The sequence below is a fragment of the Babylonia areolata genome, chromosome 7 (assembly GCF_041734735.1).
Source record: "Babylonia areolata isolate BAREFJ2019XMU chromosome 7, ASM4173473v1, whole genome shotgun sequence".
Classification (NCBI taxonomy): Eukaryota; Metazoa; Mollusca; class Gastropoda; order Neogastropoda; family Buccinidae; genus Babylonia; species Babylonia areolata.
In genome coordinates, this window is record NC_134882.1 from 23,241,874 (window position 1) to 23,386,052 (window position 144,179).

General features: G+C 42.1%; 1 protein-coding gene across 2 annotated transcripts; it reads left to right on the plus strand.

Moving 5' to 3' along the window:
* Nucleotides 1–29,594: 29,594 nt before the first annotated feature.
* LOC143283909 (uncharacterized) lies at nt 29,595–109,757 on the plus strand. Of its 2 annotated transcripts, none has more exons than XM_076590323.1 (7): nt 29,595–29,686; nt 38,569–38,628; nt 52,022–52,285; nt 80,468–80,540; nt 96,635–96,790; nt 101,016–101,063; nt 103,274–109,757. In XM_076590323.1, the coding sequence occupies exons 1-7, from the start codon at nt 29,660–29,662 to the stop codon at nt 104,884–104,886; spliced, it is 2,241 nt and encodes a 746-aa protein (XP_076446438.1). In that variant the 5' UTR covers nt 29,595–29,659; the 3' UTR covers nt 104,887–109,757. The 2 variants fall into 2 exon arrangements, with proteins under 2 accessions (XP_076446438.1, XP_076446436.1); XM_076590321.1 differs by lacking the exon at nt 29,595–29,686 and adding an exon at nt 29,980–30,204.
* The last annotated feature ends 34,422 nt before the right edge of the window (nt 109,758–144,179 follow it).

Sequence of the window (144,179 nt, forward strand, 5' to 3'; positions counted from 1 at the left end):
GCGGCACTCAACAGATACTGTACAGAGAGCTAGTAAGATAGTTCTTTGGGGTCAAAAGGAAACAAACATGTTCAATTTCATGTATTTTATACTATATTGGTAGAAGACGCAAATTTGCTTTTATGAATGTTTTCCATTTTCCAGTTTCAGCACGAGATCATTTAGTTCTTAAGTACAATTTTGTTGACATTTTACGCAATGCACAACTTGGAAATACTTGAGGTCTCTGCTTATCAACATGTAGAACATAAATATCCAGGTTTGTTTGAATGAACATTATGGGAGCACTGTCCAGACAATTAATTCGGAAAGTATGGAAGCGAGATGATGGCAAAATCGACCAACATCATGTCTTGATGTGAAAAGAACAGTATGAAATACATCTTTTTCTTTGGAAATGAACCGGTATTTGCAAATGTGACTCATGAACCCTGGAAAAGTAGACGTCAATTTCGCGTGGAATATAGATAATAATGATAATAATAATAGTAATAATAATAATAAATCATGTATTTTATTGATGATTATGTAAAACTTTGTTGTAACATGTGTAACATTGCATCAAAGTTACCCAATTAACTTTCCCAACATAGATGTTTGAATAAATGGATTCATGATAATGCTAATAATGAATCTATCATGCAATCCGTATCCCATGCAACGACATCAAAGTCTGAGCAAAATTATGTATTTTATCAATGATTATCTAAAAACGTATGACATGTGTAACATGGAAGCCAAAATACCTAAACTAACTTCCACACCCTGGATGATTTTATTTTTTTCAGAAGCATAGCAGGGACTCCATTTTCACATTGATTCTCTCCAATGTTTAACTGCTTTAAGTACTACTGTTCATTTCATTATGACATGAGAACAGTATGATTTCTATCACTTGAAAAAAGTTATCCTCTTTATCTGAATGATTGTGATAAAAACACCGGATTTAAACACAAGAGAATTTTCCAGTTTTGTGAAATGATATGCCCAGGTATGTGTAAAGGTCAGCTGTCTGGATTTTTTCATTGCCTAAAGTGAAAATACAGGCACTTTCAGATTGGTGTGCATGAATACTATTACTCTATTTTTCTCTATGTAGATTTTTATATCCCAGTTTTCACAATGTATTTTGAGTTTATCTAGTTTGTTTCGTAATCCTATCCTTATGGACAAGGTCATCAGCAGTGTGTGTGTAGCACGCGCTGTGGCGTCAGGAAAAGTGTCATTTTGTACTCCTAGCCAGTTGCATTGCTTGGTTCTAACTTTTTGACAGTTACACGTGACTAAGTGCCAACGTTGACCGAACTACGCCATTGTTCAGTTCCATACTACACGCAGTAGCGGGTTAAGAGAGGGGCGGAAAAGATTCGCATTGTCGGTCAACGGGAAACAACTCTGGTAAATATCTTGTGGATCACGATATAGTGGTTGTCTCCCGTAGATCGTTTGGCAGGTTTGGTCATGTTTGTGATCGTCGTGTCCGAAGGGGATACGACCATAAGGAGGCAACTGCTGGTCCGACTATCTGGGCTTGAATTTGATTTTAGTGGAGAGTGTCTTGCCCAAGTTACATCCCCACTCTCTCGGCCAAGAGGGTTTTAGGACAGTTGGCGTTGGGATGGTTCCCAAAGGCGAACTTGCCCCCAAGGCTGCAGCACAAAGAGCCAGTGCAATTTTGCCTATTTTGAGTCATCGTCATTCACAAAAGGCAATGCTGCAACCGATTTCCCATTGCAATGGAGAAACCATTGTTTATACAGCTCTTACTTTGCTGTTGGTAATGTTTGACTTAAAAAGTTAAATATATCAAGCTAAAGTGATGCTGAATCGGCAGTCAGTGTGTACTGACGTCAGTGATCGTGAATGTCTCTGTGTGTGTGTGTGTGTGTGTGTGTCTGTATGTGTGCCTATCTGTGTCAGTGTTTATTTGTGTTTATGTATCACTGTTTTTTTGTTGTTGTTTTTTGTATGTCGTTTTTAGTTCGTGTTTTTATGTTACAGCAGGGAAGAGACAGTGCTCTGTGTGGGGGCGGGTGTGTGTGTTGGGGTGGGGGGGGGGGTGTCACTGTGGGTGTGGGTGTGTTTGTGTGTCACACAAACTGTGTCACACCCGCATGAGTGTGCCTGTGTGTTGGTCCTCATCATGTAGCTCTGTGACGGGGCCCTCATCAGTGTAGCTATGTGTCGGCCCTCGTCATTGTAGTTGAGGCACTTATCAGTGTAGCTGTGTGTCAGGTCAGAGGTTCTCCTCTGCTACTGGCAACCATGTAACCAGTATTACCTGTCACAGGTGGGGCGATGAGGTCCGGTGCCAAAACGTCCCGCTCTTCAAAGGAAAGTGAAGCGAAGACCCAGCCTCTCACTTTCCAGCTGTGGGTTCCTCAATTTAGAAGTTGCCATTGCCCGCGCAACTAAGGAAATCCAGTCGAACGCATGTTTCTCCCTGAATTATAATATGGCATAGCCTCCCTTTTACGCTGCTTGCTCCCACGAGATGCAACTCACATGTTTGTTAATGAAAAGTCATTCCAAATAAATGTCGGAACATGTATTCTCCCAACACCAAAGCACCAGTGATCCCGACAAAGGTAGAAACTTGCCAAATTGCGAAAAACTATAACACTAGGTTTATCGAGATTGAACCCGGATTTGGAGTGCGCGGGACTGATCTTGCTTAAGGCCATCAACTGATTTAGAACCTAAAGGTGGTCAACAAAGAGAAAGCACGCCACATCGAACTGAGAACTCTATTGAAGAAGCACCAAATCTGAAGGCCAGTATCATTGTCCTTACAAAACCCTTTTGATACCCACGAGCCGACTGTCACCGAGAATAAAGGACCAACAGCTCCTGAGCTTCCGCATCATCAACCATGTCGGAACCCCTCTTGGAGACACTGAAAAAAAGTCTGATAATAACTTCGCACGAACACATACAAGTCAGAATCGTAGATGCTTTTAACAGCCATGTAAAACTCCTGAGAGAGAGAGAGACAGACAGAGACAGAGACTTAGAGAGAGAGAGAGATAGAGCACAATACAACGGTCTGCTCTGCTCGGGCAACATGAAGCGTTCGTATATATATGAATTATATATATGATTATGTACATGTAGATAGATTTAGATTTACATACTGATAGATCTATATGAAATTATGCATGTATGTATTCATGTATGCATGTATGTATGTATAGACAGATGTTAGAAGAGAGACAGAGCTGAATATGTGTTTTATGTTTTGATTTTTTTTTTTTTTTTTTTTTTTTTAAAGAAATGGTGATGTAAACCAGAAAGTGTGAAGAAAAAGTAGCGTTACGAAAACGCAGTTCAATAATTTATAACTGTCTCTCTCATGTGCAACATTGTGCTGGGAGGGGGGGGGGGAGTTGGTGGTGGGGGGGAGCTGCTTTATTTTCTTTTTATATTATCTACATTCAAGCAGATGCAAACGTGCTAAAAAAACAAGCAAAAATGAATCGGTTTTCATTGTATACAGCGAATCTTACTACACGTGGGAAATTCCAGGCATAACTTAACTTTCGCTTTACTGCAGCTGAACCGTCAGAACCGACCAGTTTCCTTCAGGTGGGGAAGGAGAGGGTGATTTACCCCCACCCTTCCGCACTGCGTGTGTGCCCCAAAAACGGCTTCAGCACTGTTATAGACAGTAAGAAGGGGCCTGCCGCGAGTGGTTTATCTCTCTTTTCTAATCTCCGTCCTGGCCTGCCAGCAGGCGTCCTACACAAATGTGTCCGTAGTAAACAGGTTCACGTCCTACCCCGTTTCCATAGAATGTTGCTATTGGCGCGACTGGGTGACTGGCAGGATATCCAGTCGTAAAGGGATGCTTTTGCTGGCCCCATATACATAACGTGCAGTGCGCATGGCCCACCAGTGTGTGGATAAGCCTTGGCGCCCACGAATCAGACTCACATGTATTAGTTAAATACGAAAAGGTCATCCCAACGGTGGAGAAAGCGGAACATGAGACATCTCCCAACGACTGCAAAGGCGGAACAGGATGCCCGACAAAGGGTAGGGAAGCTTGCCAACACGCCGTAAGAACAGCCGTGGACTCACAACACTCACGGTTTGTCTGCCTAGAGTGTGAAGCCTGGATTCGGCGGACTGCGCGGAAGAAACTATCATTGGTTCAACGGCCAGCACACTCGAGCATAGAACATAAACGCTGAGGTCAACAACAGGATCGCTAAAGCCAGCGCCACATCTGGGAGACTCCGTGAGAACTTCTGGGATTGGATAGGCCAGTCTACTGAGCAGTGGTCCTTACAAACCTCCTTTACGCCAGCGAGACCTGGACTGTCTACAGCAGACACGTCAAACAGCTCAACCGCTTTCACCTGAGCTGTCTCCGCAGACTCCTCCACGTCAGGTGGCGGAACAAAATCGCCGACACGGAAGTCCTGTGACGAGCTGGCCTCTGCAGCGTCTAAACCCTCCTGCATAAAGCCCAATCCACGTGAGCTGGACGTATGGTCAGAATGCCAGACAGTCGTCTACCTAAGCAGCAGATTCACGGAGAACTGTGTCAGGGTAAGCGTTCAGTTGGAGGGCAGAAGAAACGCTACAAAGACTGCCTCAAAGCGTCCCTCAAAGATCTGGGCGTCGACATCAACACGTGGGAGACGCTTGCTCTGGACCGTCTAGCTTGGCGCAACAAGATCACCACAGGAGCCTGGCTTCACCAGGCGCAACGAAAGCATGCTGTGCGCAAGTGCCGCAACAGCACCCACTCACTTGTGTCCCACATGTGGGCGACACTTCAGAGCCCGAATTGGCCTCACCAGTCACCTCTGGACCAGCAGCAACTGATCTTCCATCTGATATTTGAAGCCATGGTCATCTTCGAATCCGAAGGACGAATATCAGTGATTTTTTTAATAAATCGAATTTTTAGTCCTTTCTGCATTGGAACGTAAATCGATTGTTTACCAAAACGTACAACGTTTGTTTGGTTTTTTGTTGCTGTTTTGTTGTTGTTGTTCGTTTTGTTTTGTTTTGCTTTTGTTGTTTTTTTGTTTTGTTTTGTTCAGTCTTTTGATTTTATACGTATAGTAGAAACATTTTTGAAGATTTTCGGTCTTCTATGTTTCATGGCTACACAGCATTCTGTAAACCTGCTCTGAAACAGTAGGTACGTGGTAGACGTTTTGGCGGAGTTGTGTGCCTTGGTGAACTGTTGTCCATGAGTAAGATGAAAAAAATAATGCTGAGTTCCATCTTCTTATGCACTTTTGTTTTAAACGGAAACATGTTCATTTACTCTTTTGTCCCACCGAAGGTTTACCTTATCATGCGCATGTTGATGTTGAGAATGGAATTGGGTTACTTGAAGATGTTTCATGTGATTGTTGTTTGTTGATGACGATGATGTGTACTTGATAATCTATGGGATACAGCTTCATACTTTTCCCCTGATGTTAACGAAAATGTGTCTACTATCAATTATTAGCATTTGAGTTCACATTAAGTGTAGCAGAAGGTATGAAAATCGTGAGCTTAATAATTATGGGGAAAAAATATTTAATATGTGCACTGTTTTAGTTTTGTGCATTTTAAACAGTGTGTGCAAGGTCGACCATCAGGGTCACTACACGTACATTTCTGATAGTGGCAGTGGTGTAAACGATTATTTCTAATGTCAAGTGAATTTTTTGATGAAATCTTTGGTGACTGTGAGTGATACATATCTGACAGAATCGAGTCAGACCATATGCCATTAGAATTATTTATGAATTCATCAAAGGATAACCAGAACTATATAACGAAGACAACCATACCTATGTTATTGAGAAGTTTGTATGGAATGAGTAATCTACTGATTTACTCAATAATACATTTAATTCGGATGGAATACAAACTCAAATGGAAATGGCTTTGAATTTCATTGATGCTGATAACGAGGCTCTAAATGTTTTCGATGATCGGATAAAAAGTGCAGCAAAACGTTTGTTTCTTTCTGTGTTTCTCTGTCTCTGTCTCCCCCCCCCCCCCCTCCCCCTCTCTCTCTGAAGTAAAAATTCGTTTCGTTTCGTTTCATTTCTCTCTCTCTCTCTCTCTGGGAGTAAAAGAGAATCGCTTGTTCTTTTGAAGGTTTTTTTTTGCTTTTTTGTCAAAAATACTGAGAGATAGGCCTAGTGGATATGCCGTTCAACTGTTGTTGGTGAGAAACTATAGAATTAGTGTTGATCTGAACGCTGAGAACAGATAACTTCGTGTGTAAACAGTGGTTTCCCTCTCGACAACTTTATCTGTTGTGTGTATTCAGCCTTGAGATAGTACTGAGGTTCACCTAGCTATGAATAATAAGAAGCATTGTATAATGTCTGTCGGAGTTAACAGATTTTTGCTTCTTTTTTTTATGGACCAGTGCGTGTCATTGTTCCTTCGGGAAGGAATGCTTCAAAGTGAGGTCATATACAGAAAACTGACTGCTGGACAATTTTTTATAAGCTGTCGAGACAGGTCAGTCGGTCTCTTCTCTAGACTGTACATGTCATTATCAGATAAGAAATACCTTGTTGACACAATTCGTAGGCGGATGAGGGAACCTTTCCCAACGGCTGTGAAGGCGGAAGAGGATGACTAAAGGGCAGAGGGAGCTCTTATCCTTGGCTGGAAGTCCTCCTAGGAAACGGAACTCCGAAGAAAAAACCTGCACCTGCCGAGGCCGTCCTACACGTGGCAGTATCTGCACCTGTGGGACTGTGAGCATCGGTAGGCGAGAGAGTGGGGAAGGGACTGCACAACTCCTCTTCACTAAAAAAAAAAAAGTCACATGTGCTGGTCAGGCAACCTGGCTAATGTCGGAACGACGAGCTAGCCCTTCAACACCCAGCTTTCCCAAGCCCTGCGGCGATGGAGAAGTGGTAACGGGGACAGGCAGAGGATGCTGCTGACAGTTCCTAGTCACGACTCTGCACGCAGGCGGCTGTGGGGTGATGGTCGTCCGGAGTCGACTGGGGCAGATGCGGCGCCCGTATCCTCCCACAGTATGAGAGCAGCCCTTTTTAGGGACAGCACTGCTCTCCCCACAGGGGGAAGGGGAGATAAAAGGATCCCTAAACAAAGCCTGACTCACTTAGTACCTAGCAGGAAACCGCACCTACTTTGACATCCAACGCTAGCGGTCGAAAACAACAGAAGAAAAGAACCAGGTGTCATGCCCTGACTCTGGGTGCCTGGAATGTCTGCACCCTTTTAGACAGAGACGACAGACCAGAAAGGCACACAGCGCTCATTGCTAGAATGCTTGATCGCAACCAGGTGGACATAGCAGCCCTGAGCGAAACCAGGTTTACCGGTAAAACCCAGCTGGAGGAAGTTGGAGGGGGCTACACCTTCTACCGCATTGGGAAGCCAGATGGCACCCCAAGAACCTCAGGTGTGGGCTTTGCCATACGAACCAAACTTGCACGACAGCTTGACAGCCTTCCACGTGGGATAAACGATAGGCTGATGACCCTGCGTCTGAAGCTGTCCGAGGATCGCTTCTCCACAGTCATCAGCTGCTATGCCCCGACGATGACCAACCCTGATGACATCAAAGAAGCTTTCTACGAGGAGCTCAGCCGCACCATTTCAGTGGTAGACAGAAAGGACAGGCTGATCATTCTTGGGGATTTCAATGCCCGCGTCGGCGTGGACTTCTTGTGGCCAAAAGTCCTAGGACAGCATGGCACTGGCAAGTGCAACTCTAACGGACTGCTTTTGCTCTCACTCTGTGCGCAGCATGGACTGACCATCACCAACACCCTCTTCCAACAAGCGGACAAGTACAAGAACACAAACACCCTCTTCCAACAAGTGGACAAGTACAAGAACACATGGATGCACCCCCGCTCTAAGCAATGGCACATGCTGGACTATGTAATTGTCCAGCAGAGGGACAGAGGTGATGTTTCCACTACACGCTGCATGAGAGGAGCAGTCTGTTGGTCGGACCATCGCCTGGTGCGCAGCAAGATGAACACCAGACTTGCATGCAAGCTTCAACCAGCCAGGCAGAAACCCCCTAAGAAGCTAAACATCCACCGCCTCTCTATCACCAAGTGCGTGCTGCAGCAGCAAATCCAAGCAGCTCTCCAAGAAATTCCTGCATCGACTGATGTAGAAGAGGTATGGAGCACCTTTAGAGATGCTGTGTACACAGCAACAGCTGACATACTCGGCTTTGTACAGAGGAACCACAAAGACTGGTTTGACGAGAATGACTCTGGAATCTCTAAGCTCCTGGACACACTGCATATACGGCATCAGGATCACATTTCCGATAAAGACTGCCAGAGGAAGAAGGACCTGTTCTCGCACACCAGGCAACTCGTACAGAATAGGCTGCGTGAGATGAAGAACACCTTGTGGGAGAGAAAGTCCGAAGAGCTTCAGTCTGCTGCTGATGCTCACGACATGAAGACCTTCCATGATGGTCTCCGAGCTGTGTATGGGCCGAGAGTCACAGGATGAACCCCTGTCCGAGCCTTGGACCAGACCACCCTCTTGACAGACAAGAAAGACATCCTTGCCCACTGGGCAGAGCACTTCAACACTCTCCTCGTCCATATCTGACGAGGTAATTGCAGCCCTCCCACAGCTACCAGTCAGTGATCCGCTAGCTGCCCCTCCCACCAAGGCCGAGACCCGGAGGGCCCTGAAGCTTACAAAGTCAGGAAAATCATCAGGAGCGGATGGAATCCAGGCTGACATCTACAAGCATGGAGGCGAGGTGCTGACAGACAAGCTGACCGCCCTGTTCCAGTCTATCTGGGAGAGAGGGGAGGCACCCCAGGATTTCATGGATGCTTCAATTGTCCACATTTACAAATGGAAGGGAGATAAAACATCCTGTGATAACCACCATGGAATCTCTCTCCTCTGCATCGCCGGCAAGATCTTCGCCCACATCATACTGAACAGACTGGTTGACCATGTCTCCAACACAGTCATCCCTGAAGCACAGAGCGGCTTCCGCTAAGGCAGGGGAACATGTGACATGGTGTTTGCCATACGCCAGATGCAAGAGAAGTGCCGTGAACAGAACAAGGAGATCCACATGGTCTTTGTAGACCTGACTAAGGCCTTCGACACGGTGAACCGCCATGGTCTGTGGAAGATCCTCCTAAAGTTCGGCTGCCCAATGAGCCTAATCCAGCTGATTGGGTCATTCCACAATGGCATGCAGGCAAGAGTACAGGAAAATACTGACATGTCGGATCCATTCCCTGTGGTAAATGGAGTGAAGCAGGGCTGCGTCCTGGCACCCACACTGTTCTCCATTCTCTTCTCTGCCATGCTGATTGACGCCTTCCAAGACTGTGATCGGGGCATCTACATCCAGTTTCGCATAGATGGCAAACTTCAACTTGCAGCAACTCCACGCCAGGTCCAGGGTATTTGAGGCACTGTTGAGAGAGTTCCTCTTCGCTGATGACTGCGAGCTTGCTGCACACACCCATGAGGACATGCAGTTCATTATCGACAGATTCTCAACCTCCTGCAGGCACTTTGGACTCAACATCAGCCTCAGCAAGACCAAATCCATGTACCAACCAGCTAGCTCACAGTGCCTCCCCCCAACCTGTAATCAAGATCGATGACACAGAGATCAAGTCAGTCGACAAGTTTTGCTACGTGGGCAGCACCCTATGCAGCAACGGAACCCTTGATGCAGAAGTGACGCTGCACATCGCCAAGACCAGCTCCGCCTTTGGCAGACTTGACAACAGGCTGTGGAACAACAAAGGCATCAGGCTCAGCACCAAAATCAAAACCTACAGAGCTGTTGTGATGTCGTCTATGTTGCACAGCAGTTTCACCAGAGATGCCAAGAAAGATTCTCGGCATAAAGTGGCAAGACAGGGTCTCCAACCTCCAGGTCCTAGAGAGGAGCGGCCTGCCCAGCATCCAAATCCTGCTGATCCAGTGCCAGCTACGCTGGACAGGACACGTTGTCCGCAAGACAGACAGCAGGATCCCGAAGATGCTCTCGTATGGACAGCCGAAGGAAGGCCACCGCGAACTTGGAAGACCCTGCAAGCGCTTCAAGGACACCTTGAAGACAAACCTCAAAGCCTGTGACACAGACATCGCTTCCTGGGAAACTGATGCCCTTGACCACTCTCGCTGGAGGATGCTGTGCTCTGGTGGCATAATGACGTTTGAAAACAAGAGAATGCTGGTCATTAAGGAGAAACGTGAGCAAAGAAAGCAAGGCTCAACTTCTGGAGACGTTTTCCCTTGCAACACCTGTGGGAAGTGCTGCACATCCAGAATTGGCCTCTTCTCCTATATGAGGATACACACCGACAGATAAGCCTGCCTGCCTACTCATTCGTCGGTCCGACGGGAGACTCCATTAAATACATACATATATATATATATATATATATATATATATATATGTCAGGTCAGATAGATATATCTGCTGCTGGTAACCTGGATCCCAGTACTACTTGTCACAGGGTCGATTTGCTGGCGACTAAACCAGCACCCCCACCAGTCCTCTCAGGAGGATGGTGAGGAAGGTGGCTAGACACCCTGGTGGAAATAAATGACCCATCAAAGGGCGCCAGCTCTGGAGAGCTACCTGCAAACACCTAGCTAAGTGGGAGTAAACCCTGACAGAAAATCCAGTGCGGAGCCCCTAAGGCGGTTGGATGGCAATCTGTCAGCGAGGTGGAGAGGGGGGACAAGCTGCATGGGCAACAGCCTGTCTTCCATATTACATTGCCCAGGCTTATATCCGTCCATCCATCCACAAACACCTTGCACCTACAACCTGGAGAGGACACTCCAGCTTCGCTACTAGCACTAGCGTCGGAACAACACGTGAAGCAACAGTTACCGGTTATAAGTTAGCGTTCAATTGGCGTAGAGCCGACGCCAGGGGTTGCTTTTGACGGTGGGAGGGACCTTCGCGTCCCACTGGACAGCTACCGCCCACCCAAGCTGGGCAGCCCCCAGCCAATTAGGTGCTGTCCCACCGCGACCTGCCTTCTTCTATGGATGTATGAAGATTAGGAGAATATCCGACACGCAGGTCGTTAATTTCTGCACCAGGCAAAAAGAAAACTTCAAGAAACGGATCAACAATGAAACTGGCCTGTTGGAATGTCCGGACAATGATGCCTGCGCTCTCCCAAGATCTGCAAGACATCAGTGACGCCAGAAAGACGGCCGTCATAAACAGCGAGCTGAAGAGACTAAATGTGGACATTGCCACTCTGCAGGAAACACGGCTGGCTGACTCAGGAACACTAAAGAAGAGAGGGACTACACCTTCTGGCAAGGAAAGAGCTCTGATGCCCCAAAAGAGTACGCAGTAGGCTTTGCAGTCAGGAACAGCCTGCTGAACATGATCGAACCAGGCAGCAGCGGTTCAGAGCGACTCCTGACTCTCCACCTCTGAAGGCTATGTCACTCTCGTCAGCGCATATACTCCAACTCTTTCCGCTTCTACAGACGCCAAGGATGAGTTCTACGAAAATCTCGCATCAACCATAAGTAATATCCCCAGGACAGAGCAACTTGTTCTCCTGGGCGACGTCAATGCCAGAGTGGGTGCAGACAACGATTTGTGGTCCTCCTGTCTCGGTTCCTTTGGAGTGGGGAAAATGAATGAGAATGGACAGAGACTACTTGAGTTTTGTACCTGCCATGAACTATGCATCGCCAACTCCTTCTTCAAGACGAAGCCCCAACACAAAGTCTCCTGGAGGCACCCACGCTCAAAACATTGGCACCAACTGGATCTGATCCTAGTAAGACTGACGAGCTAGCATCAAAAACCTTCTCCACACTCGCTCTTACCATAGTGCAGACTGCGACACAGACCATTGCCTGGTATGCTGCAAGATCAGACTGCAACCAAAGAAGTTCCACTGCTCAAAGAAACAAGGGAACTCTCGCATTGACGTCAGCAAGATGTCTCAGCCAGACCTTGTAGAACAGTTTGCAGCAGACTCGAATTCGATGCATTGCAGCCCCGAGACTCTGCCGCAGAAAGATGGGAAACGCTACGAGACACCATGCACCGCATTGCTATGGCCACCTTTGGAAAGAAAACCGCGAATTCCCACGATTGGTTTGAGGCCAAATCATCAGAGATGACTCCCAGTATTGAGGCCAAGCGTGCTGCACTCACCGAGTACAGTCACCCAGTGAGAAGAACCTGCAAATCCTCAGGGCCGCCAGGAGTAAGGTTCAGCTTAACGCCAGGCAATGTGCAAATGAGTACTGGACAGAACTCAGTGAAGAGATACAGAATGCTGCTGAAAGAGGCAACATCCGAGGGATGTATGATGGCATCAAGAAGGCACTGGGACCAACAAGACTGCCCCCCTCAAATCCTCCACTGGGGAAGTAATACACGATCCTAGCCAGCAGATGGGCGGAACACTACTCCGACCTCTACTCCACAGAAAACATGGTGTCCAACTCAGCCCTCGATGCCATCAAGTGCATGCCGGTCATGGAAGAACTTGACGCAGAGCCAACTGAGGACAAACTCGGCAAGGCCATTAACAGCCTGACATCAGGCAAGGCACCTGGCAGCGACGGAATTCCCCCAGACCTCATTAAACACTGCAAGACTACTCTTCTGCATCCTCTGCACACAGTCCTCTGTCAATGCTGGAATGAGGGAGCTGTACCGCAGGACATGAGGGACGCCAAGATCATCACCCTGTACAAAAACAATGGCGAAAGGAGCGACTGCAACAACTACAGAGGCATCTCGCTTCTCAGCATTCTAGGCAAAGCCTACGCTCGGGTCCTCCTAATTCGCCTGCAGGAACAGGCCGAACGTGTTTATCCGGAATCACAGTGCGGTTTCCGAGCAGAGAGATCCACGGTAGACATGATCATCTCCTTTCGCCAAATCCAGGAGAAGTGCAGAGAGCAGAGAATGCCCCTGTATGTCGCATTCATTGACCTCTGTCAAACGCGTGCCAAAGCGGACGTGCACCCTCCACCCCAATGCCCCACTACAGACACCACAACACCAACAAGCCCACACAGAAACAGATTTTTACAACGTATTCAATGTACGTAATTATGTAATTGTATGAATGTATAAAAATAATAATAATAATAATAATTACAAAAAACACCAAATATTTAGAAGGAACAACAACAGAAGTACTCTTATTTCCTTCAACAAAGTTTCCAAAGGACACTGATGGGTATGGCCACACAGTCAATTACTAAAGAAACACTTCAAGTTTACTCGGGGGGCCCTCATCTCAACCCCATTCCCACCAACATTTCAACGCAGATAACCAACATTAAACACAGGTAAGCATCATTTCAGTCCAACACTTTCTCTCTCACTCTCCACAAGTGAGTATCATGTATATGTGCGAGTATGTGAGTGTATGAATTTGACCAAGTTTCAATTATTATCACACGCACACAAATAAATAACAAGAGAGGCAAGGTCTTCAAGACTCACTTGTGATACACTTTTTAAAAAAATCCAAGCTTTTTATGTATTGAGCATAATTTCGGAATGTAATGTTTAAGATGAGAAAGATCAGTTTAAAGCAAATTAAGTCCCCTAGCATTAATTACAGAGTTATTTTCCCTTTTTTACTACTGCACCAAAACGTTTGCAAAATAAATAAAACTTCCATGCTTAGCAAAAGAAGTTCCTGTTTGAACAAAAAAATGATAATAATGACTGCTCTTGTTGTTGGGTCAGAATATTAGATCAAAGTGCCAAGTTTAGAGAACACAAAAAATATAAATATAACAGTAAATGCAGTTTGCATATAATTAGGCTTTTTTTTCTTTCTTTTTTTTTGTGTGCCCATCCCAGAGGTGCAATATTGTTTTAAACAAGATGACTGGAAAGAACTGAATTTTCCCTATTTTTATGCCTAATTTGGTGTCAACTGACAAAGTATTTGCAGAGAAAATGTCAATGTTAAAGTTTACCACGGACACACAGACACACACAGAGACAACCGAACACCAGGTTAAAACATAGACTCACTTTGTTTACACAAGTGAGTCAAAAATATTGGTTACTGAAGCACAAATGTCACGAGTGAAATGTGACCAGGAGTCCTCAGAAGCAGAAAAGAAAAAAAAAATTGAAGCACTGAATTGTCTTTCCCTTTTGAACATGGAAATATCACTGTCAAACATGGAAAGGTGAAATCCTTGAAGCCGCTGGCGGGCTGAAGTAGCAACGTTGGCGGACCCGTCGCTGGTACCATGAGGCGGGTGGTCTAAAAATAATGTGAGCTGGAGACCAGAGGAAGATCCAACGCCACGAAAACGAACACTGGACGGAGCCTCTTGGTTGGAACAGCGTCCAGGAAAACTTCGACCAGACGACAAAAAAAAAGTGCAACCACTAGCCTACGCACAGCGAGTTGTGTGAAAAAAAAAATGAAAAAAAAAAAAAGATGCCTAACACAGAAACGAAGATACATCGAATGCTGATATTCCCATCTGACGGACACTTGGTCGTCTACAGTGGGAAAACAGAACAAAAAACAACCAACCAAACAACTACAGCAGCCAAACGCTGCTCTCCTCACGACCTTCTCCAAGGACACTCTCCCCGATAGCCGTTTGACACCTACGTCATTCTACAAATACGTCTTACACCAAAAACGTCACACATAAATTGTGTCATACAAAACATTGTTGCACAACCATGGCACGCCTCTGGCCCTAGACCAGCTACAAAGAGAAACATGCATGATAAAAAAAAAGACTGAGCACAAACAACAGTAACGCACCGGCCTAAAAAATAAATCCCAGCAGTACACTGCACCCGCCAACTTCGCCTGCCGAAAAGGGGACGATACGGATTCAAACCCCCATCTGAACAAAAAATATAATAAAATACTGCACTACTAGGTCGTCCGTGACAGCTGAATTAGACAATATGAAGGTGAAAGGATATAAAAGATCCGTGCATAGGCCAGTGACATGTCGAGGCCAGTCACCAAGGGTTTTCTATTATTTCATTTACAATAGTTAAGTAAAGGAGGAGAAGATAAAGAAGAAGAGGAGAAGACAATGCCTGATTAAGACACAAATAAATATTATAAGTATAACATGTCAGGAATGCAAGTGGATAGTAAGCACATCATATATTACGATGGAAAGACTACCACTTTGGAGAGTAGGCAACAACATAAATAATGCACGTGTGAAGACCAAACACTGACAGCAAATGACATTTCTAATACATTCAAATAGTGAAGTTACAACAGTTGAAGTAAGATGATTTAGTGAAAGTACACTGACGGTATTATGTAAAGCTTATATGTCAGTGACTCAAATGAATCGGTGATCATGTAGCACTATACTGGAGAAAGCCTTACAAGAGAGAGCATGATAGCTAAATTACAATTAACATACTGTGATACATATCAGATGGTTTTAACCAATAACTGATAATCCAAAACTATCTTGAAATCATCACAACAGAATACTACACACACATCATAGAGGATTAAGCACACTGTAACTGTGTGATTGGTAGTACTGAGAATCAGTGTAACACACTGTAGCAGTACTGATATCAGCATGTGGAATAATACATGAATATCAAACAAGGTTATTAATAAGTGGCTTTAATATTAAATACCAGCAAACAGAGACCAGACAGCCAGTGCTCAATACAATGATTGGTTATTCTGGTTATCTGTTTCGGTTGTATTTGTCAATCTCACTAATGCAAATTATATTCCTTTCAAAATGACATGAGCAATTAAAAAGTAAAAAGAGTGGGGTTTCTTTTTCATACCTGTGTGTGTGTGTTTGTGTGTGTGTGTGTGTTGTACTGCATTTTGTCACAACAGATTTGTCTGTGTGACAGTCGGGCTTCCCTCCTCATGGAGCGCGCCTCACTACAGTGAGTGTCACCCCCCTTTTTTTCCTGTCTGCAAGCGTATTTGTTTTCCTCTCAAAATGGATTTTTCTAGAGAATTTAGCCTGGGACAACCCTCTTGTCGCCGTGGGTTCTTTTATATGTGCAGAGTACCATGTGCAGACCACCACGGGACAAGTGGAGGGGGAGAAAATACTGGCGAATGTGGGATTCGAACCAATGTGCTCTGATCATCTCGCTTCCTAAACGGGTATGTTACCACAAAGGTCAATACTTCATTCTCAGTGTGTGCGCGTGTATGTTTGTATGTATGTGTGTGTGTGTGCTTGCGCTTTCTCTGTGTGTGTGTGTGTGTGTGTGTGTGTGTGTGTGTGTGTGTGCTCTGGTGTAAAGAAGCTTTCAGATTATCCATTCTACCCTCATTCCACACATTCTGTCACACCGCCTTCCACCCGCAATTTGTTTTCCATACCAATCAAAAATTATAATCGAGTTACGTCCCGTAACATTTCGACCTCTTCTCACAACACAATTGGTACTGAGTTAGCATTTACAACAATTTCTTTAAATCAAGATCGCTTGTAACAAGTTCCACATAATGTATTCTCTTCGTTCATCCTCTCTGTCTGTGAGTACAGAATGTCCTTCTTACGACATATAAAAGTAAAAGCGAACAACTTTTTTCTCTGCCAAATGACAACTGTGAAGTGGTGGATCAAGAAAACAATTATGATCTTTAACACAAGTATAAAGCGTTGCTTTTGAACCTTCATTCTAGAATTGCATTACACACATGGAAAATAGGGTAACACAGCCTGCGGTCACAGTGCAAGTTTGCTGCACCATGAACTAGTGTCTGTGATAATAACCCCCTCCGAGTCCAGCAATACGGAAACCGATACTCTTGTGGAGCAACCAAGAACATTGATTGAGTTCAAGGAATTTCCTGTCCTCTAGTAGAGCGAGACAACTGTCTGCAACCACGTTGTCTCTTCCAGCAACTGGTTCCACCTGGAAACGAAATTCCTGCAACTGACGACAAAACCGCCCAACGGATGAGACGACCCGCATTGCCGCGCGGACTCAAGGCTCGGGTTTGGGAAAAGAGTCAGTGGGCGATGGTCTGTCTGTAAGACAAACTCACGTCCCCACAAGAAAGCAGCGTGGTAGTTGGGCAATATCCAAACAATGGTGATACATTCTCTGAAGGACTGGAGAACGAAGGACGCCGCCCGAGGACCTGAGCCACTGGCCGCACTCAGGTCAGTTACCTAGAAAAAGTCGGAAGAAGATCGAGCCCCGCTTTCGTATGCCAAGCCCAAGACACAGTGGATATGAAATAACTGCGCCAATGGCCGTAAAAGGCCTTGGAACCTTCATCCTTTGAACTCCCATAGCGGCCAAAAAGCCTGAGTAAATAAATAAATGAAATAATAAAGCATCAGTAGTTTGCCAACCCAAATTCTAAAAAAAGGATACATTCTCAGTTGTTGATATGTATATTTTAATGTAAAAGTCATTTGCATTTATTGTTAATTGTTTATAAAGTAAAGGAGAACTGACGTCTTCAAATAAAGTTTCCAAAGTGCATTCTCGCCGGGGATGGGTGGAACTGGACAAGTGGTTAAACGGAGTGAACTGTTAATCCAGTGCTTTTAAGTACGAACAGTAATTGCCTCCCTTGGTGCGACCATTGCTTCGTTAGTACAGTCATGAAGACATCAAAGTCTGTGATACATTTACAATGTAGCAATAACTTGATGTACTCATGTAACCTAGATTTTGGTTGGGGGGCATCTTAGCAATTAACTGTTGAGTCAGAATAGAAACGGCATATGACTGTCTGGCAGAGGCTGACAACGACCGTCAGTTGACTTCGGCAAAACCAACTATTTCCTCACATGTGTGACATTTGGATGGATGTCTTCACTGTCAAATTACGGAATGTTCAAAGTCAATAAAGACACCTGGCTATTCTTCAGAAGTATTGTTTGCTTTGAAAAGAGACGACCGCATGTAGTAAATTGGTTGGTTGGTTAGTAGGTTGGTTGTTCGTGTTCTAGTATTGTACGTAGTTCCAGTTGTAAATAAATCTGAATATTATTTGTTATAATCTACATACAACTGCTAACTCGATCCCAAGCTACATCCTGGGACACCACCCACACGCATCAATGGCGGAACCATGAGTACTAACCATTTTCAGAAAACACACGTCTTGTACTAACCATTGATGTGGTAGGTCTCTACATCAATATCCTATATATTGAAATGTAAGAAGCAGTGGGATACTACTTCCAGAACCAGCCAGAAAGGAAACATACCACCAACTGAACTGCTTCTGAAGATGACACATGTCTTGGAAAACAAAGCCTTCCACTTCACTGAAGTTGACGGCCAATACTTTCTCCACTAGACATTCGGGATAGCCAAGGGCATCCCCATGGGTTCTGATGTGGCATATCCGTCTGTTTACGGGATGGTTGGAACGACGTCTGCATGCAGACAGCCCTGTGCCAGTTTCGAAAGAGATTCAGAGACGGTTCATTGACGATGAAATACATTTGTGTTCAGGACGGGCACTGAACAAGATCTGCAGATGTTTACACGTTACCGGAACACTGGCTACAATAACATCAAATTCACTGTCACTGATCCGTCTTGAGAATGGCTACCTGCAAACTGACCTCTTAACCAAACCAACAGATGCAAATGCGTATCTTCACGTCATCCTGCCAACCACGCCACATCACCAAGAAAATGCCATATGCACAGTTCCTGTCTCCGCCGCCTATGTTCCGACTATTCTACCCGAGTTCCAAACCAGGTGTGATGTCAGTTCTTACAGAGAGGTTACAAGCCAGACAACATAAAAGAAGCACGGGCCAGGGCCAGCAGGACACCAAGGCATCAGACCCACCAGGACAGACCAGGGCACAACAGGACACCCATGGTCGTAACATACAATCCAGCGTCAGTACCCACCACTCTGGACTGGTTTCATGAGCTACATCCGATACTCCATACCAATGAGCGCATGAAAAAAAGCCACAATGTCACGTGCAACTTTTCAACCAAAAGTTATGGCCAACTCCCTCACGCTCTCTCTCACCTTCATCCAAACGAAAGCCCGAAATAAATACAAAAATAATCAAAATTATTTCCCCTTCCGTCACCCTCTTCTATGACTGTTGGTGGGGGAGGGGGGGGGGGACTGGCACCACACAGTTCGTTGTCATGGAAGGTCGACTCTGGTGTAGCACTTGGGGAATAACGTCCACCAACGACGCTCGAGCTCCCCACGACGGAAGAAGGCCACACAAACTGCGGGATGGATTCGGGTCTTTACAGAGGGAGAGTGGAGTCCCCTAAGACAAAAACTTAGAATCTGCGGCTTAGTTCTAGCAAATTATCCACAAAAATTTTGGTATGATTCCGCCGCCGCTCACCATCTCGGGGCAGAAGGGAATTACAATAACACTACATTACATTTTCCCCTTAAATTCCATCCGGTTTACAGGTGAAGCAATCTGAACAAATATAATTGATCGGTTTTCCAATCTCTTTCTACAAAATATTAATTTAGACAAAAGCTGAAACATTCAGGTTTAGCTCCAATTTAACAATTATTTCCCGAAGTAATTTACAAATCCACTGAAAATAATCTCCCAAACAAATGTACGCTAGACCTTTACTGTTTCCACATTCTGAACTGGGAGAAATAGATTGAGTAATTCTAGCGCATCAGTCAAACTAAGAATACGTGAGGTAATATGAAATTGTAAATTTAGAGTGAAAGTAATACCGAACTAGAAAACAAGAACCAAACACTCAATCAAAAAAAGCACAGGTCAGTTTCAAGTAAACTGTTAACGTTTCAAACCAGACTACGATATAAGAGATTAAACTTGGCACATGTAACGTCAGACAGTAAAATTTCAGCGGGTAACCAACACGTGAAGAGCAAAACCGACTAGTAATACTGGTACGTTTCTTTTCGGACGGTTGTACAACAGAAATACTACAAATTGCAAGATAATTTTACCAATGCAACGACACTAAGATAAATGAATAAATACCCGTCAACGGTTTATGAACGCCGGCTAAAATACCGGCTGAGCGTCACAGTTCCCTCTCTCTCTCTATATATATATATAGTAAGACCTCACACTGACCGTCGTAGACCTGGCCAAGGCTAACTTATGCTCCACTGTCAAACGGTGCTGGTTTTCCAAACGAAGAACTTGAAACTCCCATAGCTCACAAAAATCAGAAATCTGCCACGTCATGCTTTCCAGTGCAACACGTGCATTCCATAGACTTCAGTCATAAGCGACAAGGAGCACGCGGTGCATGAGTGCCAGAGTGGGTCTGCCATAACTGGCAGCGTTCACACACACGCAACCCTCCTTGTCCGTGACACATACCCACACCTATTCTGGCAGAACGAACCTGCTGGTCACTCAAAACACTTCTGATGCTTTCGACCCTGCTTGCCGCTGAACCTGACGCTGACCCAGGCTGATTCAGATGCAACAGAGACATCGCACATGTGCTGTTTGCAGACATCACCTGGACGTCAGTCATGGCATGCTTGCATCATAATATAGCTGCTGCGTCAGTCTGGTTTTTCGCAACCCCTGCAACATGTGTACACAAGAGGCAAAGCCTTCAAGACTCACATGTGCTTCGTGGTTTATCCAGTAAAGGAATCATGAGGGGGAAAAGGAGATTTTTAAAAAATCGTTGAAAAGTGCTCCGTATCAAATATGATATAAAATTATAAGATAAGCTTGGGAGGAAAGAAAAGAAAAGAAAAAAGTTTATGGTCACCCAAAAGTCTATCAACTGGTAGATGCCACGAATCAACACGATCACCAAAATACAAATCAAAGATCAATTGCAAGTCATAAGAAACCAAAAAATAGTCAGTCACACTACATTATATCATATAATATATCATGTTCACCTTCTTTATCACTGCCACAACAAAACTCGTTTAGAATAATCATATCAAACAAACAAAAAAGATAACTCCAACTGAAATGCGTTTTACCAAATCTGTATAATTATAGTCTTTGGAACAACGCCGTGAACAACTTTCTTCATGATTAATATCATATTCTAAGATAATGACTGTTACCAAATCAATTAGTCATCACTCCAGTTTCAGCTTGCCGGTGTCCTGCTAGCAGTCAAATCTCCTGTAATCATAATATACACATCTTTTTTCAAATTCTTGCAGTAAGGCTTGTCAGTAAGTTCATCCAAAATCAAAATTCCATCTTTGATCATCTCTGTATGTAGGACCACCTTCTGGGACAACGTGACAGAGAGAGTGAGCGCACACGTGCGTGACAGAAGGACAGAGATTGTGTGTGTGTGTGTGTGTGAGAGAGAGAGAGAGAGAGAGAGTAAGCATGGAGTACTAGTATGGACCGAACCACACACACACACACACACACACACTGTGACACAACACACACACACACACACACACACTCACACACACACACACACACACACGCACACACACGCACACACACACACACACACACACACATACACACACACACACACACACACACACACATGCTTCCAGTAAGAAAACGGACAGTGCAGCGGGAGTATTACCGTTAGAGGGTCAAAGGGAACTTGCGTGTAGTAAATTTGTCTTGAGAAGTTTAACGGACGAAATTGATTTGGAATCGGAAATAAATCTCAAATCCGACCGCGATTTTCCAAAGAGAGCTAGATCTATATCCTCTCATACCACACTGGGAACATACACGTCAAGTTTTTTAACAAATTCCGGCGTGAATAAAACCCCACATTTTGCTAAAAGGTCTGTAGTATCACCTACACCTGAATGGGAACTTCAAAGAGCGCAATTTGATAACGATCACACTGATCTGACCAAAGATGACAACATAAATTTACTTACATCGCATGTACGAATCCATTTGGAAGAGAAATACCTTAATCATCTAAAGATTTTTTTTTTTTTTTTTTTTTTTAACAGACGGTTCTGTTGCAAATGATAGAGCTGGTGCTGCTTTCGTTATTCCAGACCTTAACTTTCAAAACTCTTTTCAACTGGGAAAGAATAAGTCCATCTTCACAGCTGATCTCATAGCAATTCTAATGGCGTTAAATTTCATGATATCCTTTCCGAAAACTATATTTCAGATTCTAGTTTGTGTTGATTCTAAATCAGTTCTTCACGCTATTGAACTTATAAAAGAAACGGTTAGGTATGAACTCATTATTGAAATTAACCATTTGATTCACGAACTCTTATTAAGAGGCTCTCACATAACCTTTTGCTGGATTCCTTCTCATTGCGGTTTTTACTATAATGAAAAGGTGACATTTTGGCTAAAAAATAAAAAAATAAAAAAAGGAGCTAGAAGCTCCACGAAGGAGTTAGATTTAAATATTTCGCTTTCACTACAGGAATGTTACACGGCCATGGTAGAAAAAGTCCATGGTCAAAATTTCAGTCTGAAGAAAAACACACCGGTAACTCGGAGTTACATAAGAACATACAGAAAATGTATGGTTTCATGGGAAAACATTACCATAATGATTTTCATAAGTGGAAAATCATTTCTCTAATCTGCAGATGGAAAATGAATTGTTTTAGGACAAAATATATCAGTAATGTTTCTTGCATCTGTGGTGCTCTCATAACAGCCGATCATATACCAACTTGCGATATGTTAAAGTCTCAAATCCCTGAACTGAAATCATCTTCAGTGTTGACGATCTTCAGCAGTCCATTGCTAATGTTCAACTCCTTGTTAAATAGTCCAGTTGGTTCGCTGTTATAGTTGTTAGTTTTTCATTAGAAATACGTTATATTGTTGTGATTTTTTGTTTATTTTTTAAACAAAACTTAAATTAATAATTTTCACACACACACACACACACACACACACACACACACACACACTTTCACTTACTCGTATGCGTACACAGTAATCCAACCCCCCTCCCCCTCCTCCCACTCCCTTCCCTCGTCTAATATCACTTACAGTGAAAAGACGTTAAACTAAAGAACGAACACACGCTCGCCAGTGCATAGACTGTGCATTAGAGAGAGAAATGGATCATTCGAGACAGACAGACAATCACATCGGCATCAGTATGTGGATAGACGTTAAGCAAAGGAACGAACGACTGGAACTGAACACACACACACACACAGCGCGCACTCTCAGTCACACATATGCCCCCCCTCCCTCCCGCCCAACCCCCCAACCACCACACACACACACACACACACACACACACACACACACACACACACTGATTCCCGGCATGAAAAACTTACACACTGATGCAATTCAAAAATTTACCTTCATATATAAGAAAGACAGAGAAGGAAACGGGAGCGAGAGACTCACACAGAAACAGAGATAAAGAGACTGGGGGTGGACTGTGCAATAAAATAACCACATCACATCTCAGTTTCATGATTTTTTGTGTGACCATTAAATTACTCATTTCTTGTGGTCTTTCTTCATATCGTTTCTTTTTTGAAATTTTCCCTTTTGGCGGGGGCTCAGTGGTTGAAAAACTGAAAAGCAATTGTTTGCCAGCTGTCAAGTTCTCGGTTTCCCTCAGAAATAAAATTCATCTTTATTTCTCTCTCTCTCTCTCTCTCTCTCTCTCTCTCTCTCTCTCTTATAACACCTGTTGTCAGTCGCATTCGACTTAGAAGATGCCTTCTTGTGCCATTGATCATAGGGTGAGAACTGGTATTTTTACATGGACTTTGATCTGGCTGTTGTACAAAAAAGCAGCAAGCTTCACCAGACGTTTTAAGTATCGAGGCTGGTGTGTTTGTAGGCGAACCCTGACCTTTTCCCTTGCGTCTTTGGTACTGACATTGTTACTACTATGTGGTGACGTGGAGTCAAATCCGGGTCCTGTGGACTCCAATTTCCCTTCCTATCCTGGGCAGCAGATGATGGAGCGTTGTTTTTCGCAGCAACTTATGTCACGCGATGAAAAGCTAGACAGAATTCTGTTTATGAACATGAACTTTGAGCACCGCTTCCAGACTCTAGAGCAAAACCTGGCAACGAACTGCCAGCAGATCTTCCAGCTATTACAGGCCACGGAGGGCTCCATCAGACGTAACGCAGACCAGCTGAACAACATGAGGATGAAGCAAGACGACCTGCAGACCAGAATGAAGATGCTGGAGGATACAGTCGAGCGACGTGAGCAGTTGGACAGGCGTTCAAATCTTCTGTTTCATGGACTGAAAAAGTCGACAAAGCTAGTACTTTGCATGACGTTGTTGTGCAGCTGCTCAACCATCACTTTCCACAGAAGAAGCGGTGTGGCAGAGACATTGAAAGTGTTCATCGGCTTGGGAAGCAAACTGTTTCATCGAACTATCATCCAGTGTTCGTCAAGTTCGTTAGGCAATCTGACGTTATGGTGGTCCTACGAGATAAAGATGGCAGAGAGTTTATGCGGAACAGCGAAGGTGTGCGTGTCGCCGCTGACCTGACGAAGCACCAAAGGGACACCACTGCAAATCACAGACGTGAAGGAAGACGTGCTTTCTACTTTAGTGGGAGGCTAGTTGTGCAGGACTCCCACACTGAAGCCCACCGTCTTCATACCCGCGATCAACACAGAGGTCAGCACTACATCACTGGTGACAACAGTGATAGCGACAGGAGACCTCAGCGTGAAGCCCTGCGTTATGTGGATGGTGAGCAGCAGCAAGAACAGCACACTGCTCTTCACACACCTGGTGCCAGTAACCTGACCCAGACAGTCCGCAGTGGGAGGCAGGCTGAAGCACAGAGGACGGGCGAAACAGCAACAGCAACTCCCGCAGTGCCAGTGTCAACTGAACTGACTGAAGTAGCTGAAGCTATCAGTGACGGCAACCCGGAGAATATCCCCGATTCCCAGTCAGTCGCTGAATCTGATGACGTTGCAGCTGAAGGTGGGCCGAGCACTGACCGTGCCAGTGAGAGACACGATGATCCTCTGTATCAAACGGACTGCTGGAGAAAGGGGAGTGACTCAGAGACGGGTGGCAAGCAGGATCCAGGCAACACTTTGAGGGCTCAGAGGCCGGCCGGGTTTGGACGAGGCTCACCACCCGCGACACCGACCCAGGATGTACCTAGCCCGGGTTCCAGCATGCGTAATCGTGGTCACGGAAGAGGACGTGGTCGCCGAAGTCCCAGTGACCTTGAGGCATCGCAGTGGGGCAGGACTCGCCACGGATGACCCGGTCACAGTCCTTTGCCAAGCAGAGCAAGATAACGGACAAGTGGACCAGATCAAGCACTGCTGTCAGTGACATTGTATGTGAGCCCACAGTGAACAGTACAATCAGTAATGTAGTTAGCTGAGAGTCAGGCCAAAGCCCCGAAACAGATAATTTTTGTGATGATGATTTGGGGGTGAGTAATATTAAGGTAAGTGATTGTTCCCTAAAGTCTATTTCTTCATTATCCTTTTGTACCCCTAATGTAGAAGGTTTATGGTCAATGTTAAATGAAATAGACATTGCATCTTGGATAGGCAAATATCATTTTGCTTTACTGGTTGAAACATTTACTGATTCAGTCCCCAAAACTCTATTCCCCACCCATGATATTTTTGTTTGCCCCGGCGTGAAAGTCTCAGACAGTATGCATGGTCGTCTGTGTGGTGGCATAGTAGTTCTGGTCAGAAAAGATTTGAGTAAATACGTAGAGCAAGTGCCTTTAGAGTTAGACAACATTATTGCCCTAAAAATTTCAAGCACATTGTTTTGTCTGGACAAGGACTGTGTATTTACTGGTGCGTACTTGCCACCTGAGAAGTCAAAATATTACGAAGATACTGATATCTATAATGGTGTAACGATGCTTGAAGACTGCATGCTGGATATTAATAGTCGTTATGGTGAGGTACCCATTATTGTGTGTGGCGACCTTAATTCAAGAACCGCTTCCAGGAATCCATGTATATCCAGTGATCCCATTGATGGCATATATGACATGGACAATACGAATGAATGTGTTGATGACGACGCTGGTTACAATGCGAGATCATCAAAGGATGACGTAATTAATCCATTTGGAAGATACCTGCTGAATGTATGTGATGAATTCCGCTTATCCATTGTCAATGGCCTTAAACAATTCAATTTTACATATGTGTCCCCGAATGGTTGTAGTGTGATCGATGTTTTCGTCATTTCTCATTGTTTGCTGAGTAAGTGTAGGCAGTTCAAGATTTTACCTATGGTTAAATCCAAGCACGCAGCTGTCGAGTTGTCACTTTCATGTGCTCAGTTTCAGACTGATGCTGCTTCTGACAATCAGTCATCTTTTTCGTTTTCCAAATATAAATGGGACCCTGAGAAAAGTGATTCATATTGTGATGTCATGTGTTCAGACCATATCGCTGCTCTTATTGATGAAGCTTCACACTTGATTGAATGTGATATTGATCTTGCTCTTGAAAATTTTAATGAATGTTTTGAAGTTGCGGGCGAATGTATGTTGAAAACTGTTTCTGTCGGCGCTGAGAAGAGACGAGTTTGGTTTGACTTGGAATCCAGGCAAAGTAGAACGGTATTAAGACATCATTTGAGAAAGGTTAACAGATCAAACAGAGAAGTCAGACTGAATTACATACAAAAAAAAGACGTGAATATAAGGAGTTACTAAGACGAAAGAAACGGAATTATAAAGTCAATTTTATTCATAATTTTACAAAATAATTTAAATGACTCAAAGAAATTTTGGAACACCATTCGTTCAGTCAGACCGCGCTCGTCTTGCCAGACCAGTATTTCAAAAGAGCAGTGGTTTAACCATTTTAAAGCTGTGTTTGGTTCTGACTCCACTGATGTGAATGAATCCATTGCTGAACCCGCTGTGATGTATGTTAGCGCACCATCTGATTTACTGAACTGTAGTATCTCCGAGTCTGAGATACGGATTGCGATCAGAGCTCTGAAAAGCAATAAAGCGGCAGGTCCTGATGGCATCATAGGCGAATTTTACAAAAACAGTGTGGACTGCATTATGCCTTTTCTGGTTAAATACTTCAGTCACATATTTGACAATGGTTTGTTTCCCCAAGAATGGTCTCTTGCAGTCATGCAGCCCCTACACAAAAAAGGCGACGCAAATAATCCAGATAATTTTCGAGGCATTTCACTTTTGAATATATGTAGCAAGATATACAGTTTTGTTCTGAACAAGCGTATCAGTAATTGGATTGATGTGCATGGTCTGACTGGGGAAGAGCAGGCGGGTTTTAGAGCAGAACACAGTACAACTGACCACGTGTTCACATTGTATGCCATGGTACAAAAGCAGTTGCTTAGACACAGAAAATTATATGTCGCGTTTATTGATTTTAAAAAAGCTTTTGATAGTGTTTCCAGGAGTAAATTATGGGTAATTTTAAAAAAAAGAATGGTTTAAATGGTAAAATACTGCAGGCTCTGAAAAGTATGTACGAAATAGTTAAAGCAAAAGTACGAGTTGGTTGTGATTTCACAGACAGTTTTATGTGCCCTCGTGGCCTCAAACAAGGTGAAGTATGTTCTCCATTACTTTTTTCTTTATTTATTAACGAATTGACCTCAGATGTGCTTGCGGGTGGCATGCATGGCATCCAGCTTTCTCCTGATTTTGTCCAGCTCTTGATCTTACTTTTTGCTGATGATGTAGCTCTACTATCCGATACCCCAATAGGTCTTCAAACTCAGCTGAATATATTGTATGACACAGCAAAGCGACTTGATTTAATTGTCAATTTAGAAAAATCTAATGTGGTGGTGTTTAGAGATGGTGGCTACCTTGGTGCGAACGAGAGATGGTTCTATGGAAATGAACTTTTGAAAATTGTGAATGTATATAAGTACTTAGGTATCTTTTTGTCAACCCGCCTTAGTTTTACAGCAACATTAGAAGATCTTGCAAGTCGTGCCAGAAAAGGAGTCGTTGCTATCATTAGAACACTTTGGGCGATTGGAGAACATTCCCCTGGTATCTTTTTTAAAATGTTTGACTGTCAGATACAACCTGTGTTGACATACAAAAAATCTTGAATTAATCGAAGGTGTACATCTTTTCGCTTTAAAAAAGTTTTTAGGCGTACATTCAAAAGCTCCTAGACATTTGGTTTATGGTGAAACTGGTAGATTTCCACTCTATGTGATGACTTATGTTAAATGTATTAAGTTTTGGTTACGTCTACTAAAATTAAGCAATGATCGATTCCCCAAGAAAGCATACAATATGTTACTATATCTGCAAACACAAAATTATATCACATGGGCTTGTAGTATTAGAAATGTTTTGTACATGTACGGCTTTGGTTATGTGTGGGAGGCACAAGGTGTTGGTAATGAATGTGTGTTTATTCGTTGTTTTAAGCAACGGTTAATTGATTGTGCAAAGCAAAGTTGGCATTCCTCACTGCTGTCACATGAATTCTATCGAGTGTATTCTGTTTACAACCAATCACTTACAACATCTCCGTACTTACTGGTCGTGAAAAACTTTTTTGTACGCCGTCTATTTTCACGACTTCGAATGGGTATGTCAGATTTGAATTGTCGCTTTTTACAGTATAATCCTGTTCCTGGTGATAAGAGAATGTGTAGTTTTTGTCACACAGCCCTTGAAACAGAATATGACTTTGTTTTGGTTTGTCCAGTTTATCAGACTCTAAGAGAAGAACATTTAGGCCTACCTGCCAAATATCACAGAAATCCAACCTTGTTCAAATTTGCCGCTTTGATGTCCTGTGTGTCGGAATTTTTAGTTGCGAAGTTGTCGTTTTTTGTATGCAAGGCTTTTGGCGTGAGAGCGGAGCTTTTGTACTTGGACACGAGTGGATGAATATAGGTATGCATTTTGTTACCCTGTGGCGTATACATCAACCCCCCCCACCCCCCACCCCCTTTTTTTCCGATTCTTGCAATTTGTAATTAATTTTTGTAAGTTTTCAGTGTTAGCTTGTCAGCATTTCACTTAACCCAGATCGCTGGATCTGTGTGTTTAGCGCGCGAGCGTGTATGTGGGTGTGTATATGCGTGCGTGCATGTGTTTGAGGAAAGGGCCCCGGAGAGGAGAGAGAGAGCGAGCTTGCAAGTCACATGCGCATTGATATATTATTCACACTATTTGATTCATTATGTAATATTTTTGTTAGTGGCCCACTCAATTGTTATGGGCCGGAGGCCTAGCAAATAAACCATTGTCTTGTCTTGTCTCTCTCTCTCTCTTACCTTTATCTTAGTGATCTTCATAATACTGTCATAATTTTGTCAGTATTTCATGATCATTTCTACATTGAATTCATTGCTCTAACAACTCAGCCGGGCGACAATATACGCAGGTCTGCACGTATTGTCCGCGCCGGCGACAATCCATGCAGGGGTGACAACACACACACACATTCGCACGCACAAATCAGTATGCACGCGGCACACTCACACACGCCACATACACCCGTACACATTATACCCCCACATCTGTCTCCCATGATTATGTACCCATTTTACACAAACACGAATGGACTCTCAAACACACACACGAAATACACGCGCACGCACACACTCACACAAAGAAGCACACAACAATCTCATTCACGCACACGAACACTCGCACACAACTGCAACAAATTGGACATTACATCATCGGTGGATATGCGTGTATACGTGGCTCCGGAGCCCAAGGTCCGAAGCACACATGGTGCAGATTGGGCAAGGAAATCCAGCTGGCATGCATAGACTGACGATCTATGTCACAGATCTCGAGCAGCATCAAGGTAATCGAGCTCAATGATCAAAGTGCTAGCAGCGGTTTCCCTTAATTGTCTTCGCTGCATTTTTGTTAGTTGGCACACCAGCTATGTTTATCAGCTGCAGCAGCCTTGAAAATACTCTTTGAATATACGGGCAACATATCATCAAAGCCAAAAAGGCTGTTCCAGTGATATGAATATATTTTGCACCGCCCACGAGCTCCTCATCAGCTCATCCCAATCCAAGATGCTGTCGTGCCAGTGGTTAAGGTTGCGATACGAAACTTCCGGTACAATTTGTGACTGCCTGCGTGGGAAATAGTGAAACTGAAAGGTTGCTGTTCCGCCGGCTCTGTTACTTGTGTTGGAGGATAGCTTACGTGTCAGTTTTGTTAAAAAAATTATATATATATATATATATATCTGCTGCCAGGTCTGCTACCACTTTCAATATGCCGAAAGATAATTTAAAAGATAAACTGGACGGAAACGAGCTGGACCTGAGTCTGAACAACTTAGAAATTGTGCCTGTGAAAGAACTGGTGAGCGCAAACACGAGTCTGTTGAACATAAAACTTTCAAATGTATCTGTTTCCGATTGTGTGTAATCGCGAGGAAACCATCGTATAAAATGCGAACAAGTCGATCGACTTTAAATGATGCCAGCTGTCTCACATTGTGGACCTTTAACCCGATGCGCTCACAGTTAATGCCATATATACAATATATTGCAATACTATATACACGAAACCTGCCGTGAAGACAGCCCAAGGAATTTACTAATACGAATACACACGAGTACACACACGTTATTGGCTATACTTCGGTACAGAGAGGTGCTTTTTGGTATCAGCACATGTCCAACATAAAAAAACAAACAAATAAAATAATAGAAAAAAAGAGAAAACTTGGAAAGCACCAAACAGTTAAGTAAAGGCACTCAATTAGGCGTCCCAGCGTTCGGACAAATCCATTATCATGATTATGTATATGGGATACACCACATCTTCATGGCAGAATTTAGGATGGTAAAAATATGACACTACTCCATAGTTGTCTGTAACGCATGAAAGCTTTACTGCATTATAATAAGAAGCATGCAGCCTACTTCTAGAACTTTCTGGTTAGTTGTTAGTGGCATCATGATCATACCAAGAAGTTGAACATCTGTGAAACATTAATTGCAAAGTATTACAGGAGGTAATGTGTGTATGTTTATAGATGTGTGTGTGTGTGTGTGATGACAAGTGCTTCAACTGAGTGATTTAAGCATTGTACATTCAGTCTGAATGTTCTGGGTTCCATCATGGCAGTGCCTGGTTGGTTAAGGATGGAGATAGATCAGAACTGAATAACTTTATTACCTCAGAAGAGAAATTAGGTGTGATGAAGTGTGTGCGATACATACAGATTATATGCAAAGTGTTAAAATTTGGCAAACAATGCATGTAAAATATTCACACACAATAGTCACAGCAAAGCAAGTCTAATAAGAAATACTATGTAACTTTCCTGGTTTCCACTAATCAAAATACATGTATACACATGCACAACCTATCAAACAAATATGGTGGTTAAGGCAATATAAATTAACACTAATCTGTAAAACACATAACTAAATTTTAAACAAATACGGAATAGGAGCATCAGTTACAGGCATAGTTCACATCATTCTAAGTCATGAAAACATCAGTTTACATCATGTTATTATCATTATTGTTGCTTTTAATGCCTTTATTTTGTGAAGAATATGAATGATAAGAGTGGTCAGGAATGACAGTACTGGCTACTACACTGTCGTGGTTTGGTATTATTGGGTTTTTGTGTAGTGTTTTTTGTTGTTGTTGTTGTTTTTTGTTTTAAAAAATGTGTGTGTGTGTGAAGGAGGATTCATGTCATGGACAGTTTATGTTTCCATGACTGAGTAACACCTGAAAAGAATCATATGTTTATGGATGATAAATTGCAGTAAATTATTATTGAAGATTCATGTCATGGACAGTTTATGTTTTCATGACTGAGTAACACCTGAAAAGAATCATATGTTAATGGATGATTAACTGCAAGAAATTATTATTTTGTGAAGTGATTTAAGAGAGCTTTTTACTTATATCATTTGATCATTGCGTTCATTTATTTCTTTTACTGTGAGATTATGATTGTTGTTTTGATTTGTGTTGTGATGGCTAATAGTTCTTATAGTTTTAGTATTGTTATTATCAATACTGTTTTATTGCCTTTCTCTCTGTGTGAGTATTTGATAAAAATGGATGAGTGCACTAGATCTGTGGTGGTCTTGCTGTTGTGTTTTGTGGTAATTTTATGTGGAAGGTATGTGTGTGTGCATATTAATTTCTTCATGTGTGTGTGAGGGTGGTGGTTTGGATGGGGATTGGGAGTTAGAGAGCATGTGTGAGCTGCCATTTTTTGTGATTTTTAGATGTGGAGTGCCTTATGATTGAATGTCATTTGATAGTGATACCCCTTGTGCATACAAATTCTTCTATTTGAAGCCAATAAAGAGTCTTGACACCAAGGCCAGAGGTCTACCCTCCTCTAAGGCCTTCTCCTCTTTAGGTGCCTAGCACAGGAGAGCAGGGACATGTCCTGGAGATTCAGATCTCTCAAGATCACAGAGCCAGATCCAAGGCATTTTGGCCACCTGTTTTTGTTCCCTAAGACCTCAGGACACCCAATGATAGGGGATCTGCCACCCTCAAATTTTTTCCTGTAGGTCACATTCAGTTTGGACACATAGGCACAGACCTTCAGGGTGATGGGGCTTCTTTCGACCTTTCAGGTTAGTTTCCTATCATTTATGGGGGTACCACTACCAGCATGGCTGGCTTATCTTTTCCCAGTCGCTTGACCTGCTTGAGTCATGCCTCCATGTTACTGGATTGCTGCTCTCAGCTGAGGTTCATCACTAACCACAAGAAGTGAGATCTCTCCCCAAGTCAGTTATTTGACTTCTTGAGGATGACTCGGATGAGATTTGACACACTGTCCATGACAGTCGCTTCAACACATGTCGTAGGACTGATTAGATCTTCTCCTGTGCTGGAGTTGTTTCACACATCAGTGAGAACTTTCACTTCTTTTTTTTCAGTATGGCAGGCTGGTTGCCTACACCCTTCTCCCCGCCCCCCCCCTCCCGGGCAGGGTCCTCAAGTGGGAACTGAAACTGCTGGTACCAGAAGACAGCCTTGGGTCATACAAATGTGTATGATCAAATGGTTTTCTCCAGACTATGTTTGCATATATATAGATCTACGAATTGTATGGATAAGTGGTTTTCTCAATACTTTGGCTGCATATCTACCCTCATCTCTTCATAGCTGCATCTACCACTGGTTGTAGAGCTCACATGCACTTCATCCATGTGGCAGGGCTTGTTCGTCAGACGACTTCAATGTTCTGGAATGCAAAGTGGTTCACAGGGCTCTCCTTTCTCGGAGGCCCCATATGGTCATTCACAGACAACACGACAATAGTGTGTTATGTGTACAGAGAAGAGGGGTGGGGTGGGATGCACTGGGTGAACCTCTCTCAATATGCTTAGGTAGTTGGTTTCACTACAAGGTGATTGCATTCTTGGAGAGTCGCATAGCAGGGAAGGACAGCTTTTGGCAGTGTCCTCATCATCCTGTAGGGTCCTTCAGACAGAGCGGACATGGGTACTGTAGTTCGATCGTTAATTGACCCCTTAGACATGTGTTCCTACAGACACTCCACATGTATCATTGTATGTCTTACTGTCTCAGACCAGGAATCCGGGGCAGAGGTTGCTCTCTATCCACATTGGAGCATCTTGATTGCTTGTGCCCTTCCTCCTGCTCAGGTCCTGTCCAAGGTAATCCAGAGACCTAGGTTGGAACGTCCACAACTCCTCCCGGTTGTGCCTTAGTGGTTGATGCAACCTTGGTAGCCAGTCCTGGTGGTTCTTACTCATGTTTCTTTTCTGGAATACAAGGTCAAACCACATCTGTTGAAACAGTTCCATTCAGAGAGGCCGTTCCTCTGAAGCTGACTTCCTTCTCAAGAGTTCTCTCCAGGGGGTCTCCATTCCAGGCACCTCTCAACCCTTGGGGAGTTCCCTTGTGGGTCTTCTTCCATGTTCTAGTTTTCATTGAAAAAGTACTGGTCGAGTCCTTGGGGTCTATTCTCTTTGATATGCTCAACCTCAGAACTTCTCTCATGCCTATGTTGGTTATTGGTTGAAGTAGAAGCAGGATGCATGGTTTGAGTGGTTTGCCTCAGGTTATGGCCTTCCACATGAATGCTTGTTTCACACTCCATTCTCTTCCGGAATTTCTAGTTAGGAACCAAGACCCAGAGGTGCCCTCTCCCACACAGAGGCTCAGACCTGTGTTTAACATCCTGTGGTGGTGTGTCCATTGAGATCGATGATGACCATCGTTGTCATCCAGCTGGGGGATGGGTGGGGGAGGTGATGGGGGGTGGGGGCGGGGGGTGGATGCTCATGAGTCTATCTGTGAATGCGCAGATGGCTTAATAGTCCATTCTGCGCACGAAATGTTCGCTGACAGTTGGGGCAGACAAAGACAGGCATATCATTGTCAGGGAGCTTGTTTGCCCGTGACTTTCTGGCATGCCTCTTCTGAACAGCTGCAGCAGTCCTGTTGGCCTTGCACAGCTTGGCGCCTTTGTGCATAACAGCGCACCATTTGTCACAGTCCATTGCAGATTCCTCCCAGGAGTCGGGGTTGATGTCAAATGCTTTCAGAGAGGCTTTCAGCGTATCTCTGAAGCTCTTCTTCTGGCCTCCATGTGATCTCTTCTCTTGTTGCAGCTCACCATAGAAGAGCCTTTTGCAGTTTTGAGCAACCGATGGTCTGGCATGCACGCCACATGTCCAGCCCAGCGAAGCTGGGACTGCATCAGGATGGTGAAGATGCTGGGAAGGGTGGTTTTTGCAAGCACCTCCGTGTCTGGGGTCCTGTCTTGCCACTTGATGTTCAGTAGCTTCCTGAGGCATGTAGTCTGGAAGTGGTTCAGCTTCTTGGCATGTCGTTGGTACACTGTCCAAGTTTCGCAGGCATACAGTAGTGTGGGGAGAACTTCTGCTCTGTAGACCTTTAGCTTGGTCTTGAGACCAATGCCTCTTCTGTTGTGACTGGAAAAGGAGCAGATGTTTCGCCATTGTCCTGGACTCGAGCCTGCATGCCTTCATGGAATTGGCTGACCAAGGAAATAAATTTCCAAGGGCATCTGTACTTGGCCATGATCTTTCACAGACCCTCTCTGCTCATGGTGTCGAAGGCCTTGGTGTGGTCGACATAGGTGGAGAACAGATCAGCATTTTGCTTCTGACATTTCTCTTGCAGCTGCCTTGCAGCAAACACCATATCGATGGTTCCACGCTCTTTCCGGAATCCACACTGGCTCTCAGGCAAATGACCTTGGTCAAGGTGTACTGTGAGGTGGTTTAGTAGGATCCTGGCAAGTATCTTGCCTGCGATGGAGAGCAAGGAAATGCCCCGATGGTTATCACAGGCTTGCCAGTTCCCCTTTCACTTGTACAGGTGAATGATAGAGGCATCTTTGAAATCCTGGGGGAGCATCTCTTCTTTCCATGTGAGTAAATACAGCTGATGGAGCTTCTCAGTCAGCACAGTGCCTCCATCCTTGTAGACCTCTGCTGGTATGGAGTCTGAGCCAGGTGCTTTGCCACTGGATAGCAGACGGATTGCTTTTTGGGTCTCAAGAAGTGTTGGCGGATCGTCCAGTGCTTTGTTGATGGGGACTTGCGGGAGACAGTCTATGGCTTCATCATTTATGGAGGAAGGGCAATTTAAGACATTGTCGAAGTGCTCAGCCCAGCGTTCGAGAATGTTCTCCTTCTCGGTGATCAAGGTATTCCCATCTGCACTGAGGAGGGGGGATGATCCTGAGGATGTGGGTCAGTAGACTTCTTTTAAGGCGTCATAGAACCTCTTCATATCGTGCCTGTCAGTATATCCCCAGATCTCATCAGCTTTGTCACTCAGCCACTTATCCTGCATCTGACGTAACTTTTGCTGAACAGTCCTGCAGATGGCATTGTACGCATCCTTTTTTGATGTGGACTTTGGGTTGCTCAGGTAGGCTTGATGCAGATGGTGTTTCTCATCCAGAAGCTGCTTGATTTCATCACAGTTTTCATCAAACCAGTGTTTGTGCTTTCTGGCCATGGGTCCCAGCTGTACTATAGATCAGCTCGCGCAGGGTCCTCCAGTCAGACTCCACATTCTGGTTGTTCAGAGAGGTGGATTCCAGACGATCTTCCAGCAGCTCCACAAAGGTCTGTTTGATGGTGATGTTTTTCAGCTTAGCGATGTTGAGCCGTTTTGGAGCCTTCTGGCCTTGGGGGCGTCGCTTGGGTTGGATTCGGATATTCAGCTTCGAGACTACAATGTGATGGTCTGTCCAACACTAGGCACTGCACATGGTCTTTGTCACACGTACATCTTGCCTATCCCTTTTCCTGACGATGACATAATCGATGAGATGCCAATGCATTGAGCAAGGGTGCATCCATGACGTCCTGTTATGGGTAGGAAGGCAGAAAACTTCGTTGGTTATCAGCAGTTCATGCTCCACACAGGTCTGAAGCAAAGCAATCCATTTGGGTTGCAGTGGCCCACGCCGTGCTTTCCAATCACTCCATCCCAGGAGATGTAGTCAGAGCCATCTCTAGGATTGAAGTTCCCAAGAATGATGTCATAGATGAGCTTGTCTGCTGTCGGAATAGCAGCAATGACAGAGTGAAGGTCCTCGTAGAACTTCGCCTTCACTTCATCCGGGTTGGTCATGGTTGGGGCATAGGCACTGACAGTGGTGAGGTGCTTCTGGCCAGATGCCAGCGGGAGTTTCATGGTTGTAAGCCTATCGTTGACTCCCTTTGGGATTCCAGCTAGCTTGCTGACAAGTTCTGTTTTTACTGCAAAACCAATGCCAGCCTCACGTCGCTCTTCGCTTCCTCGTCCACTCCAGAAGAAGGTGTAACCAGATCCCCTTTCATAGAGCTCGCCTTCACCTGCAAGCCGAGTCTCACTCACAGCTACGATGTCGATGTTGTATCTGGTGAGTTCGGATGCAACTAGTGCTGTTCTCCTTTGGGGTCTGTCCACGTCATCTCTGTCCAGGAGAGTCTGTATGTTCCAAGCACCAATGGTGAGAGTAATGATCCTTGTTTTTTTCTTTTCTTTCTCTTTGTTTCGACCGCTGATGTAGGGTCCCCACCAGCGGCGGTATGCTGGCCAGGGTGATATGGAGCAGGCAATTTTTAGGGCACCTTTTCTAGCCCCTTCCTCATGCCAGGGAGGTGAGCAGTGCATTCCTAAAGAGGGCTGCTCAGATGCTCAGACGGCTGCTGAACTCCATTGCTGCTCCTGTCGATGAAGAGCGACCCTATGGCCTGAGCCGCCTGTGTGCAGGTCCGCGGCTGCGACTGCCAGTGTACCAACACCTGTCGTTTCGTCGCTTGCCTGTCGCCACAGGACTTGGGGGTGATGAAAGGATGAAGGATGAAAGGTTATTAACTAAGGATGACTGATGACTTGCGCGATGAGTTTGTTTAAAGTGAAGATTTGCGCAACATTGACTTCACTATCTCGTCTGGGTCCACCAATTTCCAGTGGCAAGACTAAGGAGGATAAAGATCACCATCTTTTTCCATTTAGGTGCCTCTACTATGAATACGTAAGGTCATTGTAGCAGACAGTCCCCTCAGAGATACTTTTCATTTCCAGTTAGGATAATTATGAGAAAGACATTGTTATTGGCACCATCTCTTGTTGGGGTCACTCTGAAAGTCTACTTCCAGGCTGGAGAGACCTTAGCTGCTTGAATATGTGAGCACACAAGGTGCCATTGCCACTTTGGCTGCCTTTCAGCACTCTGTGCCTCTTTGGCTGATACCCCTTTCCTTCCCAACCCCCTCACCATCACTCTTTTTTCCATCTAATATTGCTGTCCATGAACAGAACTGCCAGTTGAATATCACATTATCAGTTGAACTGCCAGTTGAATATCAGTATGTGAATTTTTTATGATGTATTCTTTGTCAGTATCCCATCGACTTGTCACAAAATTTTCTAGGTAAATCCATGTTTCCGTTCTTGTCTTGACAGACTTTCCCTGTAAATACTTATTTCCAGTGATAAAAGACCTTATCCAGTGAAAATTTATTCATTCCTGGACTCGCTTACAATCATACATTTTGATTGGAGAACCTGGTAGATTTCAACATTCTACGCCATTTCTGATTTTGGACCATATTAAAGAAAATTAAATCTTACATATTAATTATTATACATCTATTATTCCTTATATGGCATGGGTGTCATGTGTAGTTTGTGTGCAGTGTATGTTTGCGCGCGCATATCTGTGTGTGTGTGTGTGTGTGTGTGTGTGTGTGTGTTCAGTATGTTGCATATCATACTATCCATTAGATTCTGACCTTTTGCATCTCTTGTTTCCACCTTTTTTTCTTTTCTTTTTTTTCTTTTTTTTAAAGCAGGTCTGTGGTGTAGTGTATATGAATCAGTCCACATGTTTTATCACCTAAAAAAAACCCAGACAAACTTAAACATAATGATAAACACAGTTATTGGCAGTCATTATTTCATAAAGCAATTAAAAAACTAAAAGTCATAATTATCACTGGCAAACTATGGTCTCTGTTGACATTGATGTTTTCCTGTTTTTTTAAGTGTAAGCACTGTAACACATGATCACACATATGCTCTCATGCATAGATAATTGATTTGCAAATATGCTTGAACTGATATAAATATAACCAAGGCAGTGTTGTTTAATTATTGATTGTATACATGTATGCGTGTGTGTGTGTGTGTGTGTGTGTGTGTGTATGAATACATGCATTATTTTCTTTTTTCTAGGCAGCTATCCCACGAGGAACCCATCTTGATTTATCCTGCAACCTTCTGACTTCACTGCCAGTAAGTATTTTCATTCATTATCTCCCACATTGTGCATTTCATCTGTAAATGACAAAAACATTTATAGGTTATTTTCTGTCAGATGTTAGTCCCTTTCCTTCCAACAACATGTTTCAAGCATATATATTATATAAAGTTGCCTATCTTGAATTACATTGGATCAGTTCTGTCTGTCACTATCTCTCTACTGATGCAACCAAGACAGTTGTGTCTGGTTTTGTTATCTCAAGAATGGATTACTGTAATTCTCTTTTGGGCGGCCTTCCAAAATATCTGTCAGAAAGACTTTAACGAATCCAGAATAGTGCTGCAAGACTCATTTGCAGAGCTCCTAAATTTGACCATGTTTTTCCTCCTTTCTAATTTTTCCACTGGTTGCCTGTTTCCAGTTAAATAGACTACAACCTATCCACTCTGCAGTCAGTGGCTATTGACTGGGTGTTTCTGAACTCCTCATCTCTGCACTACATCTCAATAGCTCACCTCTTCTTCTGATACTTGACTTCTCTTGATACCTCAAGCCAGAAGTAAGACTTTTGGACAAAGTTTATTATCTTTTCAAACCAAAGATGTGGAATAGACTGCCTGGCAGCCTCTGACACACTAGTTTTGTTGTGATATGCCCATCCAGACAGTGTATATGGTATACTTGACTATGTATATGCATGTATATGGGTCATTCTTCAGTGCTGAACACACAAGGTGGGAATTGGATGCAGAAATCAAGTGATTCAGTGCTGTTTAAACTCGTTGCTAAATCTCTTGAGTTCCAAGGACACACACACGTGCACACACACACACACACACACACACACGCACACACTCACACGTATATAAGTCGTTCTTCAGTGCTGATCACACAAGGTGGGAATTGGATGCAGAAATCAAAAGTGATTAAATGCTGTTTAAACTAGCTGCTAAATCTCTTGAGTTCCAAGGACACACACGCGTGAGCACACACAGACGCGCGCACATACACACACACACACAGACACACACACACACACTCTGCGCGCACACACACACACACATATATATGTATCGTGTGTGTAGTGCTGAATTGTGGTAATTTGTCCATTACCCATGCCCAGCAAAGTTTTGCACATTACTGGTAATGGGCAAGCGTTCAATGTTGTGCATTAGCAGAAGTCAACACATAGCGCACAAGAAATAACGAAGTCGACAGACTATCGGTGTCTTGATTTTTTGGCATGGTGAGCCCAGATTGGCAAGAGATCTTAGTTCAGCATTTGGCATATATGACCCTTCACTCTGAAAAAGAAAAGAAGCAATGGTTTGAAAAAGTAATAAAAATTCTATTCATTGTGACATTCTAATAGTGATGCAGAAGTGAAGCTACTCATAAAAGAAAATAGTAAGAAAGAGGACATCATCGCATGATATACACAGATGGCTCGATCACCAAAGACCAGTCTGGTTGGGGATTCACTGCAAAGAATAAGGGGAAAACAATTTGGGAAGAGAATGCCACATACAAAGTCACAACCTCCAGCTGGACAATGGAAGTTGAAGCTGTGACACATGCTCTCCAGTGGCCATCATCTATTCATACACCTGGAAATCAACATGCCATGATTTTGACTGACTCAATGAACCTCTACTACAAAAAATTGAAAGTAGAATGGGGAGCCCAGAGTGGCATGAGACAATGCACAACTTTCAGATTCAAAAGCCTACATAACATAGTCATACTGTCCTGGACATGCAGGTGTTGAGGGAAATGAGCAATCTGACAGGCTTTGTGGTGATGCAACAAGAACAAGCAGTGTGCATCTGGGAAAATCGAAAATCCTAAGAAAAGTAAAAGAGTACCTCAGAAACTAGATGCAATGCCATTGTACCATTGATCACCTCACAGAAATAAGAGAGGGGGAGTGGCCATGAGTCTAGCACGAAAGGTAGAGCATGATCATTTGCATATCAAAAAAATAATGGCATCATTTCTAAACCAACATTGGGCAGTTTTCTTCAAAACAGAACAGAGTCTCTCTGGGCTTTCCCAAATACAGTAGAGCAACATGTTAGATGCCACGTTCATGGCGTCAGTGATCTCTTCCCACCCCTCTTGCTGCAAATCGGTGGCAGTGTGTGTGTTTTGTACGCATGTGTCAAGAGAGCTCTCTGCATGTGCAAGTGTGTGTGTGCGTGTGGAAGGTGCGATATGTAGGATTGTGTGTGTGCATGTGTGTGTGTGTATTGGGGGTAGGGGTGTACATGTGTGTATCATGTCTGCATTGCAAGTATTGTGGGAGCAAGGCAACACACACACACACACACACACACACACACACACACACACATATATATATATATATATATATGCATGTACATATGTATTTATACACATATTTTCACACACTCACACACATATATACATGATATATTTACAAACATATACATACACGTACACACATGTACCCTCTTAAATATTCACACACATTAATTATACACACACCAACACTTACACACACATACATCCCCCTCCACACACACCCACATCTACACACATATATATATATCATAATGTATATATACACATACATTCACACAAATATATACACATACATAATTAAGTAAATTTTCAAAAAAATCTTCCATTACATGGTTACCACAGTGACATGTTTCCTCAGCTCTTTGGTAATTTCTCTCCTCCATGGGCAAAATATACTAAAATGCGGAAGATCTAAATGGAGGGCAACTGTTTCGCTCATTGCACAGAATCATGCAATGCAGTAGTTATACAATATATATATTCAATTCACATCATGTACGCTCTCTCTCCCTCCATCTCTTTCTCAGTCCCCCATGCACCCACAACCCCCACCCCACAACCACCTCCATTACCCACGGAAAAACCCACATGCACTCTTTAAAAAAAGAAAGAAAGAAAAGGTGAGCATCCCTATACAGCTATATGTCTGACATATTTATGAATAGATATACATGTATACATACACATGTATGTTCAATGAGGGGCAAAGTACAAACAACCAGTTTTTGTTGTTTAAAAAAAAAAAAAAAAAAAGAGTGGGGAAGAGCGGGCCTATTCAGACAGGAAGAAATTCATCACAACGACACCTTGAGTTCAGCAAAATCAGGGAAAAAAATTATCAGTCTGGCCCCATCCACCTATCCACCAGACACTCAAGAGCAACTGTCTATCTCCAGCTCCTAAAGGCAGCGTACACTCAAAACACAACAGATTTCTTTTGCACTCTTGGATCTATGCCGCTATGTTAGTGAAACCACAAAGCCACCGACTATGGGCATCGTTAGGAGAGGAAAACAACAACAAGAGAGGCAAGGCCTTCAAGACTCACTTGTGATACACTTACATAAAAAGCTTGGATTATGTAATGTTTAAGATGAGAAAGATCAGTTTAAAGGAAATTAAGTCCCCTAGCATTAATTACAGAGTAATTTCCTTTTTTTACTATCTGCACCAAAACGTTTCCAAAATAAATAAAACTTCCATGCTTAGCAAAAGAAGTTCCTGTTTGAACAAAAAATGATAATAATGGCTGCTCTTGTTGATGGGTCAGACTATCAGATCAAAGTGCCAAATTTAGAGAATACAGAAAATATAAATATAACAGTAAATGCAGTTTGCATATAATTAGGCTTCATTTTTCACTCACTTGTGTAAACAAAGTGAGTCTATGTTTTAACCCAGTGTTCGGTTGTCTGTGTGTGTGTGTGTGTGTGTCCGTGTGTCTGTGTGTCCGTGGTAAACTTAAACATTGACATTTTATCTGCAAATACTTTGTCAGTTGACACCAAATTTGGCATAAAAATAGAAAAAATTCAGTTCTTTCCAGTCATCTTGTTTAAAACAATATTGCACCTCTGGGATGGGCACAAAAAAATAATAAAATGAAGCCTAATTATATGCAAACTGCATTTACTGTTATATTTTTTGTATTCTCTAAACTTGGAACTTTGATCTGATGTTCTGACCCAACAACAAGAGCAGTCATTATTATCATTTTTTGTTCAAACAGGAACTTCTTTTGCTAAGCATGGAAGTTTTATTTATTTTGCAAACGTTTTGGTGCAGATAGTAAAAAAGGGAAATTACTCTGTAATTAATGCTAGGGGACTAAATTTGCTGCAAACTGATCTTTCTCATCTTAAACATTACATTTTGAAAATATACACAATACATAAAAAGCTTGGATTTTTTTTTTTCAGTGTATCTTGAAGGCCTTGCCTCTTGTTTATTTTTTTGTACCCATCCCAGAGGTGCAGTATTGTTTTAACTCACTCGCTGCCATTGTCCGCATATGTGGATGTCGTCGGAAAAAGCGTTTGATGCCAATGTCCTCAAATGCGGATTTGGATTTTGAAAAGTTGCGCTGTTGGAGTGACGTGTCGGATACGAAACTCAAAAGCAGAACTGATTCTTAAGTTATCTCCGGCCAACTTTTCATTCACACACACAGCGTGTGTGCAGTGACACGCTCATTAGCAGATGACAACGAAGCATACCCTCGGTCATCTCTGCAAGTTGTTTGACAAGATGGCGTTGCGTCGAAGTGTTCGACACGGTAGGAGAGGTCAAACGCAACACAGCGTTCAAGCTACTTTGGAAATGATCCAAACTGAAGGCTCTGATGTTGAAGGAGATAATGTTGGTTCGTCGGACAGTGATTTTGAACCATATCCCGATGAACTAGAAATAGATTCGGCCGCTGAAGAGGGTGTTTACAGTGGAGAGGAAAGCGAGTCCTGACCATGTGCCAGCTGACCGACACTGACAACGAAATCACTGAGGAAACGGACGACTTTGCTGGTGTTTTTACCAGTGATTGGACTGAAAATGGTGAGTGTGTATGTATTACATATATATATATATATATATATATATATATATATATATATATATATATATATATATATGTGTGTGTGTGTGTGTGTGTGCGTGTGTGTGTGTGTGTGTGAAAGAAAACAATGTCACATGCTCAGGTGTACAACTGTGTGTGTGTGTGTGTGTGCGATTGCATGCATATGTTTACTTATTTTCTGTTTTACTTGTTCATTTGTAGAACAAGGTGCTGTAGAAATGACAGTAATAGTACTAATACTGATGATACTGTCATTATTGTTTGTAATATTGTAAAAAAAAAATCAAAAAAAATCTAAAGTGGTTTTCTTTGACTACATGTAAAAAAAACTTACCACATTATGCTTCCATTCACATAAATATTTAGAATAAACAAGGGAATAAGCAAACAAATAATTTAAACAACAATAAGAAGAAAGAGTCAAACCTGCATGATCATTTGTGTGTGTGTATGGTTGCAGGGCATGTTGCTGTGCTGAAGTGGCAGGACAAAACACCAGTTCATGTGCTGACAACAGTCATGCTGCCAACTACCATGGTCAGTGTGACAACACGACACCGTCCTGAAAGACAGAAGCCAGCTGCAGTACAAGACTACATCACCAATATGACTGGAGTGGATATGAGTGACCAGCCACTGCAAGTGCAAGGTCTGTGTAGACCTGTTCAAGTGCCACAACACACCAAAACACCAAACTGCCAACTGGTGTCCAAAATATGGAGTTCCACTGTGTGTGAAGCTGTGCCCAGGACTCAACATCACCTGCCATGAGCTTTTTCACTCCAGACAAGACTATTGTCAGTGATAATACATCAGGTTTTTGTGTGCAGTGAACTCCCTTTTTTTATGTAGAGGCAATATTTTCTTTTGTGTGTGTGATTTTCAACTTTCTCCACCATCTGTTCATACTTCATTGCATGTACTAGGTCTTCAGTTCCTCAAATAGTGTTAGGATGTGATGTGGAACATTTGTAAGCTGTTCAAGGACACTTGGTATACCTTTCTGATGGGTGCAAAAATGCTACAAAATACACAAAAAACGAATACCGTGATCAACAACAAGATGGTGAGTAAATAATTTATTGTTTTGCACAAATATGGAACAACATTCACTGAATACACATACTAAATTTCAATTCTCTGGGTGTTTATTTGTATTTTTGAGAATTTTTTCCCCATCCTATACAAACCCTGGGTTTTCAGGGATTCGCAAGGGCAAAAACTCTTGGCATGGAGTGAGTTAAATAAGATGACTGGAAAGAACTAAATTTTTCCTATTTTTATGCCTAATTTGTTGTCAACTGACAAAGTATTTGCAGAGAAAATGTTAAAGTTTACCATGGACACACACACACACACACACACACACACAGACAACCGAACACCGGGTTAAAACATAGACTCGCTTTGTTTACACAAGTGAGTCAGTAATAACAAAAACAACAAAACTAACTTTTCCTTCTTCGTTTGTGTGCTGCAACTCCCACGTACACTGGTATACATGTACACGAGTGGGCTTTTATGCGTGTAACTGTTTTTACCCTGCCATGTACTGATGTAGGCAGCCATACTCCATATGCATGCTGGGTATGTTCTTGTTTCCATAACCCACGGAACGCTGACATGGATGATAGGATCTTTAACCCTTTCACTGCCAAACTCGTATTTATGCAGCAGCCAGGTAGAGGACCCATGTCACTGAATGATGACCAGATCATGGGTCTGTTATCCATGAACCTACTGCTCTTTATGTTCAGTGGTAGGATAGGCCATATTTTCTACACATCACAGGGGGAATCCCCAGCTATTATTAGACACCATATTTTCTATCTTTATAGCACAAGGGAATTTTGCACTCTAAATTGACTGGAGTTGAAAGGGTTAACGTGCGTATTTCATCTTCTGCTTGCGTACACACACGAAGGGGGTTCATAAGGCACAAGCACGTTTGCACATATGTTGACCTGGGAGATTGGAAAAAATCTCCACCCTTTACCCACCAGGTGCCATTACCAAGCTTCGAACCTGGGACCCTGAGGTTGAAAGTCCAATCAATGCTTTAACCTCCTGGCTATTGTGCCCGTCAGCAAAACTAACAATAGTGAATGAATTTATAAGAATTTATAAGCCCCATGCCTATGATGCAAAAAAGGACAAAATGGGAGGGGATGAGGAGAGAGAAAGCAAGCTAGCAAACTGCACGAGTGCTCCCCAGCTCCAAATTCCAAGCACTTCCTCCTGACAAAACATGTGCTGGTATTCGCCAAGAGTTAAGTGTAATAAACATGTCCGGGTCCATACACCAACCCATCCACACATACACACACAAAAATCCCACTGACAAGTTTTCACCCATCAGGATTTACACGTTTAAATAAGTCATACAAGGAAAAAGAATTCTTTTTTCTTTGTTTTTTGTTGTTGTTTTTTACGGCCATGTACGCATATCTGTGTACATATGTTGTATAATGTATTTTCTTCTTCTTCTTCTTCTTCTTCTTCGTTCTTGGACTGCAACTCCCACGTTCACTTGTATACAGTACACGAGTGGGTTTTTATGTGTATGACCACTTTTACCTTGTCATGTTGGCAGCCGTACTCTGTTTTCAGGGAGGTGCATTCTGGGTATGTTTTTGTTTCGGTGCCCTTTTGGAAGATTTAAATGCTCAGTTGCAACATATCAGGGACTCTCGGATTGAAGGCATGGCAATGTGGTCTAAATTATGATAGATAAACCAAGGAGAAAAAGGAAATAGATATTTTTGTAACCTTGAAAACAGAAACATTTTAGATACATCAGTACCTTTTCTAGAGAAAAGTAATGGAAATATAGTTTCAGACCAGGAAGGCATCATGAATGAAATAAAAAGATGTTATGAAGAATTATAAAGTTTCCAGGATGTATGCGATATTGACCTCCCATCTGAACTTCCTGATTCACCTGTTCTAACCATGGATCAGCAAAGGAATATATTGTATTGCACACTTCCTGCTTGAAAATGGTAACTTTATTCCTTATGAGGAATTTAAACGTAAGCATAATGTTGACATGAATTTTTATTACATTTACTAGTTACGAAACACCAATAAAAGAATACATTTGTGAAACAAAAATAACTGTAGATAGTGATAAATGTCTGAATACATCTATATTATTCAAGAAGTTAATGTCTATATCTAAAGGTTCAAAACTTCAAAACAGTATCATGTGGTTCGTCCGTCGGGATTGACGAGGACCATCTAGTCATCCTGGGGGTAGGTGGGTTGGGCTCTGTGGGTGCGCAGATGACTGGTCAGGCCAATCCATGCCCGGAAGATTCTGACGCAGTGTGGACAGGGGATGGTGGCGGCTGTTGGGGACTTGCTGGCACTGCTTTTCCTGGCCTGTCTGCGTTGCTCTGCTGCAGCGATTCTGTTGGCCTCACAGGATTTGGCGCCTATGTGGGCAGCTGAACGCCACTTTGGTCTGTCCATTGCATTCAGCCCCCACGTGTCGTGGCTGATGTTGAAGGCCTTCAGAGAAGCTTTCAGAGTGTCTTTGAAGCGCTTCTTTTGGCCTCATATGGGAGCACTTGCCATGTTGGAGTTCGCCATACAGCAGTTTCTTGGGGAGCCGGTGGTCTGGCATGCAAACTACATGGCTTGCCCAGCACAGCTGGGCCTGCATCAAGATGGTGTAGATGCTGGGCAAGTTTGCACGAGTGAGCACCTCTGTGTTAGGGATCTTCTCTTGTCACTTTATGCCGATAAGTTTTCTGAGGCTGGTGGTGTGGAAGTGGTTCAGCTTTTTGGCGTGGCGTTTGTAGACCATCCATGATTCACATCCATAGAGCAGTGTGGTGAGAACTGTGGCCTTGTATACTTTGAGCTTCGTCTCCAGGTTGATGCCACTCCTGTTCCATACGTTCTTATGGAATCTGCCGAAGGCAGCACTGGCTTTGGCGAGTCTGGCATTCACCTCGTCGACAATGACAACTGTGCGAGAGAGTGTACTGCCCAGTTATGTGAACTTGTCCACCGCGTTCAGTCGTTGCCCGTTGATGAAGATGTTTGGTTCAACGTAAGGCTTTCCTGGAGCTGGCTGGTACATCACCTCAGTCTTCTTTGTGCAGATTGTGAGGCCAGAGTTGTCACAGGCAGCAGAGAACTTGTCGATGCTGTGTTGCATGTCAGCTTCGGAGGCAGCATTGAGAGCGCAGTTATCAGCAAACAGGAAGTCGTTGACGGTGTCTGTCCTCACCTTGGTTTTTGCTTGAAGCCTCCTGAAGTTGAAGAGTGAGCCATCTGTGCGGTACCTGATGCCAATGCCTACGTCAGCATCTCTGAAGGCATCTGTCAGCATGGCTGAAAACATGAGACTGAACAGGGTGGGGGCAAGAACACACCCTTGCTTGACTCTGTCGGAGACAGGGAATGGTTCTGAAGTCTCTCCATTGTCTTGGACTCAGGCCAGCATCCCATTGTGTAGTTGCCGTATGATGGTGATGAACTTTCTGGGACATCCATACTTCGCCATGATTCTCCGAAGGCCATCTCTGCTAACAGTATTGAAGGCCTTGGTCAGATCGACATAGGTGGAGTAAAGTTCGGCGTTCTATTCCTGACACTTCTGGAGCTGCCTGGCAGCAAACACCATGTCGATAGTCCTGCGTTCTTTCCGGAAGCCACACTGGCTCTCTGGTAGGAGACCTTGCTCAAGGTGCGCTGTGAGACGGTTGAGTAGCACTCTGGCCAGAGTCTTGCCTGCGACGGACTGCAGGGATATTCCATGATGGTTGTCACAGGCCTGACGGATTTCTTTTGCGCTTGAACAGGTGTATGATGGAAGCGTCTTTGAAGTCCTGTGGAACTGCCTCATGCTGCCGGATGAGCTGGAACAGCTGATGAAGCTTCTCAGTCAGCGCCATACCACCTTCTTTGTAGACCTCAGCTGGGATGGAGTCTGAGCCGGGGGCTTTGCCACTGGATAGCAGACGGATAGCTTTCTGGGTCTCCTCCAAAGTTGGAATGGCATCCAACGACTCACTGAGGGGAGTCGGTCGATGGCTTCATCATTGATGGTGGAAGGGTGGTTCAGTACGCTGTCAAAGTGTTCAGCCCATCTCTCAAGGATCCCGTCCTTGTCAGTGATTAGGGTAGAACCATCAGCACTGAGGAGTGGAGCAGATCCGGAGGTGGTGGGACCGTAGACTTCTTTCAGGCCGTTATAGAAGTTCATGTCATTCCTGTCTGCAAAGCCCTGGATCTCATCAGCTTTGTTGCTCAACCAGGAATCCTGCATCTGCCGCAGCTTCAGCTGGATGGTGCTACGTTCGCTCTTCAGTATGTCTGTCTTTGACTGTGACTTGGGATCTTCAATGTGGGCTCTGTAGGCTTGGCGTTTGTCTTCCAGCAGCTGCTTGATCTCAGCGCAGTTCTCATCAAACCTGTCTTTGTGCTTCCTGGCAGAAGGCCCCGGGCACTCCATGGCAGTGTTGTACACCGTCTCATGCAGTGTGCCCCATGCTGCCTCCACATTCTGGTTGTCCAGCACGGTGGACTCAAGGTGTTCCTCCAGGGTGTCAGCAAAGCTCTGCTTGATGTTGCCTAGTTCCAGCTTGTTGACATTCAGGCGTTTGAGTGCTTTCATGCCCTGAGGCCGTCTCTTGGGCTGGATGCGGAGGTTGAGTTTGGACACGATAAGGCAGTAGTCTGTCCAGCACTCGGCACCGCACAAGGCCCTCGTGACTCGTATGTCCTGCCTGTCCCTCTTCCTGACAATGACAGAGTCGATGAGATGCCAGTGCCCAGAGCGAGGATGCATCCATGACCTGTTACGGGTAGGGAGGCAGAAGACTGTGTTTGTGATAAGAAGGTCGTGCTCGGCACATGTTTGGAGAAGTAGTAGACCATTACTGTTACAGCTACCAACCCTATGCTTCCCAATCACGTCTTCCCAGGAGGTGCTGTCACAGCCAACTCTCGCGTTAAAGTCACCAAGAATGATGAGCTTGTCTGCGTTCGGAACAGTGGTGATGACAGCGTTCAGGTCCTCGTAGAACTTGTCCTTGATCTCATCCGGGTTGGTCATGGTGGGCACATAGGCGCTGACAATGGTGGTAAACTTCTTCCCGTTGCATAAGGGGAAACAGTATCATAACGTACTCATAGATAATGATATCAGTCCACAATGTTGCTCAGAATGGGATGTTTCTCAAAAAGATGGCCAAATACTAAAAATTTGAGAACAACCAAACCATTGGCCGTACTTGGGACAAAAACATTGCTATTGATCCCACTTTTTAATTCATTTTGTTATTTGCGAAACAATACATGTACCAGTGCAAGTTCACCAAAACCGTACCTGATCTTCAATGTTTTAGTAATAGATTGATACAAAGATATACAATTGAAAAGTGCATTGCTATTACAAAGTTTGTTTATAATGACTTTGTTGCTAGATGGTCTACATATAAAGCCCTATTGATGAATACAAACTTAAGTCAGTAATAAGTTTTCTATGCATTCTGCAGTTATGATATTGATATAACTTTAAGTATAATATTGTGTATCTTACATCTCAGTGCATAGCTGCGCCTTATTGTGTGACAAGCAACAGTGACCTACCACACTTTAAGAACTGTGCCCAGCATTTATATCTGAGTTCTTCTGAGGTACTCATACCAGCTTCCCTTTTTTTTTTTTTGACTCACTTGTGTAAACAAAGTGAGTTTATGTTTTAACCCGGTGTTCGGTTGTCTGTATGTGTGTGTCTGTGTGTCAGTGGTAAACTTTAACATTGACATTTTCTCTGCAAATACTTTGTCAGTTGACACCAAATTAGGCATAAAAATAGGAAAAATTCAGTTCTTTCCAGTCATCTTGTTTAAAACAATATTGCACCTCTGGGATGGGCACAAAAAAATAATAAAAGAAGCCAAATTATATGCAAACTGCATTTACTGTTATATTTATATTTCTTGTATTCTCTAAACTTGGCACTTTGATCTGGTATTCTGACACAACAGCAAGAGCAGACATTATTATAATTTTTTGTTCAAACAGGAACTTCTTTTGCTAAGCATGGAAGTTTTATTTATTTTGCAAATCTTTTGGTGCAGATAGTAAAAAAGGGAAATTACTTTGTAATTAATGCTAGGGGACTTAATTTGCTTTAAACTGATCTTTCTCATCTTAAACATTACATTTTGAAATTATACTCAATACATAAAAAGCTTGTGTGTTTTACTCTCAGTGTACAGTGCTTTCACTATGTTCATTTGCCCAAGTGGTCTTTTTTGGAAAATACTAAAATCAATACGAGTGGACTTTACAGATCTATTGGCTGAGCCCTGAAGGTCATGCGCATGCTTATATTCTTCGCGAATGCGAACGATGCCTTTTTGTTTCAAGTTGTTGACCTGCCCGTTCAATCCTATATTCAATGGCCAATACACGATAACATGTGATGGAAAGTTGGAGAAGGAGACCGTTAAATATTATTCAGAGAAAGATTTGTAAAAGCCTCATCACTGGATTATGCCCCAAACTGCCATTAAAATATCCACAGAATCAGTCGGAATTCACAGTTAAAAATTCTAAACCATGCGAGTTAATACCCTTGAATTGATCACGATGAAACGAAAAAATTTCCAGTCTTGACTTCTCTCAAAATGAAGTTCTTTTCACTTCATATGACTAAATGTAGCAGTGTGATTGCCGATAGCCAGGTGTCTCCTTTACCAGGTGTCTCCTTTACCGCGGATTTAAAAAGAATTTTTTATTGCCCTTAAAGATTTTTTGAATGCCCAAGATACACCAGAATAATATGATTTAAACAGCGTTCTCACTGCGAATACCGCTATTGATTTATCACCCTTTAAAAAAGTATGTTCAAATATTAAATTTTAGAATGTCAGTTAAGGAGCCATGATAGTGTAATGGATAAGATAGTTTCATCTCACCCGAACATGCGGGGTTCGAATCTGGTTAGGATTTTTTTTTCTTTTTCTTTTTTTAACCCGAAGCTTTATAATAACAAATACAGAACACATTTTAATGATTAGATTTTTATTTTATTTTTTAAGTGTATCACAAGTGAGTCTTGAAGGCCTTGCCTCTCTTGTTTCTTTTGTGTGTGTGTGTGTGTGTGTGTGTGTGTATGTGTGATGTGTGTTACTGTATACTTTGTGTGTGTTTAATTTTGTGTGCATATGTGTGTGTATGAGTGTGGGTTTTTGTGTGTGTTTTTGGGGTTTTTTTTTTAATTTTTCCTCCCTTTTTTCCCTTTGTATGCATATATATGAATCAAAAGGTAACTTAAAATAAGTTTAAAGAAGAAAAATCCTACACTTTAACTAGTTTAAGTAAATCAGAATAATAAAATTTGGCACAAATTTAATCTTTTTCTTACGTTGGGCTAAACCATAGTGACTGGATTGTTAGAATAAACTGACTGGGGAGTGGGTGGACAGGGTGGGGAGGGATGTAGGATTGTCGGATTGTTTCACTTAACTTCCATGCTGGTAGTGGTAGTGTGTTTTTTCCAGGATGCGTTCTGCACCCTGACCCATCTGGTAAAGGTGGACCTGAGCAAGAACAAACTGAAGGAACTGCCGGCTGACTTTGGCCGTCTAGAGAGCCTGCAGCACCTGGACCTGCTGGGCAATGAGCTGACCACCCTTCCTGAGTCCTTTAGCCTCCTGCGCAAGCTGAAGTGGCTGGACCTCAAGGACAACCCCCTGGAGCCAGGCCTGAAGAAGAATGCTGGTGATTGTCTGGATGAGAAGCAGTGTCGAGCATGCGCTCAGCGGGTAAGGGATGGGGGTGGTGGGCATCAGAAGGTGTTGGGTGGGAATGTTGTTGGCATGTGTGTGAGTATTTTAGTATTGTAAATTTCTGTCTTGATATTTTGGCTTTTGGTTTAATTTGCTTGTTTTTTGTTTGTGTGTTTGTTTTATTTATAATTTTTATTTTATTTTATTTTTGCTTTGTTTCAGACACTTACGTTAACCCCTTCACTGCTTGTACGTTTTGCTATAGCCTATGCTGAGAAAATTTTCAGAAAAACAAGAAAATCATGCCAATGATTTTAATTTAAAAAAGTACTGAAGTTAAGTGCATAAAAGTATACATCAAATGAAAGGAAAATGAACCAAGATTTTGATTTTAATACTTACATGTTCACATAATGAGTCAATCTGACACAAAAATTCCATAAATTGCAATAAAAAAAAATTGGGACTGTCATTTCATCATGTAGGTGCTACAACATCAACCAGGTTATCAACCAGTCTTTCTTGTGACTGTTGTGATCAACCACACACACTGTCAAAGGCTGTGCAACAGTGACCAGGTCCATAAGATTCCAACATAGTCCACACAAAGTATGAAAAGGGTGTACTCACCCAGCATCTATCACCAGTAAAAACATTGTAAAACATGTAAAAATGCTTGCGGAAACAGTCTTCAAGACACAGTGCTGGTTTGCTGGGGCAGTCTGGGCAGTAGAACCTCACATCCTTTCTTTGCCCTTTCTTCCAGCAGACTCTGCACCTCCTTTGTAGCCGGGCCTTCTGTGGGGTAGGTGGGATGACGTCAATGAAGTGTCGTCCACACAGATGAACAGTGTGGTCATCTTTAGCAGTGTCTGGATCTTGGTCACCAAAAATCATGGTACAAATTACATCCTTCTGGAAGTCCAGGAATGTACTGCTATTGCCTGCTTTTTTGTAGAGGATGTGTGCATTCAGCATGGCAATTTGTAGAAAATGTACACACAGATATTTGTACCACTTCAGGGTTTTCCTTGTGGCATCGTAGGGCTGCAGTTGTTTGTCATGATGGTCCATGGCACCCATGTTTTTGTTGTAATCCAGAATTGCTGGAGGCTTATTTACTGCCCTTTGGTCTTGCTGCTGCTGGTCTTCAGCTGCAGGTTTGTGGCAAGTTGTCAACTCCAGATGGTCCAGGACGAACATCATGATCATCACCATGCTGCATACCTGAAACACATTGCATAAAAGACTAAGTTTGTTGGGCTTTTTTGTTGTTGTTGTTTGTTGTTTGTTTGTTGTTGTTTTTTTACATATAAAAAGGTTATGAAATGGTACCATTTTATTTCTGGTTGTTTTCAGAAGCTGAAATACAAACACACAAGCTGACTCCTTTACTTCCCGTGACACTGTCCTTTCTGACACTGTTCCAAAATGTGGTGTATCTCCCGTGATTGGCCCTGGTCTGCTTTCTACCCCTTCCACACCTGTCTCAACTCCCGGACCTTTCTCTGCCTTCCCACTGTCCTCCACTGCTCAGTCACCATCGTCTCCTTCCGTTGCCTGTCTGTCTGACTCACCTGCTTCACCATTAGATTTCTCTCAGCCTGCCCCTGATCTCTTTCATGCCTGCCTGTTCAATGCTCAATCTGTCTGCCCTGATCAAAAGACTGACTATATTTCTGATTATATTTTTGAAAATAATTTTGATATCGTATTTCTCACTGAAACCTGGTTGAAATTACAAGGTCACGAACCCAAAATTAAACAACTGACCCCCCCTGGATACAAAACCAAGTCACTTCCTCGACTGTCTCGTGGAGGTGGCATCGCCATCGTCTATAGAAATATCTTGGAGTCTTCCCTTTCCTTCTCCCATAACCATGCCTTTCCACATAACACTTTTGAAATGCTTGAAGTCACTCTCAATGTTCCCGGTCACTCAATCATCTTCTGTTGTCTCTATCGTCCTCCTCCTAGTCGTAAAATAACCTAACGTCTTCTCTGTTTCACGATGAGTTCCGAACATTACTTGATTACTACAACCTTCGTTCTGGCAAACTTATCATCCTCGGAGACTTCAATTTTCATTTCAACAACCAAACTTCCTCTGATGTCAAACGCCTATGTCTATCTCTGTCCAATCATTCTCTCAGCTTGTTACAGAACCAACACACAGATCTGGCCATACGTTGGACTGGCTCATCACACGTGACTCTGATGCCATGATTGTGTCAGTGACTGTAACTGACGAACTCTCTTCGACCATTCTGCTGTATTATTCTTGCTTAATATTTCAAAACCTACCAGAACCAAAAAATCCGTTACTCGTCGCAACCTGAAATCCATCAACATTAACATTTTTTCTTCTCAAGCTGCTGAACGCCTTTCCAAAATTTCTTCCCACACAAATGTCTCTACACACTACAACTCTGTCCTCTCTCAACTGCTGGATGAACATGCACCCCCCACTACCCGCATGCTCCCTGATAGACCTTCCGCCCTGTGGTACACACAAGACATTCGACTTGCAAAACGCAAACGTCGCCAATTGGAACGGCGATGGCGATCAACAAAACTGAAAGTCCACAATCAAATCTTCCGAAAACAAATAAATAAAGTCAAACATATGATCTCATCAGCGAAGACAAACTTCTTTTCTTCTCAAGTTCTCGATGCCACATCCACCAAATCTCTTTACACTATCATGTCAAATCTTCTCGGCACTGCAAAAAAGACTCCTCTTCCTTCTGCCTACACTTTATCTGAACTCCCCAATGTCTTCTCCTCTTTCTTTTTTGAGTCCAGAATATTCGTACCATCTTAGACCAAATGCCTTTCCAACCTACTCATCCTGATCTTCAATTCAACGGCACTCCTCTCCATTCCTTTAATCCATTAACTGAAACAGATGTCCATGAAATCCTCAAAGAAATGACAATAAAATCCTGTGAGCTCGATCCTATACCAGCCTCTGTTTTTTCTCAGTGTGTCTCACAGCTTCTCCCCACAATCACCAACATTGTCAACTCATCCCTTCTCACTGGAACGTTTCCATCCACTTTCAAAACTGCAATAGTCCGGCCTCTTCTGAAGAATCCAACCTTGACGCAAACATTTTGAAAAACTATCGACCAGTTTCTAATCTTCCATTCCTGTCCAAACTCCTTGAAAAAGCTGTCCTGAAGCAGCTCAACAATCACCTTTGTTTCAACAATCTCATCCACCCATTTCAGTCTGCCTATCGTGCTGACCACAGCACCGAAACCACTCTCCTCCACATACTGAATAACCTACTGCTAGCGTCCGACTCAGGACAGATCTCCCTTCTCACTCTTCTCGACTTGTCAGCCGCCTTTGACACGATAGACCATTCAATCCTTCTTTCCCGTCTTCATTTAACATCTGGTATCAACGGCACTGTTCTAAACTGGTTCAAATCTTATCTCACCGATCGATTCCAGTCTGTCATTGTTGATAATTTCCAGTCTGAACCCGTTAAAATTGAACATGGAGTCCTACAGAGATCTGTTTTAGGCCCAGTGCTCTTCACACTGTACGCTGCTCCTCTCGCTGAAATTATCAACCGCCATAATGTCAGTCATCATTCTTGTGCTGATGACACTCAACTCCAGAAGAGTGATACACCTGAAAACTGTTGTCGCTCTTGCAAGAAACATCTAACTGCTTCCTGGATATTCAAAATTGGATGACTCTAAATAAGTTACAATTGAACGCGGACAAAACTGAAGCCAATGATCATAGGAACTAAACAAAAAACTCTCTTCCATTTCAACTAATACAATCAAACTTGGCAGTACATCCATCCCTCTGTCCACTTCAGTCAGGAACCTCGGCGTTGTCCTTGACAACACACTGTCCATGCAAACATTTATCAATCAGACATGTCAATTCTGCTACTGTCAACTGCAGCGCATCAGTTCCATCCGAAATATCTGTCCACTGACGCAACATCTAGACTTGTCGTTTCTCTCATTCTCTCTCGCCTTGACTACTGTAACTCTCTATTGTCTGGTTTGCTGCTTCATCCATTCAGTCCCTTCAGCGCATACAAAATTCTGCTGCCCGACTCGTCCTCAGAAAGAAAAGATCTGAGCACACCACTCCTCTTTTGCAACATCTCCACTGGCTCCCTGTCTCACACCGAATAAAGTACAAGGTCAGCACTCTATACTACAAATGTATTCACAAATCAGCCCCTTCCTATCTCTGTGGCTGCCTTCACCTCTACACTCCATCTCGCTCACTACGATCAGCTTCGGATCCACTCCACTTACACATACCCAGATTCAAACTCTCAACTGTTGGCCACCGTTCTTTCTCTGTCTCTGGACCTTGCAATTGGAATGACTTCCTCTTTCGCTTCGTCAAGTCTCCACACTCAGCTCTTTCAAGTCTGGCCTAAAACCCACCTCTTCCCAAAATAGCCTCCCTTCCCTGCCTCTTCCTTTGTCTTTTTAGTTTTTTTCAGTTTTAGAGTTACGCTTGCGTTGAGAATGACTGGTGCGAAAGCGCTTTGATCTGTTTATGCACAAGATTTAGCGCTATATAAGTACCATTATTATTTTTATTATTATTATTACACACACCTACCCTTCCACACCCCCAAACCCCCAACACACACACAAACTGAAACTGGTTCATGGTATGCCACACCCCCTTCATTCTCTCTTATACAAAACAAATGGCAAAACACACACAGCACGCACACACACACACACACACACACCACACACACACACTTAGAACTACAAGTGTTGCATTAACAAGTAATTTAGGCATACAATTCTGTATATCATTCTCTGATTTCAGTTTTGTAAACATCTTCCCCCCCCCCCCTCCCCCGGCCCCTCCCCACTCACACGCACACAACAACAACAAACCATACACACTCGGAACGAATTCACAGAAAGCTCTAGGTGAGCAACACACGCTGTCATCAACAATGAGCCAGCCAGCAAGCCACGCCCCCTCGCACATCGTTGGTCACACACAGTACACACACTGACTCTCTCTTTCACACACACTGATCAGTGACTGACGAAGCTACTTACTACAGCTAACACATTCAAAACACACACAATGCAGTTATATTTATTGTTAAACAAACAGAAAGCAGATAATAAACTGACAAACCTTGTAAACACCCACTTTCATCTCGAATAAGCTGAGCTTGTCTGTGTTCATTTTCGTCAAGCAACCCCACTTTCCACCCCCCTGCTTGTAAAACTCTATGTCTTCAGCATCAACTTCACGCAGTTCTACCAGCCGCCGTGGCGAAGTGGTTAGCGTTGCAGACTGACGGCTGGGAGGACGTGGGTTCGAATCCAGCGGAGGTGGGTTTTTCGGCCCGTGGCCGGCTCCTACCCAGAGTTGAGTGTGCTGTGGGCTTAAATGGGGAGACTGGGACCACACAGTCGAGTGTCATCCACTTCAAGGATGCGTCTTTGGGTGTGTTGCTCTAATTACTTGACCAACACTGCAAGTGTCTGTATCTCTCGGGCCTGGTTAATGCCGGGATATCATTATGACAGGAAGCGTAGAGTACAGCCTTGTCACGCAGTCCCAAACCAAATGGTCTCCATAGCAACATCGTCATCGTCATCCTTCTCCTCCATCATCATCAATATAAACAAAAACAGTCTCAAAGTCTGTGGCCTTTTATGCCCTGCTCTCATGGTGACCTCAGTTTCGATACCCTCCACTTCTGTGCTTGGGGTGAGTCCTGTCAATGTCTTAAGTGTCGGCAGATTCATGGGGGGCTGTTGTTTGAGGGACGTGGTGGCGGTCTCCTCTCAGGGAGGGCGCTTACTTAGTCTGGCTCCGTGACTTAAGCATTATTGTCATTAGTAGGGGGCTTAGTAGGTGGTGTCCTAAGTACGTTAAATCAGAACAAGGCACCACTGAACACCACCGAAGTGACTCAGCAGCAGTGCAGGGTCTCCTCTGGTGTGTGGCCTCCTGGTGACCTAACATCGATGGCTCCCTGCGGACTGCCGACGCTGGAACTGTGACGGACGAACCCGGGTGTGGCTGTGTATGGGGGAATCTAAATGAGCGGCGTGGGAGTAATGCCACTGAAACGGTGCAGATGATGGGGCAGCAAAAAAAAACAAACAAAAAAACCCTTCACGCAGTTCTGTCTCATTCAGTCCACAATCTTCATCTCTACTGTTTGCATTGTGAAGGATTTCTTCCAGTACTCGTGCAAGTGTTCGGGTTTGTCTGCGTTCAGTCATGGCTTTGCAGACACAACTTGAGCTTCGTACAAACTTGCAAAACTTTCGCCATAAATACGATAATAAGGTGAATATTTTTAGCTAATGGAACTCAGGAGATAAAGAGCTCTCAGGGGAGATTAGCAGACTATTTTCTGCAATGCGGGACTCAAAACATAGAACATTGTAACATGACGTACGGCGTACATCAATACAGCATTGGCGATCGACATTTCATGCCGTATGTCAACAGCGCAGTCAAGAGGTTAAGCAGCCTGAGAACATAGGCTTTAACCTTTTTTCAGTATAAGAAAAAAATCAGTCCCTTCCCTTTTTTCTTCTTTTTGTTTTTTTGAGGGCCTCCAGCCTCCTATTTTTGACTCACTTGTGTAAACAAAGTGAGTATGTTTTAACCCGGTGTTCGGTTGTCTGTGTGTATGTGTGTGTCTGTGTGTCCATGGTAAACTTTAACATTGGCATTTTCTCTGCAAATACTTTGTCAGTTGACACAAATTTGGCATAAAAAATAGGAAAAATTCAGTTCTTCCAGTCATCTTGTTTAAAACAATATTGCACCTATGGGCATAAAAAAATTTAAAAAAGAAGCCAAATTATATGCTGACTGAATTACTTTTTTTTTTCTTTTTTTTTAATTCTCTAAACTTGGCACTTTGATCTGATATTCTGACACAACAACAAGAGCAGTCATTTTTATCATTTTTTGTTCAAACAGGAACTTCTTTTTGCTAAGCATGGAAGTTATATTTATTTTGCATGTCTTTGGTGCAGATAGTAAAAAAAGGGAAATTAATCTGTAATTAATGCTAGGGGGCTTAATTTGCTTTAAACTGATCTTTCTCATCTTAAACACTACATTTTGAAATAATACTCAATACATAAAAAGCTTGTGTGTTTTACTCTCATTGTACAGCGTTTTCACTATGTTCATTCGCCCAAGTGGTCTTTTTCGGAAAATACTAAAATCAATATGATGAGTGGACTTTATAGATCTATTGGCTGAGCCTTGAAGGTCATGGGCAAAAATCAATTGCGTACACATATTTATGCATATTCAAAGGCACGTGCTCATATTCTTCGCAAACATGAATGACTGATGCCATTTTGTTTCAAGTTGTTGACCTGCCCGTTCAGTCCAATATTCAATGGACAATACACGATAACATGGTGATGGAAAGTTGGAGAAGAAGACCGTCAAATATTTATTCAAAGAAAGATTTTTGAACGTTTCCTCACTTACTGGGTTTTGCCCCTAAAATTCCAAAAGAATCAGTCGGGAAAACACATTTTAAAAAAAATAAACCATGAGAGTTAAAACCCGTTTAATTGATAAAAAATAAAAATTTCCTGTCTTTACTTTTTTCAAAATGAAGTCCTTTTTACTTTAAATGATTTGGGTTAGAAGAACTTTTACTTTCCTCTACATTTTTTTATTTTAAAAAAATTTCTCAATTTTTTATAAAACTTTAAAACAAAAAAAATAGAATGAACATAAAAGAGAAAATTTAATCGCCATGTCAACCAGTTTTTAAATGAACTTGTAAAATCTATCAAAATCCAATAAAACGGGAAAATGGGTTGCAGTATGGGTTTTGGGGGGGAAACCCAAACTCCTTTTCCACAGACTTAAAAAGAATTTTTTTAATTCCCTTTAAAAATTTTTTTTAATGCCCAAAAAACACCCAAAAAATATGATTTAAACAGCAAAACTCACTGCAAATACCGCAATCGATTTATCGCCCTTTAAAAAAAGCAGGTTTTAAAAGTTTTATTTTTTAACGTCAATTAAGGAGTCACGATAGTGTAATGGGAAAAACATTTCTTCCACCGAAATGTCCCTTTTTTCTTTTTTTTTTTTTTTTTTGTCTTTTAACCCCAACTTTTTTTAAAAAATCAGAACACATTTTAAAGATTTGATTTTTTTTTTTTTTTAAAATGTATCACTATGCTTGAAGGCCTTGCTTCTTGTTTTTTTCTTTATGTGTGTTTTTTTAGGGGGGGGGGCTCCCTCCCCCCTTTTTGGGCCCACTTTTTTTGAGTTTGGGGGGGTTTTTTTTTTAAGGCCTTCCATTTTTTTTTCCACCGTTTTAAAATTTTTTTTCCCTTTATTACTCCCAAAGGGGGCATCACTGTTTTCGCATAAACCCTATAGCTACACCACATCTGTAACAGATGCATGATCAGCACCCTTAAAACTAGCATGCTTAAACCCGGCCGGGGGGAAAAATTTAAATAAAAATAACATAAATAAAAAAGTTGATAAACAATGAAATTTGTTTTTTTAAAAAACTTGGGTAAATAAAAACACAGATGAAAAATGAAATAATATAAATGAATAGATAGAATACAGAAAAAAAATGATAAAATTGAAATACCACCCCCTTGCCCCTGACCCCCGTTGTCCCTGAAAAAAATTTTGAATGCAATTAACCCCGAAATATTCTAGCACACACAAACCCCAACCCTGATCAATACCATTTTTCATTAACATCCAACTGGAGAAATGAGCCACCGTATAAATATTTATAAAATATAATAAATAAAAAATATACACACAAATCCCCGTTTGGGAACCCAAAAATTTTTGTTTGCTTTTTATTTTTTGACCTTTTTATCAGCATGAAAAACCCTTTTAAACCCCATCTCAGGCTCCTTAGTTTTTTTCATTTAACATAAGAACAAACCTCATTTTTTGGGTAAAAAAGTTTTTTTTTTGTTTAGTGAACTCAGTTTCCTTTTGGAAAAAACTCTAAACTTTTGTGAAGACACTTCCAGTGGGGCCCCTCATGAAAAATTTTTGTCACCCGTTTTTTTTTACACTGTAAAACAAAAAGCTGCATTGGGTCAGACACAACTCCTTTTCCCAGGGATTTTTTGACTTGCCCCAAAAACCTTTAAAATTTCCCGATGCTGTTTTTTTTGAGCAAATTTTAAAAAATTTTTTCCCTTTTGGGTGAAGATTTAAATATTTAGATCTTAATGTTTAGAAAACAAAAGAAATGGGTAATTTATTTCAGAAAAAAATGCCTTTTCCCAAACTCTGACCTGTTTACAAAAAAAATAAAAAGGTTTAAAAAGTGCATGAACAGAAACCACTAAATTTTTAAACCCAAAAACTTTAATTTCACTCCTTTAAAAACAAATTTTTTTTCACAAAAAGTGCCAGTTTTTTCATCAGTTTTTCTGCAAAAAATTAAAAAACATAAGAAATTTTTTTTTTAAAGGGACTATAAGGATTTTATAGGGTGTTTTATTGAATCCATTTGAACTTTCTCTTTTATATGCAGGTAAGGGGGGTTTTACTGCAAAGAATAAAATAAGGGTGAAAAAAGTTTTAATGTGTACAGTAAAGGGCCTGGGGGTGAGGGCCCGGGCACTTGATTTAAAATTTTCAATTCAGAGAACCCACAGAAACCAAACATTTCAGGCGACAGCCCGCCCTTTCACTGGAAAATTAATTTTCAGTTTTTTACCTTTAGGGAAACGTTTTTTGAGTTCCCCAAAATTTTTAAAAAAGAACCCCAAAAGCGCTTTTCCCAATGTCCCAAATTTATCTATTTAAAAAACAATAAATTTTTCAAGCACATTTGTGACTTAAAATGAAAGTCAAGTTTGAAAAAGGAATAAGAAAACTTAACCCGAAATAAAAGTTGAACTGTATATTGTCATAAATTCCCAAGTCTTTTTTTTAGGTCCCATTATATGCCGTTCCCCGTGACTGTGAAAAGTGATTATTATTTTCACGTTATTGGGTTTGATGGGTGATGTATGAAATTAAAAATCAAAAAAAATTTTTCCCGAAAGGGGTTTTTGTTGTTTTTGTTTTACAGTGGTTATTTGGGGTAACAAAAGGGGGGCCCTAGGTTGACATCTAACCCTTTTATGTCATTTTACATGTTTTGTGACGATTTGGTTTTTTGTGTTTTTTTACCACGATTAATTTCCCCTTGTTGAATGATAAAGTTTCCCGTGGGTTTTTTTTTGGGAAAGGTTTTAAAAAAAAAAAAAAAAAGCACAGGAACTTAAATTTTTGGCGCTTTTGCAGTGACTTTGTTCTATAAAAAGTTCCAAAAGATAAAAACCCAAAATAAAAAAAGAAAAAGAAGGAAGAACTGTTTAAAATGAAAAATTGAAAAAGGAAATAGGATTTTTTTTTCCCTTTTAAGTAATTGTTTTTTTTTGCTAAGGACGTTAAAAAAAAAATTTTTTAAAATTTAAACAAAAAAAAAGGGAAACATAAACAAATAAAATTGGGGGTGGGCCCCACACGATTTTTTTAATTATATCAAATATTTTTAGGGAAAATTGAATGAATTTTGCTATTGTAGGTTGAGAGGAATGTATAATTTTTGACTTGGTACTCGTAACTTCGCAAAGCTCAAATTTTAAATGATGTAAATCTCTGGAAGTTAAGGAAAAAAAGAAGATGGGGAAAATGTTTGAAGTTGAAAAATTCTCAGTGCAGTCCTTTTTATTTTGCCCCGCCCAAATTTTCATGATAATATTTGTTTAAACCCAACATAGGGTTAATTTAAATAAAAAAAATAATTTTTCCGTGGATTCCCTTAATCAGGTATTTTTTTGTGACTAAATCTTTGGCCCTTTTTTTCTAAATCAAGAAAAGCTTGAAGAAAGTTTTTTCCAACGAAATGTTCTTTTTTTTTTGCTGACAGTACTTAGTTTTTTTTTCACAAACCCCAAAACCCCCCTTTTTCCCGTCAGTAGAATGTGAATTTTTTCCCTTTTCAAATTTTGGGTTTAAAACCCTTTCAAAAGAACACTAAAAATGAACATATTGAAAGACAGATTTTATTTTTTTTGAGCCATTCCAGAATTTTTAATAAAGCAAGTTTTTTAAATGTTTCCAAAAACAATGTACCGTGGACGTGAGTAAAAGAAATGTTTCCCCTATAATCAGTGTCCCCCACTTATTGGGTTTTAGTAACTTTAACCCATTTTGGGGGACAAGGGTTTTGGACATCTTCATCATCATCATCGTTTTTCAATCTTGTAACCGTGGGTGGTTGTGGGCACCACTGTGGGCCCCTCCCGAACATCCCGCCAGCTGTTTCAGCCCCTGGGGGTTTTTTTCCCGCATTCAGCAAAAACAGGCCTGTCCCCCTCCCCAATTTTTACCTTTCCCCCCTTCATTTGTCTTTCCCTTCATCTTTATCCTGGCACTGTGCTTTTTCAGGGCCCGATGAATCACACCTGTCCCCTAAACCCCATCATTTTTTTTTTCTTCATAATGCTATGCAGGCCGTCATGTGCCCCCAAAGGCTGTAGTTATTCTGTTTTGACCTCTTTTGTGATGTGGTGTCTGTATGAGATGTTCAGGATCTAACTATAGCATCTCATCTAAAGGGGCTTCAGTGTGTCTCGGAGGTCAGCAGTGAGGGTCCAGGATTTACAAGTGTACAGAAAGTTAAAATAACAGATGTACACAATAATTTAATTTTTAAAATAGCATAAATATTATGGTTAATCTTTACTGTAGTTCTTGTAATCATATGATTTTTGGGTACTTGTTTCAGTGACAACCAACTTTGTTTAATTTGAAATTTAATTTTCTTTGCCAAAAATCATTAACATGGGGCCCTTACACTTGTCATTTTATTTTCTTCCAGAATTTTCTTTATCTGCTTTGGTTTAGCATTGAACTGAAATGATATATAGGAATGTGTATGTGTGTATGCAAGTGTGTGTGTGTGTGTACACGTGTGTGTGTGTTGGGGGGTTTGGGGGTGTATTTTGTTGTGGGTATTGTGGGAGCTGCGGAATATGAATGTGTGATGATGGAGTCTCCCGTCGGTCGGACGGATGAGTAGGCGGGGCAGGCTTATCTGTCGGTGTGTGTCCTCATAAGGGAGAAGAGGCTGATTCTGGATGTGCAGCACATCCCACAGGTGTTTCAATGGAAATGTCTCCAGAAGTTGAGCCCTGCTTCCTTCCTCATGCTTCTCCTTAATGGCCAGCGTTCTCTGGTTTTCAAACGCTTTATGCCACTAGAGCACAGCAATCCTCCAGCAAGGCGGTAAAGGGGCATCATTTTTCCCAGGAAGTGATTTCTATGTCGCAGGCTTTGAGGTTTGTCTTCAAGGTGTCCTGAAGCGCTTGCAGGGTCTTCCAAGTTCACGGTGGCCATCCTTCAGCTGGCCATACAAAAGGATCTTCAGGATCTCTGCTGTCTGTCTGCAGAACACGTGTCCATGTCCAGCGTAGCTGGCACTGGATCAGCAGGCTTTTAATGCTGGCAGGCTGCTCCTCTCTAGGACCTGGAGTTTGGGAGACCCTGTCTTGCCACTATATGCTGAGGATCTTTCGTAGGCATCTCTGGTGAAACTGCTCAATTTGTTGAATGTGATGGTAATACCGTCGTCTATGTTTCACAGCAGTACAACAAGGTGGTCAGCACAACAGCTCTGTAGTTTTTGATTTTGGTGCTGAGCCTGATGCCTTTGTTGTTCCCTCAGCCTGTTGTTGAGTCTGCCCATAAGCGGAGCTGGCCTTGGCGATGCGCAGCGTCACTTCTGTATCAAGGGCTCCATTGCTGCATAGGGTGCTGTCCAGTTAGCAAAACTTGTCGACTGACTTGATCTCTGTGTCATCGATCTTGATTGCAGGTTGGGGGAAGGCACTGGCGTTCTGTGAGCTAGCTGGTTGGTACATGGACTCTGTCTTGCTGAGGCTGATGGTGAGTCCAAAGCACCTGCAGGAGGTTGAGAACCAGTCATAATGCACTGCATGTCCTCTCTTGGTGTGTGTGCAGCAAGCACGCAGTCATCAGCAAAGAGGAACTCTCTCAACAGTGCTCAAAACACCATGGACCTGGCATGGAGTCACCACAAATTGAAAAGTTTTGCCGTCTATGTGAAACTGAATGTAGATGCCCCGGTCACAGTCCTTGGAAGGTGTCAATCAGCATGGCAGAGAAGAGAATGGAGAACAGTGTGGGTGCCAGGAACGCACCCCGCTTCACTCCATTTCCCACAGGAATGGATCCGACAGTCAGTATTTTCCTGACTCTCGCCAGTATGCCATTGTGGAATGACCCAATCAGTGGATCAGGCTCTTTTGGGCAGTCGAACTTAGGAAGATTTTCCACAGACCACTGCGGTTCACCGTGTCGAAGACCTTAGTCAGGTCTGCAAGACCATGTGGAGCTCCCTTTTTCTCTCACGGCCCACTTCTCTTGCATCTGGGTATGGCAAACACCATGTCACATGTTCCCCTGCCTGGGGAAGCCGCTCGTGCTTCAGGGATGACTGTGTTGGAGACTGGTCAACCGTCTGTTCGTTGATGCAGGCAAAGATCTTGCCGGCAATGCAGAGGAGAGAGATTCCACGGTGGTTATCACAGGGTGTTTTGTCCCCTTTTGTTGTAAATGTGGATAATTGAAGCATCCTTGAAATCCTGGGTAACCTCCCCTCTCTCCCAGATAGACTGGAAAAGGGGGTCAGCTTGTCTGTCAGCACCTCGCCTCCATACTTGTCAAACTGGATTCCATCTGCTCCAGATGCTTTTCCTGACTTCCTTCCTTACGTTGTCAGCTTCAGGGCCTTTCCGGGTCTCGGCCTTGGTGGGAGGGCAGCTAGCGAATCATTGGCTGCTAGCTGTGGGAGGGCTGCAATTGCCTCATCAGATACAGACGAGTCCCTGTAGAGGAGTGTGTTGAAGTGCTCTGCCCAGCGGGCAAGGATGTCTTTCTTGTCTGTCAGGAGGGGTGGTCTGGTCCAAGGCTCGGACAGGCGTTGATCCTGTGACTCTTGGCCCATACATAGTTCGGAGACCATCATGGAAGGTCCTTCATGTCATGAGAATCAGCAGTGGACTGAAGCTCTTCGGACTTTCTCTCCCACCAGGTGTTCTTCATCTCACGCAGCCTCTTCTGTACGAGTTGCCTGGTTTGCAAGAACTGGGTCCTTCTTCCTCTGGCAGTCTTTATCGGAGATGTGATCCTGATGCTGTATATGCAGTGTGTTCAGGAGCTTGGAGATTCCAGAGTCGTTCTCATCAAACCAGTCTTTGTGGCTCCTCTGTACAAAGCTGAGTGTGTCAGCTGCTGCTGTGTACACAGCATCTCTAAAGGTGCTCCATACCTCTGCTACATCAGTCGATGCAGGAATTTCTTGGAGAGCTGCTTGGATTTGCTGCTGCAGCACATCCTTGGTGATAGGGAGGTGGTGATGTTCAGCTTCCTGGGGGGGTTTCTGCCAGGCTGGTTGGAACTTGTGTGCAAGTCTTACGTTCATCTTGCTGCGTACCAAGTGATGGTCCGACCAACAGACTGCTCCTCTCATGCATCGTGTAATGGAAACATCACCTTTGTCCCTCTGCCGGACAATCACATAGTCCAGCATGTGCCATTGCTTGGAGCGGGGGTGCATCCATGTTTTTTGTCCACTTGTTGGAAGAGGGTGTTGGAGATGGTCAGTCCATGCTGCGCGCAGAGCGAGAGCAAAAGCAGTCCGTTGGAGTTGCACTTGCCAGTGCCGTGCTGTCCTAGGACTTTTGGCCATGAGGAGAAGTCCACGCCGACATGGGCATTGAAATCCCCAAAGATGATCAGCCCTGTCCTTTCTGTCCACTGCTGAAATGGTGCAGCTGAGCTCCTCGTAGAAAGCTTCTTTGATGTCATCAGGGTTGGTCATCATCGGGGCATAGCAGCTGATGACTGTGGAAAAGCAATCCTTGGACAGCTTTAGACGCAGGGTCATCAGCCTATCGTTTATCCCACGTGGAAGGCTGTCGTGCAAGTTTGGTTCGTTATGGCAAAGCCCACGTCTGAGGTTCTTGTGGTGCCATCTGGCTTCCCAGTGCGGTAGATTGTGTAGCCCCCTCCAACTTCCTCCAGCTGGGTTTCACCGGCAAACCTGGTTTCGCTCAGGGCTGCTATGTCCACCTGGTAGCAATCAAGCATTCTAGCAATGAGCGCTATGTGCCTTTCTGGTCTGTCGTCTCTGTTGAGTAGGGTGCGAACATTCCAGGCACCCAGAGTCAGGGCATGACTCCTGGTTCTTTTCTTCTGTTGTTTTTGACCGCTAGTGTTGGATGTCCAAGGAGGTGCGGTTTCCTACTAGGTACTAGGCAAAGCAGGCTTTGTTTAGGGATCTTTTTATCTCCCCTTCCCCATGTGGTTAGAGCAGTGCTGTCCCTAAAAAGGGTTGCTCTGACACTGTGGGAGGATACGGGCGCTGCATCTGCCCCAGTCTACGGTGGACGGCCATCACCCCACAGCCGCCTGCGTGCAGAGTCGTGACTAGGAACTGTCAGCAGCATCCTCTGCCTGTCCCCTTTACCACTTCTCCATCGCCGCAGGGCTTGGGAAAGCTGGGTGTTGAAGGCTAGCTCGTCGTTCCGACATTAGCCTGGTTGCCTGACCAGTACAGGTGCCTTTTTTTTAGTGAGGAGGAGTTGTGCAGTCTCTTCCCCACTCTCTCGCCTACCGACGCTCACAGTCCCACAGGTGCAGATACTGCCATGTGCAGGACGGCCTCGGCAGGTGCAGATTTTTTCTTCGGAGCTCCGTCTCCTAGGAGGACTTCCAGCCAAGGATAAGAGCTCCCCCTGCCCTTTGGTCATCCTCGTCTGCCTTCACAGCCGTTGGGAAAGGTTTCCTCCTCCGCCTGATCCATTGTTGGGAGACTTCACATGTGGCAGGTAGTACTGGGTTACATGGTACCAGTAGCAAAGGTTATGCCCCTGACCTGACAATGTGTAGGATCTTCAAATTAGCGTCTGTTCACTAGAAGTGTTTTTAGATGGAAAGAAGAGAGGTAGTGGGTGAAAGAGAGGGAATGTTTGTGAATATTAGTGTAAATGAAAATAAGTGCCAAGTTTAGTGGAAAAAAAAAAAAAACACCCCCCCAAAAAAACAAAAAACAAAACAAAACAGTAAGTTCATTTGGATATAATTTGGCTTCTTTTTTAACATTTTTTTTGTGCCCATCCCAGAGGTGCAATATTGTTTTAGCTCACTCAGTACGGCCAGTCCTCTTTTCTCCTCTATACATACCCCTCGGATGTCCAGTGGGTGTCTCAATGACCCAACCTTTAGCTTCTGTCGTCAGACTTGTGGTATTGTTTGTCAACATTCACCTCTTCGGTATAAGAGCCTTCCACTTGCAATATTTTGATGGTGGTAACTGGGGTGAAACGCTGTTAATGTCGTCTCTTTCGCCGTTCGTATGGACAAGAAGACTGGAAAGAACTGAATTTACCTATTTTTATGCCAAATTTGGTGTCAACTGACAAAGTATTTGCAGAGAAAATGACAATGTTAAAGTTGACCACACACACACACACACACACACACACACACACACAACTGAACACCGGGTTAAAATATAGACTCACTTTGTTTACACAAGTGAGTCAACAATGAAAAATGGAATAAATTTATCACACTGCCCTGTATGATGCAATTTGATACAGGATCTGACCCAGAAAAGCTCCCTGTGTTTACAATAAATTTTACTATAAGATATACACAATCTGTTAAATTTTTGGGTGTCTATCTTTCTTCAAAACTTTCGTGGAATTGTCATATCAACCATGCATTAAACAAAGCAAGGAAAGATCTAAATAGAAATATGTGTGTGCATGTGCGTGTGTGTGTGTATATATGTGTGTGTGTATGTGTGTGTGTGTGTGTGTACACATGTGTGTGTGTGTGTTTCTATGCCCACCTGATGAGACCAACTTGCACATCTCTCTTCTGTTAAAAGATTTTTTGTGAATCTGTGCGGTTTATTCAACTATTTTGTCGTACAGTATTCCTTTTAAATGTGAATGGACTATGGATATCATATAGTTGTGTGAAACGTTGCCGACATCAAGGGGTATGTGACCGGTTTTTGCATTGAGAACAGATGTTCAAGATGTCAGTTGTCAGTTAATCTGCACTTATTGCCATATTTATTTGTTCTGTCATGCATTTTTGTTAATCTGTTTTAATGCCAGCTCAGATCAAATACATAAACAATTGCCAAAAATGAACATTTCATTTTATTTGATTTGATTTGGTCAGTGTTTAAAAGGAGGCTGTAGAAAAAAATCACAGTAGGCCTAAACCACAGTGTACAAATGGCGCCTACTCACAGACCATCGTCATCATCATCATCATCTTCTTCTTCACAAAAACCTACCACGTCAGCCAGTATCGTTCGAATGGAAAAACTCATTGAAGATGCACTAAACAACAAAAGTGTTGATTTTCGTGACACTCTGTTTTTAATAAGATAAATAGTGCAAAGGGTGGCAAGAGGAAGGGGAAGAAAGGTGGTAAAAAGTCCAGTGACGATTTTGACAATGACGCACTTGCAAATCCTGTCGCAGAACTGATTGTTCCTTTGTTGTGGTCATCTTTTAAAATTATGTGGAACAAAGTCTAAAGAACATTTTATCAACTATTGTCGGTGCTGTCACCAAACAGTTTAACCAAGACATTGAGGTGTTGAAAGAGCAAAGCCTCCTTCTTCAGTACAAAGTAGACAAACGAGAAAAATACAGCCAACGAGAAAACGTGAAAATCATCTGCATTCCTGAGCAAGACAACGAGGACCTGGAGGAGGAAGTCAGTAAAGTCTTGCAGGCTGCGGGCTGTATCATCAAGCCCGGCGAAACAGCTGTTGTCCACAGGTCTGGCCAGAGGAAAACCAGCAGCCACAACTCCACTGTTTCCCATGGCAACGCTCCCACTGGCCGACCTGTGCTGGTGAAATTTGTGTCTCAGCGGACGAAGGCAATGTTGATAGAGAAGCAACGTGCCCTGAAAGAGACCCAGGAATTCAAGAAAGTCTTCATCAACAACGACCTGATTCCTCTCTGCTCCAGACTGCTACACGTGGCAAAGCGCAACGAGGCAGTTGACAGGGTGTCAACAACGCATGATGGTCGGATCCGCTGTGTCCTCAAGAAGACGCCGGGCCAAACCACAAACGCTAAGGTCGTCCTGATTGACAGCCCTGATGACCTATTCCACGTTGGTGTGGACAGTGTCGACTTTGAAGCTTTGGGTCTCCAGCATGTTGTGGGATAGGGGTGCGACAGAGGGCAATGCAGTTTTCTTTCAGAAAATGGTCAAAATCTGTTACCTGACAGTTTTGTTGATTATTTTATTTCACATGATTGTTGTTCTGCTTTACATGATTCTTCTGTGAACTGTTCAAAAAGTTCAGCTGGTGAAAGATGTGACATTAGCTTTGTATCACTCAAAGTTTGTGGGTTGCAAAGTAGGTTAAAACATAGTGAATTTGTCACACACATTAGTCTGTTATTTCATTAACAGAAACAAAAACGGACAAGCAAGACCACTTATTCCTTGAAAATGTTTGCGATGAACTTGGGTATACAATACATGTTTTCAGTCGAAAATGTTCATCGCACCAGTGCTTAGGTGGTGTTGCTTTTGCATACAAAAAGAAATATTGTAATTATATAACCACTCTACCAAAGACAACAACTTGGCATGGTTCATGATAAAATCATCTTTAACAGGATATGATAAAGATGTGTGTGTTGGAGTGATTTACATCCCTCCTGAAGGATCAGTGTATAGTAGTGTTGATATGTTTGATGATGTTGAAAACACGCTGTTTGACATACAAAGTAAATAATATTGTTGTATTCTGGAAGAGCAGGGAGAGATGACGAAATCGGAATGTTCACTAGTAATGGCTGTACTATGGTTGACTGCATGATTGGATCCCCCTTTCTGTAAACAAAAATAAAGGATTTTACTATTTCCCCATTTGATGCTTTATTATCTGGCATACACAGCCCGTTGATCTTGTCTCTGGTTATTGAGTGTCACATATTGAACCATAAAAATCATACTGATACAGCTGTCATAACGTGTCATAAAAAATGTGCCACATCAAATTTAACAGGTCATAATGAAATAATAGGAAAATGGGAACACGAAAAGGCTGCTTCTTTTCAAGAAAATTTGTCTGACGCTGAGCTTACACACTTAAATGACGCAATCGATGCTGACGATATTAACGTCATAAACTATAAGCTCGTAAACATTCTGATTCAGACGGCAAAAGATACTTTTGGGACATATCAAATTCGTACTTCTAAGACAAAACGGAGACAGTTGCAGTTGGTTTGATTTCACATGCAAACGAAGCCGATCAGAATATTTTAAAGCTAAACACAGTTTAAAAAAAAGAGATTCTAGTGAAAATAGAGACACGCTCGAAAGAGTCAGCAAAAGTCACAAGTCCGTTTTAAAGAAAGCAGAAAAGTTGTGGAGAAAAAACTGGCACAGAGAACTACGAAGTTTATGCAAAAGCAATTCAAGAGATGTATGGAAAAGAATTAAAAAGAAAAAGAAAACATCATGTCCCATAAATTTAGAAGACATGTTTCACCATTTCAGCAACCTCAACGTTAATGATAATGAACATATTGACAGTACAATGGCAATGCACATTATCAATTTAGAGGATAATGATGATATTTTAAATGCATGTATTACTGAAGATGAAATTACTTCAGCCATCAAAAGACTGAAGAAAGGCAAAAGTGCCGGTGAAGACATGATTTGTAATGAATATATCATTAACAGCGTTCCTTTGCTGACAGAAACATATTGTAATAATGTAAATTATTTAACAAGATACTAGACAAAAATGGGTATCTGGCTTGATATTGCCATTGTATAAAGGCAAATGTGATACACTCCATCTCGCTCTCTACGATCGGGTTCGGATCCACTCTGTTTATGCATACCCAGATTCAAACACTCCATTGTCGACCGCCGTTCATTCTTTGTCTCTGGACCTTGCATTTGGAATGAGCTTCATCTTTTGTTTCGTCAGGTCCCCGCACTCAGCTCTTTCTAGTCCGGCCTTAAAACCCACTTTTTTCTGAGCCTCCCTTCCCTGCCTTTTCCGTATTTTCCACTCTACAATTATGCATGCGTGTGACTGACTGGTGTGCAAGCGCTTTGATTTGTCTCTGCACAAGATTCAGTGCTATATAAATACTTATTATTATTATTATTATTAATTATAGGGGAATAACTTTGCTCAGCTGTGTTGGAAAACTATTCACTACAGTGTTAAATGCTAGACTGACTGATTATATCAGTGTAAACAATATACTTTCAGGGGCCCAAGCAGGATTTAGACAGTCCCATTCTACATTAGATCAAATGTTTGTATTGAAATCACTAATTGATATTTTCTCCATGAAAAAGAAGAAACTTTACTGTGTTTTTGTTAAGTTTAAAAAAAAAAAAAAAGCCTTTGATTCAGCTCAGAGAAGTGGGTTATGGTAAAAACTTGTTCATGAAGGCATGAATTGTAAAATATTGTGTGTCGTAATGAACATGTATGATAGAATAAAGTCATGTGTGTTTTTACATGGTGAAAAATTTGATTTCTTTAGCATTTGTAAGGGTGTATGACAAGGATAAAATCTCTCGCCTTTGCTTTTTTCTCTGTATCTCAATGATTTAGTCGTATTTGAGCATAAGAGTCCATCTGTTGATCTTTTATTGAATGTTAACACTTCAGACTTAGGTAGTTACATGCAATTATTTGTACTGTTGTATGCAGATGACACAATTTTCTTTCGGAGACCAAAGAAGGATTACAACAGTCCCTCAAGGACACACAGGCACAGATTCGGGAGACCATCCAACAAGGTGATTGGCCTACCTCTATCGATCTGGAAGATGCTTATTTTCATATACTCATCCATTCGGCATCCCGTCGGTACCTGAGGTTCGTGTGGAGGGACAAGGGGTTCCAGTTCCCGGCCCTCCCATTTGGTCTGTCCCTTGCCCCTTTCCTGTCTACCAAGGTGCTGCGGGAATTGGTGTCCATCGTCCGCTCGGAATCCATTTGTCTCTGTGTGTACCTGGACGACTTGCTTATCCTGGCCCAGTCGCAGGCCCTGTGCCTGAGTCATACGGCCAGACTTCTAGACCTTTGCTCCCAACTGGGCTTCCTCATGGACCAGCAGATATGCGATCTGTCCCCACGTCAGTCCTTCGACTTCTTAGGGATGAGATTCGACACGCGGTCTATGATAGTCTCTCTGGCGCCAGATCACTGGGACCGTCTGGCAGGCCTCCTCAGTCACTGGCGCCACTCCTCCCAAGATACAGCGCAGACACTTTCTTCCCTCTTGGGCATGATGGAGTCCACGGCACCTCTCATTCCCCTGGACAGGGTTCTCAAGCGCCCTCTCCAGAGGGCACTGAGGTTACGCCGGTCCCAGAGCACTCAGCCATGGGATACCCAGATATGTCTGGGCGAGTGGTTCCTCGAGGTGACATCAGAGTGGTTAATCACCCCCCTTCGGACACAGGGGGTGCCCTTAGCCCCACCTACTCTTCAGGTGGCACTCTTCACAGACGCCTCCTCCCTGGGCTGGGGAGCCCACATGGACTCACTCTATGCAGCAGGGACTTGGTCCCCGGAGGAGCGCCTGTGCCACATCAATGTTCTGGAACTGGAGGCAGTTCGCAGGACTCTCCTGCACTTCATGGGGGAGGCCACTGGCAAGACCATCCGCTTGTTCACGGACAAGACGACGGTCGCATGTTATGTGAACAAATGGGGGGAGCGCACTCGGCAGACCTCTCCATGCGGACTGAGGCTCTCCTCCGTTGGTGCCACAGCAAGGGCATTGCACTTTCAGCGAGACACTGAGCAGGAAAAACCAACTTCTTGGCAGATGCTCTTAGCAGGTCCAAGAGTGTCATACGCACAGAGTGCACCCTGGACAAGGACAGCCTTCAGGGGGTGTGGGAACAGTGGTTTCGGCTGATGGTGGACCTTGTTCAACAAGAGACTTCCCACTTCCGTCTCTTCGGTTGCCGACCCAGAAGCGTGGGCAGTGGATGCTCTCTCTCTAGATTGGAGCAGTCTGATTGCCTCCGCGTTTCCTCCCTTTCCAATTCTGTCCAAGGTGATACGGAAAGACAGATTGGAACACCCGCAGCTGATCCTCATTGCGCCGAAATGGCCAGTCCAGACCTGGTTTCCGGACCTTCAGTCCCTGACACATGTTCCCACCCCTGGAACTTGAAACCAAATCTCATCTGCTGAGGCAGCCTCGCTCGGGCACTCCGCGTTCCAATCCTCAACTGCTCCACCAGCACGCATGGCTGCTGTGCGGTCGGAACTGTCAGCATCACCATTGAAGTCCTCGACCCCTCGGTCGGCCTCTGTGTCGGCTGTGCTGACCCAGGGGTGTGCCTCCTCTGACCTCCTCTCCATAGTCACCAGAGCAAGGAGGCAGGGAACGGAGACTTTGTATGACTTTCGCTGGAAGAAGTGGTTGCGGTGGTGTACAGCTCAGGGCATTACCCCTACGAACCTTACGAGCATGCAGCTGGCCAACTTTCTGGCTCTCTGCTCCTCGGTTCATCCTGTCTGCTAGTTCTGGGCGAGGGTACAGGTCTGCCTTCTGTACCACATTGCAAACAGCTAGGTGGTTCCGCCTTGGAAGCGGATTGCCTGCTCAGAGAGGTGGCTAGGGGTGCCCCTCTGAAGGAAGCTAGAGACCCCAGAAGAGTGCCCCTCTGGGACTTGTTCCTGGTGCTGGATTTCATTCGAAAACAGCCCTTCCTACCATTGGGAACTATTCCTTTTGACATCCTCACCCTCAAGACCACTTTCCTTCTGTGGCTGGCCACAGGCAGTCATAGAAGTGAGCTGCATGGGCTTAGTGGAATGCCACAAGATCTGGCCTTCCACAGAGATGGTTCCATCACTATTCGTTTCCTTCCAGAGTTTCTGGCTAAGAACCAAGACCCTGAGGTTCCTTCCCCCTCTCTGAGAGTCAGACCTTTGTCTGATATTCTTGCCCAAGATGATGAGGATAGGCACCTGTCCTGTTCGGTGTCTCAAATATTATTGGGATAGGTCTCGCCATAGGCGTTCTTATCAGAGGTGTCTGCTCATCTCCCTCAATGAGAATTACAAGAAAGACATCGCTGCAGGCACCATTTCCCGCCAGGTTTCCCAAGTCATTCGTAGAGCCTACTCTCATGCACACAGGGATATCAGCTGTCTTCATCCCAGAGCACACGAAGTGCGGGCCATAGCTACTTCGGCTGCTTTCCAGCACTCAGTGCCAACGCAGCATGTCTTGGAGGCAGCCTTCTGGCGGTCTGAGAATCCCTTCATCAACTTCTACCTCAGGAATTTCCGTATGACCAGGGCTGACGGTTCCAAGGGGATTTCCTTTGCCGCGGCTAACACTGCCGTCTCAGTTGCAAGGGCTCCCCATATGAACCAGTAGGCGTTGCCCTCCTCCATTTGCTTTAAATTCTGCATCAGTTTGACATGGTACAGTATATGACACCAAAAGGAGGAGTTTGTATTATACTCCATGTTTGGTGTTAAATATACTTACCATGTCAAACTCGAATGCCCGCCCGTCCGTCCCCGCGTCACCGCCGTGGTTCTCATGGGGCATTTTTGTTCATGGCCACGGAATGATTAAGTGCTTATAGTTTTTTGAGGCGTTTGATTGGCTGAGAGCGGGTGGGCCCGTCTTTTCACTGTTAGCCGCGCGAAATTTGGCCAAGCAGAGCAAACCAATAGGCCTAGTTTGCATCAGTTTGACATGGTAAGTATATTTAACACCAAACATGGAGTATAATACAAACTCCTCCTTTTAAAATGGAAACTAGTGGTCAATGTAAAGAAAACTAAAGTGATGATATTTAATTCTACAAACAAGCTAAAGCCTGTTTTTAAGTTTGGTGATGCATGTTTGGATGTTGTCGATTTTTTTAAATATCTTGGTATCAAATTTAGTAGAATGGAAACTTTTTACAAAGCTAAAAAAAATGATTTATGAACAGGCCCAAAAAGCTATGTTTTTGTTACTTCAGTCAGCCAGAAATCAAGATTTACCTTTACATATCGTTCTGGACATGTACGAGTCTATGATAGTTCCTATTTTGTTGTATGGTGCAGAAATATGGGGTTATGAAAATGTAGATATTCTTGAAAAATTAGAATTGAAATTTTTGAAACACTTGTTCAAACTGAACAGAAATACCATGACCCAAATCGTTTATGGAGAAACTGGTATTTATCCAATTAGTGTGTTAGTGAAAATGAGATTAGTTCAATTTTGGACCAACTTAGTGATATCAAACACAGAAAAATATTCTGGGAAAATATTTGATATTACTTGACTTATATTGAAATGTTATTTATTTTTCAAAATGGATGAGTTGTATCAGACAAATTTTAATAGAAACAGGGTATAACTGTGTTTGGGATGCTCAATTCTTCTTAGAGAGGGAATCTTTCTGCAAGAATGTCAACATTGTTTTGAGAGAGAGTTTTCAAAATCTATGGAGACATGCTCTAGAGGCGAGTAGTAAATGTTTGTTTCATTGAAATTTCAAAAGTGGATTTGGTAGAGAAAAATATATGTCAAATGCCTGATAATTACGTTATCAGCTTCTTCAGATTTTGAAGTAGTAATCATAAGCTGGAAATAGAAACATGGAGACACAAAGGCATACCACAAGAGTTACGGCTTTGTAAGTTTTGTAACATGTCTGTGATTGGAGTTTCATTTTATAATGTAATATCCCAGTTATGATCAGTTACAAAATAGATATGTACCTAAAAAATACTTGTCTCCAAAATCGGTTATTAATTTTTGTAATATGCTTAAAGGAGGCAAAAAAAAGTCATTTTCGCTGTAAGTAAAATGATTAGATTTGCAAATGTTGCCCAGTTACACTTTTGGAGTTAAAAGACATTTGTGTTCTATCAACTTTTATGTGACATTGTTGTGTATTTGGAAATGTTTGTTCTGGGGATGAAAAGATTATTTTGCAGTAATCCTCCATACTCCAATAGGAGTGAAAGGATAATTAAAACTTGAAACTTGTCATGGAAAGTGTGATACATAGGAATGTATATGGTATATAAACATATGAGTGGGGGGATGAGAAAGGGGGTGGGAGGGGGGGGGGGTAATGTGGGAGATGAGGAATGTAAATGTGTGTGTACTTGTGTGTATGTGTATATGTACGTGAGTTTATATCGAGACTGTGTGCTTTTATGTGTAATAAATGTGTGTGTTAGTTTATATCGAGACTGTGTGCTTTATGTGTGTTGTTTGGCCTGTGTACATTTGTTTGTGCTGTCACATCAGTGATACTGCATATTTGTTGCATATCTGTTGTGTGTGTGTGTTTATGTGTGAATGCTAATTTTTATTTATTTATTTGGGGTTTTTTTGTTTGTTTTTTTCTTCTTTTTATGGTATCATTTTTTATTTATCTAATTTTATTTCATTTTAATTCGTTTTATTTTCTTTCAAGGCCTGACTTAGTGTGTAGAGTAAAGCTGCTGGCCAGGCATCTGCTTTGCAGATATGGTGCAGCATATATGGATTTGGCCGAACACATCGATGCCTTCTTGAGCAACTGAACTGAACAAATAATAGGGTCTCTTACAATCCCTTACAATTTGTCCATCCTGTATCCATTCCAGCAAGGAAATCGGAACAGCATTTCTCAAGGTGTATTCAAATACTGTAATTGCATTCCTTTCCCCTATGAGATTTTCTGTCTCTTCAAAACTAAGCAATCTGTTTTCTGAGACATACACTAAATCTCTCATATGTTCTTAGTCATTTTCCTTCAAAATCCATTTTCAGTATTATCTGTACACATTATTTGTTTTGGTTTACAGTTAAGCATGAAGATATCATTTGTCTATCAAACTCTAGTTCTCTTCCATTGGAATAAATAGTCTACACGCCTGTTGTAAATATTAAAGTTTTTGGCATTTCAGTTACATTTCCCATTTCAATTCCATTACATTTCTCTTTACTTTTTCCAAAAGCCTTACTGTTTTCTTTGCCAAAGAAACTTGTACAACAGTGTGTTTATCTAAATGAGAACATGTTCTGGATTGCCAGTGGACTGCATAATGTAGAATATAAAAATGTTTTTATGACAAAAACTTTACCATGTATGCTTGGATCTCTTTTGCTCCAACCCTGTATCATTTTTTAAATCTTCTGCTGGTTGTTTTATTTTTATGTGTTTATGTCCTGGTATATTAAAGGATGATTGTGGTGCATTGATTCCAGATATGTTGCCGTTTCTGATTTTGTTGCTAAAAATTCTACCCTCCCACCCATATATTAGGCTTTGTTAGTGAGACTGGGTACTTGAGCTGTTACTACGACAGGTAAAATTAAAAAGTTTTGTTTTCTCCTGTTGTGTTGGCTGTCTCTGTACTGTTTGTTTGACTATGACATCTCTTAGTTAGGATCTCTTGCATTGGTGTAAGGTGTGTGGTTGAGTGTGTGCTTGTATGCATCAATGTTTGTGTGTGTGTGTGTGCTCATGGGTGTGTTGTATGTAGGTGGGTGGATGTATGTTGTGTGTAAATTGTAATATAATATCTCATTCTGTGTGTGTCACAGTGTGTCTCAAGGTGTCACTGTCTTTTCATTATTATATCTTTTTGTGAAGCTTGCCTAGCTTTGAACATTCTGCATTATCTTTATTACAGTCACAGTGAATATTGAGTTGGTTACTCTGTATTGATTAGCTCAGAGATAGATCAGTGAGAAAACTAGTTCTTATTTTCTCAGCACATGTCCATATGTCTTGTTCTTTGAGGAAATTATTGTTATGCACACAAGCCATGATAACAGCCATCAGCAGCACTGATTCCACAAAACTGGTATTTAATATGTATTTTGTGTGTTTCACTCCCTCTTTACTTTCACTCTCTCCTAGCATATTCTATGGACTAAAAAAGGCAGTACTGTTTTCTTCAGCTCCGAAGCATGGCACCTTGTGAAAGTTTCATGCACCAAATGCTGTTATTGACCAGAATATTTTCCAGGTTGCCATCAAACCCACAAGGATGACATCTTTGGCCTGTCATCTAGAATGTTTGAAGATTCTTTGCATCCCTTGGACTAGTTTGGCCTGCACTGTATGACTCAGAAAATGGAAAATTCCAGTCACAAACACTGCCATTATATGTGTGTAGCATGGAAAAGGAAGCGAGATGAGAAGAGGGAGTGGTCAAAAACAAATAGGACTGAAAATCCTGGAATTAATTGTGATGCAGAGAATTTTAAACCATTTATTTCATGGATATATTCTTTGATTTAACTGATAGTAAAGAGTGGTAACTCTCTCCATTCACAAGGTACACAACTTCAAGACAGTGCTGCTTGTGCTACTGATTCACCTAGCACGCAGGTAAATAAAACAAAAGGTACATTGGAATAAGCCCAGACACTTCCTCAAAAAAGGAAGCGCCGGGCTTGTCCTTGTACCAGTCATTTGACGTGCACACAGCAGCAATGACAGAAGAAATGTGCAAACAAATTAGCTTTTATTAAAGAATGGCATCAATCCTGAATAAGCCACACAACACACAGAAAATACAAAACAAACACATGGTCGCCTTGTTGGTTTTAAGACTTAGAATTGATATACAATGAGGCCAGGAGAACAAATGATTAACAAATTGTAAAGAGTGGTTTCTCTCTCCATTCACAAGGTACACAACTTCAAGCCAATACTGCTTATGGTACCAGTTCAGCTAGAACACAGGTAAATAAAAGGTACATTGGAATAAACCCAGACATATTCTTTGACTTGGATTTAAAAACAATTATACAGTGGAATTTTATAATCTCCTTACAGTACAATGTATGAGCAATCATCTTGCAAAATTTCAAGGAGATACATAGTAACCACAAAATTGTTAAAATGTTCAGCAGACAAGGGGCTAACATTAGTTTTAAAAAAAAGAAAAAAAAGTATATTTAGAGGATGGACTTTATAATCTGAAGTGCCTTATAGTCAGTGAAATATGGTAATTTATTTGTAAAAGTATTTTCCCCTGGAGTATGCATTCTAGTAATTGCAGTTGTGTTGATCATGTCATTGCCAGAACAATCAGGCAGATGGTCTATGTGTTTGACACAGATCCTGCTCTACATGAAAGAGTACAGTTCAGAGATGGAGCGCGTCCGACAGAGAAAGCTGAAAGCTCAGAGAGGTTGGTGGCAGTGGTTTTTATTTCTCAACTCCTGAATCTTTTTCTCCAGGTCTTCATTTAGGAATAAGATGACTGGAAAATAAATTTATGAAACTGAAGTGAATCTGTGTCATTGCTTGGCCAGATATTGTCCCCATGTGTATGTGGATCTGTGGGTGGGAAACTTTTAATACTGGCATGTTCTTTCTGCTTCCGCAAGTGGTATAGATAGGGATGAAAGTGGGTAGGATGGTAGTTCTGAGCAAGAGCTTTCTGGCCATCCTCTTTCTAATGACGTAAAAAACAGTGAGAGGTCAGATTCACAAAGTACATGATTAAAGATGTGCTGTTGCAAGATGTCAGCTTTGCAGCGTCCTTTTTTTCTTTTTCTTTTGTTCCGTAATTCCTGTAGTGTATTAAGTTAGCATCATGTGTGAATTTAAGATCTTGCCTGTTTTGGCTTGGTTGGTTGGTTGGTTTTATTTTGTTTTTTCCGTTGTTAGGGAACATCATATATGGGCATGTGGTGAACTTAAGTTACATTGACCCATATTTTTGTAAGCGTGTACATCGAACGTGTATGCACCCCCACAAGTACAGGTTAACTTTTAAGTTCCCCAAATTCTGACAAGAAACGCAATCATTAACTATGTTTTCATTTCCAAAACAGTAATCCAACCGTCAAGCAATAAATGGATTATATCTACTCCCTGTGTATTCATTTTCTGTATTGTGGAGTAATCTCCAAACATCAACAAGGTTCAGCTTATTCACTAGAGTATGAAAATGATCAATATCTCTGTGACAGTGAGGCCCCCCTGACACTATATCTAAACCATTGGTCATAACACAGTTGAAATCCCCAAGAATTATTATTTTCTTGTCACTATAATTGGTGAGGACAGAGTGCAACCAATGGAAATATTTTATTTTATCTGCGCTATCATTTGGAGCATAAACGTTAACGAGCATGAAGGATGAAGTCATGCTCTGATGACTGAACGGACAAAATGATTGTTCGATCATATGTTTTTTCCGGTGTTACTTCTCCCTTAAATTTGTTTGATACTAGCACGACTTCTCCTCTTCCATGATTTGTGCCCTTGTTAAAAAACAGCTTCCCACCCCATTGTTTTTCCCACAGTAATGCTTCAACGCTGCTTATGTGCGTTTCTTGTAAACATATAATATCATATTTGTGTTGTTTAAAATTTGAAAACAAAGCTGTTCGTTTTAACTTATTTTTTAAACCTCTAGTATTCAGAGAATGGGGGTTAGGGGGTGCACGGGAGGGGTAGTACCTCTAGAGGGGGGGTTTGTCACGCTCTTGCGGGAGTGGTTCGTCCTCTGTTGGTCCCCACCGGCACCCAGCTCTCACCTATGGGTCCTAGAAGCTGCTAGCATTCGGCAGCACCCAACTCCCGGGCAACGGCTTTGACAGGTTGGCTAAACTAGGTGAGGGTAGCTGATGGGTCTCAAACCCTCGGTGAGTTAGGGCTTGTCTACCCAAGCATGTGAAGACTGGATTCAGCGGACTCTGCGGAAGAAACTTTCATGGTTCAACGGAGAGGAAGGCGGTTGCAGCAGAGCACTGGAGTGCTGAGGGCAGGATGAGGCACATAGGACATCCTGGTCATCCACTACATCTGTTTCCATCTCCATTCGTCTTGACCTCATCTTGCCACTGGATACAGATGGTCTCGGACAAGAGAGTGAGGTCGACGGTGCGCAACTCCTCCTCACTATAAACAAAGTCATCGCACAAGTCATCAGTCATCCTTCATCCCATACCATCATTTTCCCCAAGCCCTGTGGCAACAGGCGAGCGACGAAGCGACAGGTGTGGGTACACTGGCAGTCGTAGCCGCGGACCTGCACACAGGTGGCTCAGGCCATAGGGTCGTTTTTCACCGACTGGAGCAGCGGTGGAGATCAGCAGCCCCCTGAGCGACTGAGCAGCCCTCTTCAGGACAGCACTGCTCACCTCCATGGCATGAGGAAGGGGCTAGAAAAGGTGCCCTAAACATTGCCTGCTCCACACCACCCTAGTCAGCATACCGCGGCTGACGGGGACCCTACTCAAGCGGTCGACACACAAAGGAAAGAAAGAAGAAAACAAGGAGCACCCCATTGACCATTGCCACATGGAACGTACGTATGCTTCTGGACAGAGGCAACTCAGCCAGACCACAGAGACGCACAGCACTCATTGCTAGTGAATTAGCCAGGTATAACATCGACATCGCTGCCTTATGTGAGACCAGACTGGCAGAAGAAGGCGAACTCTGTGAGCAAGGCGCAGGCTACACCTTCTTTTGGAGTGGTCGCGGACCTGAAGAGAGACGTGAGGCTGGAGTTGGCTTTGCAGTGAAGACAACCCTCGTTGGCAAGCTGGCTGAGTGAACGATCGCCTGATGACAATGAAACTCCCTATATGCAATGGGAAGAAGTTTACCACCATTGTCAGCGCCTACGCGCCCACCATGACCAACCCAGATGAGATCAAGGACAAGTTCTACGAGGACCTGAATGCTGTCATCACCACTGTTCCCAACGCAGACAAGCTGATCATACTTGGTGACTTTAACGCGAGAGTTGGTTGTGACAGCACCTCCTGGGAAGGAGTGATTGGGAAGCATGGGGTTGGTAACTGTAACAGCAATGGCCAACTACTTCTCCAGACATGTGCTGAGCACGACCTTCTTATCACAAACACCATCTTCTGCCTCCCTACCCATAACAGGATGTCATGGATGCATCCTCGCTCTGGGCATTGGCATCTCATCGACTTTGTCATTGTCAGGAAGAGGGACAGGCATGACGTACGAGTCATGAGGGCCATGTGCAGCGCCGAGTGCTGGACAGACCACCGCCTTATCGTCTCCAAGCTCAACCTCCACATCCAGCCCAAGAGACAGCCTCAGGGTATGAAAGCACTCAACGCCTGAATGTCAACAAGCTGGAACTAGGCAACATCAAGCAGAGCTTTGCTGACATCCTGGAGGAACGCCTTGAGTCCACCGTGCTGGACAACCAGAATGTGGAGGCAGCATGGGGCGCACTGCATGAGACGGTGTACAACACTGCCATGGTGTGCCTGGGGCCTTCTGTCAGGAAGCACAAAGACTGGTTTGATGAGAACTGCAATGAGATCAAGCAGCTGCTAGAAGACAAACGCCAAGCCTACAGAGCCCACATTGAAGATCCCAAGTCACAGTCAAAGAATGACATACTGAAGAGCGTACGCAGCACCATCCAGCTGAAGCTGCGGCAGATGCAGGATTCCTGGTTGAACAACAAAGCTGATGAGATCCAGGGCTTTGCAGACAGGAACGACATGAAGAACTTCTATAACGGCCTGAAAGAAGTCTACGGTCCCACCACCTCCGGATCTGCTCCACTTCTCAGTGCTGATGGTTCTACCCTGATCACTGACAAGGACGGGATCCTTGAGAGATGGGCTGAAAACTTTGACAGTGTACTGAACCGCCCCTCCACCATCAATGATGAAGCCATCGACCGACTCCCCCAGTGAGTGAGTCGTTGGATGCCATTCCAACTTTGGAGAAGACCCAGAAAGCTATCCGTCTGCTATCCAATGGCAAAGCCCCTGGCTCAGACTCCATTCCAGCTGAGGTCTTCAAAGAAGGTTGTATGGCGCTGACTGAGAAGCTTCATCAGCTGTTCCAGCTCATCTGGCAGCATGAGGCAGTTCCACAGGACTTCAAAGACGCTTCCATCATACACCTGTTCAAGCGCAAAGGAAATCGTCAGGCCTGTGACAACCATCGTGGAATATCCCTGCTGTCCGTCGCAGGCAAGACTCTAGCCAGAGTGCTACTCAACCCTCTCATAGCGCACCTTGAGCAAGGTCTCCTACCAGAGAGCCAGTGTAGCTTCCGGAAAGAACACGGGACTATTGACATGGTGTTTGCTGCCAGGCAGCTCCAGGAGAAGTGTCAGGAACAGAACGCCGACCTTTAGTCCACCTATGTTGATCTGACCAAGGCCTTCGATACTGTTAGCAGAGATGGCCTTTGGAGAATCATGGCGAAGTATGGATGTCCCAGAAAGTTCATCACCATCATACGGCAACTACACAATGGGATGCTGGCCCGAGTCCAAGACAACGGAGAGACTTCAGAAACATTCCCTGTCTCCAACGGAGTCAAGCAAGGGTGTGTTCTTGCCCCCACCCTGTTCAGTCTCATGTTTTCAGCCATGCTGACAGATGCCTTCAGAGACGCTGACGTAGGCATTGGCATCAGGTACCGCACAGATGGCTCACTCTTTAACCTCAGGAGGCTTCAAGCAAAAACCAAGGTGAGGACAGACACCGTCAACGACTTCCTGTTTGCTGATGACTGCGCTCTCAGTGCTGCCTCTGAAGCTGACATGCAACACAGTGTCGACAAGTTCTCTGCTGCCTGTGACAACTTTGGCCTCACAATCAGCACAAAGAAGACTGAGGTGATGCACCAGCCAGCTCCAGGAAAGCCTTACGTTGAACCAAACATCTTCATCAACAGGCAACGACTGAACGCGGTGGACAAGTTCACATATCTGGGCAGTACACTCTCTCGCACAGTTGTCATCGACGACAAGGTGAATGCCAGACTCGCCAAAGCCAGCGCTGCCTTCAGCAGACTCCATAAGAATGTTTGGAACATGAGAGGCATCACCCTGGAGACAAAGCTCAAAGTATACAAGGTGATAGTTTTCACCACACTGCTCTATGGATGGGAATCATGGACGGTCTACAAACACCACACCAAAAAGCTGAACCACTTCCACACCACCAGCCTCAGAAAACTTATCGGCATAAAGTGGCAAGAGAAGATCCCAGACACAGAGGTGCTCACTCGTGCAAACTTGCCCAGCCTCTACACCATCTTGATGCAGGCCCAGCTGCGCTGGGCAGGCCATGTAGTTCGCATGCCAGACCACCAGCTCCCCAAGAAACTGCTGTATAGCGAACTCCAACATGGCAAGCGCTCCCATGGAGGCCAAAAGAAGCGCTTCAAAGACACTCTGAAAGCTTCTCTGAAGGCCTTCAGCTTCAGCCACAACACATGGGAGCTGAATGCAATGGACAGACCAAAGTGGCGTTCAGCTGTCCACAAAGGCGCCAAATCTTGTGAGGCCAACAGAATCGCTGCAGCAGAGCAATGCAGACAGGCCAGGAAAAGCAGTGCCAGCAAGTCCCCAACAGCCGCCACCATCCCCTGTCCACACTGCGTCAGAACCTTCCGGGCGTGGATTGGCCTGACCAGTCATCTGCGCACCCACAGATCCCAACCCACCCACCCCCAGGATGACTAGATGGTCCTCGTCGATCCTGATGGACGAACCACATTCAGAGAATATAGGCGTATACCCTCCATTACTTTTAAGATAAAAATTTCCCACGCTTGAATAATGAAGAGTCGTCAAATTATGAAGGTTAGATGAATGTTGAAGAAACAGGATTAGCTTTAAAATCAATGAAAAATGGGTCTGCTCCTGGCAGTGATGGTATTATGGTAGAATTCATGAAATATTTCTGGAATTGATTGAAAGTGCTGGTAACTGAATCCTACAATGAAACTCTTGACAAGAATGACATGTCGTACACACAAAAACAAGGTATTATTATCTTACTGCACAAAGGAAAAGACTTGGCACGTGATAAACTAAATAACTGGTGTCCTATTACCCTCACAAACACTGATTATAAAATAATGGCAGAAACATTTGCAAAAAGATTAAGCTGTGTAGTAGATAAATTGATTAACCAAGATCAAGTGGGATATCTTAAAGGAAGAAGCATATCTACTGTTATAAGAACAATTGATCACATCATAGAATATTTGAAAGAAACAAACAAAACTGGCTATCTCTTAGCTTTAGATTATCAAAAGGCATTCGGTACCATTTCTAAAAGATATATGCTAGAAACATTAAATGTATTTGGGTTTGGTAAACAGTTTATACAGTGAGTTACAGTTATGTTTAAAGATACATTTAGTAGTATCAACCATGGGGGGGGGGGGGGGGGGGGGTGGACATCAGCACCTTTTATGTTAAAATGTGGAATCAGACAGGGTTGCCCCTTTTCACCCTTAGCCTTTATATTGGGAGTAGAATTGTTAGCAATAAAAATAAGGAATAGCAACATCACCAGGGTTACACTTCCTACACAAAAGAATGAACACAAAACATTAAAAATAAAACAGTTTAGCCGATGACACGACACTTTTTTTTTTAAACAGTTGTGATGATATGAACAAGGCAGTGGACATAATGATTTTTCATGTTTTTCTGGTCTGTATTTAAATGCTCAAAAAACAAAAGCTATGGAGATAAGACATATAGAACACAGAGAAAGTAATCTGCCTTTTGAGTTGACAGACAAAATAAAAATATTAGGAATACACTTAAACAACTCCAGTCCGGCATCAAGCATAGAAGACAACTGGTCAGATAGAATATCTACAATGAATAAATTAATAGGTACATGGAGCAAACGAGACTTGAGGATCCATGGAAAAATCGTTATCATTAAAACATTTCTGCTAAGCCAGTTTATATACATAATGCAAGCAATAGGACTACAAGACTGTACTTTCTGAAATAAATACAACATTGTATAGATTTGTTTGGCAACGCAGAAGATCTAACAGAAAGGCCTTTGAGAATGTTTAGAGGACAACAATGGAAGCAGAAGTTTCCCAGGGTGGACTGAATATGGTAAATGTTCACAAAGTCCAGGAATGTTTTTATTTGCAATGGGCTGGGAAACTTTTTGCATCAGAAAATGAAAACTGGACATATATTCCACGGTGGCACTTTGGAAAACTTGCAAGCAAACTTTGGGCATTTAACGTAAACTGCAGACCCAGCAATTTAAAAGCACTGTCAAAAATAAAAAATATATTTTGGCATAATGTATTACGAACACAATTAACACACAAATATCTAAAAAAAAGGAATCGGACATTGACAAGAACAACTTTAGTGTCCAACTGTTATGGAACAATAACTTAATCCAGTACAACCATAACTCTTTATTCTTTCCCTCGTGGAAGACTGCAGGAATAGAAAGAGTAAGAGATGTCGTTAACATACAAGAAAAAAGGATGAATAACTTGCAAGAAATTATAGAGAAATTGGGGGAAAACCAGCCATCTTTTATTTTTGAATATAATGCTTTATTAAATGCTATTCCTCACCAGTGGAAGCAATGAATGGGTGACATAAAAGAAACTGTCAATTCTGACACAGCTGACAACCTAAAAGTGTTCTGTACAAAGCTAAAATTCATATTCCAAAGAATGAAAAAATCAAAGAAAGATGAAGTAAAACCATGTGCCTACCACTTCTGGCTTAGAAAACTTAACGTTGAAATTGATCATTACTACTGGTTGCTGCCCTCTTCATCAACTAAAGAAACAAGATTAAAAGAACTACAATGGAAAAATATTGCACAGCATATATCCAACTAATATTCTATTGCATAAAATGGAAATAATGGAAAACAATAAATGCTCAATCTGCGTAGACAAAGTTGATTACATAGAACATTTCTTCTACAGATGCCCACAAGTGAAATTATTCTGGAAACATATTGAATTTTATATACCGGTAGTTGGAGCAGTTGGCGTCAGACTGGAATTGAATGTGAACGAAGTCCTCTTTGGAGTGAAACGATCAGACAGCTTTAAATGCAATAATATTATCATTCAAAAGGTCAGTCATATAATATTGATAGGGAAAATGTGCATTAGTATCTATAAAAAGACAAAGACAGCCATGCCAATATCCTTATCTTTAATCTTTGAACAAGAAATGAAATACAGAAACATATAAATGCATTAAACAGATTTACATAGAAAGGGAAGTGCTGATTACGATTTAAACGACAAGGGAGGAGGTGGGAAGAAGGGGGATGGCAGTAGCTGTTTTTGTAGAAATGTGTGTGGGACACGTCTATGTGTATGGTTTGGAATATTTAATATTGAACTCAAATGTCATCATCAAATCAAACGCGCGCACACACGCACGCACACATACATACGCGAGCACATAAAACCCTGAAGTAACCATACATTTAAAATGATGCAACGAAATGTACATGTATGTATATGAAATCAGACAGACATGTAGGTATGTATACGTATGTATGTTCGTTCATTTATTTTTCCCTTTTATTTTGTTTTGTTTTATTTTGTTGTGGTTGTTTTCTTTGTTGGTTTTTCTTTTGTTGTTTTTTTCTATTGATTTTTTTCTTCTTTCTTTTTCTCTTTCCAATGAAAACGTTCATGTGAAGCAGAAAAGGAAAAGGGGAGAAGAAGAGGGGGGTGGGGGAGAAAAAACAAAAAGATACAGCGATCAGAGATGTCTTTGTAACAGTAATGTGATGTGTTATAGTATGAAGATACAGCCATAAAATGATTCATGTGTTTGATTGTGTAATGAACTATATATATATATATATATATATATATATTTGGGAAGTTCCCCAAATTCATCTGATGTGTTAACAGTGATTACACAAAGACACAAAAAGAGGAAAGGACACCTACGTTGACCCATATTTTTGTGAGCGTGTACATCGAACGTGTATGCACACCCACAAGTGCAGGTTAACTTTTAAGTTCCCAAAATTCATCTCATGTGTTAACAGTGATTATACAAAGATACAAAAAGAGGAAAGGAAACCAAGCAGACATAAATTGTCAGCAGTAATGTGTAGTGGTCAGCTAATAGTAAAATCATGTCAAGAAGTCCTAATACTGTAAACCGGTCACAAAGTAATGCAATCAGAACATTATTTACCTCTTCAGTGCCCCATGACAAATGTCTGCATCAAGAAAAATGCTCTTTTTTTTTCTTCTTTTTTTTTTTCTTCTTTTTTTTTTGCTGCCCCATCATCTGCGCCGTTTCAGTGCCATTACTCCCACGCCGCTCATTTTTAGATTCCCCCATACATGGCCACACCCGGGTTCGTCTGTCACAGTTCCAGGTTCCAGTGTTGGCAGTCCGCAGAGAACCATTTGATGTTAGGTCGCCAGGAGACCACACACCAGAGGAGAAGGGATTAATTGGGAGTGGCAACTCCTCTAAGTGGTGTGGACTTGGGGCTGGGCACTCACTCTTAAGGGGAGGTTGTGCCTGGCAGCTACCAAGGCCTTTAAAATGAGAAGGCCCTTAGGGGCTCTGTTGCTATTTCCCCTCCTCCCTCCAATGCTGAGCCCCCTCCCCACCTCAGTGGGGGAGAAAGTCCTGGCCTTGGGGGGAGTGGGGGGGTGGGGACCTCTACTTTGCCCACCCCAGGCCAAGCCACCACAGTCTGTCCACATGAGGTGATTCTGGGCAAGTGGCTACCTGTTACGCAGGCTTTCGCTTACCCGGCCAGTCTCCCCTGCTGGGGGAGGCACGCATGTGTCAGGTAGTGCCAGGCTATCGGCCCGCCGGTCTTCTGTTGGGACTGACAACCAAGTCAGACCCGACCTCCCTCCAACTTGGCAAGGTTTCTTCCTTCCTGGAGGTCAAGGTGCCAGTACGCTTGGGGATGGGGTCATAGGATGGCTGGCACCCAAGGGTGGATTTCCCCATTTTGCCCATACTGGAGCGTACCTATGGTGCATGCTGGGTTGCCAGGAGGACCAGGGCGCAATCCTTCATCCTTTCCCTCACAGATCCGGCCCAGCACATTCCACAGGGTGGCACAGGCTGCCCCTGCGAGTGGATTGACTATTTGTCAGTCAGGCCAACCTCCTCAGTCAGTAGTGCCTCTCCGTCATGAATTTGCTACTTGGCCACCCCACATGTGACCTCCACATTCACTACAGCCTCCCTTTCAGGACTGAACTCTACTCTCAAGCATGGCTAGACCTACGGTCAAAGCACTCTTCACCCACTTCAGATGGGAAGGATGTTAGGGGCATTTCTTATGACCAGACTCTGGATCACTTAAACTCGTCCCGCTGAGTTGACCACCACATCCACGACAGCTCAGCAGGTACATCAGCTTGGGATGGGACCCAGCCTCGGATGGAGTGAGAGGAAAGTTTGGAGCCTCTGTACTCCGATGAAGATACTGTCACACATTCATCCCACCCCTCCCAGGGTGACAGATTAACTCGGCTCTAGCTCTGCTAGAGCTGAACCTCCCCAATCAGGTCACTCATGCAGAGTCTGCCCATCCACCCACACTGTCACCTCAGCCCTCCTCAGACAACATGATGCTGCCTCCTGGCATCTTAAAGTTCCAGAGATGGCACAGGAGTGGCTCAATAAGCTCAATGGCACAGTCAGGGGTGCTGCTTCCATGCCTCCTCCCTGCAAGGAGGCCTTTTCAGCCCCAGGAGCTTTCCCCCTGGGGAAGTTTCTTAAAGACGAAAAGTGAGGTGTGGTCTTTATACACCCTGGACTATCTGGCCTATATGGAAGCAGAGCCCTCTGAGCAACAGGATGCTGGGCCCGCAACACAATATCTTCCATACCTCTCTTTCAGAACGTTGGTGGAATGGAAGAAATTAGCATGCTGTTGCTCTTGGAGGTCTCCACAGCATACACCTTTGCTGCCTTCCTCCACAGGGCCAACCAGTTGTGGGAACAGCATCCTGTTGCTCAGGATATTGGTTCTCTTTCTTCAGACCCTCCAGGCCTCTTCAGTGACCCAAGGTTGAACCTCTTTGGCAACAGAGTGGCCTCAGGTCTGACCGTGGCCACAGAAGCAGCTACCAGCCTACATTTTAATACAGTGTTGGCTCAACAGGACGTGGTGCTCCGCCTCAACATGCTGCTCGAGGAAAGGGCCACTTTGCAGTCCATCCCGGTACAGCAGCACTCTCCCTTCGGGCATTACATGCCCAGTTTCATCAGCCACAGGGACGAGATGAACAGGAGGTGGCATCATACTTAGTCCATACCTCCCAGGGCCGCCAGGGTTCTCTGCCTCTTAAGTGGCCTGCCCCCCAGGCACCTCCCAGTGCCACTCAGTCAAAGATGAGGCGGCAGTTTCAGCATCACCGCCAGAAGCTCAAGGCCCCTCATGCCCAGCCACAACAACTGGCCATACCTAAGGCCAGAAGACAGTACCCCCAGTGACTAGGCCCTGATCCAGCACCGCCAGTAGTGCAGCCTCTACAAGAGTGATGGCCTAGAGGTAACGCATCCGCCTAGGAAGCAAGAGAACCTGAGCATGCTGGTTCAAATCACAGCTCAGATGCCGATATTTTCTCCCCCTCCACTAGACCTTGAGTGGCGGCCTGGACACTAGTCATTCGGATGAGACGGTAAACCGAGGTCCCATGTGCAGCATGCACGTATCGCATGTAAAAGAACCCACGGCAACAAAAGGGCCAAATTTTGTAGAAAAATCTACGTTGATAGGAAAAACAAGTAAAACTGCACGCAGGAAAATATACAAAAAAATGGGTGGTGCTATAGTGTAGCGACGCACTCTCCCTGGGGAGAGCAGCCCGAATTTCACACAGAGAAATCTGTTGTGATAAAAAAGAGAAATACAAATACAAAGTAGGAAGTCTCTCTCGGCACACACAACAGTGGCGTGCACTGGAACTCGACTGGATTGTGTCGGTGCTGGAATCGGGGTACATGCTGCCTTGGGAAGAGGAACGCCCACCTCTGAGACCCAACTCTTGGACCTAGGTCCAGGATTTTACAGCCACCTGTTTGTGATTTCAAAGGTCTCTGGAAGGTGGAGACCAGTCCTGGACTTGTCCCCCATCAAAAAATTCCTCCCCAGAGTCAAATTCAAGATGGACACACAGGCACATATTCGAGAGACCATTCAACAGGGTAGTTGGGCTACTTCTATTGACCTGATGCTTACTTCCATATATTTATTCACCCAGCAACCCGTCAGTACATGAGGTTAGTTTGGAGGTACAAAGTGTTCCAATTCTCTTCCATCCCATTTGGTCTTTCCCTTGCCCCTTTCATGTTTACCAAGGTGGTGCGGGAATTGGTGTCCCAGGTCAGGTCGGAATCCATTCGTTTGTGTGTGTACCTGGATGACTGGCTCATTCTGGCCCTGTCACAGGCCCTGTGTCAGAGGCACATGGCCAGACTTCTGGACCTGTGCTCCCAGCTGGGCTTTGTCACGAACCAGGAGTCAGTCCTTCGACTTCAGAGGGATGAGATTTGACTCGTGATAGTCTTTCTGACACCAGATCACTTGGGTTGACTGGCAGTTCTCTGTCGCAGCTTATGCCGTTCCTCCCTAGGTACAGCATGAACACTTTCATTGCTCTTGGGCATGATGGAATCCATGGCACCCATCACCCCTCATGGCAGGCTTTGCAAGCACCCCCCTCAGAGGGCTCAGGCTGTGGTGGTCCCAGGGAACCCAACCCTGGGACACTCAGATCTGTCTGGAAGAATGGTTCCTTGAGGTGACATCAGTATGGTTTCTCTCCCCTCTTCGGACACAGGGGGTGCCCATAGCCCCACCCAACTTCAAGTGGCACTCTTCACAGACGCCTCCTCCCTGCCTGGGGAGCCCACATGGACTCACTCCATGCCGCAGGGACTTGGTCCCCGGAGTGCCTATGCCACATCAGTGTTCTGGAACTGGAGGCAGTTCGCAGGGCTCTCCTGTACTTCTTGGGGGAGGCCGCCGGCAAGACCATCTGTTTGTTCACAGACAGCAGGACAGTAGTGTGTTATGTAAACAAAGGTGGTGGGAGGGCGTGGGCAGTGGGTGCATTCAGTGGACCTCTCCCTGTGGACCGAGGCCCTACTCCATTGGTGCCATGTCTAGGGCAATGCACTCAGACATAGCAAGCAAAGCCAACATTTTGCCGATGCACTCAGCAGATCCAAAAGTGTCATTCATACAGAGTGGACCCTGGACAAGGACACCCTTCAGGGGGTGTAGGAGTGGTGGTTTCGGCCGATGGTGGACCTCTTTGCCACAAAGTTCAACAAGAGACTCCCCGCTTACGTCTCACCGGTCACAGACCCAGAAGTGTGGGCAGTGAATGCTCTGTCTCTAGACTGGTGCAACTAGATTGCCTACGCATTTCCTCCCTTTCCAGTTCTGTCCATGGTGATCCAGAAAGCCAGACTGGAATGCCCACAGCTGATTTTCATTGCGCCCAAATGGCCTGCTCAGCCCTGGTACCTGGACCCCAAGGCTCTGACACATGTTCCACCTCTGGAACTCAAAGCCAAACCACATCTGCTGAGACAGACCCGCTCAGGGATCCCTCATTCAAGTCCTCCACATGCACACATAGCTGCTATGCGGTCTGAACTGCCTCACCAAAATTGAAGTGTTTGGCCCCTTGGTCTGCCTCTGTGTAGTAGGCTCTTTCCAAGGGGCGCCTCCTCTGACCTCCTTAGTCTCAAAAGTAAGGAGGTCTGGGATGGACTCTATTTGACTTTCGATGGAAGAAATAGTTGTAGTGGTGTACGGCTCAGGACGTCCCTGCTATCAACCCTACAAGCATGCAGCTTGCCAACTTCGTGACTCACTGCTCCACGGGTCTCAACCTGTCAGCTCACTTAATGTGTGGGTACAGATCGGCTATTTGTGTGACTATCACTACAGTATCAGGCAGCTAGATGGACCTTCCTTTGAAGCTGATTTCCTTCTTTGGAGAGGTCTGGAGGGTGGGTGGGTGGGTGGGGGGGGGGCTTTCTTAAATAATCTAGAATTCCCAGGAGAATGCCCCCACTGGGACTTCTTCCTTCTGCTTGATTTCATTCGAAAACAACTGTTCGAGCCCTTTGGTACCATTCCTTTTGACTTAATCACCACTTTTCTTCTGTTGCTGGCCACAGACTGTCATAGAAGTGAGATAAATGGTCTTAGTGGAATACCTCAGGACTTGGCCTTCCACAGAGATGGTTCCATCACACTCCATTTCCTTCTGGTGTTTTTAGCTTAGATAACAGAGGTTCCCTCCCCCTCTGATTATCAGAGGCCCAAGACTAGGATAGGCATTTCTGCCAAGTTAGGTAGCTCAAATACTATTGGGATAGGTCTCGTCACAGACATTCCTCTCAGAGGCATCTTCTCATCTCTCTCAATGAGAATTACAAGACATTGCTGCCAGCATCATTTCTTGCTGGGATTCCCAAGTCATTCTTAGAGCCTACTCTCATGCACACAGAAATCTCAGCTGTCTGAATCCCAGAGCACACGAAGTGTGGGCCATAGCCAGTTCAGCTGCTTTTCAGCACTCTGTACCTCAGTCCTCTGCAGCATGTCTTCGAGACCGCTTTTTGGTGATCTGAGAATCCCATCAGCAACTTCTGCCTTAGAGATTTCCTTACGATCAGGGTTGATGGTTCCAAGGAGATTTCCTTTGTCTTGGCTAACACATCGGTTTCAGTTACAAGGGCTCCCCATGCGAACCAGAGGGTGTTGCCCTCCTCCATTTGCTTTAAATTCTGTATCAATTTGACATGGTACAGTATATGACAACAAAAAGAGGAGTTTGAATTCTGCTCTTCTTTTGGTGATAAATACTTTCCATGTCAAACTCAAATGCCCGCCTGTTCGTCCCTGCGTCTGAGCCATGGTTCACATGGGGCGTTTCTTGATGGCCATGGAATGAGTTTGCTTGTTGCCTTTGGAGGCATTTGATTGGCAAAGAGTGGACCCAGCCGGGCTGGGCGTTTTTTAACTGTTAGCCACACGAAATTTGGCCAAGCAGAGCAAACCGATTGGTGTAGTTTGCATCAGTTTGACATGGGTAGTGAATATTACCAAACAGAGTATAAACTCCTCTTTTTTTTAATTACTTTCTACTGCAGTTGCAAAGAAACTAAGTGGATTATGCACTGAAACTGTGTAGAATAGCAGAACTTTGGACTATAATTCATTGTTGTATGTCTACATAAGGTACAGTGAAACATTTAGTTCCTAGTTTTAATTAATTTTCTATGTTCATTTCAGCTGCTTTACTAACAATCTATAACATAATTCAGAAAGTATATGAAATTTGTTCATGGTTCACTCATTGCTAACCAGTGTGTAAGTAAGCTTCAAACTATCTTAAATTGATGGGGGAGTTGGGGGTGGGTGGGGGGAGGGGAGTTTTCGGACAAGTGCTTTTGTAAAATCGGGGAGGGGGGAGGTCGCAGAATTTCCCCCAGGGGACGTTTCAGGGTCCCAAAAGGTTCCCCAGGGGACCTACGGATGGGGTGACGATTTGGGACGTTACACCAGGACCCTCAGCTGCTGGACCATTGTTCCATTTCCTACATGGGTGGGAGTATTTCTCTTAAATGGATTTCCATATTGGCATTTTAGCAATGGTTTGTTTTTTAGTTGTTGGTTGTTGTTGTTGTTGTTTTTTCTCCTTTATTTTACTTTGTTTCACTATTTAGGCTTGCACTTTGGTTAATTCACTCGGGACGACAAGTTTTCTCCCTTGCTTTTCCCCACAGACGGCCCACTTGTAAGGGTTTGGAAAAAAAACAACAAAATACTGTGTAAGAAAATGAAACTTTCAGAACTGGTTTATTACGTGTTGAGCTATTACATATTAAAAAAAAAAATCAAATTTCTCATCTTATTTTTACAGTTTTGCCATATGTAGAAAATACTGCCAATTTTTCACCCTGAATCACCATACCCATGCTCGCTTTCTGCATTAAAATTCGCTTTCTTCTTCATCATCCACCTCTTCAATGTCCGACCCTTCAGTTTGTAGCATTTCAAGTACTTCGGCAACCCTAAAACGTTGCCGTCACTGCCTTGTTCGCTTCACAACATTCTGAGAGGAGCCCGCTTTGCTGACAGGCTGGCACGCAAGCAGACGACCGGTCAGTGACTTTGTCAGCGTGTGTGCGAGACGGGCCACACGTCCCAGACTGACCAATCATACTGTTCGATTGTGGTGTGACCCAGAATAGCGCACTTTGCTTGGCTAATCGCAAAATCACGTGTACAGCGCATGATGGAATTTTACTTTCAGAGAATGCTATTCCATTCCTTCGTCCGAATCCGATTTGTGTAGGAATGCGTGAGCATTCCTTCGTCTGGAAAGAGTTAAGCAACCCCTGGACACTGGCACAAACATCTCAGTGTTACAAAAATCAGTCACTCCCACCCATGCACACAACTCATTTGTTGATTGTGTTTGTCACAGAGGAGAAAGCAAAGCAGTTGGCACAGGAAGAGGAGGAGACGAGGAAGAAGAAGGAACAGAGGAAGGCAGAGAAGGAGAGGAAGAAGAAGGAAAACCAAGCCCGCAAAGCCGCACACAAAAGAGCTGAGATCAGCACCGATGAGGATGTGGAAGGGGGTGAGAGTCTGTGTATGGGGCAGGGTGGGGGATGAGAAGTGGGGGTGTGTGGATGTGTGTGCGTGTGTGTAGGAATGTGTGGTTGGGGGTGGAAAGTGTGGATGTGTGCGTGTGTGTGTATGTGTATCTGTAGTTTTGTGTATTTGTGTGAGAGAGATGTGTGTGCACGTGAAACTGTGTGTGTGTGTGTGTGTGTTGTCTTCTTGGGGATATTTTTTAATTTTTTAAACTGTATGCTACAATATAGTGGAAAATGCCCAGAATTTAAATGTTAAGCAGAAGACATGCTTTGGAACTTGCAATTTAAGTGGCAAGATGGAAATGTTCCTCATGTGCACAATGTAAATTGAAAATAACCATTGTATTTCAAATGGTAAGTAGAAAACGCCCCTTGTGTAATGTAAATGTCCAAGTGGAAAATGTCTGTTGTGTATGATTTATGTGGCAAGTTGAAGTGTCTCTCATACTTAACTCATTCCACCCCACAACTACATGCCTGCTACAACTCCCCTTTACCAGCTATACACCAAATCATTGCAGTAAAAAATAGGGTGTTCATTAAAAAGGCTCTACATTGCTTATTTTAAAATACAATGTCATCAAACTTTCAGGGAAGGTTTGAAATTGAACAACCTTTTACCTTGTATGCATTGTGTTTATTATGAATTTGAATAAACTGATTTAATTGTCAATGGTAGCATGATATTCCTTAAAAAAATAAAAGGATGATGACACTAAAACAGACAAATACAAAGACCCCGTGTACATTCTTCATCTATATTTTATATTTAAAAGAGAAGGAGAAAAGATGAAAAGAAATCATGCTTTCCTATCTTTATGATTGCAGACCTTGAAAATACCAAGCTATTCCTTAAGAAAATGGCACAATCACAGTTCACAAAGGACTTCAGTAGGACTGAATTCAATGTTGGCAGTTGTGTTGGTTTTTTGGGTTTTTTTAAATTCATTTATTTATTTATTTTCTTTGGGTTTTTTTTTTTTTTAATGAATAATGCACACATTTCGAAAACAACAACAAAACAGTTTATTTTCACTCAAAGATGAATGAATTGTGTCCTATTACAAGTACGTTTCAATTTGGAAGTATTCTTTCACAGCCCGCCAGTAGTCTGTGATGGTGTGATAAAGTCTGAAGCAGGGATCCACATGCTTCTAAGGGTTTACTGCTCTAGTCCCAGGTCTTAATTGATAGCCCACATAGTCATTGTAGCTGTTCGGACTGAATAAGTGGTGGTTTTTGTACTGATGCCCCTGATAGGGCTTCCCATGCCGAACAGGTCGTGAGTGAGGCCCAAAACTAAAAGTGACCCACTGTCCCTTTCGCTATTCTCTATTCTTCTTTTTACCGCCTCTTTTCTGTCCTCAGCTCCCCATCAAGCCTTCTTTTCCACATTCTTTTTTCTCTGCGGCCTTCTTCAGGCCCACCGTGTTTGCCGTGCGGCGCGACCTGTGATGGAGGGGAATGAGATCCTGGGGATTGAGAGAGCATGCTGCTCTCAACACATCCCTTTGGCTTGGACCTCTCCTAAGACAGGCGGCACACATTGGCCCGTGTGTGTCAATTGGCTACCTCTATGTGGGGCTGGGTCAAGACTGGCAGTTTAGAGGCAAACTGTGATAACCCCCGCAGTGCTCAGTTCTCTGTCCCCGGGAGCTGGGCATGATCGGGGGGGAACGCGTTAGAGCTAGACTGTTGGTCGTATGTCCCTCCCGAAACCTGGTGTTCCCTTGACCCTGGCCCCAAAGTTGGACCCCATGGTGGGTGGGTAAAGAGGGATGAATTAAAGATAAAAAAAAAAAACATGACTTCAACTCAGTCGCATCCCCCTAAAGTGGCAAGGGGGAAGAACGGAAAGCGACTCAGACTCTGATTCAGAGGTCCGAGAGACCTCTGTTGGCTCTGAGCCCCTTCGTCATCCAGAAAGGCTTTGAATGTTTGGCTGGTGCATTGAAGTCCTGAGGAACGGAACGTTTCTGGTGGAGACTACATCAAAAAGGCGGTCACAGCTTCTGCTAAAAGCGGTTACTTTTGTGGATGGGGCGGTGAAGGTCTGCCCTCACAAAGGGCTGAACTGCTCGAAGGGGGTCATCAGACGCCCTGATTTGAGAGGAGTGTCTGAGGCAGAAATTAAGAGTGATCTGGCCTTGTACCGTAAAGACTCCACCAGTTCACTGGCCTACAGAACTTACTTTTCAGAACTCTGCCACAAATTTCCCACTTTCCAAAAAATCTTCACTGACGGTTCCAAGTCAGAGGATGGAGTCACTGCATCTGCGTTCTGTCCCGCCTTTCCTGACCAGCCCACAATGGAACACATCCTGTCTGACAGCTCAGTGTACACTGCGGAACTGACTGCACTTGTTCTGGCGATGAAAATGGTTCTCTCTTTGAAACAAAAGAGATTCATGATCTTTTCCGACTTCTTGTCAGCCCTGGAGGCGATCACCTGCAGGAATCTGACTCATCCCAAACTGCTGGAATTGTACAAAGCTTTTAATCTCATAACGGAGAAAGGATATGATGTTGTGTTGGCCTGGGTTCCCAGCCATGTTGGCATTCGTGGTAACGAAAGGGCAGACCAGCTGCCAAGAACGCTGTAAAGGAAGAATTATCGAGATCCTTCGTACCATACACAGACATGAAGCAGAAGGTGAACACTTACGTTAAGGATCTTTGGCAAGATGAGTGGAACACCCAGACGGACAACAAGCTGTTCCAAATCCATCCAGACCTAAAAGAGACCCTCCCATCAGTGGTGAAGAACAGAAAGGAGGAGTCTGTGCTGTGCAGACTGCGTGCAGGGCACACTTTTTTTTTTACTCATTCTTACTTGTTGAAGGGGAAGAGGCCCCTTGATGTATTCCCTGTGATGAACCTCTCACCGTGAAACACTTGCTCCTTGACTGTTTGGTTCTGCATGACGTTGGACACAGACATTACACGGCGGTTTCTCTGAAGACTTTGTTCTGTGGACACTGATGGACTTCTTGAAAGAAGTAAATATTTTTAATCTGATTTGAAGTTTTTAAACTATGAAAGGTTTTTAAACTTTGAGTGGTAAGCTTAAAGCAGTGACTTGTTTTTATTGGATTTTTTTTTTTTTAAATTTACCCTTGTCTTGTAGTAGGTATTAACATGGCGATAGCCTTGAGATAGTCTCAGTGGTTGGCGAGGCACTAAGCACCATCATTTGATTTGATTTGAACCTCTTCACTGTCACTTTCGTCAGTGAAACTGCCACTATTTTCCTATTCATTGCTGTTATAAATTCATAAACAGCTTGGCCACATCAATCTGCAGTCAGTCCTCTTCTGTTTTGCATCAATGGTGATGGCATTTTGAGAAAAAAAAAAACTTTGTGAAAATTGAGGAAGAATTGTTTTTTGACCTGTTGTTTGTTTTCCCACTTTTGAATTCGGAAATGGTTTGGCTTAGAATGCCAGCTGTGCTAAGCAAGAATAAACTAAACTGGTGTAGTGTGTCAGTACAAGAATACTTATCGTTAAATCCAGTCCACAGGGGAAGTAATCATGAGTTGAGTCATATGTGGAGTAGAATAAGTTAAGCAGCAAGACCGTGTATTTCAATTGACATGCAGAAAATATCCCTCATAAAATTGTTGTTGTTGTTTTTTTTGTTGTTTTTTTCCCGGACTTTCTTGGGTCGACCACCGTTTTATTATATATATATATATAAATTCATTATGACATTCAGAATAGATGGGGAAAAAATGTGAACATACACAATAACTGATGTAAGTGATTATGTTGATATATATATATATGTATATATAGTTCATTACACAATCAAACACATGAATCATTTTATGGTTTTTAGTGACAATATATAAAGTCACAGACACAAACACATACACAGAAACATAAGCACACGCACACACACAAAGTGTTGTAAGTTGAAAATATTCCTTGTATTTTAAATAGCAAGTTGAAATATATCTCTCGAATATTAAGTTGCAAGTAGAAAATATCCCTTGTATTTTAAGTGACAAGTTAAAAATGTCTTGTATTTCAAGTTGCAAGTTGAAAATATCGTTTGTATATTAGATGCAAGTTGAAAACATCCCTCGTCTATACTGCAAGTGGCAAACAAAAATGTTCTAGGCAAAGACAGAAGGAAAATGTTCTTTGTGTATAACATACTTTGCAAAACCAGTTTTAGATTTTGTGATATATTCTGTGACAGATGAGATTGCCCTAGTGAAATCAAAAGTGCCCAGAAAAGACAAAACAGGTAAGCAACAACTGATCATCTCTTTTGAACTTGAAGGTGAAGTTTTAGCCTTTTTTTCTCCAGATAAGAGGATCAAGATGTTCCTTCACCCCAGCCCTCATCCCCTATCCTGACTCTTCCGAGCACTCTTCCCCCCCTCCTCATATCTCAGCATCTCCCCCCTTCTAACTCTCTTTCTCTCTCACCGATATTCTGCACTTGATTTAATTGTCTGTTATGCAAAAGTGGAAATGAAGACGAATTACATTTTGTTTGGGGTTGTTCTGGTTTAATCATTTTGAGAGTATGGTACATAATAATAATAATAATAATAATGGATACTTATATAGCACACTATCCAGAAATCTGCTCTAGGTGCTTTACAGAAATGCTTTGTTAACATAAAACATTACATCTATGTTAATAGACACACCAAAATGTGACTACGCACGCATGCACGCACGCACGCACGCACACACACACTGCATACATACATTTTAACATACATGTGTATCTAACAGCTACCCTAACACATACGCACACATAGGCAGGCACAAACTTACATAAATGCACGCACACACAATACACATTCATATACATGCATGTAGTTATGTACACATCCCACATACATTGTATAGATATCCCTATCTGTTTTGCCCTAAGTCTATTTCTGCCATTCAAATAAGAAAGTATTTTGAGGAATTTGTTACTTAACTTGTACAAGGCATTGCATTTCCAGTCTGTTGCAGTTTTTTTAGTTTTCTGCAAATACTGTGCTTATCATACATCTACATTAGAGGCGGTGGCCTTCATATGAATAAAACATCCATATCTCTCTTTGTGTGTGCTTCTCTCTCTCTCTCTGTCTCTCTCTGTGTCTCTTTTCTCTTTCTTGCTATTGCTTTTATGATGATGAATGATATGGATACTTCCATAGTGCCTATCCAAGCTTTAAGCGCTTTACAGGGTCATTTGCACTACAGGCTAGAGCCGACTAAAGGCTGCTCATCATTCGTTTCCTCTGTCATTCAATCGGATTTCAGGTAGGCACACATACTCAGACAGACATGTAATATTTTACATGTATGACCATTTTGATTATTTACACCACCATGTAGGTAGCCATACTCCAATTTCAGGGGGGTGCACGGTATATGTGTTCATTGTTCGCATAATCCACCAAATGCTTACATGACCTTTTATGGGCTTTAACGTGTGTATTTGATTTTTTGTGTGGATGTACTCATGAAGAGGGTTCAGGCACTAACAGGTTTGCACATATGTTGACCTGGGAGATCGGAAAAATCTCCACCCTTTACCCATGATGCGCCGTTATCAAGATTCAAACCCTGGACCCTCACATTGAAAATCCAACACTTTAACCACTCAGCGCCCTGGCAGGGTAGAAACTGTCATACATGTAAAAGCCCACTCATGTACATACGAGTGAATGTGGGAGTTGCAGCCCATGAACAAAGAAGAAGAACCACTCGGCTATTGCGCTTTCTTCTCCACACACATAAAAAGTTTAACTCAGTTTGACGCAAGAAGTGATGAATCTTGTAGGGGCCAACCAATTCAGGTTTGTATTAGACTTTAGTGCAGGCAAATAACTTGGTGAAAATAAAACTTTTTGTCCAAAAAAAGTCAGGTGATTTTCTTTTTCTGTGTGTGTGTGTATTTTATTTGAATACTGCCTTAGCTGCTCTGTCAAGCATTTGCAAGTTTCCTTGATAATCCGAGAGTCATCACATAAAATCATCAGTTGTATTCGTATTCTTGTGCTAATTCTGGTGTTAATATAAGCTAGTTGCAACACAAAATCAGCCATTTTCGTAGCAAGATTACGGCAGTTCATGGTGTTCAGCTGATAATAACAGCAGTACGATTCACGAAAAGCATGTGATCAACCTGTAAGTGGTGAAAAGTGCCTTTTAAGAATTAATTTCTTCATACATAGAAAAATGGCTATGATTTTTTGCAACAGCAAATATCATTTGTTCAGAAATGAATAAAAATCATGAAAATTTTATAATTTATGGAGAATAAAGAATGTAATTTGAAACAAAAAGTAAATATTCCGAACTTTCGTTTGACTGATGCACCGTGTGTGTGTGTTTGTGTGTGTGTGTGTGTGTGTGTGTGCTTCTCAAAGAGATGTTCTTTATAGATGATGATGATTATGATGATGATGTGGGTTCTAAACAGAGAATGGTGTTGTCTGGTGACAGATCACAAGCCCTGGTCATGCTGGCGGATATTGCTGTCCGTTCACCTGCTGCTGTTGGCCCTGGTGGCCGGTGTGGCCATGCACTGTCGCTCCAGCTCCACAGACCCCACCTGTCAGCAGTACTACCGGCCGCTGGAGGCACAGGTACTGCAAGCCACTGTCCACCTTCACCAGCAGGCACAGGAGATCCACGTCAAAATGTATGATTACTCAAGTCACTATTATAGCGTCTTTATGGAATCATCCAGCCATTACTATGGCATCTTGTGGGAGTCCTGTCACCCTTACTTTAGCCAGCTGTCCAACTCCTTCCGACATTACTATCACAGGTTGGCTGAGTCCTCGCACCCATACATGGTATCACTGGCTGTGAATTCCCGTCATTTGTTTGATGCTGTGTCCAACACATCACTTTCGCTCTATGAGAGTGCATCAGAAAAGGCCGTGGAATTTTTGGAAGTGAGCAGAGAAGTTTTGAATGCTACTGTCACATCCATGCAGGAGATCATGATAAAAACAGGAGAAGGAATGAGAACAGGCCAGATGGCCCAGCAAGAAGGGAAGGCAACCAGTGAACAAGCAACCAAGGAGGAGAAAACAGTTGATGCTCAACCAGTCGGAAAGGAAGAGAAGGTTGACTTTTCTAAGGTTCAACCAGAGAAAGAGGAAAAGAAGGAAACTGACCGAGTGAAAGTGGCAAAGAAGGAAGCTCCACCAGTAAAAGAGGGAAAAAAGAAGGAAGCTTCACCAGTGAAAGGGGAAAAAAGGAAGGAAGCTCCACCACCAGCTAAAGAGGAAAAGATGGAAGCTCCACCACCAGTTAAATTGGAAAAGAAGGAAGCTCCACCAGCTAAAGAGGAAAACAAGAAAGCTCAACCACCAGTTAAAGAGGAAAAGAAGGAAGCTCCACCAGTGAAAGAGGAAAAAAGGAAGGAAGCTCCACCAGTGAAAGAGGGAAAAAAGAAGGAAGCTCCACCACCAGCTAAAGAGGAAAAGATGGAGGCTCCACCACCAGTTAAATTGGAAAAGAAGGAAGCTCCACCAGCTAAAAAGGAAAACAAGAAAGCTCAACCACCAGTTAAAGAGGAAAAGAAGGAAGCTCCACCAGCTAAAGAGGAAAAGAAGGAAGCTCCACCAGTTAAACTGGAAAAGAAGGAAGTTCCACCAGTTAAATTGGAAAAGAAGGAAGCTCCACCAGTTAAATTGGAAAAGAAGGAAGCTCCACCAGCTAAAGAGGAAAAGAAGGAAGCTCCACCAGCTAAAGAGGAAAACAAGAAAGCTCAACCACCAGTTAAAGAGGAAAAGAAGGAAGCTCCACCAGTGAAACAGGAAAAGAAGGAAGCTCCACCAGTAAAACAGCAGAAGAAATCTGAACCCCTGACACAGAAGGGGGATGCTCAGCCATTGAAAGAAGAGAAAAAGAAAGACTCCCAGTTCACCAGGGAGAAAACAGAGACAGTGTCGGCCATAGAGAGTGGAAGCGTTGAAAAAAAAAACCATGAAGAAGGGGTCAGGGACACAAATGAAAAGGAGAAAAAAAAGGCGAATCAAGAAGATGAAAAAATGGGAGCAGAGAGAGCATTTGGAAAAGAAAGCACAGCAGACAGGGGATAGAGAGGAGACATTTCCTGATGAAAAGGAAATGCAAAAGGAAGAAAAGGAGGAACAGATGAAAGATGACAAAGGGGAACAGAAAGGGAAAGGAGAAAGACCGGAACCAGAGAACACTGATGGAGAGGACAAACAGCACAAAGAAGAGGCAGCATTGAAAGATGAAAAGAAGGATTGAGAGGGAAAGAACAAAGCAGAACTCATTGATCCAAATAAGAACGAAATCAGCTGTAAAAATAAAATGACCAGAAACAGTGAAAACAAGAAAAAAAAAGTACAGATAGTGAAAGAAACAGACAGGGAAAAAAAAAAAAAAAAACAGGGCAGAGAGAGTTTGACAGTAGTGCAAAGGAAACATCGAAAGACAAGACAGACAGGAGAGAGAGTGGAAAAGTCACACAAGAGAAAGAAAGGGAGAATAACAGTGCAGTCAGCAGGACAAAAAACCGCATCCAGCAGATAAGTGGTGTCACATCTCCCTGCTTGTGTGGTAAGGGTTGAGTCAGTACAATGACAATCGGGAAAAAATGTGAAGGACTGAATCAAGGGTGCACACAGTCATGAATGATATGTTTATTTATGCATGTTTTTTTTATGGATGTTTAAGTCTGTGTTTCTCTCATGTGTATGTTGTGTATGTGTACCTGTGTTATATGTATTTTTGTGCACAATTGCTAATTTTCATTCTCTGTTGGTAGTTTGATTTCATACACACACAAAAAAACCCACACACACATTGGAGTTGGTTTGTCTCTTCTTTTTTCTTTTTTTCTTTTTTTGCAGGAATGGGGGTGTTGTGTTTCTTCCCTTCATTTAATGCAACAGAGTGAAGTGCATTGGAACTTGAAGGGACTTCAGTGCCACACATTTATTCTAGCTTGTCTCTTGATTGCCAGGCAGATTTTGGTTGTGGAGGGTAATGATTCACACACAAAAAATTATAGCATTCAAACTGTTACAAAAAATATAAACCCATACTTTTCTGAAAGGAAAATATACATACTGATAGTATGAACTTTACATAACACTTCTCTGGCTAGCAATGAGTGAACCATAAATATGAAATAAATAAACATTAGATAATTTCTGAATTTATGTAAAAGATTGTCAGTAAAAGTAGCTGAGATAAACCAAGAAAATACGTGAAGAATATAAAAAAGATGTTTGTGTCTCCACACTTTATGTATACAGAGTCCAGAATAAAATCCAAACTTCTGGTATTCCACAAAAATTCTCTCATAATTATATACTCTTTCATGCATGTGCGCCAGCATGCATGCACGCACACAAACATACGAACATACACCATCCTATCACACACACACACGTCTTTCAACTTCCACAACCTCCTGTGCCACAACCACTCACTTCATGCTCACTTTTAGACAATATCAAAGAGGTCTACAGTGACCCATTTGCCACACAGTGCAGTGTTGTGAGTACTGTTTGTGTCTCGCCTGCAGATGACAGCTGACCCCTTCTTTGATCTGTGCATACATTGCTCAAATCAGGCAGGTCACATGTCAAATGATTGCAGGAAATTGTTCCACCCTCTTATCACTATCTGCCCCTCCCTGGCCTAAATAAGTGGATAGTTTGTCTTTTACTTCAACTCCAGGTCAGCCACAGAGCAATGCTTGGCTTCCTGCACTGCTTTCCTTCCTTAGCTTGCATTATCTAGCTTTGCAGCTACCCCTCCCATCTCCCTTCTATGCAAATCATTACCTTCACCCACCTTCTTGTCTAACAAACCATTTTGATAACAGTTTGTAACAGCGGCCACTAACCTTGTCATCAAAAATGATTTGTGAAGCTTCTGCATCATTTTGGGTAAAGAAATATCTTCCCTTTTTTTAAAAAAAAATCAAGAAGCAGCTGTTTGAACTCACTCTGGCTTGGTTGTAATCATCATCCTCCATTTTGAAAACATCATCTGAATTTCTGAAAGGGGTGCTACAAATAACATCCTGAAATGACGTCTGATTAGGTTTTGCTCCTCATGAATAAAGCAGACATATCAAGCTTTCCCACTGGTGTGTACTGGAAAGCCATTATCTAAAGTAGAGGTAAGAAAATTCCTATTATGACGATCACAGATTTATCGGTCATGGGTCACTTTCAAACACTTCAGACCTTCATGGAAATTTCCATCACTGGGCACTGAAGACATTAAAGCATTCACATATGTCGCAGTTCTGATTGGGTGGCTGCACTCTCAGGATATGTCTCTAGGGGACACATGACTGGAATTGAGAGAGTTCCTGACCTGTTCTTTCAGTACCACTTCATCAATATAATATTGAGAAAAGAATTTTTCATTTCCAGGGTAGATGGTATAAATCCAGCTAGGAAACTTTTTATATCTGAAACGTAGTTGTAAAGAACTGATTATTGTTCCCGTCTGGCTGTGTATGAAAGAGATCAGATATTTGATCCAGTGTTCAAGATTTTAGAAAATTGGACAGAAATTTGATATTGCTGTATGAATGACAAAAAGTAGAACAGGAGGCCCCACGATCCTCAACTGATCAGATGTATCAAGACATGAAAATCAGGACATGAAAAATATATTTATATTTCTTAAGTTCTGATCAATGCTTTTGACCTCAATAGTCTCAATGAGGAAAAAGAGGGTCTGTAAAATCTCTCATTTGAAACACATGGTTTTGGTTGAAAGTGCTTGACTGTTGCATGCAAAGATGCTTGTTTTGCCTGCTGTCAACCTGCGTTCTCTTTGTGGTCAGTGAAACAAAGTGCAGGAAAAGCGAGGAAGAGTGCATTTTAGACATTATTATTATTATTATTATTGTGTCTTTTTTGTTTGTTCATTTGTGACGGATTATGCAGGTTTGAAAAATCACTTGAAGCTGGTTTTAAACATTATTTTACATTTCTATTCATTCAAAACAAAAACAAGGCCTTCAAGACTCACTTGTGATACACTTAAAAAGAAAATCCAAGCTTTTTATGTATTGAGTATAATTTCAAAATGAAATGTTTAACTTGCTCAGTATGGTCAGTCCTGTCTTCTCCTCTACACAGACCCCTCGGATGTCCAGTGGGTGACTGAATGACCCAACCTTTAGCTTCCGTGGTATTCTTTGTCAACATTCACCTCTTCAGTATAAGAGCCTTCCGCTTGCAATATTTTGATGATGGTAACTGGGGTGAAACGCTGTTAACGTCGTCTCTTTCACTGTTCGTATGGAGTGAGTTAAGATGAGAAAGATCAGTTTAAAGCAAATTAAGTCCCCTAGCATTAATTACAGAGTAATTTCCCTTTTTTACTATCTGCACCAAAACGTTTGCAAAATAAATAAAACTTCCAAGCTTAGCAAAAGAAGTTCCTGTTTGAACAAAAAATGATAATAATGACTGCTCTTGTTGTTGGGTCAGAATATCAGATCAGAGTGCCAAGTTTAGAGAATACAAAAAATATAAATATAACAGTAAATGCAGTTTGCATATAATTAGGCTTCTTTTTTTCCTTTTTTTTTTTTCTTTTTTTTTTTTTTTTTTTTTGTGCCCTTCCCAGAGGTGCAATATTGTTTTAAACAAGATGACTGGAAAGAACTGAATTTTTCCTATTTTTATTCCTAATTTGGTGTCAACTGACAAAGTATTTGCAGAGAAAATGTCAATGTTAAAGTTTACCACGGACACACAGACACACACATACAGACAACCGAACACCGGGTTAAAACATAGACTCACTTTGTTTACACAAGTGAGTCAAAAATTAAATAGAAATGGACATAGGTGGATGACTGGGATTTAAAGATATTGCAGTGAATTTAATTTCAATGAAATATTAAAAGCTACTTTGAGCATTTGTGAGTACTAATTTAATGAGAGTTACTAGTAGAACTGTGTATTATTGTTATTGTTTGTTAAAACTACCAGACATCATCCTTTTGATTTACATGCTTTAATGTAACTTTCATAATTTTCCTTAGCTTTGTTCTCTAGTTGAGCATTCTGTGCAGCTGTATGATATTTCATTGTGATGTGAAGGAACATTAAACATAAAGTCATCAATGTTACATTAACTGCATTAATCAGCTTGCAGATAGTTCATATCAGCTTGCAGCTATTTACATGTGTTATGAAAACGAGTGTCATTGTCAGTGGTCCCAAAACCTGGTTTGGTCATGGGGGCACTGCACTGCTAAAGGCATCACCAACATTCTCCATTTCTGGTTGTTGTGGGTATCTTGAGCCGGAGTTTAGGCATGTCAAGTACAAATGCTACATGGTATGTACATTTATCATATTAAATTGCAAAGACCCAGATGTGTTATGACTCGCTGACATAATGTTGCCTTAGCACTGGTTTTGATTGATGCCAAAACTGATTGATATTGTCTCCATTGTATTGATGAGAGTATTTTTGATTGACAGAGATTTCCATGTATTGGTATTACATTCCCACCAGGGTGGTTGTTTAGTTGATGATTTATTCTTGACATGGTGATGGTATGGCAAGTCATGTTTCATATCTAGTGTACCTTGTAATAATGCAATGATGATTCTCATGTTATGATTGCATGACTGAATTGGTCAACTGATGATGAGTGGTTTCTTTTAGCATTTGTGTGTTTGCAAAAATAAAGAGAATTCATTTGAGTGTCACTGATATTAACATGTTGTTGTTTTTTTTAGATGATTTTCAATGTAATATTGTGAACATTAACACTGAGCAATCTTGTCATGATGATTCAAGCATTCAGTACCAGCAAAGAGAGAATGATGCCTCTTGGTTCTTACTGTGTCTGTCAGTTTCCTGTCACTTAACAGTTTGTTTCATCCAAATGTCTGCATATTCCAGAATGAATGAATGAATGTAATAAAGTGTTTATCTGAACACACAACAATGACTTTTTGTGTGTGTTTTCTGTGAGAGATTAATCAAGCACTTTAACAGTGCTTCATTACTTTTTTTGCATCCCATACTAGCTGCATCAGACAGGTGTAATATGAAACCAGGAGGTTTGCTCTATTGGCCAATTTTGTGGCTAAAGCAATCCTGCCACTCCTGTTGAGCCTCCTCCATTTCTGAGGGGCAAGCAGGAGTCCCAGTCCTGAAGTTCCTTCCCAGGAGCTTCAGCAGTGTCCTGCTCTTCATTTGCTGTTTCAGCGCCCAGGTCCAGGATTCCTCCCTGAGTGTTTCCACAATGGAGGTGACCCAGCCCCTGCTGGAGCCCAAACAAGATTTTGATAAGCTCTCTCAGACTCTGAGAAAAGCACAGAGGGTGCTGGCTCCCCTCTCTTCCCAGGCCAAACCCAATGCCAACCTGTGGAGTTGGAACTTGATCTCCACAAGTGAATAGCCTGTGCAGAGACATCTACTCCTATGCTATCCCCTCTTGCCCTCTTAAACAGGAGCAAGACGACCTTCTGGACCACTAGGCCCCTCAAGGTCCCAGAGCTGACCCAGGAATGGCAGATTAAGCCAGCCTGCAGGGTGAGGGGTACCTCCTCAAGAAAGGCAAGGACAAAAAGAAGGCTGCCAGTTTCAGACCTGACCAGTGAATGATCAACCAGCACCTGGTTTGGTATCTTGAGACTGAAAACATCCTGGTTCCCGAACAGGCAGGCTTCAGTTTCACAGCACAGAAGACCAGGCCACTAATCTCTCCAAAGAAAACAAAGACGCATCCTTGCCACCTGTACAGATCTACAAAAAGCCCTTGACAAAGTCTGGACTGATAGTTGCCTCATGAAACTGCCAAGGTGCAGAATTGCAGGCAACATGCTGCAGTGGATCAGATACCATCACAATCGCTCAGCAAGGGTCACAGTCAATGGATGGAAAGACAAAAAGAGTACTGCCACAGCACGGAGTTCCACATGTAGTCCTCTCATCAATACTATTGGTCTTCATTAATGACCTCATACAAGTTCTGCTCAAAGGTATCCATGCTGCACTCTTTGTCGATGACCTGGTGATGTGGTGCAAGGAAGAGCATGCTACCACTGACTGTCACATACAGAATGCAAAAAGCAATGGACAGGCTGATGACATGGGCAGACAGTGGTATGTTGCCATCTACACAGTCTTCCACAACACTCTTCACATTGTCATGGAACCAAAAATCTGGACCCATCAAACTTGGCAACACGACCCTGAGAAATGAGAGGGAGGCTTCTTCAAGAAAGGCAAGACTGTGGGTCACATTTGGCAAGAAACAGACCTAGCGACCAAACATCCAAAAAACTGAAGCAAAGGCCAAGCAAAAACTAGCCGTCTTGCAGAAGCTAGCAGGAACCAGCTGGAGAGCAAATCAAAAGATACTCAAGCGTGTCTGTAAGGGAACAGTCAGGCCTCAACTTGAGAATAGTAGGCAAGACCCACCACCAGTCCCTGGATAAGGTCACAAACTGGGCCATCAAGATCACTGGATCCATGCGATCCACCCCAATCAAAGTTATGGAGGAATTACTGCTATACAACCCTGTAGATAAATTCAGTTGCCTGCCTCAACATCCGATGAACAAGATGATGCAGAACCTGACAAAGGACGGTATCAAATGCAGTCGATTTATTCATGAAAGCAAGAAATTTGTCAGGGTTCACCAGGCTGGTGTACCACTTTCCACAAGACAGCTGAATCCCTCTGACCTGCTGCAGCCATGGAATAAATGCTTTTATTACTATAACTTTCCCTTCAATGCTGAGGTATCTTGTACTCCATTCTTTTGTTAAATGTTTCATGTGATCTATTCTTTGGATCCAGTTTTCTTCAATGGTTTTTGCCATCTTATCTGATTCAAAACAAATCCTTCATATTATTATCTTATTCACTACTGAGGCTGGTGTGTTTGTCTTCATTTTGTTTGCCTACTTTTAGTGCCTTCTATAAATCAAGTTTGAGACCTGAAAAATGTTCGAACCAATTAAATATTTCTAATGACTTAATTACATCTTCTTTTCTTGTAAGAACAGTGTTGTGTCATCTGCCATTTGTTTTAGTTTGATAGAAGCTGCGTCTCTCTCTTAAGAAGTAGGTGGTTTTATCCCTTTTATTTCGCTATATCTAATCTTAATTATAATAGCTATTAATTCTACAGCCGAGACGAAAGCAAGAGGTGAGAATCAGCAACCTTGTCTGATCCCACAAAAATCACCGAAGGGCTCGGATATCCACCCACCTTGGTTAACAGAGCTTGAACTTCCGTTAAACAAAACAAAATCCCATTTTCTAAAGTCGGCACCGAAGCCAAATACTTCAAACACGTGAAGCATACATTTTCTAGAGATGGAGTCGAAGGCTTTAGAGTAGTCGATTGCAAGTAAGTATCCAGCTTTGTTTTATTTAAGTAATTATTTAAGTAATTGATCACATCATCTATTGTTCTTATGATTGTGGCAATATTTCTGCCTCTAATGAATCCTACCTGGTCATTATTTACTAGTTTATCTATTACTTTGCTAAGTCTCTCTATATATAATCCTACCTGGTCATTATTTACTAGTTTATCTATTACTTTGCTAAGTCTCTCTGCTTATACTTTTGTAAATACTTTGTAGTCGGAGTTAGTAAGAGTTGTAGGTCTCCAGTTGTTTATCTTGTCTCTGTCGTCTTTACCTTTGTGGAACAGAGTGATTATTCTTTGTTTCTGAGTATATGAAAGTTCTCCTTTGTCGAATGAATCCATAAATGAGTCAGTAACAGTCTTACCTAATTTATTCCAAAAGAATGAATTATACTGTGATCCCGTCACTTCCGGGTGCTGAACCATTGTTTAGATTCATTAAGGCATTAGATGTTTCTTCTGGTGTGATATTTCCTTCGCATAAGGTAGCTTCCCTCTCACCTGGACGTGGAAACGTTTCGTTTTCTATAAATTCAGTGGCTGCTTCTATAACAATTGCTGTGGTAGTACTTTGGCAAAAGAGATTTTTATAAAATGATAGGGTAATACGGGGCAAGAAGCCCAGTCGGGGTCAAGCGCCCACCCCCAAAATATCGGAGATCATAGTACACAGCGAGCCAGTGACGCTTTACCATTTCCGCTTGACAGCCGGGAAAACACACCCAACACGGAGGCCACTCAGAAGTCAGCTGTTTTCCACATGCATTTGATTGTTTTCACCTTGATTTTTGTAAAACCCATGCTGATGAAATTTCGTTGCCAGTGTCTATTCTTCATTCAAAGCAAAATTCGATGATATCGTTCTGTAAAAGGAATGTGTCAGCCATTGAATCATAGCGGTGAAACCTATTTAGCTACTTTGCTTTTTCCAGAAAATTCTATAAGTGTTTTCAAACTGGGGCAAAACGCCTACAAGGTGTTGGGGCAAGACGCCTACCAGTGGGCCTTGTGCCACTTCACTGGGCGTTTTTTCAGGTCAGATAGATATATCTGCTACTGGTAACCTGGATCCCAGTACTACCTGTACTACAGGGTCGAATTGCTGGCGACTAAACCAGCACCCCCACCACTCCTCTCAGAAGGATGGTGAGGAGGATGGCTAGACACCCTGGTGGAATTAAATGACCCATCAAAGGGCGCCAGCTCTGGAGAGCTACCTGCGGCCACCTAGCTAAGGGAGCAAACCCTGACAGAAAATCCGGTGTGGGGCCCCTAAGGCGGTTGGATGGCAAACTTTGTCACTTTCCGGCAGCTCCTGCGGCCGCGTTGGCACCAAAACGTAACAGCCTTGCTGTTCCTTTGGATCTGTCAGCGAGGTGGAGAGGGGGGACAAGCTGCATGGGCAACAGCCTGTCTTCCATATTACATTGCCCAGGCTTATATCCGTCCATCCATCCACAAACACCTTGCACCTAAAACCTGGAGAGGACACTCCAGCCTCGCTACTAGCACTAGCGTCGGAACAACACGTGAAGCAACAGTTACCGGTTATAAGTTAGCGCTCAATTGGCGTAGAGCCGACGCCAGGGGTTGCTTCTGACGGTGGGAGGGACCCTCGCGTCCCACTGGACAGCTACCGCCCGCCCAAGCTGGACAGCCCCCAGCCAGTTAGGTGCTGTCCCGCCACGACCTGCCTTCTTCTATGGGTGTATGAAGATTAGGAGAATATCCGACAAGCAGGTCGGAAAACTTCAAGAAACGGATCAACAATGAAACTGGCCTGTTGGAATGTCTGGACAATGATGCCTGGGCTCTCCAAAGATCTGCAAGACATCAGCGACGCCAGAAAGACAGCCGTCATAAACAGCGAGCTGAAGAGACTAAATGTGGACATTGCCACTCTGCATGAAACACGGCTGGCTGACTCAGGAACACTAAAGGAGAGGGACTACACCTTCTTCTGGCAAGGAAAGAGCTCTGATGCCCCAAGAGAGTATGGAGTAGGCTTTGCAGTCAGGAACAGCCTGCTGAACATGATCGAGCCAGGCAGCGGCGGTTCAGAACGACTATTGACTCTCCGCCTCAACACCTCTGAAGGCTATGTCACTCTCGTCAGCACATATGCTCCAACACTGTCTGCCTCTCCAGACGCCAAGGATGAGTTCTACGAAAATCTTGCATCAACCATAAGGAACATCCCCAGGACAGAAAAACTTGTTCTCCTGGGCGACTTCAATGCCAGAGTGGGTGCAGACAATGATTCGTGGCCCTCCTGTTTCGGTTCCTTTGGAGTGGGGAAAATGAATGAGAATGGACAGTGACTACTTGAGTTTTGTACCTGCCATGAACTGTGCATCGCCAACTCCTTCTTCAAGACGAAGCCCCAACACAAAAGTCTCCTGGAGGCACCCACGCTCAAAACATTGGCACCAACTGGATCTGATCCTAGTAAGACGAGCTGCCATCAAAAACCTTCTCCACACTCGCTCTTACCACAGCGCAGACTGCAACGCGGACCACTCTCTGGTATGCTGCAAGATCAGGCTGCAACCAAAGAAGTTCCGTTGCTCAAAGAAACAAGGGAACTCTCGCATTGACGTCAGCAAGATGTCTCAGCCAGACCTTGCAGAACAGTTTACAGAGGCCTTTGAGAGAGAATTCGATGCATTGCAGCCCAGAGACTCTGCCACAGAAAGATGGGAAACGCTACGAGACACCATGCACCGCATTGCTATGGCCACCTTTGGGAAGAAAACCGCGAAGTCCCATGACTGGTTTGAGGCCAGATCATCAGAGATGACTCCCAGTATTGAGGCCAAGCGCGCTGCACTCACTGAGTACAAACGGTCACCCAATGAGAAGAACCTGCAAATCCTCAGGGCCGCCAGGAGTAAGGTTCAGTTTAATTCCAGGCGATGTGCAAATGAGTACTGGACAGAGCTCAGCGAAGAGATACAGAATGCTGCTGAAAGAGGCAACATCCAAGGGATGTATGATGGTATCAAGAAGGCACTGGGACCAACACAGAGCAAGACTGCCCCCCTCAAATCCTCCACGGGGGAAGTAATCAACGATCCTAGCCAGCAGATGGAGAGATGGGCAGAACTCTACTCTGACCTCTACTCCACAGAAAACATAGTGTCCAACTCGGCCCTCGATGCCATCAAGTGCATGCCGGGCATGGAAGAACTTGACGCAGAGCCAACTGAGGACGAACTCAGCAAGGCCATTAACAGCCTGACATCAGGCAAGGCACCTGACAGTATCGGAATTCTCCCAGACCTCATTAAACACTGCAAGACTACTCTTCTGCATCCTCTGCACACAGTCCTCTGTCAGTGCTGGATTGAGGGAGCTGTACCACAGGACATGAGGGACACCAAGATTATCACCCTCTACAAAAACAATGGTGAAAGGAGCGACTGCAACAACTGCAGAGGCATCTCATTTCTCAGCATTGTAGGCAAAGTCTACGCTCGGGTCCTAACTTGCCTGCAGAAACTGGCCGAATGCGTTTACCCGGGATCACAGTGCGATTTTCGAGCAGAGAGATCCACTGTAGACATGATCTTCTCCCTTCGCCAAATCCAGGAGAAGTGCAGAGAGCAGAGGATGCCCCTGTATGTCGCATTCATTGACCTCACCAAGGCTTTTGACCTAGTCAGCAGAGAGAGCCTTTTCAGGGCTCTTCGAAAGATCAGCTGCCCCCTTAAACTGCACAGCTTGATTGAGTCCTTCCACTCTAGTATGAAAGGGACGGTGCAGTTTAATGGTAACTTCTCCAAGCCCTTCGACATACGCAGCGGTGTCAAACAAGGCTGTGTCCTTGCCCCCACCCTGTTTGGAATCTTCTTTGCTCTGCGCCTGAGACATGCGTTCAGCACAGCGCAAGAAGGGATCTACCTGCGGACCAGATCAGATGGCAGGCTCTTCAATCTCGCCCGTCTCAGAGCAAGGACAAAAGTCCACGAAGCCCTCATCAGAGACATGCTCTTTGCTGACGATGCCGCAGTTGTGACCCACACCCAGCGGTACTTGCAGTCACTAATGGACCGCTTCTCCCAGGCCTGCAGAGATTTCAATCTGACCATCAGTCTCAAGAAGACAAATGGCCTAGGCCAAGACACGCCATCTCCACCAGCCATCACCATTGATGACTACGAGCTTGAAGCCATCCATCAATTCACTTACCTTGGGTCCACCATCACCGACAACCTCTCCCTTGATACCGAGATCGACAAGAGGATCGGGAAGGCAGCCACAACGCTAGCCCGCCTCACATAAAGAGTGTGGACAAATCCCAAGCTGACCACGAAGACAAGGATGGCTGTATACAACGCCTGCGTCCTCAGCACCTTGCTGTATGGCAGTGAGGCGTGGACCACACATGCTTGTCGGGAGAAAAGGCTCAGTACCTTCCACCTGAGAAGCCTACGGCGCATACTCGGCATCTCCTGGCAAGACAAGGTGACAAACACCGAAGTCCTGACTCGCGCTGGCCTCCCGACCATGTGTACCATGCTGAGACAGCGTCGGCTGCGCTGGCTGGGCCACGTTCGCCGCATGGAAGATGGTCGCATCCCAAAAGACATCCTTTATGGAGAGCTCGCCACGGGGCAGAGAAGCATCGGCTGCCCACAGCTGAGATACAAAGACGTTTGCAAACGTGACATGAAGGCACTTGAGATCAACACTGATTCCTGGGAGGGCCTTGCAGATGACCGCAACAGATGGAGAAGCACTCTCAAGAATCAGCTACGGATTGGTGAGGACAAACTGTCAGCTGCTGCAGCAGAAAAGCAAGCTCGCAGAAAAATGACGGCAGCCGACAGACCAGCATCAGCTTACACATGTGACCGCTGCGACAGAGACTGTCTCTCTCGCATCGGTCTCTACAGTCACAGGTAACGCTGCCTGGTCCAAGCAGACAGCCCAATTAGACATTAGGTCGGGTATACTCTATCCATGGTCAGCGATGACCGAAGGAGGCCTACTACTACTAAAGCAGCACTGTTGTACTTGAACATCCATACATACAACATATAAAAAAGAAATATTAAGTTTTACAGGCCATAAGACCCATTTGAACAAAGGGCAACAACAGGGTATTCAATGTTTTTGTTGGGTTTTTTTATATTCAACTACGCACTATACATGTTTTTTTTATTGCTAGAGGTAACTTGGCAGTTACACAGTTACGATCTTTGAACATTCCGTTATATAAATTCCTAATTTAATATTCCTACCATCTGATGAGTTTGAGCAGAGCAACTGAAATTTGAAGGGAATCTGTAATAATAGAGGGGAAGATACATTTTTAATCAAGAGTGTGTATCTTGGGCAGAGTTAAAAGGCATACGTCTTTCATTTAGCATCTGTCACACTGGACAAAGAATGGGTTCACCATTGGTTTCCCAATGCGAGCTATGCTGTTCAAAGGTAGTTTATTGCACAGTAAAAGGCAAAGTGCATTCATGCGTGCGTGTGTGTGTGTGAGGGAGAGAAGAGGGGGGATGTTTACGTGCAGAATCGCCGCCTTCAGAACAATCAACAAATTGGCTGCCCATTCCCACAACCACATGTAGCATTTGGGCCTTCGTTGTATTCTGGTCAGCAGATCAGGACCATTCTTCCTCTCCAAAAACTGACATTCAAAAGACCAGTGGGTATACAAAAAAGCAGAATTGGCGGCCATCACAACATCTCCACCGTACAAAGCAAACATTCTCGAGAAACGCAAAGATGACTTCCTGAGGCCTTTCATCTCTTCTAGAGTGTAGGCCGTCAACAACAGACCTCCACAATCCCCTATCCTAGCTGTGTCCTTTCCTCTGTCTGGCTCGAGGTAAGGCCCATCTTCTTGGTGTCTGCCTGGAGGTGTCTTCGTCAAGTGTTTCTCGGTTAGCATATCTTTTCTTCCTTCGGTGGTTCTTTCGGTGATGCTTTACGGTTATTTTCGTTGTTGCGTTTGCCTGATCCATCCTCAGTGTCTTCTTCCAATGCCTTTCAGCTGACAATATCGTCTTCTTCCAAAGGTCGACGTTGCTGATCTTGTGTTGCCAGTGGATCTGGAGGATTCTTCTCAGACAGCTGTTGATAATAAGAAGAAGAAGAAGAAGAAGAAGTGAGGCAAGGCCTTCAAGACTCTCTTGTGATACACTTAAAAAAAAACAACTAATCGTTAAAATGTGTTCTGTATTTGTTATTATAAAGCTTCGGGTTAAAGGGGGAAAAAAAAGCCCTAACGGCAGATTCGAACGCCGCGTGTTCGGATGAGAAGAAACTGTTACACTATCGTGGCTCCTTAACTGATGTTCAAAAATATATAAACATGCTTTTTAAAGGGCGATAAATCGATTGCGGTATTCGCAGTGAGAACGCTGTTCAAATCATATTATTCTGGTGTATCTTGGGCATTAAAAAAATCTGTAAGGGGAATTAAAAATTCTTTTTAAGTCCGCGGTAAAGGAGACGTGGCTATCGCCGCAATCACACTGCAACATTTAGCCGTTTTCTCTGGATCTAGATAGATGTACAAGTTTAGTTACACCCGGTTGACACGGTCGATTCAATTTCTCTTATATGTTCATTCTAGTTTTATAGTTTAAAATTGATATGAAAATTGAGAATTTTGTTAAACTAATAACATGTAGAGCCAATTACAAGTACTTCTAAACGTCATATAAAGTGAAAAGGACTTCATTTTGAGAAAAGTCAAGACTGGAAATTTTTGCGTTTCATCAGTTCAAGGGTATTAACTCTCATGGTTTAACTGTGAATTCCGACTGATTCTATGGATATTTTTATGGCAGTTTGGGGCATAATCCAGTAAGTGATGAGGCGTTCACAAATCTTTCTCTGAATAAATATTTAACGGTCTCCTTCTCCAACTTTCCATCACATGTTATCGTGTATTGTCCATTGAATATAGGATTGATCGGGCAGGTCAACAACTTGAAACAAAATGGCGTCGTTCGCGTTCGCGAAGAATATGAGCATGCGCTTTGAATATGTATAAATATGTGTACGCAAATAATTTTTGCCCATGACCTTCAGGGCTCAGCCAATAGATCTATAAAGTCCACACGTCATACTGATTTTAGTATTTTCCGAAAAAGACCACTTAGGCGAATGAACATAGTGAAAGCCCTGTACACTGAGAGTAAAACACACAAGCTTTTCATGTATTGAGTATAATTTCAAAATGTAATGTTTAAGATGAGAAAGATCAGTTTAAAGCAAATTAAGCCCCCTAGCATTAATTACAGATTAATTTCCCTTTTTTACTCTGCACCAAAGACCTGAAAAATAAACATAACTTCCATGCTTAGCAAAAGAAGTCCCTGTTTGAACAAAAAATGATAAAAATGACTGCTCTTGTTGTTGTGTCAGAATATCAGATCAAAGTGCCAAATTTAGAGAATAAAAAAAAAAAATATATATATATATATATATATATATATATATATATATATATATATATATAAAGTGTCTGATTATGATCTAGATAATCAAAGTTTATCATTCCCTGCGTTACAATGACTTACAGATCCTCCTTCCGAACTTGCCAAAAACCACCATGTGCATATTCTGGAAAACAACTAAGAGGGTTACCCTCACCCTTTACTTTAAGTCTGCACAGAACTCGGGTACTCTTCTCTGTCAGGGGAGAGACTGCTACTACTGGGTACATTGAAGAGTGTGAGAAACTGAAATTCTCAGTTTCATTGTTTATGAGTGATAAGAATATGCGCACTTTGACAACATCACTTCTTCACGTCCCTCTCAACTTCATCAAGCCTCTTGGTTCCATGTCTTTGGGAACTCATGCCATGCACTTTCACTCTGAACCAACCACTGTGTCACAAACAGACGCATCACCTGATTCCAGAGGACAGTCACCCGCTGAAAGCACAGCAACGTCACCTGCTACAGGTACACCTGTAATGACTCCCGCACATACATTAACTGGCTTGTGGACGACCAGACTAGACGTGACCTGTCAGGTAACCGACAACAAACTGGTTATGCTGCTCAAGGATTTCCGACAAAGTTAAGTGGTGGTGATGAGAGACCTAACCGTACCGACACGTCCCTACTAACCGACAGCCTTACAATGCTGACAGACATATGCAGCATAATGCACACACTGATTCTGTGATTTACACAAACCGTACTGACGTTTTTAATCGTAACCCCAACAATACCAGCACATAGTTCCGACCCCCGATATTCATTTAACCCTCATTACTCTGCTGATGATGCTATGGGCTGGCAGCAGAGGTCCCATGCAGCCCCTCATGCTCACAACGCCACAGAATGTGTGACACAAACCCAGGGTCGCAGCTACACCCGTTGTTCTAATATTTTCCCACAGCGGCGGCCAGGCAATGGTCATCGTCCCAGTGATGGACCCATTTTGCCCTCAATGTATTCTATGGATCACTCCCCCCCATTACCCAACCCCCAGTACCAGCCATCTAAACCTGTATCTCCTTTATACAATAAGAACACCTTTATACAATATGAACAGCTATGATTCACCTTTATACCATATCAACAGATTGGAAACAGGATTATACAAGATAAATAGCTTCGAATCCACTTTATGCCAGATGAACAGCTGGGAATAACCTTTATCCAAAATGAACAGCTTGGAATCACCTTTATACAAGGTAAACAGCTTGGAATCACCTTTATACCAGATGAACAGCTTCGAATCACCTATTTATAGATGAACAGCTTGGAATCACCTTTATACAAGATGAACAGCTTGGAATCACCTTTTTATAGATGAACAGCTTGGAATCACCTTTATACCAGATGAACAGATTGGAATCACCTTTATACCAGATGAACAGCTTCGAATCACCTTTGTATAAGATGAACAGCTTGGAATCACCTTTTTATAGATGAACAGCTTGGAATCACCTTTATACAAGATGAACAGCTTGGAATCGCCCTTATTCCAGATGAACAGCTTCGAATCACCTTTGTATAAGATGAACAGCTTGGAATCACCTTTTTATAGATGAACAGCTTGGAATCACCTTTATACAAGATGAACAGCTTGGAATCGCCCTTATTCCAGATGAACAGCTTGGAATCACCTTTATACCAGATGAACAGCTTGGAATCACATTTATATCAGATGAGCAGCTTGGAATAACCTTTATACCAAATGAATCACTTTTATACAACACGAAAAGCTTGGAATCACCTTTAAACAAGATTAACAGCTACCATTCACCTTTATACCATATAAACAGCTTGTCATCAGGATTATACAGCTCGGAATCACCTTTATACCAGATGAACAGCTTCGAATCACCTTTGTATAAGATGAACAGCTTGGAATCACCTTTATACAAGATGAACAGCTTGGAATCGCCCTTATTCCAGATGAACAGCTTGGAATCACCTTTATACCAGATGAACAGCTTTGAGTCACCTTTATACCAGATGAACAGCTTGGAATCACATTTATATCAGATGAGCAGCTTGGAATAACCTTTATACCAAATGAATCACTTTTATACAACACGAAAAACTTGGAATCACCTTTAAACAAGATTAACAGCTACCATTCACCTTTATACCATATAAACAGCTTGGCATCAGGATTATACAGCTCGAAATCACCTTTATACCAGATGAACAGCTTCGAATCACCTTTGTATAAGATGAACAGCTTGGAATCACCTTTTTATAGATGAACAGCTTGGAATCACCTTTATACAAGATGAACAGCTTGGAATCGCCCTTATTCCAGATGAACAGCTTGGAATCACCTTTATACCAGATGAACAGCTTGGAGTCACCTTTATACCAGATGAACAGCTTGGAATCACATTTATATCAGATGAGCAGCTTGGAATAACCTTTATACCAAATGAATCACTTTTATACAACACGAAAAGCTTGGAATCACCTTTAAACAAGATTAACAGCTACCATTCACCTTTATACCATATAAACAGCTTGGCATCAGGATTATACAGCTCGGAATCACCTTTATACCAGATGAACAGCTTCGAATCACCTTTGTACAAGTTGAACAGCTTGGAATCACCTTTATACCAGACGAACAGCCTGGAATCACCTTTATACAAGATTAACAGCTTAGAATCAACATTATATAAGATCAACAGCTTGGAATCAACTTTATACCAGATGAACAGATTGGAATCACCTTTTATCGATCAACAGGTTGGAATCACCCTTATACCAGTTGAACAGCTTGGAATCACTTTTTTTAACAGATGAACCGCTTGGAATCACCTTTCTATGATGAACAGCATGGAATCGCCTTTATACAAGATGAACAGCATCGAATCACCCTTATACCAGATGAACAGCTTGGAATCACCTTTATGCCAGATGAACGGCCTGAGATCACCTTTATACAAGACAAAAAGCTTACAATCACCGTTATACAAGATAAACAGCTTGGAATCACCTTTATGCAGGATGAACAGATCGGAATCACCTTTATACCAGATTAACAGCTTGGAATCACCTTTATACCAGATGAACAGTTTCGAATCACATTTTTAACAACATTAAGAGCTTGAAATCACCTTTATACCACCTGAAAAGCTTGGAATCACCTTTATACAAGATGAACAGCTCGGAATCACCTTTATAGAAGATAAACAGCTTCGAATCTCCTTTTTTAAGATGAACAACTTGGAATAACATTTTTACCAGATGGACAGTTTAGAATCACCTTTATACAACACGAACAGCCTGGAATCACCTTTATACAAGATGAACAGCTTGGAAGCACCTTTATATCAGATGAACAGCTTGGAATCAACTTTATACAAGTTGAACAGATTGGAATACCCTTTGTATCCATAAACAGCTTGGAATCACCTTTATGCAAGATGAACAGCTTGGAATCACATTTATACCAGATGAACAGCTTGGAATTAGGTTTATACAAGATGAACAGCTTGTAGTCACCTTTATACGAGATGAACAGCTTTGAATCACCTTTATGTAGGATGAACAGCTTGGAATCACCTTTATACATCATGAACAGCTTGGAATTCCCCTTATACCAAAAGAACTGCTTGGAGTCACTTTCATAAGAGATGAACAGCTTGGAATAACCTTCTTACCAGATGAACAGATCTGAATCACATTTATATGATTTACAGCTTGGAATCACCTTTATCCAAGATCAACTGTTTGGAATCACCTTTATACAAGATGAACAGATTGAAATCACCTTTATACCAGATGAACAGCTTGGAACCACCTTTATACCAGGTGAACAGCTTGGAGTCACCTTTATACAACACGAACAGCTTGGAATCACCTTTATACAAGACGAACAGCTTGGAATCACTTTTATACCAGATGAACAGCTTGGAATTAGGTTTATACAAGATGAACAGCTTCGAATCACCTTTATGTAAGAAGAACAGCTTGGAATCACCTTTATACAAGATGAACAGCTTGGAATCACCCTTCTACCAGATGAACAGCTTGGAGTCACATTCATACCAGATGAACAGCTTGGAATCACCTTTATAGGAGATGAACAGCTTGGAATCACCTTTATATAAGATGAACACCTTGGAATCACCTTTATACCAGATCAACAGCTTGGATTCACTTTATACCATATGAACAGCTTCGAGTCAGGATTATACAAGATAAAGAGCTCGGAATTACCTTTATACCAGATGAACAGCTTCGAATCTCCTTTATATAATATGAACAGCTTAGAATCACCTTTATACAACACGAACAGCTTGGAATCACCTTTATACAAGATGGACAGCTTGGAGTCACCTTTATATCAGACGAACAGCTTGGAATCACCTTTATACAAGTTGAATAGCTTTGAATCACCTTTATACCAGATGGACAGCTTGGAATAACCTTTATACCAGATGAACAGATTGGAATCACATTTATATAAGACGAACACCTTGGAATCACCTTTATACAAGATGAACAGCTTTGATTCACGTTTATAGGAGATGAACAGCTTCTAATAGCCTATATTCTAGTTGAACAGTTTGGAATCCTCTTTATACGAGATGAACAGCTTGGAACCACCTTTATACCTGATGAACAGCTTGGAATCACGTTTATACGAGATACACAGCTTGGAATCACCTTTATACCAGATGAACAGCATGGAATCACCTTTATACAAGATGAAAAGCTTGGAATCACCTTTATATAAGATTAACAGTTTGGAATCACTTTTATAATTGATGAACATCTTCGAATCACCTTTATATAAGATGAACTGCTTGGAATCACCCTTATTCAAGATGAACAGCTTTGAATCACCTTTATACCATACGAACAGCTTGGAATCAGGATTATACAAGATGAATAGATCGGAATCACCTTTATACTAGATGATCAGCTTGGAATCACCTTTATACCAGATGAACTGCTGGGAATCACCTTTATACCAGATGAACAGCTTGGAATCACATTTATTGGACATGAACAACTTCTAATAGCCTTTATAGTAGTTGAACATTTGGAATCACCTTTATACTAAACGTACAGCTTGGAATCACCTTTATACCAGATCAACAGCTTCGAATCACCTTTATACAAGATGAACAACATGGAATCACCTTAATACAAGATGAACAGCTTGGAATCACTTTTATACCAAATGAACAGCGTGGAATAATCTTTATATGAGATGATCAGCTTGTAATAACCATTGTACTAGTTGAACACCTTGGAATCACCTTTATACCAGATGAACAGCTTGGAATCACCTTTATACCAGATGAACAGCTTGGATTCACTTTTATACAACACGAACAGCTTGGAATCACCTTTATCCAAGATGAACAGCTTGGAATCACCTTTACATCTGATGAACAGATTGGAAACACGTTTATACAACATGAACAGCTTGGAATCACCTTTATACAAGATGAACAGCTTGGAATCACATTTATATCAGAAGAATAGCTTGGAATCACCTTTACACAAGACGAACAGCTTTGTATCTCCTTTATACAATAAGAAAACCTTTATACAATATGAACAGCTATGATTCACCTTTATACCATATCAACAGATTGGAAACAGGATTATACAAGATAAATAGCTTCGAATCCACTTTATGCCAGATGAACAGCTGGGAATAACCTTTATCCAAAATGAACACCTTGGAATCACCTTTATACAAGGTAAACAGCTTGGAATCACCTTTATACCAGATGAACAGCTTCGAATCACCTATTTATAGATGAACAGCTTGGAATCACCTTTATACAAGATGAACAGCTTGGAATCACCTTTTTATAGATGAACAGCTTGGAATCACCTTTATAAAAGATGAACAGCTTGGAATCGCCCTTATTCCAGATGAACAGATTGGAATCACCTTTATACCAGATGAACAGATTGGAATCACCTTTATACCAGATGAACAGCTTCGAATCACCTTTGTATAAGATGAACAGCTTGGAATCACCTTTTTATAGATGAACAGCTTGGAATCACCTTTATACAAGATGAACAGCTTGGAATCGCCCTTATTCCAGATGAACAGCTTCGAATCACCTTTGTATAAGATGAACAGCTTGGAATCACCTTTTTATAGATGAACAGCTTGGAATCACCTTTATAAAAGATGAACAGCTTGGAATCGCCCTTATTCCAGATGAACAGATTGGAATCACCTTTATACCAGATGAACAGCTTCGAATCACCTTTGTATAAGATGAACAGCTTGGAATCACCTTTTTATAGATGAACAGCTTGGAATCGCCTTTATACAAGATGAACAGCTTGGAATCGCCCTTATTCCAGATGAACAGCTTCGAATCACCTTTGTATAAGATGAACAGCTTGGAATCACCTTTTTATAGATGAACAGCTTGGAATCACCTTTATACAAGATGAACAGCTTGGAATCGCCCTTATTCCAGATGAACAGCTTGGAATCACCTTTATACCAGATGAACAGCTTGGAATCACATTTATATCAGATGAGCAGCTTGGAATAACCTTTATACCAAATGAATCACTTTTATACAACACGAAAAGCTTGGAATCACCTTTAAACAAGATTAACAGCTACCATTCACCTTTATACCATATAAACAGCTTGTCATCAGGATTATACAGCTCGGAATCACCTTTATACCAGATGAACAGCTTCGAATCACCTTTGTATAAGATGAACAGCTTGGAATCACCTTTATACAAGATGAACAGCTTGGAATCGCCCTTATTCCAGATGAACAGCTTGGAATCACCTTTATACCAGATGAACAGCTTTGAGTCACCTTTATACCAGATGAACAGCTTGGAATCACATTTATATCAGATGAGCAGCTTGGAATAACCTTTATACCAAATGAATCACTTTTATACAACACGAAAAACTTGGAATCACCTTTAAACAAGATTAACAGCTACCATTCACCTTTATACCATATAAACAGCTTGGCATCAGGATTATACAGCTCGAAATCACCTTTATACCAGATGAACAGCTTCGAATCACCTTTGTATAAGATGAACAGCTTGGAATCACCTTTTTATAGATGAACAGCTTGGAATCACCTTTATACCAGATGAACAGCTTGGAGTCACCTTTATACCAGATGAACAGCTTGGAATCACATTTATATCAGATGAGCAGCTTGGAATAACCTTTATACCAAATGAATCACTTTTATACAACACGAAAAGCTTGGAATCACCTTTAAACAAGATTAACAGCTACCATTCACCTTTATACCATATAAACAGCTTGGCATCAGGATTATACAGCTCGGAATCACCTTTATACCAGATGAACAGCTTCGAATCACCTTTGTACCAGTTGAACAGCTTGGAATCACCTTTATACCAGACGAACAGCCTGGAATCACCTTTATACAAGATTAACAGCTTAGAATCAACATTATATAAGATCAACAGCTTGGAATCAACTTTATACCAGATGAACAGATTGGAATCACCTTTTATCGATCAACAGGTTGGAATCACCCTTATACCAGTTGAACAGCTTGGAATCACTTTTTTTAACAGATGAACCGCTTGGAATCACCTTTCTATGATGAACAGCATGGAATCGCCTTTATACAAGATGAACAGCATCGAATCACCGTTATACCAGATGAACAGCTTGGAATCACCTTTATGCCAGATGAACGGCCTGAGATCACCTTTATACAAGACAAAAAGCTTACAATCACCGTTATACAAGATAAACAGCTTGGAATCACCTTTATGCAGGATGAACAGATCGGAATCACCTTTATACCAGATTAACAGCTTGGAATCACCTTTATACCATATGAACAGCTTCGAGTCAGGATTATACAAGATAAAGAGCTCGGAATTACCTTTATACCAGATGAACAGCTTCGAATCTCCTTTATATAATATGAACAGCTTAGAATCACCTTTATACAACACGAACAGCTTGGAATCACCTTTATACAAGATGGACAGCTTGGAGTCACCTTTATATCAGACGAACAGCTTGGAATCACCTTTATACAAGTTGAATAGCTGAATCACCTTTATACCAGATGGACAGCTTGGAATAACCTTTATACCAGATGAACAGATTGGAATCACATTTATATAAGACGAACACCTTGGAATCACCTTTATACAAGATGAACAGCTTTGATTCACGTTTATAGGAGATGAACAGCTTCTAATAGCCTATATTCTAGTTGAACAGTTTGGAATCCTCTTTATACGAGATGAACAGCTTGGAACCACCTTTATACCTGATGAACAGCTTGGAATCACGTTTATACGAGATACACAGCTTGGAATCACCTTTATACCAGATGAACAGCATGGAATCACCTTTATACAAGATGAAAAGCTTGGAATCACCTTTATATAAGATTAACAGTTTGGAATCACTTTTATAATTGATGAACATCTTCGAATCACCTTTATATAAGATGAACTGCTTGGAATCACCCTTATTCAAGATGAACAGCTTTGAATCACCTTTATACCATACGAACAGCTTGGAATCAGGATTATACAAGATGAATAGATCGGAATCACCTTTATACTAGATGATCAGCTTGGAATCACCTTTATACCAGATGAACTGCTGGGAATCACCTTTATACCAGATGAACAGCTTGGAATCACATTTATTGGACATGAACAACTTCTAATAGCCTTTATAGTAGTTGAACATTTGGAATCACCTTTATACTAAACGTACAGCTTGGAATCACCTTTATACCAGATCAACAGCTTCGAATCACCTTTATACAAGATGAACAACATGGAATCACCTTAATACAAGATGAACAGCTTGGAATCACTTTTATACCAAATGAACAGCGTGGAATAATCTTTATATGAGATGATCAGCTTGTAATAACCATTGTACTAGTTGAACACCTTGGAATCACCTTTATACCAGATGAACAGCTTGGAATCACCTTTATACCAGATGAACAGCTTGGATTCACTTTTATACAACACGAACAGCTTGGAATCACCTTTATCCAAGATGAACAGCTTGGAATCACCTTTACATCTGATGAACAGCTTGGAAACACGTTTATACAACATGAACAGCTTGGAATCACCTTTATACAAGATGAACAGCTTGGAATCACATTTATATCAGAAGAATAGCTTGGAATCACCTTTACACAAGACGAACAGCTTTGTATCTCCTTTATACAATAAGAACACCTTTATACAATATGAACAGCTATGATTCACCTTTATACCATATCAACAGATTGGAAACAGGATTATACAAGATAAATAGCTTCGAATCCACTTTATGCCAGATGAACAGCTGGGAATAACCTTTATCCAAAATGAACAGCTTGGAATCACCTTTATACAAGGTAAACAGCTTGGAATCACCTTTATACCAGATGAACAGCTTCGAATCACCTATTTATAGATGAACAGCTTGGAATCACCTTTATACAAGATGAACAGCTTGGAATCACCTTTTTATAGATGAACAGCTTGGAATCACCTTTATAAAAGATGAACAGCTTGGAATCGCCCTTATTCCAGATGAACAGATTGGAATCACCTTTATACCAGATGAACAGATTGGAATCACCTTTATACCAGATGAACAGCTTCGAATCACCTTTGTATAAGATGAACAGCTTGGAATCACCTTTTTATAGATGAACAGCTTGGAATCACCTTTATACAAGATGAACAGCTTGGAATCGCCCTTATTCCAGATGAACAGCTTCGAATCACCTTTGTATAAGATGAACAGCTTGGAATCACCTTTTTATAGATGAACAGCTTGGAATCACCTTTATACAAGATGAACAGCTTGGAATCGCCCTTATTCCAGATGAACAGCTTGGAATCACCTTTATACCAGATGAACAGCTTGGAATCACATTTATATCAGATGAGCAGCTTGGAATAACCTTTATACCAAATGAATCACTTTTATACAACACGAAAAGCTTGGAATCACCTTTAAACAAGATTAACAGCTACCATTCACCTTTATACCATATAAACAGCTTGTCATCAGGATTATACAGCTCGGAATCACCTTTATACCAGATGAACAGCTTCGAATCACCTTTGTATAAGATGAACAGCTTGGAATCACCTTTATACCAGACGAACAGCCTGGAATCACCTTTATACAAGATTAACAGCTTAGAATCAACATTATATAAGATCAACAGCTTGGAATCAACTTTATACCAGATGAACAGATTGGAATCACCTTTTATCGATCAACAGGTTGGAATCACCCTTATACCAGTTGAACAGCTTGGAATCACTTTTTTTAACAGATGAACCGCTTGGAATCACCTTTCTATGATGAACAGCATGGAATCGCCTTTATACAAGATGAACAGCATCGAATCACCCTTATACCAGATGAACAGCTTGGAATCACCTTTATGCCAGATGAACGGCCTGAGATCACCTTTATACAAGACAAAAAGCTTACAATCACCGTTATACAAGATAAACAGCTTGGAATCACCTTTATGCAGGATGAACAGATCGGAATCACCTTTATACCAGATTAACAGCTTGGAATCACCTTTATACCAGATGAACAGTTTCGAATCACATTTTTAACAACATTAAGAGCTTGAAATCACCTTTATACCACCTGAAAAGCTTGGAATCACCTTTATACAAGATGAACAGCTCGGAATCACCTTTATAGAAGATAAACAGCTTCGAATCTCCTTTTTTAAGATGAACAACTTGGAATAACATTTTTACCAGATGGACAGTTTAGAATCACCTTTATACAACACGAACAGCCTGGAATCACCTTTATAGAAGATGAACAGCTTGGAAGCACCTTTATATCAGATGAACAGCTTGGAATCAACTTTATACAAGTTGAACACCTTTGAATCACCTTTATAACAGATGAACAGCTGGGAATCACCCGTATACCAGATGAACAGATTGGAATACCCTTTGTATCCATAAACAGCTTGGAATCACCTTTATGCAAGATGAACAGCTTGGAATCACATTTATACCAGATGAACAGCTTGGAATTAGGTTTGTATAAGATGAAAAGCTTGGAATCACCTTTATACAAGATGAACAGCTTGGAATCGCCCTTATTCCAGTTGAACAGCTTGGAATCACCTTTATACCAGATGAACAGCTTTGAGTCACCTTTATACCAGATGAACAGCTTGGAATCACATTTATATCAGATGAGCAGCTTGGAATAACCTTTATACCAAATGAATCACTTTTATACAACACGAAAAACTTGGAATCACCTTTAAACAAGATTAACAGCTACCATTCACCTTTATACCATATAAACAGCTTGGCATCAGGATTATACAGCTCGAAATCACCTTTATACCAGATGAACAGCTTCGAATCACCTTTGTATAAGATGAACAGCTTGGAATCACCTTTTTATAGATGAACAGCTTGGAATCACCTTTATACAAGATGAACAGCTTGGAATCACCCTTATTCCAGATGAACAGCTTGGAATCACCTTTATACCAGATGAACAGCTTGGAATCACATTTATATCAGATGAGCAGCTTGGAATAACCTTTATACCAAATGAATCACTTTTATACAACACGAAAAGCTTGGAATCACCTTTAAACAAGATTAACAGCTACCATTCACCTTTATACCATATAAACAGCTTGGCATCAGGATTATACAGCTCGGAATCACCTTTATACCAGATGAACAGCTTCGAATCACCTTTGTACAAGTTGAACAGCTTGGAATCACCTTTATACCAGACGAACAGCCTGGAATCACCTTTATACAAGATTAACAGCTTAGAATCAACATTATATAAGATCAACAGCTTGGAATCAACTTTATACCAGATGAACAGATTGGAATCACCTTTTATCGATCAACAGGTTGGAATCACCCTTATACCAGTTGAACAGCTTGGAATCACTTTTTTTAACAGATGAACCGCTTGGAATCACCTTTCTATGATGAACAGCATGGAATCGCCTTTATACAAGATGAACAGCATCGAATCACCCTTATACCAGATGAACAGCTTGGAATCACCTTTATGCCAGATGAACGGCCTGAGATCACCTTTATACAAGACAAAAAGCTTACAATCACCGTTATACAAGATAAACAGCTTGGAATCACCTTTATGCAGGATGAACAGATCGGAATCACCTTTATACCAGATTAACAGCTTGGAATCACCTTTATACCATATGAACAGCTTCGAGTCAGGATTATGCAAGATAAAGAGCTCGGAATTACCTTTATACCAGATGAACAGCTTCGAATCTCCTTTATATAATATGAACAGCTTAGAATCACCTTTATACAACACGAACAGCTTGGAATCACCTTTATACAAGATGGACAGCTTGGAGTCACCTTTATATCAGACGAACAGCTTGGAATCACCTTTATACAAGTTGAATAGCTTTGAATCACCTTTATACCAGATGGACAGCTTGGAATAACCTTTATACCAGATGAACAGATTGGAATCACATTTATATAAGACGAACACCTTGGAATCACCTTTATACAAGATGAACAGCTTTGATTCACGTTTATAGGAGATGAACAGCTTCTAATAGCCTATATTCTAGTTGAACAGTTTGGAATCCTTTTTATACGAGATGAACAGCTTGGAACCACCTTTATACCTGATGAACAGCTTGGAATCACGTTTATACGAGATACACAGCTTGGAATCACCTTTATACCAGATGAACAGCATGGAATCACCTTTATACAAGATGAAAAGCTTGGAATCACCTTTATATAAGATTAACAGTTTGGAATCACTTTTATAATTGATGAACATCTTCGAATCACCTTTATATAAGATGAACTGCTTGGAATCACCCTTATTCAAGATGAACAGCTTTGAATCACCTTTATACCATACGAACAGCTTGGAATCAGGATTATACAAGATGAATAGATCGGAATCACCTTTATACTAGATGATCAGCTTGGAATCACCTTTATACCAGATGAACAGCTTCGAATCACCTTTGTATAAGATGAACAGCTTGGAATCACCTTTATACCAGGCGAACAGCCTGGAATCACCTTTATACAAGATTAACAGCTTAGAATCAACATTATATAAGATCAACAGCTTGGAATCAACTTTATACCAGATGAACAGATTGGAATCACCTTTTATCGATCAACAGGTTGGAATCACCCTTATACCAGTTGAACAGCTTGGAATCACTTTTTTTAACAGATGAACCGCTTGGAATCACCTTTCTATGATGAACAGCATGGAATCGCCTTTATACAAGATGAACAGCATCGAATCACCCTTATACCAGATGAACAGCTTGGAATCACCTTTATGCCAGATGAACGGCCTGAGATCACCTTTATACAAGACAAAAAGCTTACAATCACCGTTATACAAGATAAACAGCTTGGAATCACCTTTATGCAGGATGAACAGATCGGAATCACCTTTATACCAGATTAACAGCTTGGAATCACCTTTATACCAGATGAACAGTTTCGAATCACATTTTTAACAACATTAAGAGCTTGAAATCACCTTTATACCACCTGAAAAGCTTGGAATCACCTTTATACAAGATGAACAGCTCGGAATCACCTTTATAGAAGATAAACAGCTTCGAATCTCCTTTTTTAAGATGAACAACTTGGAATAACATTTTTACCAGATGGACAGTTTAGAATCACCTTTATACAACACGAACAGCCTGGAATCACCTTTATAGAAGATGAACAGCTTGGAAGCACCTTTATATCAGATGAACAGCTTGGAATCAACTTTATACAAGTTGAACACCTTTGAATCACCTTTATAACAGATGAACAGCTGGGAATCACCCGTATACCAGATGAACAGATTGGAATACCCTTTGTATCCATAAACAGCTTGGAATCACCTTTATGCAAGATGAACAGCTTGGAATCACATTTATACCAGATGAACAGCTTGGAATTAGGTTTGTATAAGATGAAAAGCTTGGAATCACCTTTATACAAGATGAACAGCTTGGAATCGCCCTTATTCCAGTTGAACAGCTTGGAATCACCTTTATACCAGATGAACAGCTTTGAGTCACCTTTATACCAGATGAACAGCTTGGAATCACATTTATATCAGATGAGCAGCTTGGAATAACCTTTATACCAAATGAATCACTTTTATACAACACGAAAAACTTGGAATCACCTTTAAACAAGATTAACAGCTACCATTCACCTTTATACCATATAAACAGCTTGGCATCAGGATTATACAGCTCGAAATCACCTTTATACCAGATGAACAGCTTGGAATCACCTTTATATAAGATGAACAGCTTGGAATCACCTTTTTATAGATGAACAGCTTGGAATCACCTTTATACAAGATGAACAGCTTGGAATCACCCTTATTCCAGATGAACAGCTTGGAATCACCTTTATACCAGATGAACAGCTTGGAATCACCTTTATACCAGATGAACAGCTTGGAATCACCTTTATATCAGATGAACAGCTTGGAATCACCTTTATACCAAATGAATCACTTTCATACAACACGAAAAGCTTGGAATCACCTTTAAACAAGATTAACAGCTACCATTCACCTTTATACCATATAAACAGCTTGGCATCAGGATTATACAGCTCGGAATCACCTTTATACCAGATGAACAGCTTCGAATCACCTTTGTACAAGTTGAACAGCTTGGAATCACCTTTATACCAGACGAACAGCCTGGAATCACCTTTATACAAGATTAACAGCTTAGAATCAACATTATATAAGATCAACAGCTTGGAATCAACTTTATACCAGATGAACAGATTGGAATCACCTTTTATCGATCAACAGGTTGGAATCACCCTTATACCAGTTGAACAGCTTGGAATCACTTTTTTTAACAGATGAACCGCTTGGAATCACCTTTCTATGATGAACAGCATGGAATCGCCTTTATACAAGATGAACAGCATCGAATCACCCTTATACCAGATGAACAGCTTGGAATCACCTTTATGCCAGATGAACGGCCTGAGATCACCTTTATACAAGACAAAAAGCTTACAATCACCGTTATACAAGATAAACAGCTTGGAATCACCTTTATGCAGGATGAACAGATCGGAATCACCTTTATACCAGATTAACAGCTTGGAATCACCTTTATACCATATGAACAGCTTCGAGTCAGGATTATGCAAGATAAAGAGCTCGGAATTACCTTTATACCAGATGAACAGCTTCGAATCTCCTTTATATAATATGAACAGCTTAGAATCACCTTTATACAACACGAACAGCTTGGAATCACCTTTATACAAGATGGACAGCTTGGAGTCACCTTTATATCAGACGAACAGCTTGGAATCACCTTTATACAAGTTGAATAGCTTTGAATCACCTTTATACCAGATGGACAGCTTGGAATAACCTTTATACCAGATGAACAGATTGGAATCACATTTATATAAGACGAACACCTTGGAATCACCTTTATACAAGATGAACAGCTTTGATTCACGTTTATAGGAGATGAACAGCTTCTAATAGCCTATATTCTAGTTGAACAGTTTGGAATCCTCTTTATACGAGATGAACAGCTTGGAACCACCTTTATACCTGATGAACAGCTTGGAATCACGTTTATACGAGATACACAGCTTGGAATCACCTTTATACCAGATGAACAGCATGGAATCACCTTTATACAAGATGAAAAGCTTGGAATCACCTTTATATAAGATTAACAGTTTGGAATCACTTTTATAATTGATGAACATCTTCGAATCACCTTTATATAAGATGAACTGCTTGGAATCACCCTTATTCAAGATGAACAGCTTTGAATCACCTTTATACCATACGAACAGCTTGGAATCAGGATTATACAAGATGAATAGATCGGAATCACCTTTATACTAGATGATCAGCTTGGAATCACCTTTATACCAGATGAACTGCTGGGAATCACCTTTATACCAGATGAACAGCTTGGAATCACATTTATTGGACATGAACAACTTCTAATAGCCTTTATAGTAGTTGAACATTTGGAATCACCTTTATACTAAACGTACAGCTTGGAATCACCTTTATACCAGATCAACAGCTTCGAATCACCTTTATACAAGATGAACAGCTTGGAATCACTTTTATACCAAATGAACAGCGTGGAATAATCTTTATATGAGATGATCAGCTTGTAATAACCATTGTACTAGTTGAACACCTTGGAATCACCTTTATACCAGATGAACAGCTTGGAATCACCTTTATACCAGATGAACAGCTTGGATTCACTTTTATACAACACGAACAGCTTGGAATCACCTTTATCCAAGATGAACAGCTTGGAATCACCTTTACATCTGATGAACAGCTTGGAAACACGTTTATACAACATGAACAGCTTGGAATCACCTTTATACAAGATGAACAGCTTGGAATCACATTTATATCAGAAGAATAGCTTGGAATCACCTTTACACAAGACGAACAGCTTTGTATCTCCTTTATACAATAAGAACACCTTTATACAATATGAACAGCTATGATTCACCTTTATACCATATCAACAGATTGGAAACAGGATTATACAAGATAAATAGCTTCGAATCCACTTTATGCCAGATGAACAGCTGGGAATAACCTTTATCCAAAATGAACAGCTTGGAATCACCTTTATACAAGGTAAACAGCTTGGAATCACCTTTATACCAGATGAACAGCTTCGAATCACCTATTTATAGATGAACAGATTGGAATCACCTTTATACAAGATGAACAGCTTGGAATCACCTTTTTATAGATGAACAGCTTGGAATCACCTTTATAAAAGATGAACAGCTTGGAATCGCCCTTATTCCAGATGAACAGATTGGAATCACCTTTATACCAGATGAACAGCTTGGAATCACATTTATATCAGATGAGCAGCTTCGAATCACCTTTATACCAAATGAATCACTTTTATACAACACGAAAAGCTTGGAATCACCTTTAAACAAGATTAACAGCTACCATTCACCTTTATACCATATAAACAGCTTGTCATCAGGATTATACAGCTCGGAATCACCTTTATACCAGATGAACAGCTTCGAATCACCTTTGTATAAGATGAACAGCTTGGAATCACCTTTATACAAGATGAACAGCTTGGAATCGCCCTTATTCCAGATGAACAGCTTGGAATCACCTTTATACCAGATGAACAGCTTTGAGTCACCTTTATACCAGATGAACAGCTTGGAATCACATTTATATCAGATGAGCAGCTTGGAATAACCTTTATACCAAATGAATCACTTTTATACAACACGAAAAACTTGGAATCACCTTTAAACAAGATTAACAGCTACCATTCACCTTTATACCATATAAACAGCTTGGCATCAGGATTATACAGCTCGAAATCACCTTTATACCAGATGAACAGCTTCGAATCACCTTTGTATAAGATGAACAGCTTGGAATCACCTTTTTATAGATGAACAGCTTGGAATCACCTTTATACAAGATGAACAGCTTGGAATCGCCCTTATTCCAGATGAACAGCTTGGAATCACCTTTATACCAGATGAACAGCTTGGAGTCACCTTTATACCAGATGAACAGCTTGGAATCACATTTATATCAGATGAGCAGCTTGGAATAACCTTTATACCAAATGAATCACTTTTATACAACACGAAAAGCTTGGAATCACCTTTAAACAAGATTAACAGCTACCATTCACCTTTATACCATATAAACAGCTTGGCATCAGGATTATACAGCTCGGAATCACCTTTATACCAGATGAACAGCTTCGAATCACCTTTGTACAAGTTGAACAGCTTGGAATCACCTTTATACCAGACGAACAGCCTGGAATCACCTTTATACAAGATTAACAGCTTAGAATCAACATTATATAAGATCAACAGCTTGGAATCAACTTTATACCAGATGAACAGATTGGAATCACCTTTTATCGATCAACAGGTTGGAATCACCCTTATACCAGTTGAACAGCTTGGAATCACTTTTTTTAACAGATGAATCGCTTGGAATCACCTTTCTATGATGAACAGCATGGAATCGCCTTTATACAAGATGAACAGCATCGAATCACCCTTATACCAGATGAACAGCTTGGAATCACCTTTATGCCAGATGAACGGCCTGAGATCACCTTTATACAAGACAAAAAGCTTACAATCACCGTTATACAAGATAAACAGCTTGGAATCACCTTTATGCAGGATGAACAGATCCGAATCACCTTTATACCAGATTAACAGCTTGGAATCACCTTTATACCAGATGAACAGTTTCGAATCACATTTTTAACAACATTAAGAGCTTGAAATCACCTTTATACCACCTGAAAAGCTTGGAATCACCTTTATACAAGATGAACAGCTCGGAATCACCTTTATAGAAGATAAACAGCTTCGAATCTCCTTTTTTAAGATGAACAACTTGGAATAACATTTTTACCAGATGGACAGTTTAGAATCACCTTTATACAACACGAACAGCCTGGAATCACCTTTATACAAGATGAACAGCTTGGAAGAACCTTTATATCAGATGAACAGCTTGGAATCAACTTTATACAAGTTGAACACCTTTGAATCACCTTTATAACAGATGAACAGCTGGGAATCACCCGTATACCAGATGAACAGATTGGAATACCCTTTGTATCCATAAACAGCTTGGAATCACCTTTATGCAAGATGAACAGCTTGGAATCACATTTATACCAGATGAACAGCTTGGAATTAGGTTTATACAAGATGAACAGCTTGTAGTCACCTTTATACGAGATGAACAGCTTTGAATCACCTTTATGTAGGATGAACAGCTTGGAATCACCTTTATACATCATGAACAGCTTGGAATTCCCCTTATACCAAAAGAACTGCTTGGAGTCACTTTCATAAGAGATGAACAGCTTGGAATAACCTTCTTACCAGATGAACAGATCTGAATCACATTTATATGATTTACAGCTTGGAATCACCTTTATACAAGATCAACTGTTTGGAATCACCTTTATACAAGATGAACAGATTGAAATCACCTTTATACCAGATGAACAGCTTGGAACCACCTTTATACCAGGTGAACAGCTTGGAGTCACCTTTATACAACACGAACAGCTTGGAATCACCTTTATACAAGACGAACAGCTTGGAATCACTTTTATACCAGATGAACAGCTTGGAATTAGGTTTATACAAGATGAACAGCTTCGAATCACCTTTATGTAAGAAGAACAGCTTGGAATCACCTTTATACAAGATGAACAGCTTGGAATCACCCTTCTACCAGATGAACAGCTTGGAGTCACATTCATACCAGATGAACAGCTTGGAATCACCTTTATAGGAGATGAACAGCTTGGAATCACCTTTATATAAGATGAACACCTTGGAATCACCTTTATACCAGATCAACAGCTTGGATTCACTTTATACCATATGAACAGCTTCGAGTCAGGATTATGCAAGATAAAGAGCTCGGAATTACCTTTATACCAGATGAACAGCTTCGAATCTCCTTTATATAATATGAACAGCTTAGAATCACCTTTATACAACACGAACAGCTTGGAATCACCTTTATACAAGATGGACAGCTTGGAGTCACCTTTATATCAGACGAACAGCTTGGAATCACCTTTATACAAGTTGAATAGCTTTGAATCACCTTTATACCAGATGGACAGCTTGGAATAACCTTTATACCAGATGAACAGATTGGAATCACATTTATATAAGACGAACACCTTGGAATCACCTTTATACAAGATGAACAGCTTTGATTCACGTTTATAGGAGATGAACAGCTTCTAATAGCCTATATTCTAGTTGAACAGTTTGGAATCCTCTTTATACGAGATGAACAGCTTGGAACCACCTTTATACCTGATGAACAGCTTGGAATCACGTTTATACGAGATACACAGCTTGGAATCACCTTTATACCAGATGAACAGCATGGAATCACCTTTATACAAGATGAAAAGCTTGGAATCACCTTTATATAAGATTAACAGTTTGGAATCACTTTTATAATTGATGAACATCTTCGAATCACCTTTATATAAGATGAACTGCTTGGAATCACCCTTATTCAAGATGAACAGCTTTGAATCACCTTTATACCATACGAACAGCTTGGAATCAGGATTATACAAGATGAATAGATCGGAATCACCTTTATACTAGATGATCAGCTTGGAATCACCTTTATACCAGATGAACTGCTGGGAATCACCTTTATACCAGATGAACAGCTTGGAATCACATTTATTGGACATGAACAACTTCTAATAGCCTTTATAGTAGTTGAACATTTGGAATCACCTTTATACTAAACGTACAGCTTGGAATCACCTTTATACCAGATCAACAGCTTCGAATCACCTTTATACAAGATGAACAACATGGAATCACCTTAATACAAGATGAACAGCTTGGAATCACTTTTATACCAAATGAACAGCGTGGAATAATCTTTATATGAGATGATCAGCTTGTAATAACCATTGTACTAGTTGAACACCTTGGAATCACCTTTATACCAGATGAACAGCTTGGAATCACCTTTATACCAGATGAACAGCTTGGATTCACTTTTATACAACACGAACAGCTTGGAATCACCTTTATCCAAGATGAACAGCTTGGAATCACCTTTACATCTGATGAACAGCTTGGAAACACGTTTATACAACATGAACAGCTTGGAATCACCTTTATACAAGATGAACAGCTTGGAATCACATTTATATCAGAAGAATAGCTTGGAATCACCTTTACACAAGACGAACAGCTTTGTATCTCCTTTATACAATAAGAACACCTTTATACAATATGAACAGCTATGATTCACCTTTATACCATATCAACAGATTGGAAACAGGATTATACAAGATAAATAGCTTCGAATCCACTTTATGCCAGATGAACAGCTGGGAATAACCTTTATCCAAAATGAACAGCTTGGAATCACCTTTATACAAGGTAAACAGCTTGGAATCACCTTTATACCAGATGAACAGCTTCGAATCACCTATTTATAGATGAACAGCTTGGAATCACCTTTATACAAGATGAACAGCTTGGAATCACCTTTTTATAGATGAACAGCTTGGAATCACCTTTATAAAAGATGAACAGCTTGGAATCGCCCTTATTCCAGATGAACAGATTGGAATCACCTTTATACCAGATGAACAGATTGGAATCACCTTTATACCAGATGAACAGCTTCGAATCACCTTTGTATAAGATGAACAGCTTGGAATCACCTTTATACAAGATGAACAGCTTGGAATCGCCCTTATTCCAGATGAACAGCTTGGAATCACCTTTGTATAAGATGAACAGCTTGGAATCACCTTTTTATAGATGAACAGCTTGGAATCACCTTTATACAAGATGAACAGCTTGGAATCGCCCTTATTCCAGATGAACAGCTTGGAATCACCTTTATACCAGATGAACAGCTTTGAGTCACCTTTATACCAGATGAACAGCTTGGAATCACATTTATATCAGATGAACAGCTTGGAATAACCTTTATACCAAATGAATCACTTTTATACAACACGAAAAACTTGGAATCACCTTTAAACAAGATTAACAGCTACCATTCACCTTTATACCATATAAACAGCTTGGCATCAGGATTATACAGCTCGAAATCACCTTTATACCAGATGAACAGCTTCGAATCACCTTTGTATAAGATGAACAGCTTGGAATCACCTTTTTATAGATGAACAGCTTGGAATCACCTTTATACAAGATGAACAGCTTGGAATCGCCCTTATTCCAGATGAACAGCTTGGAATCACCTTTATACCAGATGAACAGCTTCGAATCACCTTTGTATAAGATGAACAGCTTGGAATCACCTTTGTATAAGATGAACAGCTTGGAATCACCTTTTTATAGATGAACAGCTTGGAATCACCTTTATACAAGATGAACAGCTTGGAATCGCCCTTATTCCAGATGAACAGCTTGGAATCACCTTTATACCAGATGAACAGCTTGGAATCACATTTATATCAGATGAGCAGCTTGGAATAACCTTTATACCAAATGAATCACTTTTATACAACACGAAAAGCTTGGAATCACCTTTAAACAAGATTAACAGCTACCATTCACCTTTATACCATATAAACAGCTTGTCATCAGGATTATACAGCTCGGAATCACCTTTATACCAGATGAACAGCTTCGAATCACCTTTGTATAAGATGAACAGCTTGGAATCACCTTTATACAAGATGAACAGCTTGGAATCGCCCTTATTCCAGATGAACAGCTTGGAGTCACATTCATACCAGATGAACAGCTTGGAATCACCTTTATAGGAGATGAACAGCTTGGAATCACCTTTATATAAGATGAACACCTTGGAATCACCTTTATACCAGATCAACAGCTTGGATTCACTTTATACCATATGAACAGCTTCGAGTCAGGATTATGCAAGATAAAGAGCTCGGAATTACCTTTATACCAGATGAACAGCTTCGAATCTCCTTTATATAATATGAACAGCTTAGAATCACCTTTATACAACACGAACAGCTTGGAATCACCTTTATACAAGATGGACAGCTTGGAGTCACCTTTATATCAGACGAACAGCTTGGAATCACCTTTATACAAGTTGAATAGCTTTGAATCACCTTTATACCAGATGGACAGCTTGGAATAACCTTTATACCAGATGAACAGATTGGAATCACATTTATATAAGACGAACACCTTGGAATCACCTTTATACAAGATGAACAGCTTTGATTCACGTTTATAGGAGATGAACAGCTTCTAATAGCCTATATTCTAGTTGAACAGTTTGGAATCCTCTTTATACGAGATGAACAGCTTGGAACCACCTTTATACCTGATGAACAGCTTGGAATCACGTTTATACGAGATACACAGCTTGGAATCACCTTTATACCAGATGAACAGCATGGAATCACCTTTATACAAGATGAAAAGCTTGGAATCACCTTTATATAAGATTAACAGTTTGGAATCACTTTTATAATTGATGAACATCTTCGAATCACCTTTATATAAGATGAACTGCTTGGAATCACCCTTATTCAAGATGAACAGCTTTGAATCACCTTTATACCATACGAACAGCTTGGAATCAGGATTATACAAGATGAATAGATCGGAATCACCTTTATACTAGATGATCAGCTTGGAATCACCTTTATACCAGATGAACTGCTGGGAATCACCTTTATACCAGATGAACAGCTTGGAATCACATTTATTGGACATGAACAACTTCTAATAGCCTTTATAGTAGTTGAACATTTGGAATCACCTTTATACTAAACGTACAGCTTGGAATCACCTTTATACCAGATCAACAGCTTCGAATCACCTTTATACAAGATGAACAACATGGAATCACCTTAATACAAGATGAACAGCTTGGAATCACTTTTATACCAAATGAACAGCGTGGAATAATCTTTATATGAGATGATCAGCTTGTAATAACCATTGTACTAGTTGAACACCTTGGAATCACCTTTATACCAGATGAACAGCTTGGAATCACCTTTATACCAGATGAACAGCTTGGATTCACTTTTATACAACACGAACAGCTTGGAATCACCTTTATCCAAGATGAACAGCTTGGAATCACCTTTACATCTGATGAACAGCTTGGAAACACGTTTATACAACATGAACAGCTTGGAATCACCTTTATACAAGATGAACAGCTTGGAATCACATTTATATCAGAAGAATAGCTTGGAATCACCTTTACACAAGACGAACAGCTTTGTATCTCCTTTATACAATAAGAACACCTTTATACAATATGAACAGCTATGATTCACCTTTATACCATATCAACAGATTGGAAACAGGATTATACAAGATAAATAGCTTCGAATCCACTTTATGCCAGATGAACAGCTGGGAATAACCTTTATCCAAAATGAACAGCTTGGAATCACCTTTATACAAGGTAAACAGCTTGGAATCACCTTTATACCAGATGAACAGCTTCGAATCACCTATTTATAGATGAACAGCTTGGAATCACCTTTATACAAGATGAACAGCTTGGAATCACCTTTTTATAGATGAACAGCTTGGAATCACCTTTATAAAAGATGAACAGCTTGGAATCGCCCTTATTCCAGATGAACAGATTGGAATCACCTTTATACCAGATGAACAGATTGGAATCACCTTTATACCAGATGAACAGCTTCGAATCACCTTTGTATAAGATGAACAGCTTGGAATCACCTTTTTATAGATGAACAGCTTGGAATCACCTTTATACAAGATGAACAGCTTGGAATCGCCCTTATTCCAGATGAACAGCTTCGAATCACCTTTGTATAAGATGAACAGCTTGGAATCACCTTTTTATAGATGAACAGCTTGGAATCACCTTTATACAAGATGAACAGCTTGGAATCGCCCTTATTCCAGAT

Bases quoted from the DNA above. Each gene is read 5' to 3' on its own strand.
- LOC143283909 (XM_076590321.1), top strand. From the start codon at position 30,115: ATGCCGAAAGATAATTTAAAAGATAAACTGGACGGAAACGAGCTGGAC. The intron at 80,541-96,634 runs GTTGGTGGCAGT...TGTTTGTCACAG, and splicing joins AAAGCTGAAAGCTCAGAGAG to AGGAGAAAGCAAAGCAGTTG. The intron at 96,791-101,015 runs GTGAGAGTCTGT...ATTCTGTGACAG, and splicing joins CGATGAGGATGTGGAAGGGG to ATGAGATTGCCCTAGTGAAA.